This window comes from Gobio gobio (genome assembly GCF_949357685.1).
Source record: "Gobio gobio genome assembly, chromosome: 10".
Lineage (NCBI taxonomy): Eukaryota > Metazoa > Chordata > Actinopteri > Cypriniformes > Gobionidae > Gobio > Gobio gobio.
Genome location: NC_137116.1, coordinates 11,649,966 through 11,794,144, shown reverse-complemented (window position 1 = coordinate 11,794,144; position 144,179 = coordinate 11,649,966). Strand labels below are relative to the sequence as shown.

At 39.5% G+C, this 144,179-nt stretch overlaps 10 protein-coding genes across 13 annotated transcripts; 4 read left to right on the top strand and 6 right to left on the bottom strand.

Moving 5' to 3' along the window:
• The first annotated feature begins 23,046 nt into the window (after positions 1-23,046).
• On the top strand, positions 23,047-28,300 carry dynll1 (dynein, light chain, LC8-type 1). Its single transcript, XM_079827669.1, has 3 exons — positions 23,047-23,161; positions 23,895-24,033; positions 27,909-28,300. Exons 2-3 carry the CDS (start codon positions 23,902-23,904, stop codon positions 28,044-28,046), a joined length of 270 nt encoding a protein of 89 aa, XP_079683795.1. The 5' UTR covers positions 23,047-23,161; positions 23,895-23,901; the 3' UTR covers positions 28,047-28,300.
• Positions 28,301-30,784: 2,484 nt separating this feature from the next.
• Positions 30,785-38,374, bottom strand: rpl6 (ribosomal protein L6). The gene is made up of 7 exons (XM_079827668.1): positions 38,322-38,374; positions 37,168-37,329; positions 36,969-37,085; positions 32,977-33,120; positions 32,560-32,608; positions 31,078-31,262; positions 30,785-30,968 (listed from the first exon to the last, which is right to left on the bottom strand). The coding sequence occupies exons 2-7, from the start codon at positions 37,327-37,329 to the stop codon at positions 30,816-30,818; spliced, it is 810 nt and encodes a 269-aa protein (XP_079683794.1). The 5' UTR covers positions 38,322-38,374; the 3' UTR covers positions 30,785-30,815.
• Positions 38,375-39,866: 1,492 nt separating this feature from the next.
• On the bottom strand, positions 39,867-53,636 carry acaa2 (acetyl-CoA acyltransferase 2). The gene is made up of 10 exons (XM_079826915.1): positions 53,546-53,636; positions 52,786-52,952; positions 50,145-50,273; positions 49,946-50,062; positions 44,818-44,965; positions 44,571-44,746; positions 42,197-42,326; positions 42,042-42,112; positions 41,734-41,888; positions 39,867-40,593 (listed from the first exon to the last, which is right to left on the bottom strand). Exons 1-10 carry the CDS (start codon positions 53,559-53,561, stop codon positions 40,509-40,511), a joined length of 1,194 nt encoding a protein of 397 aa, XP_079683041.1. The 5' UTR covers positions 53,562-53,636; the 3' UTR covers positions 39,867-40,508.
• A 187-nt stretch (positions 53,637-53,823) lies between these two features.
• mrpl40 (mitochondrial ribosomal protein L40) lies at positions 53,824-57,936 on the top strand. 2 transcript variants are annotated; one of them, XM_079827008.1, is made up of 4 exons: positions 53,824-53,969; positions 54,072-54,149; positions 55,331-55,486; positions 57,281-57,936. In XM_079827008.1, exons 1-4 carry the CDS (start codon positions 53,914-53,916, stop codon positions 57,588-57,590), a joined length of 600 nt encoding a protein of 199 aa, XP_079683134.1. In that variant the 5' UTR covers positions 53,824-53,913; the 3' UTR covers positions 57,591-57,936. The 2 variants fall into 2 exon arrangements, with proteins under 2 accessions (XP_079683134.1, XP_079683135.1); XM_079827009.1 differs by having other exon boundaries at positions 53,839-53,969; positions 54,075-54,149; positions 57,281-57,734.
• cUnh22orf39 (chromosome Un C22orf39 homolog) lies at positions 57,789-72,448 on the bottom strand. The gene is made up of 3 exons (XM_079827010.1): positions 72,392-72,448; positions 71,777-71,944; positions 57,789-61,426 (listed from the first exon to the last, which is right to left on the bottom strand). The coding sequence occupies exons 1-3, from the start codon at positions 72,416-72,418 to the stop codon at positions 61,295-61,297; spliced, it is 327 nt and encodes a 108-aa protein (XP_079683136.1). The 5' UTR covers positions 72,419-72,448; the 3' UTR covers positions 57,789-61,294.
• A 202-nt stretch (positions 72,449-72,650) lies between these two features.
• Positions 72,651-98,813, top strand: gle1 (GLE1 RNA export mediator; the record flags this gene model as incomplete). 2 transcript variants are annotated; one of them, XM_079827006.1, is made up of 16 exons in its annotated part: positions 72,651-72,858; positions 76,020-76,250; positions 76,629-76,787; positions 77,662-77,810; positions 77,906-77,966; positions 80,529-80,783; positions 80,878-81,106; positions 82,667-82,779; positions 82,880-82,949; positions 84,433-84,575; positions 85,571-85,761; positions 93,459-93,588; positions 94,889-94,993; positions 95,075-95,157; positions 98,178-98,241; positions 98,322-98,813. In XM_079827006.1, the coding sequence occupies exons 1-16, from the start codon at positions 72,760-72,762 to the stop codon at positions 98,388-98,390; spliced, it is 2,151 nt and encodes a 716-aa protein (XP_079683132.1). In that variant the 5' UTR covers positions 72,651-72,759. The 2 variants fall into 2 exon arrangements, with proteins under 2 accessions (XP_079683132.1, XP_079683133.1); XM_079827007.1 differs by lacking the exons at positions 98,178-98,241; positions 98,322-98,813 and having other exon boundaries at positions 95,075-95,167.
• An 842-nt stretch (positions 98,814-99,655) lies between these two features.
• Positions 99,656-102,968, top strand: LOC307132588 (uncharacterized protein). Its single transcript, XM_079827012.1, has 2 exons — positions 99,656-100,242; positions 102,019-102,968. Exons 1-2 carry the CDS (start codon positions 99,876-99,878, stop codon positions 102,171-102,173), a joined length of 522 nt encoding a protein of 173 aa, XP_079683138.1. The 5' UTR covers positions 99,656-99,875; the 3' UTR covers positions 102,174-102,968.
• seta (SET nuclear proto-oncogene a) lies at positions 102,281-105,765 on the bottom strand. Its single transcript, XM_079827011.1, has 8 exons — positions 105,404-105,765; positions 104,474-104,531; positions 104,224-104,366; positions 104,044-104,147; positions 103,847-103,960; positions 103,585-103,755; positions 103,317-103,439; positions 102,281-103,123 (listed from the first exon to the last, which is right to left on the bottom strand). Exons 1-8 carry the CDS (start codon positions 105,474-105,476, stop codon positions 103,100-103,102), a joined length of 810 nt encoding a protein of 269 aa, XP_079683137.1. The 5' UTR covers positions 105,477-105,765; the 3' UTR covers positions 102,281-103,099.
• Positions 105,766-112,377: 6,612 nt separating this feature from the next.
• Positions 112,378-119,883, bottom strand: zdhhc12a (zDHHC palmitoyltransferase 12a). 2 transcript variants are annotated; one of them, XM_079827054.1, is made up of 5 exons: positions 119,564-119,883; positions 118,308-118,447; positions 118,159-118,234; positions 117,895-118,061; positions 112,378-114,904 (listed from the first exon to the last, which is right to left on the bottom strand). In XM_079827054.1, the coding sequence occupies exons 1-5, from the start codon at positions 119,658-119,660 to the stop codon at positions 114,557-114,559; spliced, it is 828 nt and encodes a 275-aa protein (XP_079683180.1). In that variant the 5' UTR covers positions 119,661-119,883; the 3' UTR covers positions 112,378-114,556. The 2 variants fall into 2 exon arrangements, with proteins under 2 accessions (XP_079683180.1, XP_079683181.1); XM_079827055.1 differs by having other exon boundaries at positions 118,139-118,234; positions 119,564-119,855.
• A 1,277-nt stretch (positions 119,884-121,160) lies between these two features.
• On the bottom strand, positions 121,161-128,586 carry slc25a25a (solute carrier family 25 member 25a). Its single transcript, XM_079827488.1, has 10 exons — positions 128,334-128,586; positions 127,413-127,539; positions 127,239-127,326; positions 126,540-126,651; positions 125,610-125,768; positions 123,939-124,091; positions 123,664-123,771; positions 123,331-123,498; positions 122,337-122,487; positions 121,161-122,251 (listed from the first exon to the last, which is right to left on the bottom strand). The coding sequence occupies exons 1-10, from the start codon at positions 128,490-128,492 to the stop codon at positions 122,067-122,069; spliced, it is 1,410 nt and encodes a 469-aa protein (XP_079683614.1). The 5' UTR covers positions 128,493-128,586; the 3' UTR covers positions 121,161-122,066.
• Between the last annotated feature and the right edge of the window lie 15,593 nt (positions 128,587-144,179).

Below are 144,179 nucleotides of genomic sequence, written 5' to 3'. Positions count from 1 at the left end.
CCGCTATAAAGACCGAGTGGAATCTCATTTCCAACTCAACGACTCCCGGCGGATGTGGCAGGGACTGAGAACCATCTGTGCTTTTGGAACTAAATCCTCTGCAGAGGTGAGAGCTGATCCGTTACTGGTGAACGAGTTAAACTCTTTCTACGCTCGCTTTGATGGTAATCGCGGCAGCGCGACTCCGGCGAGTGACGCGTCAGAGAGAGTCCCTCAGAGCAGCAACGGTCACGTGATCTCTGTCTCGGAGGACGAGGTTCGGAGGGCACTCAAACGTGTGGATGTCAGGAAAGCTGCTGGGCCGGATGGTATTTCAGGTCGTGTTCTGCGGTCCTGTGCTGATCAGCTCGCAGGGCTCTTTACATCCATATTCAACGAGTCCCTTGCTACATCTGTTGTCCCCACCTCCTTCAAACGATCCTCCATCATCCCTGTACCTAAGATCAGTAAACCCTCTTGCCTAAATGACTATCGTCCAGTGGCTCTCACATCTTTAGTCATGAAGGTCTTTGAGAGACTCATTAAAAACAACATTTGCTCCTCCATTCCTGACACTTTGGACCCTCTTCAGTTTGCCTATCGTCCCAATAGATCGACTGAAGATGCCATTTCTCACGTCCTTCACTCCTGCCTCACTCACATCGACAGCAAAAGTGGGAACTATGTCAGGCTGCTATTTATTGACTATAGCTCAGCCTTTAACACCATAGTTCCCATTAAGCTAACACACAAACTCCTGGATCTAGGCCTGAATTCTTCTCTCTGCCTCTGGATTGAAGATTTCCTCACTGGCAGACCCCAGGCGGTGAGAGTAGGCCAGTTCACCTCCACCTCCATCACCCTGAGTGTTGGAGCTCCACAGGGCTGTGTGCTGAGTCCCCTGCTCTACTCTCTCTACACCCATGACTGTTTGTCCACACACAGCTCCACCTCGATCATCAAGTTTGCTGATGATACTGTTGTCCTGGGTCTCATCTCCAACAACAATGAGACGGCATACTTGGACGAAGTGGAGCAACTGACATCATGGTGCCAGGACAACTGTCTCTCTCTGAATGTTAACAAGACCAAAGAACTGATTGTGGACTTCAGGAAGAGACAGCATCGGTCATACTCCCCTCTCATGATCAGCGGGACACCGGTAGAGAGAGTGAGCAGCTTCAAATACCTGGGTGTGAACATCTCCGAGGATCTGACCTGGACTACACACATCCAGACACAGGTGAAAAAAGCCAGGCAAAGACTGTACCACCTGCGCCAGCTGAGGAAATTCAGGGTTTCACCAGCCATCCTGAAAACTTTCTATCGAGGGGCGATAGAAAGTGTCCTGACTCAGTGCATCACAGCGTGGTACGGGAACAGCACCAGTCACGACTGCAAAGCCCTGCAAAGAGTGGTGCGCTTATCCGAGCGCATCTCAGGCTCAGCTCTCCCGTCTCTGCAGGACATCTACACCAAACGCTGCAGAGGTAGAGCTACTAAAATCATCAGAGACATTAATCACCCTGCAAACTCTCACTTCACCCTGCTGCCATCTGGTAAGCGCTTCCGTAGCCTGATGGCAAAGACTGAAAGACTCAGGAGGAGTTTCTTCCCCCAGGCCATCAGACTCCTGAACTCAGTCACGTGACTCACTTCACCCCCGCACACGCATAAACATACGGTCTTTCAACATTAACATCCACATACTGCAATTGCACTGCACTTTACTTTACGTCCCTATTGTTACTGCGTAACAACCTGTAATAAACCTTGCACATTATACTTCTTTATATATACATATTATATATTTTATGTTAACCACTTATTTTTAAGTCTACAGTTTATCTCACTTATCATCCACATATTTTTTATATTTTTATTTTTATCTTATTTCCTATTTTTATCTTTTACTTGATTTATTTATAATTCTACTTATGTTAATACTTTTTATTCTAACTTTATTCTATTTCTATTTAATTTCTTGTAACTGTTATTTGCACTGTCCATGGAGCGGACCTGTTTACATTTCACTGCCAGTTGTATATTGTGTATATAACTGTGTATGTGACAAATAAAACTCTTGAATCTTGAATCTATTAAGCAGTACATTAAGAATTTGAGGCAAAGGGATAGCTCACCCAAAAATGAAAATTCTGTCATTTACTCACCCTCACGTTGTTCCAAACCTGTATGAGTTTCTTTGTTCTGCTGAACACAAAAGAAGATATTTAGAAGAATGTTTGTAATAAAGCAGATAGAGCAACCATTAACTACCATAGTATTTTTCCCCCTGCTATGGTAGTCAATATTTGCTCTATCTGCTTGGATACAAACATTCTTCAAAATATCTTCTTTTGTGTTCAGCAGAACAAAGAAACTCATACAGGTTTGGAACAATTTGAGGGTGAGTTAATGACAGAATTTTAATTTTTGGGTGAACTATCCCTTTAATAGCGAATATGTTTCCCATACTAAAGTGTTATCCCACAAAATATATTATCTATATCACCATGCATGTTATTTTTCTTTTACAATTTGCAAGGTTCTGACATCCAAACGTAAGTAACACTGAGCAATGAAAAATGAAGTAAGCCTAAAACAAATTCTGTTAAGAAATGATTCTATGTATACTCTGTATATTCTACTTTCTCTTATCTGCATTTCACCTCTGCTCTAGCTTGTTTCCTCCTAATAAACCTGACATTATATAGGCTCTGTGGTAAATTGTTTATGTTTCTAGATGCTTCCATGCTGATGGGCTGCACTCCTGTCGAAGAAAATCTCCAGATGTCTAGTAAGCAAAACCTCAAACTACTGTTCAAAAGTTTCATATATTAGTCATTCATATATTTTCTCTAGGTCTGTTTTGAGTTACGTTTCTCAGAAATGTTATTCTGCAGTGCTCCACTCAAAGTTATTTATTTGTGTGTATTTTTTTTACTGATAAATTCTTAAATACTTTTTACTAAATACTTTAAATGCTAACTTTAGGCATTTAATACACTCAAAATACAAAATACACTCAAAAAACACTATTGAACGAACTTAAATTAAGGAAAACTTTTCCACAAAATTTAATTACATTTTTCCAACAAAACCTTGTTTGAAATTATTTGTTGTAATCTTGTTGTATGAACTAAAAGGGTTAGTTCACACAAAAATGAAAATGAACCCATGATTTACTCCCCCTCAAGTCATCCTAGATGTGTATGACATTCTTCTTTCAGACAAATACAATCTGAGTTAAATTAATAAATGTCCTGGCATTAAAATGGCAGTGAAAGGATGTTTCTGTTTTGAAGTCCATAAAAGTGCATCTATCCATCATAAACGTGCATCTATCCATCATAAAAGAGCATCTATCCATCATAAACGTGCATCTATCCATCATAAACATGCATCTATCCATCATAAACGTGCATCTATCCATCATAAACATGCATCTATCCATCATAAACGTGCATCTATCCATCATAAAAGTGCATCTATCCATCATAAACGTGCATCTATCCATCATAAACGTGCATCTATCCATCATAAAAGTGCATCTATCCATCATAAACGTGCATCTATCCATCATAAAAGTGCATCTATCCATCATAAACGTGCATCTATCCATCATAAAAGTGCATCTATCCATCATAAACGTGCATCTATCCATCATAAAAGTGCATCTATCCATCATAAACGTGCATCTATCCATCATAAACGTGCATCTATCCATCATAAAAGTGCATCTATCCATCATAAACGTGCATCTATCCATCATAAAAGAGCATCTATCCATCATAAACGTGCATCTATCCATCATAAACGTGCATCTATCCATCATAAACGTGCATCTATCCATCATAAACGTGCATCTATCCATCATAAAAGTGCATCTATCCATCATAAACGTGCATCTATCCATCATAAAAGTGCATCTATCCATCATAAACGTGCATCTATCCATCATAAAAGTGCATCCATATGATGATAGATGCACTTTTATGATGGATGGATGCACTTTTAAAGCTTGGACTTTTTCAATATAACTCAGATTGTGTTCGTCTGAAAGAAGAATACACACCTAGGATGACTTGAGGGGGAGTAAATCATGGGCTAATTTTCATTTGTTGAACCCTTTAAATTCATTTAGTCAAGACTACTAAGCAAATTGTGTCATTCCTACTAGACAGCCATGCCTAATAGAGACAATTGTGTCAGATTAACTGTTTAATTTTGCCATGCCTTCTATATAAAATAATGTCATGTTAATTACATTCCCACACAAACATATTAAATCCATTTTATCACGAAATTCAAACGATAAATGCCGTTTTGACTCTCATTAATGTGGCGTGACTGATCACTGTACAGGAGCGGCCACTAGTGATCATGTCTTCCTAAAGAATAAACATGAATTAATATCTTAAGGTATATTGAGGATACATTAACACTTACTGAAACGTATCATATGTCGTAATCAATATTGTGTTTAGAATTGTGGCATCCCTAATATTTATCCAAATGAGGTTTGTAAATGCATGAATTCCTTATATTTTACATTGATCGTTATTTGGTATAAAAATTACATATAGAAGAAAATGTGACAAGGTCACTGGGCTTCCAACAAAATGCCATATTAAAGGAATATTCAGAGTGCAAGTCAAAACGTTTATTAAAGTTTATTTTGTGTAATATTATGCTGCAAATATGGTCTATTGAGCCAAAGTTACAGTGAACCTGGAATGATCATTTGTGTTACCAGATGCGATACTTTGTAATGAGTATGTATGATGTATTTTGAACTGTACTATTTTTATTACAGGTTCTCTGGGAATGCCCATGCAGTTAAAGGAATGAAGACATCAGATGTTGGCCTGGACAGATGAACCAACAGTCCACCACACTGACCTCTGATTACTGGATCGCTGATTACTTTCATGTTCTGTGAGGGCATCATTATAGCTAAACTGAGCACCTGTGACGGTGGGATTTGTAGTTGTAAAGAATAGTCACACATCAGTACACTTAAAGTGAGAGAGAAAAGGTGTTTTTTAGAAGTTGCAAACTGTTCTCTCTTACAAACAACACAACAGTTAAACCTTTTCAAATTCTTTTCTGGTGGTGCACAAGTCATATTCTACAAATCACAAATTAAGAAATTCATATGCTCACATTTAAGCTGCGGACACACAACTTTGACACTGTAACAGTCATGATATGACATCACTCTGCAGTCTTTTTATAAACATGAATTCAACATTTAACAAATAGTATATTCAAAATATATCTTCTCTCAACTTTACTACAAACATTTTGGAATGTAAAGTGTAGTGTGACCGCACCTTTATTCTGCAGTTGCTGCACACCTGCATCTAAAGTATGAAGTCGTGGACAAAATTTTATTTGTTAACTGATATGCGAGATCTCACATAATATTTGTAATGATATGACATATCAGTATGTGACATTCACACACATGCTCTATCCAGTGATAAACATGTTCTTGTCATTATTAATCAATCAGTAATAATTTATTATAAATGCTACTATTTTACTATTAATATTTAAGACTGTTATAAAGCGATATTTTTGTTGTTTTTCATTCAACTTTATTTGAACGATCTAAAAAAATCTCTTATTTTGTGATTTGTAGAATGGGTTTAGTACAAACTGTTGTATTTGTGATAGAGAAAAGAAAACTACAAGTTTACAAATCCTAATACATGTTCTTGTGACTTTACTGAAATATTCTCTACAATCTCCACTGTCACAGGTGCTTAGTTTTGCTACAATAATACTAGATATTATACAGCATATGCATAATTTGAGTCGATATTCTGATTACATTTTTTACAATTTACCAATGCCGAACCACATCTAGCTTATTAATGACTGTGTGGGTTAAACCTCTCTTTTGGCCCATAATATGCATTTTATTTTTAAAGTAATTAAAAATATTTCTCTATGCTATTAAAATTGTGGGTTACATCTTTGTCACCTAAGGAGTTTACATTTGCTGATTTGTACACTAGTTGCAAAGGGTAAGATTTCTTTATAAACTATCTACTCACCCATATGCACTTATTTTGTGGAACACAAAAGGAGAGTCACTTAGTCTCAGTCACCTTTAGAAACTAACCTGTGATTTGTGACTAAGGCTGTCAGTCTCATTAGGTTCTGCCTTACATCTTTTTGTGATGTGCTCCAATAAAAATAAGAGATTTGGTACAAAACAACATGATCAGCTGTATTCTAGAGTAAGTATTGCTTTTAATTTTTTAACTTGAGACTGTTGATATTAGTCTTTAATTTACTTGTATACCTCTTTGTGTATTTTAATGTAAATGCCTTTTTCTATTAGTCATATTGAAGATTTGTAAAGATGGTTTGTGCTTTAAACATATATTCTATCTGTAACTGCTTTGTAAATATTAAAACAATGTTAACTGAATGTGATGTGTGATTATTACGTAAACAGGCTAATTTATCTTATTAGTATTAAGTATTTGAGATTTTTAAAACAGAAAATGTGTTAACTGTATACAACTTTAACCAAATCAACGTCGTTTCAGCATAAGGTAAGCAAAACATCTGCGTAGATTTACGTTAGTTTTGAATGGCGTGTCTGACGCTGGTCTTTGATGCCGTGAGTAGCCTAACGTTGATTCTATGCAAGTGCTATCTGGGTGTATCCCGAAAGGTTCAGGCTAAATGAATAAAGCGCCTAGAAAGCCCATGTAGAGCGGCCAGGATTTGCATCGTCCACACATCGGCCGGAGAGCACTCGCGATCAGATGCCGATGTCGCGGCGACATTTTCCCAATTAGCAAACGCTCTCTGAGCTACATCTTGCCGATGGAACTTTGTGCATCGGGTCGACATCGGCCCAACGTACGTGTGCTATCTGGGAAAGATTTTTTAAATGGTTTTAGTTAACTATTATAACCCTGATACTTTATTTAATATGTTTCAAATACTGGTCTTTCCACCTGACTATGAATTAAATGGGAATGAAATTAAATACAGTTTATTGTGTAAGCAACAGGACATCAGTTCTGACTGGATCTCTTCCCTAATCGACCCTCACTAACATTTTCGTCTCGTTCCCTTTCGTTCAGTCACTACGACGTAACGTTAGTGACTAACGAATGGGGGTTTCGCTTAGAAGCCTATCAACTTCGAGTTTTGAGAAAACGCCCAATGGCGTGCCAATGCCATGGGGCATGCGGAATTTGCATACGTAGCTCCGCCTCACTGCGTGAGTATATAAGGAAGTACGAGGCAATATCGCATTATGTTCTGCTTTCGGAGCCAAGAGTACCTACCTCTTCACTCCTACAGCCTTCTGAGACTCTGTCAGCTTCTTCGAGACGAGCAGCCTTCCAGTCGGTGTTGGTGTGACGGCGCGTTCCAGTGATCGCATACTTCCTGCCTGCTGATCTGTGCAGTGGTCCGCCTGACAGCTGGTGTGTGTTTCCCTGGGCGCTTCGGCATCGACTGCAAGGTTTTCCTCTCACAAAAAGAGCTTGCGCGTGGCACGTCTTTTTCAAGACGGTTCGCCCGTGCACTTCCGGGTGCGATCGATTTTCCGCTGCTGTCTGAGGACGCATTCACTGCTCGAGCGTGTTTGGGCTTCAGCGCGCACGGGCAGTGTTTGCGGATGTGTCAAGTTTCCATTGCGGGGCGTGACCATCGCGATGTCACGGTCGAGACTCAATGATCTCCGTGAGGAGAGAGAGTCCCCTCTGCCACACCCCAATCTACCGTCCCCGAGTGAGATGGTACTTTGGCTGGTGGCCAGGGTGACCTGAGGGCGGTGCTGTGGTATTAAGAACCCCGACGTTCATTCCTCGGGCCACACCCCCCTCTTATACATCGCTTCCGCGAGTGTTGGATTGAATCTACGGCCCGTCCCTGACGCCCCGTTCGTTCAGTTCACGCTCCGGATAGCAGTGAGATGTCGATCGCCGCATCCCAAGGTGGGCTGGAGTCCTTTGGGGATGACGATTAGGTTGTGCTCCGCCTCCGGGTGTGTCAGCACTGCCTGATCTGACCTAAAGTTGACAGCCATGTTATCTCGGGCAGCCGCGAGTCTCGCGCTGGTGTGGAACTCCGCCCAGTCGCGGGTGCTCGTGGTTGCGCGATTGGTTTTTGGGGACGGCACCCGACAGCTGTTGGGCCCCGCCCCCAATGCCTTTCGCTACCGGGGTGCATGAGGAGATCACGCGGTCCCGGAAGTCCCCGTGCTTCTCGGGACCGTTTGGTGGCCTCCTCCGCCTTCTCTGCCCTTGATGGGGCCGCGGCCTAGGGTACACTGGGGCCCCCTCCCCCCCCACTGTTGAGCTCTCTGTTGCGCACTACGGTGTCCACAGAGGGCTTTGACGTGGCGTGGTGTGGCTGTCCTAAGCACCCTCCCAAAGCCTGTGGGCTCGTCTACTTCGGTGGCGTGGTCCCGCAGTGCTACGGGCAGGCCGCCGCCCCTTTGCACATGCACAAGGGTGGAGCCGACCCAGGGCTCTTCATTGAGCTGCGTGCCGCAACTGACCCCGCCCCCGGGCGGTGAAGGTGGCCACACGCTCCCTGGGTCGGGCGATGTCCACAGCTGTGGTCCGGGAGAACACCAGGCCTTACCTGGTGATGTGGAGGACGTTGAGCGGGCCCGCCTCCTCAACTCACCCATATCCCAGGCTGGCCTCTTCGGCGGCGCGGCTGAGAACTGCGCCCAACAGTTCTCGGCCGCCCCAGAGCAGACTGAGGCTGTAACACGTACTGCCCCGGCGGCCAGCTGCTGCACCAGCCGCCGGCCCAGTCGCCTCAGTCCGCTCGCCGCCGAGGGCGCCCTCCCTCTTCCCGCCCGGCCCCAGCAGCAGCCTTCACCTGGGCCGCGCCGTGGAGGTGGTTGAGGATGTCGCCCAGTCCGCTCCCCAGACTGGTTAAACGCCAGGATGGAGGTGGACAACTCAGAGATGGGTTCCAGTTCTTCCCAGGGGATGGTAGCAGGGCCTCTCCTTCCCCCGGTGGAGGGCCGGGGGAAAATCCTTCCGCTGCTGGCCCCCGGGCTAGCAGCGCTTGGGAAGAACTCATGTTCCTGTCTCTGAGCACCCAGAGACCGGTGATGACAGTGCGCGCCACCCTCGGGTCTCGCCACTCGCATCCCTCTCTGTCGCCAGCCCCCTGGCAGAGCAGACCCCAGTGGAACGCGAGTCCTTCCCTGGTCTCCTCTGTCAGGGCGCAGCCGTTAACCGTGCTCCGACCCGGGGACGCCCAACAGCCTCCCCTGTCCGCGCCGGTAACGCTGCCTCGCTGCCCCACCCAGGGTACGTCTGTCGTCCGTATGACCCCGTTGGTGCAGTCTCTGGAAGCCTGGCTTCAGCTTCCGGGGCTGTCCCGCTGGGTTGCCCGGACCATCAGGCTCGGCTACGCGATTCAGTTCGCGCAGGCTCCTCCCCGTTACAGGGGAGTCCGCTATACCATGACCGGGGCCCATGCCCCCGTCATGCGTGCGGAGATTGCCACTCTACTGGCGAAGGGTGCGATCGAGCCTGTCCCTCCAGCCGAAATGAGGTCGGGGTTCTACAGCCCCTACTTCATTGTACCCAAGAAAACCGGTGGGTTACGGCCAATCCTGGACCTTCGCATCTTGAACCGATCCCTTCACCGGCTTCCGTTCAAGATGTTGACTGCGAAACGCCTTTTCGAATGCGTTCGTCCGGACGATTGGTTTGCAGCGATCGACCTGAAGGACGCCTACTTCCATGTCTCCATCCTTCCTCGACACAGACCGTTCCTACGGTTTGCTTTCGAGGGGCGGGCATACCAGTACGCAGTTCTCCCATTCGGGTTATCTCTGTCCCCTCGCGTCTTCACGAAGATCGCCGAGGCAGCCCTTGCGCCCCTTTGGCAGCACGGGGTCCGCATCCTGAACTACCTCGACGACTGGCTCATACTAGGCCACTCTCGAGAGCAGGTTTGCGGACACAGAGATCTGGTTCTCCACCACTTAACCCGTCTGGGCCTTCGGGTCAACTGGGAGAAGAGCAAACTCTGCCCAGTGCAGAGGATCTCTTTTCTCGGTATGGAGATCGACTCGGTCGCCATGTACGCGCAGCTTTCGAGCGAGCGCGCGCAGTCTCTGCTGACTTGCCTCCGACAAATCGAGAGCAAGAATGCGGTTCCACTGAAACTATTTCAGAGGCTCCTGGGGCATATGGCATCTGCAGCCGCGGTAACGCCGCTCGGATTGCTTCATATGAGACCGCTTCAGCACTGGCTTCGCGATCGAGTCCCGAGATGGGCATGGCAGTCTGGCACGCTCCGGGTCCAAGTGACTCGGGCCTGCTTACAGACACTCACCCTGTGGTCGAACCTCAGCTTTCTACGGGCCGGTGTGCCCTTAGAACGAGTTTCCAGGCATGTTGTCGTATCGACGGATGCTTCTGCCACGGGCTGGGGTGCCATGTGCAATGGACAAGCAGCCGCGGGCTCCTGGACAGGACCCCAGCGCCTCCTGCATGTCAATTGCCTCGAGTTGCTGGCAGTACGGTTCGCCCTGCACCGCTTCCGAGCGTTGCTGAAGGGTCAACATGTGCTTGTCCGGACAGACAACACGGCCGTAGTAGCGTACATCAACCACCAGGGCGGTCTACGCTCCCGCCGCATGTCTCAACTCGCCCGCCATCTCGTCTTATGGAGTCAGAAGCGCCTGAGGTCCCTTCGTGCTGTCCATATTCCGGGAGTCCTGAACCACGCAGCCGACGAGCTCTCGCGGTTTCAGCCTCTCCCGGGAGAATGGAGACTCCATCCCCGGACGGTTCAGCTGATTTGGGAACAGTTCGGCGACGCACAGGTAGACCTGTTTGCCTCCCACGACTCTTCCCACTGCAGCCTGTATTATTCCCTGACCGAGGGCACGCTCGGCACGGATGCACTGGCGCACAGCTGGCCGCGGGGCCTACGCTAATATGCGTTTCCCCCAGTGAGCCTACTCGCACAGCTTCTGTGCAAGATCAGGGAGGACAAGGAGCAGGTCCTTTTGGTCGCCCCGTACTGGCACGGCCGGACCTGGTTCCCCGAACTCATTCTCCTTGCGACAGCCCCTCCCTGGCCTATTCCTCTGAGGCCGGACCTCCTTACTCAGAGACGGGGCACCCTTTGGCACCCGCGTCCCGACCTTTGGAACCTCCACGTGTGGCTCCTAGACGGGACCCGGCAGGTTTGAGTGGCCTACCACCTACGGTGGTCGCCACCATCACTTCCGCTAGGGCAGAGTCCACTCGGCATGCCTATGCGTTGAAGTGGAACCTCTTCGTCACCTGGTGCTCTTCCCGCCAAGAAGACCCCTGGAAATGTCCGATCGGGTCCGTGCTTGAGTTTCTCCAAGAGGGGCTGGAGCGAAGGCTGTCTCCCTCCACCCTCAAGGTATATGTGGCCGCAATATCTGCCCACCACGATCTCTTGGAGAACAAAAAGGTAAGTCAGCACGACCTGGTCATCAGGTTCCTGAGGGGAGCTAGGAGACTGAATCCTCCTCGCTCTCCTCTCGTACCCTCTTGGGACCTCGCAGTAGTGCTAACTGCTCTGCAGAGACCTCCCTTTGAGCCTTTGCGGTCGGTTGATATTAAGTTTCTGTCTATGAAGACGGCTCTGCTGACCGCATTGGCCTCAGTTTAGAGGGTCGGGGACCTGCAGGCATTTTCGGTTGACGAAGCGTGCCTGGAGTTCGGGCCGGCTAACTCTCACGTGATCCTGAGACCCCGGCCTGGATATGTGCCCAAGGTTCCCACCACTCCGTTCAAGGACCAGGTGGTGAACCTGCAAGCGCTGCCTTTGGAGGAGGCAGACCCAGCCTTGACATTGCTCTGTCCAGTACGCGCTCTCCGCGCCTACGTAGACATGACGCAGTGTTTCAGGACCTCAGACCAGCTCTTTGTCTGTTATGGTGGAGAGCGGAAGGGAAGTGCTCTCTCAAAGCAAAGGCTGTCTCACTGGATAGTGGACACCATTGCTTTGGCTTACCAGCAGCAAGGCCGACCATGTCCCCTTGGTGTGAGGGCACACTCCACCCGGAGTGTGGCTTCCTCTTGGGCTCTAGCGCATGGCGCCTCGCTAGCAGACATCTGCAGAGCTGCAGGCTGGGCGACACCCAACACATTCGCCAGATTCTATAATCTCCGAGTGGAGCCAGTGTCCGACTATGTACTCGCCCCCCCGAGGGGCCGGTGATGGGCCAGGCTCAGGTGTCTTCGCTTGCTCGCCACTCCACTCCACGGACTGGATACGTGCGTTATTTTCCTCAGGTGAGCTCCCCGAGAGCCCTGAGCTCCTCCAGCACTGTCGACGCCGACATCAGTTCAGTCTGCCCTTCGAGCCCAGACCCTCATGTCCGGCCAGGTGCCCCATGTGCATGGTTCCCTCCGGCGACCCCCACATGTGTATTTCACCGTAAGTCTCCGCAGTGAGCGGGTTTCTTCCCTTGGCGTGTCCCCGCCACCCCTAGGGTTAAAAATCCACCTTCGGCTGGTACCCTAGAGATCTTCCATATGCAACCCTCTCCGGGTCATATGTGTCTCTTAAGTCCTCCCCACGGGTAGGCATCTTTGGCATTCCCTCACTGGGATATGCTTCCCAGTGTACCTTGGTATTCCTGTGTTAAGTGGGAGTCCTTCGTCCGTACTAGTCTTACGACAGGGTACTCACACTTACGCAGGGCACTGGAAGACAGCTGAGTGGCGGGATTATATTGGGACCCCCATTCGTTAGTCACTAACGTTACGTCGTAGTGACTGAACGAAAGGGAACGTCTCGGTTACGGATGTAACCCTCGTTCCCTGAGGAGGGAACGGAGACGTAACGTCCCCTTGCCACATCGAGCTGTGTTGCCTGGAACGCAGGAGTTCAGTCTTGGCTCCTCAAGCAGGTAACATAATGCGATATTGCCTCGTACTTCCTTATATACTCACGCAGTGAGGCGGAGCTACGTATGCAAATTCCGCATGCCCCATGGCATTGGCACGCCATTGGGCGTTTTCTCAAAACTCGAAGTTGATAGGCTTCTAAGCGAAACCCCCATTCGTTAGTCACTAACGTTACGTCTCCGTTCCCTCCTCAGGGAACGAGGGTTACATCCGTAACCGAGACGTTTTTATTTGTTGACGAAAATGACAGTTGATTTTCGTTATAGTTTTTGTCATCCAACACTAGTTTTTATTTAGTTATCGTCTCGTTTTCGTCAGTGAAAAAAGGCCGTTGGTCATACACCGATTGGTCTGTGCTGTGCTTTACTGTCTGTGGTGCTGTGCACTTCAAATCAAACATGCCATCTTCCACGTTCTGACGTTACCTCGGTGTATACGCTTTGTGCAGCGCCATTTCTTCTGAGGCCAGATCGCAGACCTTCTAAAAGGTGAGTCGATTAGACGTTAGTGTTTTTTGTTGTTGTTTTGTTATATATGCAAAATTTGTATGACTGGGTAGTACTCCTGCAGTCATTTCTGGGGGAGACAAATATAGGCCAACAGTTACTTGTTGTGATGTGGGATTTATTTTTAAATGGTTGGCGTGTGTTAAATTGAACTACTATTTGAGTGCAGATGGGCTTTGCCGCTTTATATTTTATGAATTAGTGACTCTTACATGTTTCATAACATAAATTTTTAACTTAAAATACTTATTAATTAACATTAGCCGTTTTCCCCCTGTTGGACCAAAAGCAAGTGTGCCAGGACGTGCTCTCTCTCTGTTGCTCTGGCAACATTACTATTATCATTATTACCATTAGAAATAATTGTATGTTTAGTCTTAACCTGTGAATTTAATGCCATCAAAGTTCCATTCAGTTTGTAAAAAATTGTCAACAATATTTTCCCCTTGTTTGTTCTTTTGAAATATAAAGGCCTTTATAAATGTATATAAATGTCTTTGTCTGTAAAAAAACAAACATTTATTTTTCTGTAAATTTCATCACTCATTTTAATAAAATCAGGTTATTTAATTAATTAATATTTTATAATAGTAATTATTATTAAATTATTATTAAAGTTAATTTAATTTTAATTGCTATACATTTCTGTAACTCTTAGTTGCAAGTTTAATTAGAAAATGAATCATCTGTATGTCAGTACTTACACACACTCTCTCTCTTTCTCTCACACAGTGATTTTTCAACAGTTTCTCAAACCTATCCAAATGGAGTTCGACATGAACAGGGTATGATCCTTTTTTGCCCGATAGCTTATATTTTTGGACCCCAGTTTATTTTTTAATAAAGCAACTCAAATATATGTACAAATACAAGTATGCAAAGAAAAAAATCAGGCCTATAACAAATGCTGGAAAAGAGCAAAAAGATTCCAACAAAGCACTGAGTCAACAGATACAGTATATTTCAGAGCAAGCTAGTCCAAAGACTGCATATGAGGTATTGAGAAAATGAGCAGTGTATTGTACATACTGTATGCTTAGTCTTAATTTATTGTAAGTAACAGTAACATGTGTGGGTTTTGTGTATCTTTACTGGATTTTAAGATGCCTGCCGTCGAACACACACCAAGGTGCTGGAAAAAGTAATTGAGGACTTCATATCAGAAACACTGAAGTTTGCTCCACACAGAGATAAGGTAAGGCTTTTGTAATTTTTGTAGTTTGTAAAAAATGTATAAAGAAAACAATTCAAATTATATACTAATACTATGTTTTGTTTCTACAGATGCCTCAATTTAAGGTGTCACTTCAGCCCGAAGGAGAGACTTCTGGAAAAGAGGACACACAACACACTTAATTAGTTGTTTTACACACAAAGTATCTCGTTATATGATTTGGAATGTTTCAGTTTGTGGAATGTTTGAGGATATAAAATGTGAAAGCAAAATAAGATATCAGTTATCAGTGGCGTGCACAAGGGGGGGGCCGGGGGGGCTCAAGCCCCTGCCCCTTTTGTCTCAAAATGTAATGTGCCCCTCCCTGGTAATAGTAAATAATATTTTTTAATTATTATAAATATTTTAATAAATAACAGTACGCTTATATACCATTTTAACACTAACAATATCACAAAAAGTATTTTTTTAATAAAAAATTTTTTTGGCGGAGGTGGATCGGTAGGCGGAGTTACCTTTTCAGCTCTATCTATGCACGCAGCCTGCACACAGCACAGCAATTAGCCGCACGAGTTTTCAAACTACACGATCAGCAGGTAAGCTAATACAGAAAATGTATATTATCCTACCACCACGCTACTGTAAAGGTTGCGGGAGCGTGCAAGTTATGCTTAATTTTAATAAAAGCATAACTCGAGTTCAGCAGCAGCATTCTGAGTCTGACAATGTCATTCAATTTGTTTTTATCCAAGACCATAGCACATCCTCGTGTTATTAGCTCGGGGAAATAAATCTAGTGAAATGAAATGAAAAAGTCCTTGTCAAACTCTAAATTGTATGGAATATATTTGATATCATGGTAACACTTGCATGAAGGTCTCATTTGTAAAGTTAATGTATTAACCAACATGAACCAACCATGAGCAATACATTTGTTATTGTATATTAATATTTTAATCTTTGTCAATGTTAGTTAATAAAAATCCAGCTGTTCATTGTTTGTTCATGTTACTTGACACAGTGCATTAACTAATAAAACATATACAACTTTTGATTTTAATAATGTATTAGTAAATGCTGAAATTAATATCAACTAAGATTAATAAATGCTGTAGAAGGGCAGTTTATTATTAGTTCATGTTAACAAATGTAGTTAACTAAAGAAATCTTATTGTAAAATGTTTCCTATTGCATGATAGCAAATACTACTTACAATACAGGTTTACAACATCAACAAAACTGAACATGAATTCCTCATAATTACCTGCTTGATTCTCACTGTTTTGTTTAGCAAAATAAAAAGTAAATAATTATATATATATATTTAGTAATATTATCATAATTTCCCTGTTTTTGTTTGATGTGTTATGCATTCTATTTGTATCAATGTCTTTTCATAGAATGCCAAGGAAATATGGAATATTTTTAAGAATGGTTTTAACCATATATTGAAAGCCAGTGGGGAACAAAATTGCCCCCCCCCCCCTTTTTTTTTTTGTTAAAATATTTAAAAACACAACAGACAGACGCGTACTGCTTTAAAAACAGCGGATTTATGTCATAAATAAATGCATTTAAATTATGTAAAAAATACATTTGATTCTTGCTATTTTTTTAGTGCCCTTTTTGGTCCTTCTGCCCCTGCCCCTTAGGAGGTCTGTGCATGCCACTGTCAGTTATGATATTGTTTTCATTTTCAATGAACTTTTTAAAAACGAAGCATGAACACATGTTACAGTGCACCCCACAAACACAATCAAGCCTTCAAAAGAATGTGTTTTACCACCCCTTTAAGTGGCATACAATGCAACGGACCCTTTACAAGACAGTTATGTGTGTACATACAAGTTCCTAGGGTGCTTGTTTATTTATAGAAGGTTTGTATATAACTTGAGGCAAAAGCGTGTGTTTTACAGGCTTTGTGGCTCTCCTCTGTGGACTTTCCATGTGGCCAAATTCCTTTGGGGTCGTAAAACGTCTTATCAGTTTTGTTTCCAGGGTAACCGAGGATCCTTCTCTGTTGTGTTGGGGGAAGGTCTGTTACTAAGCACAAAGTATTTAAAACATATTTGTTAAATGTAACAGGCAACTATGTGTCTGATTTGCCTCAATCACTACATAACCTTTATCTCCATACCAAAATTCCAGATGCCCAGACAGCGATTCATCTTTTATAAATCGTTAAAATATTAATGCCTGCGACGCTGTGAGCGCAAAGACTGTTGTGTAGACTGTAAGTATTTAAAATAATCACTTTTTAAAATGTTTGATGTTTAATATGAATAAATAGCGCTCATAAACGGCCGTCGATGGCATTCTCAAGTGAAACGAGTTGAGGCTTGGACCCAGAAACGGCGTTCCTTACATCACGACTTAACAAGCAGATATTTTTAATATAAACTCTTACGACAAATACGTCTTCTAATATCTTCAATTGTTGCGTATACTGAGCTGCGGCGGACACATTTGTAAAAGACTTCACTTGGACCCATTGTGCGAGCTGTCTCCTTAATATCGTGCGGTTTATATACATGTTGCTGCTGATTGGGCTGACATATTTGACACACCACCAAACGAGAAAACGCATCTCAAACCCGTTGCACACCGTTTCCAGGAAACATATCGTTCAACCGGGAAACCGTAGCAAAGCGTTGCACACCGGTTTGACCTTGAACAGCACCCTGGTCATCCATCTTAATTTTGTGTCAGTTTTTCAAAGCAAAATTGGATCACCCTGATCCTACACACATTTTCAGATGACCAAATCTGGATTACTAGTGCTCTACGAAGCCCCTAAAGGGACATGGTGATGGAAAAAATATGATATGGAAAAACAATTTTGGTAACACTTTACATTAAGGTTCCCTTTGGGTTCATAAAGGTCTTTTTAAATGACTAATAACTCATTTACCAGTCCCTCCAGAAAAACGCGATTATGCGATCGCATGATTTAATGCATAATCAGCCAAAGTCCGCATAATTATGCGGGGGCCGCATTTTTTCAAATACGCCGCACTTTCGCCGCGTAAATTGCCTATTTCTGTGTGCAAAATATGCGGGGCTATCATGATTTCATAATCCCCGCATTTTCGTTGCAAAAAAGTCATATATATTAGCAGAAAGTTTAAAAATGTTCGTTTACTTCACACAAGAGCCGCCATTTCCCCCTATTGCCATGGGAACGTTTTGAAGTGACGTAATTACCCTACGCGAACGTCATCGAAAAGCTGCAAACCCCGTGGTGAAACCATAGATATCGGTGAAACCATGATGAAGCACGCAAATTCCCATTTGCCAACAAAAATAACAGCAAAAGACCGAGCAAAGCAGTTTCCCAGTGTGTTGACCGATTTCAAAAAACAGCATCATGAAGCTTCAAAGCGTTATGAATCATTGAGTCGATTCAGCGGTTTGGATCGCCAAAGTCACGTATTTCAGCAGTTTGACACACGATCCGAATAATGAGTCGACTCACTGATTCATAACGCTTCGAAGCGTCATGATGCTGTTTTTTTTAATTGGTTTTTTGAATTCAAACACTTTGAATTCAATTTATTAAATATAATATTTTTATTTGATATTTACAACTGTTTGGGGATTATTTTATGATGCCAAAATCTCTTTTTTACTTTACTGTAGGCTACCGAAAGGCTTAAAGCCTAATGTTTACTTCCAATGTATTACTTTAACGGTTAAACTAATCAAGAGGAAATATATATATCTATATATATATATATATATATATAATATATATAGTGTTGGGTCCGAGTCCACCTTTGTCGAGTTCGAGTCCAGAGTGTAATTAAATTGAAAAAAGATTAGAAATTGCTATTGTAAATTTGTATCTTCTATAAATATTTTAACCTTTCAACCCATTAAACCATTGGCAATATAAAATTTTACAAAAAATACCACTATTACATCTAGCCATTGCCATTTAACATTTTTATTTTGTCAACAGATCAACTAGTTTACAATTAAAAATGGTTTCAAACAATAGAATGGACATTGATATATGTAGAACTTTTAATATTACAAGTGCAAGAAAAACACAAATTAACCTGTTTATTTCAATTATTTAATGCCTCTGGTATCACCAAATGCTAATGTTTAGGGGTGGGCGATACTAATATCGTCGGCATTGCAGCAACACCACTCCTGCCTATACCACTATACCACAACAGCGCCGCGATACAAAATGGCCTCACCCCCCCCTTATTTAATATTCACGGAGGAGGGGTTTATGTAAATATTGAGGCTAGTGATGTCACCAACCCTGGAGGAATGTCTGTAGTCTCTACTGGGCGTTTGCTGTAGTTCTTAGAAACTGATTTCTTTAAAAGCAAATATCTCCCTTTGCTTTAAACTTTGAACGTTGTAACTTTGCAGATGTTGTTTATGCTCAAGCAGCAACATTACACGCTAGCTAAAGTTAGAATAGTGAAATCGTGGTTTACCACCCCTTTAAGAATGTCTTATGAACAACTTACTATTTCAGGTGTCCTATAAAATGAATGCTCGCGTCACGTCTTACACTTTCATGTATGTCACGTTCTTGTAGGAGGCTTGCATTAGAGTATAAATGGGCACAGACCCTATTGATTTCATATTTAAAACAAAGGGCCATAAAATCTCCAAAGGAACTTCCCGCTTGGAAATCCCAACAATCTCATTGGTCAAGTCTACTTCAGGAGGTGGTGATTTCTTAAGGAGCAATGCACTCGTCCCTCTTCCTCTCTCTTCTCCTGCTTCACGGACACAACACTGTGTCTGTGGGCTCACGCCCCGCAGGCCGCCCACATGGCAGGCCTCCACAAACACCGAGCCAAAGGCCTCACAAGGCCATGGATCAGAAGGCCCAGACTCTGCACGCCATGTGCAATTTTCTCCTCCTCAATAGATTCGAAGCAACCACGCAAGCTCATCATTTCTTCTTCATCCAATGCAGAAGAACTGGATCGCCACGTCAAAGCCATCGGACGGAACCCACAAACTTTCTCCTGCGATTTCACCTCGGACGGTCTTCTACAGCTCAGGCTAAATGCAAGTAAAGTACGAAACAGAAATCGCTGTGTAGTTAGTAAAACTGTAAACTGTAAGTTATTAAATTTGTGCACAATATATGTTTGGTCCTGACTTCCTGCCTGCAAACTAATTGTCCCTTAAATGATCGATCTTCCTAATGCGCTCTAAGCGCTTAGGTAAATTCAAAGAAATAATTATTTTTCTGTGGCCATGAAAAATATCCTTTTCTAAGAATTAAATTAATAATCAATACTGAACGTCCTTAGGATGAACTGATTGAATGATTGTAATGTAAATGTATCTACATCAAGTTAATCTAGTTAACTGATTCAAATATTCATAATTAGTCATAATGAATAATCATAATGAGTTACGAATAATTATTAATATTTCCCCTGAGAGCTAATTCGCTACAGTTATGATTATAATTTTTTTGTAGTATTACACTACATTGTGTGTGTATATTAGCACCGTTTGTTGTTTTTCTTGTGGTATGAGATGTCGTTTGGACCCAGAAGCGCTGCCGCGTGACGCCAGACTTAACAACCGAATAGCACATCAACATGATGATGTAGTTGTTTATATTTTTAGCTTCATTGCAAGGCAAGTTTATTTATATACCAAATTTCAGACACAATGGTAATTAAGTACATAAAAATTAGAAAGAAAATACAAGGTATTAAAAAAGTAATAACTAGAAACAAAATGATTTAAATTAGAATTGATTACCAGGAGATAAAAAAAGTTAATTAAATTGGATGGGGATGTTCTATTTTATTCTGGACAGCAAGGGCAGTGACTGTAACATCGAGCGTGTTTTACAGTATTAAACACGTATTTATATCGATTTCATCAGGCGCCGAAAATTCTTCAAAAAGAACAAAGAATGGCCTTCTCAGCTGCCATAGTTGCAACTGTTGCGTCATCAGAACAGGGTGTTCAACGCACCACCGTTTCCATTTAAAAATTGTTTTGCAACGTTTTGTCGGGGACAACGCAGCCCTGATCATGGATAGCCTTTCCAAATCGATTAAACTTTTTGAACAACTGGCCCAAATTTTTTCATCCTACGTGACCAGTTAAGTCCAAACTCCAAAGCACTTATAACTATTGCCAATCATTAAGCAAACTTTCAAATGCACTACAACTATTTTAGACATAACCAATAAGGAGTACAACATTTTAATACGCCATTACAGGTAATTTTCGTGTATTGTAAATCGGGTAACTTAACTTACAATACACAGTCTAAAGGCACGCTCACATCTGACGTTACCATTGCTTGGCACCATTTTGCGTGCAAAATCCATTATATAAAGTTAGCTTCATTATCGGGAATTTCATGTGAAAATGGAAAACATTAAGTCGATTTTAAATCAGGTTTCCCACGCAAAAATTGCAGCGTTGACCAACATATAAGCTTTATGTTGGTCAACGCGACGAGTTTCCTTGGTTTAGCCGTGCTTCAGCTACTAACATACACTACTGACAATGGACTGACAAAGAGTCTTGCTAGCAGTCGCCACCGTGATTCGCGCAAATCATATCCTCAGTAAGGATATCATATCGTCCGTGGTCACGATCACAAGCAGTTTTGACGCGACGGGTACTCAGTCGATTAACACAATGAAGTGATATGCTATAAATATCTTATTTTCAACAATATAGAAGGAGAAACGTAATGGTCGCTGTCCTTAACAGAGGCTGGCTGACTGGATTCTGTTCAGTCAAAGTCCCCCGTAGTCCCTATTGGTTCAGTTAGCTCATTTAAAGGGTAACTAAACCCCTGCTCAGAGCTTAACTCCACCCACTGGCAATTTTCAAAAAATGCTGGAAAAGTGGGCAGAGCCCGGCGGACACAGAGGGGATGAACCGAGGGCGGGGCTGAGCGGAGGGCGTGCACCTGAGACCCGCAGGGACGGGTTGATTGACAGCTGTCAGACTCGCGAGTCGCAAAGATGGAGAATGACTGGAGTGACTCCAGCTTTGCAACAGAGCGGTCATTTCTCCTACCTTCAACTGAAGTGGAGGAGGGTGGATTGTCTGTAGACATAAACCCGGAGCCTTATCAATGCAAGCCGCTGCTCAAACTGCGTTAACTCCCGATGCCGACGATGCTAGTGAAGCAGCCGCGCAAGAGAACTGACCTAATCTATCTGCGTCCGCGGCAACCACTTGCGTGTCAGGGTTTGAAAGCGCGTCTCATGTATGAAAATTATCTGTACACATGACGGGCGGCAATAAAATCGCAAGAAAAGCCTGACGTGTACTGACAACTGCATTATTTAACCGTATTTTCTTCAATACAATGTTAAAGCATGTGTCAAGTGAGTTTCATTCATAATGTTTCCACTTCATGTAATATGACAGTTCATACTGGAGTGAAGCCGTTCTCATCATGTGATTGGGGGAATCATTTCTGAGGGCGTGGTGAGCTCGTGCCAGGGGCGCGGATAGTGAGCCGTTGGAGGTACCATCCTACGTCACGATGTACCACAACGTCCAATAGGAAAATTCAACTGCAGTAGCCACCGTTCAACCTTAGGAGGGCAGCACTTTGGCGGTTTTACACCATATTTTATAGAATTAAAACACTTTATACTCAAATGTCAAAACATTTACTCGAATCAATGAACAGCATTAATAAAGCCCCAGTATTACAGATCATTAACTAAAAAAAGTTGGTTTAGGGTTTAGTTACCCTTTAAATAATGGTTGCATATAAAAATGACACATGAAGTGTGTGAGCAATCTGTCTACACATATTGTGTTAAATGCTGTGAGTAAATTCCCAAGTTGTGTTAATTTTAAACTACACATTGATATGTGTAAGAGTTTTTTTTCCCTACACATTTTTAGTTAATATTGACACAAAATGTCTAAAAAATGGAGTGTTACACATAATTTGAAGAGACCAATTTCATCTCATGTTTTGACCATATCTGCATCAAATTCCTTATTTTTATAGAAAGTAAATGAATAAAATATAGGTTTTTTTCCTCCTCGAGCCGTAAAAGTATTATGTATAAAATATGATACTCAACAGACTTTTTTATTTCACATTTTTATACTTTGTCTAAAGGTTCGATAAACTTTTATATTTAAACAGTTCAGACTATTATATATCAGGCTATCATGCTAGCATTAGTTTAGTATACTTGATGTCTACAACATTCTTCGTAGTTTTATTTGTCTTCTGCGGATAACATTTCACCTTTTTGTTTTTATAACCTTTATATATTTATGAAAATGATTCAAACATTGGTTAATCTCCAAGATCACATTTCAACATTTCTCCTGCCCTTTTCCGGAGAATTCCCCCCATGTTGCTATGGAGTTCAGCGAAGCTTCTTGAACGCAAGGCATGATGGTCTGAAATAAAATGCAGGGACACATTGCTGCGAGACTCTTGCAGAGCTGACAAATCACAGAGCCGGGAAACCGGAGTGGGAGGGGCCAACGGCAGTTGCACACCCACATTACTTTTGGTCAAGCACACAGCGGGAGCATCACAGACGCTGGAGTGACTCGCTTTTCTCTCTGTGTCCTGAAATCTGCACACAAATAAGGTAAAACTTTTACATTTATCCGTTTGTTCTGCATATTAGACTGTACAACTAAATATATAGTGGGTTTTTTTCTATTCGGAGTAAGCGATATTGTACCTAACGTTAGTTGACCGCACACTTATAATTAATTCAGCTACGGACTTAAACATAAATAATAATAATAACAATAAAGAGATTGATCAGAATATAAATAAAAGGATGCAAAATAAAAGGATGGAAAAGTCTTTCATTCAACATAAAAACGTGTGAAGTCGTTCTCATGTCTAAAAATAACCATGCCGCCATTCATTTATATTCTACTAATAAAATACGCATCTCTAAAGGCATTTCATTTGATAAGTTTACACTGTTCTGTTGGTTAATTCAAACTATAAGTTATATGAATGAACAGTATTTCAAAATAGGTATAAGTTTGGTGGAATCTGTGTTGCTGAGTACAGGATTTAGTTCAGGTGTCCATGGCAACAGTAACCTGGTGAAAATATGCCACGTGATGTTATGCAATAAAGATGGAATAATGGCAGTGGAGCATCTCGTGTGCTGATTTTACATAACGACCATCCTGACTCTGGCCATCCTTCAGCAGTTTCACCAGCAGATGCTTGAGGATTGTGGGATTGATTGGGGCAGGGCAGAAAGCAGTATGGGTGCGTCACAGGGTGTTGTTCGGGCGTTTCTCAGATTTTATTTAATTCATTAATTCCTCATGAAATGTCTCTGTTTATGGCTACAGAACAACCATGTCTGACAGAAAGGCCGTGATCAAGAATGCGGACATGTCCGAGGAGATGCAGCAGGACGCTGTGGAGTGTGCCACACAGGCGCTGGAGAAGTACAACATCGAGAAGGACATCGCTGCCTATATCAAGAAGGTAAACGCCCGTTTGTGGGACTCCATACTGGAATTTCCAACTTCGATACCTTCAAAAATATCGATTTTTCGATACTGCCATACAGATATTTTTTGATAGTTGGGGAAATTTTGTTGAAATAGCTTTCACACAGCACAGGGAGGCTTTATTTGAATCACTGAACTAAATTTACACAAACAATACAAGTAGACAGTCAGTAACAAGACCAAATAAATTATAGCACAAAAAATACAATAGAATAAAGAGACAAATTAAATTAAAGGTTAAAGGGATAGTTCACCCAAAAATGAAAATGATCCCATAATTTACTACGCCCTCAAGACATCCTCGGTGTATATGACATTCTTCTTTCAGACGACCACAATCAAGAGTTATATTAAAAAATGTCCTGGCTCTTCCAAGCTTTATAATGGCAGTGAATGGCGCTCAAGATTTTGAAGCCCAAAAAAGTGCATCTATCCATCATAAAAGTGCATCTATCCATTATAAAAGTGCATCTATCCATCATAAAAGTGCATCTATCCATCATAAAAGTGCATATAACCTTCATAAAAGTGCATCTATCCATCATAAAAGTGCATCTATCCATCATAAAAGTGCATATAACCTTCATAAAAGTGCATCTATCCATCATAAAAGTGCATCTATCCATCATAAAAGTGCATCTATCCATCATAAAAGTGCATCTATCCATCATAAAAGTGCATATATCCTTCATAAAAGTGCATCCAGCCATCATAAAAGTGCATCTATCCATCATAAAAGTGTATCTATTCTTCATAAAAGTGCATCTATCCATCATAAAAGTGCATATATCCTTCATAAAAGTGCATCCAGCCATCATAAAAGTGCATCTATCCATCATAAAAGTGCATCTATCCATCATAAAAGTGTATCTATTCTTCATAAAAGTGCATCTATCCATCATAAAAGTGCATCTATCATCATAAAAGTGCATCATAAAAGTGCATCTATCCATTATAAAAGTGCATCTATCCATCATAAAAGTGCATCTATCCATCATAAAAGTGCATCTATCCATCATAAAAGTGCATCTATCCATTATAAAAGTGTATCTATCCATCATAAAAGTGCATCTATCCATCATAAAAGTGCATATAACCTTCATAAAAGTGCATCTATCCATCATAAAAGTGCATCTATCCATCATAAAAGTGCATATAACCTTCATAAAAGTGCATCTATCCATCATAAAAGTGCATCTATCCATCATAAAAGTGCATCTATCCATCATAAAAGTGCATCTATCCATCATAAAAGTGTATCTATTCTTCATAAAAGTGCATCTATCCATCATAAAAGTGCATCTATCATCATAAAAGTGCATCTATCCATCATAAAAGTGCATCTATCCATCATAAAAGTGCATATATCCTTCATAAAAGTGCATCCAGCCATCATAAAAGTGCATCTATCCATCATAAAAGTGCATCTATCCATCATAAAAGTGTATCTATTCTTCATAAAAGTGCATCTATCCATCATAAAAGTGCATCTATCCATTATAAAAGTGTATCTATCCATCATTAAAGTGTATCTATTCTTCATAAAAGTGCATCTATCCATCATAAAAGTGCATCTATCATCATAAAAGTGCATCATAAAAGTGCATCTATCCATTATAAAAGTGCATCTATCCATCATAAAAGTGCATCTATCCATCATAAAAGTGCATCTATCCATCATAAAAGTGCATCTATCCATTATAAAAGTGTATCTATCCATCATAAAAGTGTATCTATTCTTCATAAAAGTGCATCTATCCATCATAAAAGTGCATCTATCATCATAAAAGTGCATCATAAAAGTGCATCTATCCATTATAAAAGTGCATCTATCCATCATAAAAGTGCATCTATCCATCATAAAAGTGCATCTATCCATCATAAAAGTGCATCTATCCATCATAAAAGTGCATCTATCCTTCATAAAAGTGCATCTATCCATAATAAAAGTGCACCACACGACTCCAAGGGGTTAATAAAGGCCTTCTGAAGTGAAGCCATACGTTTTTGTAAGACAAATATTCATATCTATAACTTGTTCCAGCAGAAGAGTGGCCTCTGACCCGACGCATGAGGTATTGAGGAATGCGGAAGCGCAGAGGATTAAACAAAACACCGGTCACGAATCAGAAGCGTTGTTCTAATGGTGGGTTCACACCAGATGCGAATGAAGCGTTTCGCGCGAGTGATTTACATGTTAAGTCAATGCAAAGACGCGAATTGAGTGTTTGATGCGTTGAAAAATCTGAACTTTGGTGGATATTCGCGCCGCGTTAATCAATCAGGAGCTTGCTCTAGTAGTGACAACAATGAGGACAAAATCATATGTGGATACCCGGAGCTGTGTGTACTTTATGGAAACAGGAATAAAAAGGATCTTGCTTGGAAGAAAGTGAGTGAGGAGGCTGGACAATCTGGTAAGTTGTAAAAAACGCTCTTTACTCAGTTTGAGCTCTACATAGGGTGATTGGGACACTTTTTGCCATTGAGATGACTTGGAAAAAGTGTCCCAATCACCCTATTGAGACCACAAGCTAACTAAAGCCGGCAAATTGAGCTTATTCGCCGTATTTTAAAACAATCATGTCAGCCATTTCACAACGAGACGAGCGGGCTGGCAGAAGCCCCTCCCATGACGCAAATTCACGTCTGTTGTGAAGTGAATGAAGCGAGTAAACTCAAAATGTTTGAGCGTCCAACTACGCATGATTTATTCGCATCTGGTGTGAACGCACCACAAAACAATAATTTTTAAAGAGAAATGTGGGAGGAGTTTGTTGTTTGAACCATGAGAGGCGTCGACTGTCACCGTACGCTACTCCTACATCATGTGTCAGGTCAGAGGTCACCGCCAAAGACTCGCATATGGCAAGCCAGCGATTATAGATTATAATGTTATAAATATGGATATTTTTCTTATACAAACTCACCACTTCGCCTCAGGAGGCCTTTATTAACCCCCCGGAGCAGTGTGGAGCAGTTATATGATGGATAGATGCACTTTTTTGAGCTTCAAAATCTCAAACGCCAATCACTGCCATTATACAGCTTGGAAGAGCCGGGATATTATTTAATATAACTCTGATTGTGTTCTCTGATTAACATTAAAGACAGTCAGCAGCAGGTTTATTAGGCTACCGTCACTTTAAGAGCTCATGAGCAGATCCAATATATTACACATGCGTTTTCTTTCTCAACTGTTTGTCCCAAAACTGACTGTTTCCCTGAATACTGGCCAAGACTGGCATTTTTTACTTAATTTTCTGTGTATTTGATTATTTATGCGCAATAAAATGAGAAGAATAACTCAATTTGGTACTCAAACTGTTTGAGAGGCGGCTTTTTGTGCACCGCTTATATAGTTTAATATATGTCAGTGGTGTGAGCGTGAAACCTGCAGGAATGAGTCAAATGATGCCCAATACGAGCACTATTCAACCGGAGCCAATGAGAGGAGAAGGTGTGTCAGAGAAGAGAGAGAGCAGTGTATCGATACTGCAGAAAATGAGTATTGGAACAGTTTCAGATATTTCAAAGTATCAATACGTATCGAAATATCAGTATTTTTGACAACACTATTTGGACTGAACACTTTACAGGCACGTCCATTGTCTCTGTAAGGCTTATATTTAGCAGTGAAGACGTGCTCATGAATACTTTATTGTCTGGTTATTGCTGACATCAACCCATAATCAACGTTTACTGAATGTTATTCCTGCAACGCATCTTTGTATTTTTCTTTTCCAACCCCTCCCTACCAAAGAAATCATATAAAGTCTTGTCTTTCACTTTGAGTGAATGGGTTTGCAAACATTTCATACTGACTTTAAGCGTCTTCTCTCCATGCAGGAGTTCGACAAAAAGTACAACCCCACCTGGCATTGCATCGTGGGAAGGAACTTCGGCAGCTACGTGACTCACGAGACCAAACATTTCATCTACTTCTACCTGGGTCAGGTGGCCATCCTGCTCTTCAAATCGGGCTGAGCGACGGCGCCGCGGATCAAACAGACCATTACGAACTGACTGTACTGACGAGGCGAACCATTCCTGTACTGGGACCTGCCTTCTCTCGGCTGCTTCTCCCTTCATTCTGATTATTGTTTAGAAAACGGCCATGTGAGAGGGAAATGCCATAAAGAAACAACTGTATTTATTTTTGTTTTCTATACACGGTTTGAGCGTTTTATGTCACCTACGTTTTTTTAATTAAAGCAAAATGGTTTGGCTGTTTGCCTGGAGTTTTGTGTCTGAAGGTTCATGGTCCAGCATCTTGTGTGCGATTACGGCGATCCGATAAGATCATACTGTACGACATGACGCAAGTTAGGATAGAAGAGTAAACGTCATCATCATGTGCTAGTGGTGAACAAACAGAGCAAGATCAATCCTACTTTGGCAATTTTGATCTGTATTTTCCTGAAAAAAGGAGGAGAATATGAACATGGGCATTTCAATTTTGCAAATGGAGCTTGAGGTAAGTAGGTTTAAGTTTTAGCGCCAGGTCGGGTTGATCAATACGCCATTTCAGGGAGCATTTTTATTGGCTAGTCAGTAGACGCAGGTCATAGCAGCAAACACACTGAGATGATCATGAGAAATTTCTGACACTGTTAGAACATTATCACAGGCTATCTTTGGTTGCAAGGGCTTCGCTAAAACTCTAGCCGTTTAGAAACCACCACCACAGAAATCGTGATGATTGGTCATATTTTGTCTGGGACAGCCCATAATCGTACAGTGTGTACCGGGTTTTAGGATGGTATCGGATGGGACTGGTGTTAAATCAGTGGTTCTCAACCTTTTTGACTTGTAAGCCCAGCATTGCCCAACACAATCAGTTATTGAGAGGGGAAAGAAATATAAATTCTTGATTTTTTTTTCTCCCACTATCATTTTAATATTGATTTTTTTAAAATAATTTATACAATATATTCATTTGAATCATTCTCTAAATGCACACCTCCACACAAAGATCTTTGTAATTTGCTGTGGATGGATTTCCTTTAGTCTAAAGTCAGGAAGGACCCGCTTACATCCAACAAACCTAAACGTCAGTCATATTTCATTCAAGTTGTGCATCTTATGGAACATGAATGATGCAAGGTTGGCGTAACTTGTTAGGAAAAATAGCTTGTCTTGTACATATATTAGTGCTGTAAAATCAATTAATCGCGATTACTTACATCCAAAATAAAAGTTGACCATTTCTGTTCTCATGTATATATTTAACATTTGCATGTATATACTTTATATAAAAACTATATCTAAATATATACATGCATGTGCATTATATACAAAAATATACACGCATTAAACTTTTATTTTGGATGTGATTAATCGCTTTGACAGCACAAATTATTTATATATATAGAGGCGGACAGTAGTGAAGAATTTTTAAATTCTACTGAAGGACATATTTCAAGTATATGTACTTTATCAGTTTTTTTTGGGAAAACTTGTACTTCACTACATTCCAAAGCATAATGTCGTACTTTTTACTGCACTAAGTTTCATAATTTTTTTTTTTTTACTTTGATAAGTGATAGTTCACCCAAAAATGAAAATTAGCCCATATTTTACTCACCCTCAAGTCATCCGAGGTGTGTATGACATTCTTCTTTCAGACGAATAAAATCTGAGTTATTACAAAAGTCCAGGCTAATCCAAGCATTAGAATTGCAGTAATTTAGTTGCTTTGTTTTTGAAGTCCATAAAAAGTGCATCTGTCCGTCATATAACTGCTCCACACGGCTCTGGGGTGTTAATAAAGGCCTTCTGAAGCGAATCGATGCGTTTGTGTAAGAAAAAGATCCATATTTAAAACTTTATCAAGTAAACTTTCGGCCGACCGCCTTCCCTGTTCAATTTATGGAAAAATTGTTGAAAGTTATTCTGCCGATCGAAAGACTAATGCGACCAGGTCCGCTCGTCATGACGTCACGTACGCATCTTGAGTTTCACTTTCAACATTCAACACTTTTCCACGGAAAGGGATCGGCTGGAACTCTACTTTATAAAGTTTTAAATATGAATATTACTTTTACTCAAGTAAAAGTGAATTACTTTTACTTGAATAGAAGTATACAGTACTACATTTTTAATGTAATTAAGTATTAAAATTATATTCAATATGAAAGTGCAGTAAAAATTACATTTTGGAAAGCACAAATGCTTCAGGAATGGTTTGAGGAGCACAGCCAGTTTGAGGTGTTGACTTGGCCTCCAAATTCCCCAGATCTCAATCCAATCGAGCATCTGTGGGATGAGCTGAACAAACAAGTCCGATCCACGGAGGCCCGACCTCACAGGACTTAAAGGATCTGCTGCTAACATCTTGGTGCCAGATACCACAGCACACCTTCAGGGGTCTAGTGGAGTCCATGCCTCGACAGGTATGATTTCGCAGCAAAATGGGGACCAACACAATATTAGGTAATAATGTTATGCCTGATCGGTGTATATAAAGTACTGGTGTACACACACTCAACACATCATTAAACCTAAAAATAGCCACTATTAAAGACCGATTTAGAAATTCAAAGTGCCACTGCTCAACAAGAATTTACTTATTTTAGGCTTACCGCAATGGAAAAATTGCCAAGATATTTGCACCTTGTATAGATTTTATTAAAATGTGATGTGGCGCAGGCTTTCACACAAACTGACTGAAAAGGCAGAATGATCATTTGGTATGAAAAATAAAATAATCCAAGAGGCAGAGAAAGTGATCTGGGTTAAGATTTTATTTGCATTTTAGAAAACCAGTTTGTGTGGATAGACCCCATTAGACAGGGAGAATGTGGAGCGCAGGTATCCCTTGAGCTGGGGGACCTTCTTGATCAGAGGAATCAGCTGAGAATCCACGGCTTTCTGGTCTGCCTTGCGCTGCTCTGTCAACTGGTACTTCTGCAGAACCAGAACAACAAAAGCATCAGAAAACTCAGTTCTCTACAGGCTGAGGGTCCTGCAAAAGCACTCGGTTAACTGGAATTGATTTGAAGAAAAAGTGTTTTACCTCCTTCTCTGTGTCAAAGATTTCTCCCTCCTGGTGCTTGGGTTTCCTCAGCTTCTTCTTCTTGAAGTAAGCATCGGTCAGTGTTCTGGGAATCTTCATGCCAGAGATGTCCACCTTGGTGTTTGTGGCGATGCAGAACTTCTGGTGAGCTCTACGCAGAGGCACTCGGTTCAGAACCAGAGGACCTGAGAGAGACATGAGACGGCCATTGATTACTCACTCCCCCAAACTCCACAGCAGAGCTGCACAATATTGGGAAAAGCACAGAATGATATAACGCAGTCTGATCGTCCCCCATCCCCTATTTATCTGATCACCCCCCCCCCCATATAGCGCACAGTCTGATCGCCCCCCATCCCCTATATAGCGCACCGTCTGATCGTCCCCCATCCCCTATACATCTGATCGCCCCCCCATCCCCTATATAGCGCACCGTCTGATCGCTCCCCGTCCCCTATATAGCGCACCGTCTGATCGCTCCCCGTCCCCTATATACCACAGTCTGATCGCTCCCCATCCCCTATATAGCGCACCGTCTGATCGCTCCCCATCCCCTATATAGCGCACCGTCTGATCGCTCCCCATCCCCTATATATCTGATCGCCCCCCCATCCCCTATATAGCGCACTGTCTGATCGCCCCCCCCCCCCATATAGCGCACAGTCTGATCGCCCCCCATCCCCTATATAGCGCACCGTCTGATCGTCCCCCATCCCCTATATATCTGATCGCCCCCCCCATCCCCTATATAGCGCACCGTCTGATCGCTCCCCGTCCCCTATATAGCGCACCGTCTGATCGCTCCCCGTCCCCTATATACCACAGTCTGATCGCTCCCCATCCCCTATATAGCGCACCGTCTGATCGCTCCCCATCCCCTATATAGCGCACCGTCTGATCGCTCCCCATCCCCTATATAGCGCACCGTCTGATCGTCCCCATCCCCTATATAGCGCACCGTCTGATCGCTCCCCGTCCCCTATATAGCGCACCGTCTGATCGTTCCCCATCCCCTATATACTGCACTGTCTGATCGCTCCCCGTCCCCTATATAGCGCACCGTCTGATCGTTCCCCATCCCCTATATACTGCACAGTCTGATCGTTCCCCATCCCCTATATAGCGCACTGTCTGATCGCTCCCCGTCCCCTATATAGCGCACAGCCTGATCGTCCCCCGTCCCCTATATAGCGCACCGTCTGATCGTTCCCCATCCCCTATATACTGCACAGTCTGATCGTTCCCCATCCCCTATATAGCGCACCGTCTGATCGTTCCCCATCCCCTATATACTGCACAGTCTGATCGTTCCCCATCCCCTATATAGCGCACTGTCTGATCGCTCCCCGTCCCCTATATAGCGCACAGCCTGATCGTCCCCCGTCCCCTATATAGCGCACCGTCTGATCGTTCCCCATCCCCTATATACTGCAGTCTGATTTATTTTGATATATGGAGCAGCCCTAGAGAAAATGGACTCACCAGTGACGAGGAGGAGGCCAGTGTCCAGCTGCTTGAGGAAGACCACACGCTGGAGGAGAAACACACTCACACTGTTAGCAGCTGCCGTCCTCATCTCAACCTCGTTTGCAATGCAAATATCAAGAGTAACTTGTCACCCCAATTCAGCAGAATAAAGTTAACAAGTGTTTGTGTGGGAGGGAGTATCTGCGCAGGTCGCTGGGTTCCGCATGTAGGCGTTTGGCCCATTGATTTGCTATACAAGCATGCAGGAAGAACAATGGCTTTGTTTGGATATAACATCCCAAGATCTTAAACTAAAGTGTGCCGATATTCAGGAAAGATTTCCTTAGAGTGGGAGACAAGCGACTAGTTAAATGTCACACTTGAGCACAATACTGCCGTTTATAAATGGAGAATGCGTGCGCGTGTGTGTACCTTTCCACGGTGGCGTCCGGTCAGCAGGATCACGACCGTTCCAGGGGTGATGGATTTGCGCAGTTTCCTTCGGTGCTGACTGAAGGGCTTGACCCCGTGACTCCGCAGCTTACGGCGCACGTCTTCTGTGGGGTAGTAACGGGGCTGGACACAGGAAAGAGAGATGAGCACGTTCACACAATCACTCACAAAAATCAGCTTATTTAAATAACTGTTGTCCGGTTTACATGCGGACCAATAACCAAACACCCCAGGTAAACCACATCTACAAGTCTTTATTCAATCAGGTTTTCCTCTCAGTAGTGACATCAAAACATCATAATTTGCGTTTCTGACTCTGAATGTTTTATGATGTTGGTTGTGATGTTAAATAAAGCATTAAAAACTGAAGAGTATTGCAACACGCCAGCGAGAAACTCGTTTATTATCCTCTCATGCAGTTACAGACGCAGCGTTTGGACTGAACCAGTTCAAGATGAGCACTTATAATTTGGGTCAAGCAAAACACTCGCTCTGCCCGGGTGCGCTTAAATCCACAGTAATGCGCGCGTTCCTGTCACATCACACATTTGCACTTTAATAAGCCCACAGAAATCATGTTAATGTGTTTACATGCTGGGAAAACCTAGGAGCAAAAATCTAGCTGTGATGATCGGTTTACGCTTAAGCCGTTTATGACCTCACTCCGATAAAGGAAAACGGGTTAACGCATTACATAACGTGTATCGTCGGCTTGTACATAATCAGGTTAAAGGGACAGTTCCCAAAAATTTATTTTGTACCAGGAAAAATCCAAACCTGTACGAGTTCGTTATTTTGTCTAAAATCAAAGTTTTAAATGTTTAGGTGCTATCAACTTAACTTATTCATTTTTTGAAATCTCATTTTATGTACTACTGATGCAAGAAAATGGATTTTAATCATTGGATCGCGATGCTATGGAGCCGGATCAGCCTCAAAAACACTACATTTACAAATCAAAATTCATAAATGCACAGCATAATTCACATGCAACATCTTTCATAAATGTGATGGAAATTAATTCAAGAACTTGATACATTTGCGTAAAGATTTAATTTTAGGTGAGATGCATTTGGGGAAATATTTATGTTTTTACTCTACGAATTGCTTTCTGAATTTACGAATCAGATTTTGTAAATATGAATTGTGCTGTGCCTTTATGAATTTTGTTTTGTAAGTGTATTTTTTGAGGCTGATCCGGCTCCAAACAATTATGCAGACAATTCTGTATCGATTAGGGGTGTAAGAAAATAGATACACAGGAATAATCGCATTACATCGATTCTCAAAAACACTATCGATATTTATTTATTTACATCCAAGATTCGTGGCTTTGTGTTCGATTTAAACCAGACTGTATAAAACCCAACTGCTAGATGGCAGTGTTATCTCAGAACGTAAACTGACGTGGAGCCAGAGAAGCGCGAGTTGAGGGTTCGTGCAATGCTAGCAAACCCAGCTCACCAGACGATAGTATTATTCTGCTCCCGCTGTATACAGAGCTGAAGTGTGAACTCATTTTGGCTTCAGCCATAAAGCAGCCACTAAGGAAAATCAACGCGAGTTATTTTGTTTGCTAAATAGGCCAAGTTAAAATCCAATACTCGGGAAACGCATTGAATCTGAGAGCTCGCTTAACATCCCGACGTCATCCCCGCTGCGGAGAAGCACTTCGATAGAACATGTACTGCACGTTTTCCTCTCAGTAACAAAACTGACAGCAATGGCAGCAGAACGACAGCATCTGATCATAGCGATGCACCTGCTCTGAAGTTCAGTACTTTAAACAGCACTTTATACAATAGACTGCTTTAAAGCAAACCGCTTTACAGTATTAAAGGTCCCGTTCTTCGTGTTTTTTTGAAGCTTTGATTGTGTTTACAGTGTGCAATATAACATGTGTTCATGTTTCGCGTGTAAAAAAACACAGTATTTTTCACACAATGTACTTATCTGTGTACCGCTGTTTCCACTGTCCTAAAAACGGCTGGTGATTTCCTCTTTCTATGAAGTCCCTCCTTCAGAAATACGTAACGAGTTCTGATTGTGCAAGCGCTTACCGTGTTGTAATTCGACCACAGCTTAGCGCACGTGAAAGCGGTTCCTGTGTTATGATTCGACAGCAGCTTAGCGCACGTTGGAAAGGTCACGCCTCTTAACGGAGAGATGTATGCGTTCAATAATCTCTACAGCGTCCCTGGGAAAGCCAAACAAAGGTGATTTGACTCCTGGATGAAAATAACAGCGTCTCGATGACATGGCGATAAACACACTCAACGCAACAGTTCCTTTTCTCCACGCGACACGTCCGCTTCTCCACGTGGGACAGCAACAAGACCGCACCCCCTTTTTCGCGTTTCTTTGTGGGCGGATGTTAGTCTGTTCTACTGCTCTACTGACGTAATTAAAGAAGGAAGTACCAGGATGTAGTCCAAGCCAGCCGTTCGCTGTAGGCTTTGAAAGGGAACTTCTGTTAAATAAAATATCTCGCTTGGCATTGAACTTTGAGCTTTATAATTTTACAGGTATTATTTATGCTCTAACAGCAACATTACACACTAACTAAAGTTTGAACAATGGGATCATGCGGAATGGGACCTTTAAATATAAAACAAACAGTCATGGAGTGGACTATGCACTTCTGTTGTTAAATAGTTTAGAAATTAAAAACCGCTATACTGTGAACCTTTAAAACATACACAAAGAATCCTGCAGTCACTTTACCATTTCCCAAAATTGCACAAAATGGTGATTAGTGATATAAATGATACTGTATTAAATAAAATAGTTATGTCAGGTTTTGCGCATATGGCTGTGTTCTTTATTCTTTTAAATTAGGTCTTTCTATAAAAAAAAGAAATAGTCGCAAATATATCGTATCGTATCCCCTGTATCGTGATCCGTATCGCCAGATTATTCACAATACACAGCCCTACTGAACTGCAGAGCTGGTGCATCATATCCACATCGCCATGATCACATGCTACATTTCTGCTGCCACCGCTGTCAATTTTGTTGTGTACAGTGTTTGAGAATCTATACAGTATCGTGAAACATATCGCAATATTCAAGTGTATCGATATTCTTACACCCCTATAACCGATTATAACCTACTGATTTTCTCCAAAATTAGTCACATACGCGTTTCTCGCGCTAGCATAAAATGGCAGAGAGAGGCAAAACACAAGCGAGTAAAACCCACTATTTTAACAGCGTGTGAGTGCGCGTACACGTTTGCGAACATGTGTAATGTGTATGCGAGTGTGTGCGCCAGACTGCACACGTGTGTGAGCGTTATTGACAGTTGAGAGTTTCATGCCCTTTGTATTTACTGGTTTGTTCTAAATTGTCCTGCCGTCGGCTTTGTTCAAACACAAGTGGTGTTTGTTGTATATTCAGGAAGTGAATTCTTGAAGCAGATAAAATAAAAAGGGAGTTTATATATCTGACTGCTTGTTTTCATTGACAAATGTAGCCGTGTGCAGTCCTGGAAGTTTGTGTGAGATATGGGAAGATCGTGTGGAAGCTTGTTTCCACCACAGAATAAACATTTAAAAATTATAATTCTGACCTTTTTTTCCTTCCCCGACTTCTCAGAATTGGTACAATTGTGAATTATAAAATCCAATTCTGAGAAAAAGACTCAATAGCTAGTTATCTTGCAATTCTGAGGGGGTAAAGACAGAATTGTGAGGTAAAATGTCACAAATACACTTTTTATTCCGTGGCAGACACAAGCTTCCATAAGACTAAACATGTTACAGAAGCATTTTAAGACAATATTTTAAAAAGAAAGTCTGAATAACGTCATTTGTAAAGCCTCAGGGTCAAAGTTGACCTGAATGCAAAGCCATTTTTAAATGGTTACGCTCTTAAAAACTTTAATACTTTTATACTTTAATACTTAAACTTTTTAACTAAAATTCTGGCCTTAAATCTCAGGGATGTGGTGGTAAACGTCTTTTGCTCACCATCTTGCGGCGTTTGACCACACGAGTGCTTCCATTTTTGTCTCCTCCGACAGTTTTTTTGACGGTGATGGATGGCTTCTTCTCCCTTATTTTCTTATGCTTGATTTTCTTTTCCACCTGAAACATTAAGACAGAGCATTAGAAAACACCTGATGACGGGGCGAGACTGACCCTGGATCTGAGAGATGTGAACGCTCACCTTCGTCACGGGAGCTTTGGTCTTCCTCTTGTACAAGGCCCGGCGAGCGAACATGGCCGAGCGGGAGTAGCGGCCGATGCCCCTGACCAGCGCAGGGTTACGGCTGCCATGCTTATGGACAACCTTCTTCTTATCGCCCTCCTTCTTATCGCCCTCAGCCATCTGAGGAAACAAAACAGTTATTAAAATAATGCAGGCAAACAAAGATTTTACACATTAATAACGTGGCTCAGCCAAAGGTTGGAATAAGTGTCAATTAAGTTTAATATAGCACTTTTCACGTGACATTGCAACATCAGCACAGTCATTTTATTAACTCTATTCTCAAACATACATGCACAAACAAACTATCTATCTATAGCATATACACACACACATATATAAGAGCACATACATCCATACACACCCACACACTTATAACAAAACAGTTATTAAAATACGCATTAATAACATGGCTCAGCCAAAAGTTGGGCTGCTGTGGAATAATTGTCCATTTAGTTTAATATAGCACTTTTCACGTGACATTGCAACATCAGCAAAGCCATTTTACTACCTATTCTCAAACAAATGCACACACACACACATATATATATATATATATATACACACACACATTATAAATAAAAGCATATACATACACGCACACACATATATGAAAGCACATACATGCATACACACACACATATATATAAAAACATACATACATACACACCCACACACTTATATATAAACATTCACACACGTATATATAAAAGCATGTTACCACAGTAACCCAACGTGACCAGTTGTAGCATTGCTAACAGGCTAAAGTACATACATAAACGCGTATATACGCTAACAACCGTCATTATAGAGTATATTTAACGCTCTGTTCACATGACAAGCCGTAACATATGACTTTATGGTCTTTAATATTAATATAAAAACACAAAAACCGCTTAAAAGTTCACATGCACCGGGTGTCAGGCCGCGGCGCGGGCCGAACATTCATAACGTACGTTAAAACATACATCACATCCACTAATATCGACAGCTACTAGCACTATATGTGTATTAAAACATTCCTACATGAACCAGAGTGAAATATTAATCGCTGATGAATCGGATTAATGCAGATTGTACTTGGACAAAACAGACACGAAAGCCACAATTACCTTCAGCTAGAAAAAAAGACCGACATCCGGGCATTTGACGGCTATATAGTCGTGACGTGTTAACCTTTCTACGTCACGTTCTGCTCTTAAAGGCACAGGCGCTTCTTTTGGCCGCATGGCGGGCGCGCGAGTGCCGCTCATCGGGCGAGGGATGTACTTTAAAACCTTGGAAATGTTCTTGTGTCTTGTGTGAAATTGGCGCAATTTGTCACATGTTGTAGGAGTGAATTAAAGCAATAAAGCAGATTTAGAAACAGAGGTCAAATGTTTATCGTGCTTATTTTGCTGCTGTTAATGCAACGTTTTGTAAATTGTCATACAGTTAAATAATTTATGCATACACATACTATAATAAGTATGTTAATATGTATAATTATATTACATATTGGGTAAGGTAATACAGTATATAAGACACACTTATTTGACATTTTATATCCCATGTTCATTATGCATATAAATTCTTTATATTACATATATTATAGTAATAATGTAATATAATGTAATATAATACAGTACACACCGATCAGTCATAACATTATGACTAATATTGTGTTGGTCCCCCTTTTGCTGCCAAAACAGCCCTGACCCGTTGAGGCATGGACTCCACTAGACCCCTGAAGGTGTGCTGTGGTATCTGGCACCAAGATGTTAGCAGCAGATCCTTTAAGTCCTGTAAATTGTTTGGTGGGGCCTCCATGAATCAGACTTGTTTGTTCAGCACATCCCACAGATGCTCGATTGGATTGAGATCTGGGGAATTTGGAGGTCAAGTCAACGCCTCAAACTGGTTGTTGTGCTCCTCAATCCATTCCTGAAGCATTTGTGTTTTGTGGCGGCGCATTATCTGCTGAAAGAGCCACAGTCACCAGGGAATACCGTTTCCATGAAAGGCTGGACATGGTCTCAACAATGCTAAGGTAGGTGGTACGTGTCAAAGTAACATCCACATGGATGGAGGACCCAAGGTTTCCCAGCAGAACATTGCCCAAAGCATCACTGCCTCCGCCGCCACGCCTTCTTCCCATAGTGCACCTGGTGCCATGTGTTCCCCAGGTAAGCCACGCACACGCACCCGGCCAACCACATGATGTAAAAGAACACGTGATTCATCAGACCAGGCCACCTTCTTCCATTGCTCCGTGGTCCAGTTCTGATGCTCACGTGCCACTGTTGGTGCTTTCAGCGGTGGACAGGGGTCAGCATGGGCACCCTGACTGGTCAGCGGCTATGCCGCCCCATACACAACAAACTGAGATGCTCTGTGTATTCTGACGCCTTTCTATCAGAACCAGCATTAACTTCTTGAGCAGTTTGAGCTCCAGTAGCTCGTCTGTTTGATCGGACCACACGGGCCAGCCTTCGCTCCCCACGTGCATCAATGAGCCTTGGCCGCCCATGACCCTGTAATGGAAGTGTTCAGCCATATATATATATATATATACACTTTTTTAAATCTTATGCACAATAATTCACAAATTTTGAAAAGGGGTTAGATCAGTCTAAAACAAGATAACGCTGGAGTAATTCAAACTGAATCAGAAAACTGACTTGGAACAAGAATATCCTTTAATCGCCTCAAAAGTCATTTATTTAAAGACTGGAAGTGCATCCAAAGGTCATCCTTGTCAATCCATGTGCTACGGCTGATCCACCTTTGTTATTGTAGTATGTATGACTCCATCTATTTATAATAAATCTGCATGCCAAGCGGGAAAAAGTAAAGGCTGAACATTACACAATGTCGTATTACACAGCTCATTCTTTATTGATAAGAACAGTCAGGCTATACAAAACCATTTAGTGAAGTCCATAATCAAGAGTTTTAGTCACATGGAGTCGAACCACAACAAGTGAATATATTACATTTCTGGAAAGCAGCAGAAGTGCATGGAGATGGTTAATCTAGCTGGATGTTGAATTAGGCACAGAGACAAAAGTCCAGCAAGGCACGTTACTTCCAGCATCACTGAACCAAACATACAGGAGCTTCTGCACAGAAACAGCTCCATCACTCCTTGATCATATCATCCTGGACTCATTTTACAGGAACAATAATCATGAGCATAATAAACATTTGTGGACTGACTTTTTTTTCTTTTTCTACAGACTTTGGGACGGTGTGAATTAGGTTTTGAATTTGACTTGATTTGTTTGCAGTGAGTATCCTCAACTTGTGTGTTTGTGTTCTCAGTTCATGTTTTCCAGGACAACTGCGATTCCCTGACCGCCACCAATGCAGGCAGAGCCAACCGCATACTTTCCACCGCGCCTCCTGTGAACACAGAATACAACACATCACATGACCTCATGCAATATAAATACAGCAATGCATGATCGGGTTACACAACCTAAAAATGGCTTTTTACAGCCATAATGTGACTATTTCTGAGTGAAACAGGATATTCAATTCCCATTATTGTTCTTTTCTGATTATTAATGAAGTGCCTTTGATGTATGTTTTTTTAATGCTTTTAATAATGTACATTGAAGATGATGTATAGCACGATGGTTCAACAAGTGTTGTTTTAATTAATGCTCTATACATAAAATGAACAATTGATCAATCTAAAAAAAAAAGGAGGACGTGGACGTTCCATAATGACGCTTATTTTTCAAATGTGTCAATAATAATTATTGTTAACCAGCATATAATGCATGTGTTAACCACTTGCAAGCAGCATTGCATAAACAATGGCTAAATATCTATTTGGAAGGCAAGTAGCATTACATTTTAATTTTTTTTCTTCATAATAACATGCATTAATGAATGATGCACAGTTAGACGAGGAATGTGCATTAAGAAACTCATTTCATGTGGACTTTGAACAGTTTCCATGTAAATATGTCACAGTAGCCATGTTTCCATCCACTTATTTTTATGCAAATTTTGAGATATTGCATAAAAAAGGCTGGATGGAAATACTAAAATGCACATACATTTAAAAAACGAGCATTAAAAAATGTATGCGCTTAATTGAGGCGGATTATTTTTAAATCCACAATAGAAACACATTTACTGAACAAATCCCTTAATGAATAAAAACCTCCCATGGCTTTGCCTCAATAAAGGCTGTGATTGGATAACTGGACTAACTAACCAGCGGACCAATCGCATTGCAGCATCTCAAAGGTTGGTTTGGAGGTTCTGAAATGCCTGAGTAAATGATTTCTGAACTCCCTCCAGAAGTGTCCCAATGCAAGATCACATGACCGCGTTTTTTGTGTTTCGTCTGACGCTCTGAGATGCAACCAATAGAGGAAAAGCCACAACGTCCATTTTTTTTCCCAGGAGACGATTTTGTTCTCTTGAACACATGGGATGGAGACGTTGCTTCATTGGCAAATGTTTTGTGTTATATTCCAGGTTAAATTCGTCACTTTAAATGAAAAACATTTATGTCAGTGTGTTTACCTAAGCTCGTGAACGAGGTGCGCTGTGATTCTGGTCCCAGAGGCTCCGAGCGGGTGTCCGATGGCGATGGCTCCTCCGTTAACATTGGTCTTCTCAGGGTCCAAGCCCAAAGCTTTAGCCACTGCCAGATACTGAGCCGCAAATGCTTCATTGACCTGACAGATACATAAAAACAGATATATGAAACTCTGGATTAAATCTGCTTGACCATCTTTGAAAAACATCGCCCACTCTTCATCACCCTAGTTAACATTTAAGTGGGCATGCATAATATATGAGCCGAATTAATGTATGTTATTATATTCTACCTCCACCAGGTCCATGTCTTTGAGTGAAAGACCAGCCTTCTTCAGGGCTTCTGTGATGGCAGGTACAGGCCCTGTTGTATTCACAAAATATTACAGTTATTTATTTATTTCCCACCCACTAAGTTTAGAAGAATATGTTGGTGGATGGCGCTCACCAATTCCCATGATGCTGGGATCACAGCCTGAGCTGTGATAGGCCACAATTCTAGCCAATGGGGTGAGTTTGTGTGCCTTCAGAGCGTCCTCACTGGCTATGACCACAGCAGCCGCTCCATCAGACACGCCCTGTGGGTGGAGCCGATGATATCATAAAAGACATGCAAATAAACACTGCAAAACACAAAATGACTAAGACTTTTTTTCTTCTTCTTTTTAAGTCTCTTTTGCTCACCAGGTCTGCATTTATTTGATCATAAAAAGTGTAATATTGTGAAGTATTATTACAATTCAAAAGAACTGTTTTCTATGTGAATATATAGTAAAGTGCAATTTATTCCTGTGATCAAAGCTGAATTTTCATCATTACCCCAGTCTTCAGTGTCACATGATCCTTCACAAATCATTCTCATATGAGGATTCGATGCTCAAGAAACATTTAGGATTATTATCAATGTTGAAAACTGCTAATATTTTTGTGAAAACAGTGATAGTTTGAGGGTAAGATATCAAGAAAAAACATACAAAAGAAAAATGAATTAATACTAATATTCAGCAAGGACAAATTTGATCATTAAACTGATCAAAAGTGACAGTAAATGCATTTATAACACTACAAAAGATTTATAAGTCAAATAAAATAAGTGCTGTTCTTTTGAACTTTCTATTCATTTAAGAATTCTGAAAAAATACATCAGTTTCCACACAAAAAATTTAATTAAAGCTGGGCGGGGGTCTAATGTTATTTCATGCATTCTGACTTATTTACACTGTTAAAGAGTTGATTCTCATGATTAACACGGACAACGTTTCAAAACACGAGTTGGACGTATGACGGAGTATTTCTGTGCCAAATACACTCCTCCAGGATGTATTATGTCATAAAGGGTGGAACTCCTTATATGGGCACTTCTCCAGGATGAGCACACACACACACACACACACACAGAGAGTGAGAGCAAGAGCGCGTCCATCAATGAGCTTTGTTCGGTTATGGGAGCTGTCAGCTGCGCTGTCATTCTGTTTTTAGCCTGCGAAATCAACAATGTCACTAAAGAAGTGTGTTTCTGGTGTGAGGGAAAGATCACCTTTGTTCAGTTTCACACACAACCCAGCGTTAAGGGAAAAGTGGAAGCAGTTTGTGTTTCTGGAGTTCTGCAATTGTGTGTGTTTGTTCCCGGTCATGAGTGGAAACCGCAGGCGGTGAGAGAAACTGAGTCAAATGTGTGTGTTTTGTTGGCAATCGGTGCGTAAGTGCATATAATGTGAACAACACCAACGTCCAGGGATACATGTGTGTGTGTGTGTGTGTGTGTGTGTGTGTGTGTGTGTGTCTCTTTAGCTCCGCCCACTGCATGCCTCCACGAGCTCAGCTGTTTTCTGAAAGAATCGGTACAGTGTATCTGTCTTTTATAAATATGATAAACTAAAGACTCTTGGGAGATATGAAGAATGCAACACTACTCTATAGATAATCAAGATTAAAGGGTTAGTTCACCCTAAAATGAAAATTCTGTAATTAACTCCTCACCCTCATGTCGTTGGACACCCGTAAGACCTCCGTTCATCTTCGGAACACAAATGAAGATATTTTATTGTAAATCCGATGGCTCAGAAAGGCCTCCATTGGAATGGCACTTTATACTCTCAAGACCCTTAAAAGGCACTAAAGACGTCGTTACAAAGTCCATCTCACTACAGTGGTTCTATAATAACTTTATGAAGCGACGAGAATAGTTTTTGTGCGCAAAAAACAAAAACAAAAAATTTCAAAACAAAGCATCATGAAGCTTCGAAGCGTTATGAATCAGTGAGTCGAATCATGATTCAGATCGCGTGTCAAACCGCCAAACTGCTGAAATCACATGACTTTGGCGATCCAAACCGCTGAATCGACTCACTGATTCATAACGCTTCGAAGCTTCATGATACGGTGTTTTGAAATTGGTCATCACTATATAAGTCGTTATTTAGGGGTTTTTTTTGCGCACAAAAACTATTCTCGTCGCTTCATAAAGATATTGTAGAACCACTGTAGTGAGATGCACTTTTTAACAACGTTTTAAGGGTCTTGACAGTGTAAAGTGCATTGTGCCAATGGAGGCCTTTCTGAGCCATTGGATTTACACTAAAATATCTTCATTTGTGTTCTGAAGATGAACGGAGGTCTTACGGGTGTCGAACAACATGAGGGTAAGTAATTAATGACAGAATTTTAATTTTTGGGTGAACTAACCCTTTAACATGAGACTGGCAGAAACTGTGTGTGTTATGCCCCTTTAAGAAATGTTTCTTGAGCAACAAATCTTAGTTTTGAATGCTGTTTTGAAGCACATTCTCTCTCTGCCTCGTGTTTTGTTCTGTTCTACCCACCGAAGCATTGGCAGCAGTGACAGTGCCTCCTTTCTTAAAGACGGTCGGCAGCTTGGCCATCTGCTCCAGTGTGGTCTGTGGACGGGGGTGTTCGTCAGTTGTCATGGCCACTTTCCCTTTCTTGGCTTTCACATCGATGGGTGCGATCTCAGCGTTGTAATAACCCGCCTCATGAGCTGCAGAGAGAGAGAGGTGTGTGTGAGCGTGTGTGAACCGATGCAGTGCCAAGGGCGATTGACACACTCACCTGCTTTCCACCTCTGCTGCGTCCGGTAGGAATACTGGTCGCAGTCGTCGCGCGTGATCTGATATTTCTCTGCCAGGTTTTCTGCGGTGATGCCCATGGGGAGCTTTATCTGCAGATCTGTCAGTCCTGCCCACAGCGTGTCTTCCAGCTGATTCACACACACGCAACAAATGTTATTCAGAGCCTCAGAAGTACAGTATTGTCAAATCTTGCACTAAATATAACCTGTCTAAATATGCAGATGGTTGTGAGGATGAAACGTTAATACGTGTATATTTATTTGTGAAATTATTCAGAAGTTTTGATCTAATGTATGCTTTTATTTAGCTGTTGTTGCCCAATGCTTTAGTTTAAAAAGATTTTCTTTGCTATTATACTGACATTACCACCAATGTCTATGAAATATTATCCTCAATTTTTTTATTTTGGTTGATACATTTTTTGATTGAGGTGACTCACTTCTCAAATCTCTTTAACTAGTAATAAAAAATGTGACATATTACAGCCGCAACATGAGAGATTTCAACATAGAAATCAAATTTCCCTCGATCGTTTGACATATAAGAGGTCTTTGTACCATTAAAACATCCTACAAGTTTCAGAGATTAAAATGTCCTCCTCATTTATAAACAAAGCATTTATTTAATCAACAGCTTGTTTGGATATTGCTGGATCTGTGACGTCACACGGGCAAATACATTTGCATATGAAACGTATGATCCCTCTGGAGCAAGAGTGTGGGGTCTCTGCGGAACAAAAGTGGGCGTTTCTAAATTTGTGGGCGTTTTCAAACTGATGGGTGTTTATAAAACATGCAATGAAAGGCCCTGTCCCAAATGGCACACTTCATGTGCACTTTCGGTGCATTTTTTACAATGGCTGCTGTGTGCGTGTGTCCGTTAAGTCCACGAGACTGCAGGGTGTCCCATTTGTCATTTTAGGTCTCAGAAGGGTGAACGCGAGCGCCCCCTTTGAGGTCGATATGCGCCCTCTATGCGCACTTCTGGCGAGCCTGCACTGGTGGGACTTCTTCCCAGCAGTCAAAGTGGCATTACGTCGTGAAAGTGCGGATTCAGAGACGGTGAGGGTTTAGGGTGCCAAAATGATCCCCTTCACACGAACACACCCCACCCCTAAACCCTACCCTCACTGTAACGTGGGCAAATCAGGTAACACAGTGAAAGACGCCCTCTGCGTATAGCCTCGCCCACTGATCTAGTAACTCCTATTACTGTCCTGCAGAGACTAGTGTTAATTTCGTCAGACGAGACGAGACTAAATATGTTCGTTAACGACCTTTTTTTCCATGACGAAGACGAGACGATGACGAGACTGCACCAATGTCCAAAAACACTGACTAAGACTAAATTAACATGCATTATTGTTGATGAAAAAGGACGAGACTAAACTGTTTTGCATAAAATAAAAACTAAGATAAAATCTCTCTTCATTTTCGTCTACAATTGTCTCTACTTTTACATCATGAGATGAATATTCAGCTGTTCAAAATATTCAGAAAGAGTTCCCGCTGTTGCTGGAGTGCAGGTCTCTGTCAGACTCCGCCTGTCATCTCGCGGCCGCGCGCGTGTGGTCACGTGGTTCCCGGAGCGCTCAATACCTCTAGTGCTGTGTCAGTGTATTTGAATGGCTTAAGCCGCGTAAGTTACACAACAGCTTCACTTTACAGGTGTTTGCAGCAATTTTTGGTAAACAGTACAGCATAGTGTGCGTCAGCCACATTTACAGTATCATTTTATTATGGAGATTGGTAGAGATCAACATTGTTAACATTAATATTAATGTTTTTCTTGTATTTAGCCCTCAGGTATTCCTTACTAATTAAGTCACACTTGTACTCATTGATGGTCAAATGTGATCATACACCTTAACTATTTCAAAAATAAATAGCCTATATTTTAATTCAATAATATTTATTGAATATTTTGAGGAGATCTTTTGGTACTAAATACTATTTGTGCAATACTTATGGTCCATTAATGATCACTTAAAATATTTTTCTTCTAATATTTTTATTATTTATATTACAATTAGTGTATTAATTAAGGTTAAAATAGAGAATTCCATTGCAAAGAGGCAAATTAGAGTCATTTTGTGGCTGGAAAAATAAAAAAATTCACTTGTAATGCCATTACCCACTGGGTGCCTGTATGGCTCTTTAATACATACACAGATCATAACTGCTTACTTATTTGTGAAATTTTGAAATGTTAATAATAGTGAATAGTAAAGAATGCAAGCAAATATAATATAACCCCAAAAAAGTGTAAAAAACATATTTTCCCTTATACTATGTACAGTAGGCTATATAGCCTACATATGAATTCATACTGAATCAAAATCGAAATCAATATTTGTGCCCATCGTCTCATGAGCTAATGCTGATTTTAGGCATCAATGCTGTAAATCAACCAGTTAGCTATGGTGTTGTGGCACAAACATTATGCAGGTTATATGTACTTTATGTAACTTATTTTGCCACAAAATATATTGAGTTTTCCTTTGACTAAAGCTAGACTAAAATGACTAGACTTTTGGTCGACTAAAACTTGACTAAGATACCTTGAGTTGTCTTTTGACTAAAACTAGACTAAAATGACGAGACTTTTAGTCGACTAAAACTTGACTAACAAAAAAAGATATGTGAATGACTAAATATGACTAAAACTAACAAGGACATTTGGCACAAGACTAAGACTAAGACTAAATTAAAAATAGGTGACAAAATTAACACTAGCAGAGACCTATACTTGAAGACATCGGCCAATAGTTATGCATCACTGCTCCATAGGCCTCGCCCACTGGCGTTCCGCCGCTTAACGGCTGACATTTGCCTACAGTGGATGTGAGTGTTGTGTCAAAAGCAAATAGAAGCCATTATAATCAGTGATGCTGTCTACACTGATCCAGTATACAGATGCACGATCAGTCCACAAGCTTGAGTCGACAACAGGACAAAGAGTGAAAGAACAATCGATTTGACCAGTTTAAACAGCTCATTTGCGTCTCTGTACAGACTTCAGAAGGATCCCAGCATCAGAAACAAGTGGAGAGTTTATTTTAATGCCGTCCAACGCAATGACAAGCCAACGCTCTCCATTGACTTTGCATTGCGTGAAGCTGCCTCCTTGTCATTTCGGACTTGTAACTAAAAACAGAACAATGTCTAAAAGCTGATATGTGACAAGGTGTACAGCAAACAAGCTAAAAAACACAGAAATATGTTTTTATAAGCCGTCGACCCAAAAAAATACAGTTAGTCCACGGTTCAATACATACCCCGGTTTTTAACCACGGTTTTTGGTTCGGTTCTGATGGCTTGTCACATCATATTTTTGCTATTCTATTCTTAGCCGACAGGAAAAGCAAGAGGTTAAGGAGATTTTTTTTATTTTATTGCAATACTCTTTCTTTAAAAGACTTGAAAAACCTTAATTAAACTTAAAACTTTACTTTAAAAAACCCTTGTACACATTATATATATTTATTTTATATTATACAGTAAAGATTTACACTGGCACCTCAGAGCTGTACAGCAGCATTTAAGTATGAAATTTTATTAATAAATGTAAAAATAAAACACTACATAGACTTCACATAAAATATACATTGATTCTTATTAAAGCTACTGTATTAAAGTTTTTCAGTCAAGAGCAGTGAGTGATTTTCTCTTTGTCTTTTGTTGTTTTATTAACCACTAAAGGAATAGTTCACTCAAAAATTAAAATTCTGTCATCGATTACTCACGCACAAGTTGTTTTAAACCTGAATAAAGTCATTTCTTCTGTTGGACATAAAATATATGTTGAAGAATGTTGGAAATCAAACAGTTGCTGGTCCCCATTGTAGGAAATAATAATATGGATGTCAATGGTTACCATTAACTGTCTGGTATTCAACTGTCTGTGTTCAACAGAAGAAATGAATACAGGTTTGGAACAACATTAGAGTGAGTAAATAATTACATCATTTTAGAGGTGAACTGTCCCTTTAAGGACAGCGTGTTCACTATAGGCTGCGCTGCTGTCAATTTAAGACCTGCGTGCATCTAATATACAGACACACGCGATTTTACTTTCACTTTAGACATAACCGACTGTGTTTATGTTAACCTTGTGTGTATTTGACAGTATTAGCGCAGTAAGACGGCTACTTAGTCCAGTAATCACTTGTTTGACAGGCTTTTAGTGCGCGCGCTCGGAAAAGCGCATGGTGCCCTACGCGCAAGGCTTTAAAACGTATATGCAAATAATTAACTTTCTTGATTGTGAATAACTATAGGTGTTCCGTGAGTATAACTCTACCACTAATGTGTGATGTGAATGTATGTCGCATTGTTCAGTATTGGGATGGAGGCAAACGATAGAATATGTAGAAAAATAATTAATTAAATGAAAAACCGAGAAAACCGCAATTCACAGGCGTGTATTGAACCGTGAATACCGTACCGAACGGTTCAATATTACATTGAGGATTGTGGCATCCCTAGTGTGCAGTAAACATGTTGTCACTGTTAAGCCAAATATCCAAATGTCAGTTTTATATATTATATTTCCTATCACTGATCACGTTCTCCTCCAGTGGGTGTACTTCTCAGTGTAATATAACGTGTCGCGCTCTGTCTCAATGGCCTGTATCCACTTTTGTGTCCTTATAAGCTGTTTTTTTGGGTCAACGGCTTATAAAAACTTGTGGGTTTTTGATTCTGGGTTTTGTTTAGCTTGTTTGCTGTACACTTTGTCACATATCCGCTTTTAGACATTGTTCTGTGTTTTGTTATAAGTCCGAAATGACAAGGAGGCAGCTTCACGCAATGCAAAGTCAATAGAGAGCGTTGGCTTGTTTTCCCCCCCGGTGGGCGTGGTCTTCAGATTATGACGCGTGTCGCTCTGTCTCTATAGCAAGTGGGCGTTGACACTGTTTCCTATGCAATGGCGTTAGCCAATCATAACAGTGGCCATTTACTGACAAGCCTTAAAGGAGCTTTGAATTAAAAATGGGTCTTTTCAGACAGAGGTTGATATTTATTAGTTTTTGTGAGTGTGTGTGCAAAAATCCATGTCACGACGCCTTTAAATTCAGAACCCGTGAACACCATGATGACCTTTACCTTCAAATCAACTCCAAACTTGGTCCCGAAGCGGATGTTCCTGACAGCGTAAGGAGCTTGGCTCATGCTCTCTGAGCCTCCGCACAAGACGACCTCTGACTCTTTAAGGCAGATCTCCTACAGAACAACACACACACACTGATCAGCATCTCCTGTGAGGGAATTATTGGGTCGTTTCCGTTTTTATTCAGGCTCATACCTGTGCTCCATTGATTATGGACTGGAATCCAGACCCGCAGAGGCGGTTGACGGTCAGCGCTGGCACTGGGATGGGAACACCACACCGTAGACCCACGTGACGCGCGATGTAGGGGGCGTCAGCAGAGCTCTGAACGAGAGAGAGAGAGAGAGCGCGAGAGCGAGAGAGAACATGGACAAAATGAACTTGAGAAGATACACACTTTACAAAAGTATCAAACTGTCATTCATTCATACAGCCATAATTTTTGATGCTCGATTTTACTGGCATGTAGTTTTTTGCAATTTAATATTAGTGCTGTCAAATTGGATCTAATATAAGTTTGTGTTTAGATAGATAGATAGATAGATAGATAGATAGATAGATAGATAGATAGATAGATAGATAGATAGATAGATAGATAGATAGATAGATAGATAGATAGATAGATAGATAGATAGATAGATAGATAGATAGATAGATAGATAGATAGATAGATAGATAGATAGATAGATAGATAGATAGATAGATAGATAGATAGATAGATCTATATAAACACCGATCAAGCATAACATCATGCTTGATTTTCACTGACAGGTGAAGTGAATAACACTGATTATCTCTTCATCATGGCACCTGTTATTGGGTGGGATATATTAGACAGCAAGGGAACATTTTGGCTGCGTCCGAAACCTGGAAAATGCTGCCCTCGGAGGACACATTTCAAGGCCGGAAGGCATCAAGACACGTCCGAATCTAATGTTAGCTTCACTTCCTGTCTCCTGAGAGACCTTCCTCTGATCGATTTTTGAAGGCAGCATATTTATATCCTTCGCTGCCTTTGACATCCCACAATCCTGTGCTTTCCATTCTGTGACAGTTGAGCTGGGAAAAAAAGATAAAGTCCGAAAGTTGCGTTTGCTGGTCAGTTTGTGTAGTAATTCAATGTTTGTTTAGTTCTCACCTAAGCTCTCTCTATTTTGCTGTAGATCATTAAACGGTTACACTGCCTAAGAAGTCTGTCCGAAATGAGTTTTGTGAGGTGCCTTCATGCACAAACTCTGCCTGCAGAGTCATTGTCTGATAAGGCAGCGAGGCAACGAGTCACTGCCTAGGTTTTCGGACGCAGCCTTTGTCCTCAGAGTTGATGTGTTAAGCTTGGAACATACTCTGCAAGAACAAAGAAATTTGTTTGTTTTCTCGAGGTGGCAAGAACAAGAACAAAGTTCGTTCTGGCCAGGACATTCCATACTTCACGAGAAAAGCAGGTGCCGAACATCTCCGTTTCTCTGCATTAACCCCGCTCACTTTAAAATTCTGATCAATCACACAATAGCTCTCGGACACCCACAAGAAAAAAGTTCTGCTCAGACGATGTGTCGAGAACGAGCTGCGAGAACTCCCAAACCAGGGCTCCGAAAATAAAATGACGTAATTTTGTTCTCACAGCCCTGGGAGCGAGAACTTTTTTTCTCTGTTCTTGCGGAGTAGCAGCCTTTAGAAGCAGGAAAAATGGGCAAGCGTAAGGATTTGAGTGAGTTTGACAAGGGCCAAATTGTGATGCTAGACGACTGGGTCAGAGCATCTCCAAAACTGCAGCTCTTGTGGGGTGTTCCTGGTCTGCAGTGGTCAGTCTCTATCAAAAGTGCTCCAAGGAAGGAACAGTGGAGAACCGGCCACAGGGTCATGGGCGGCCAAGGCTCATTGATGCACGTGGGGAGTGAAGACTGGCCCGTGTGATCCGATCAAACAGACGAGCTACTGGAGCTCAAACTGCTCAAGAAGTTAATGCTGGTTCTGATAGAAAGGTGTCAGAATACACAGAGCATCTCAGTTTGTTGCGTATGGGGCGGCACAGCCGCTGACAAACCAGGGTGCTCATTATGGGATTATGGGATAATTTTTGGGTAAACTGACCCTTTAAAGAAGTAACTGGGATGTTTTCTTTCTACTAGTCTGAAATAATTAAACCTCAAACTGGTGCATGTAGTCAAGTCAAGTCAAGTCAACTTTATTTATATAGCGCTTTTAACAATGCAGATTGTTTCAAAGCAGCTTTACAGTGTTAAACAGGAAAATAATGCAGTATAATTTTATTCAGCCGTCCAGCCATTCTGGAGAAAACGGTGATGTTATCAGTTCATTTCAATTATCATACAGTGACAGTGTGGGCTTTAGATCAGTAATTTAGTTTATATGGTTAATTTAGTTTAATAATTAGATTTATTTGGATATTTAGTTGAAAAATGTAGTGTCCCCAACTGAGCACGCCAAGCCAGAGGCAACAGTGGCAAGGAAACCAAAACCCCGTCAGGTGACCTAATGGAGAAAAATAAACCTTGGGAGAAACCAGGCTCAGTCGGGGTGCCAGTTCTCCTCTGGCCAATTAACAAACAGCGTATGATTATTCTGGAAACTTTACAGGTCAGAGGTCATAATAGATCGGAATATTCGAAGGATCGGAGGCAACACGCCGGAGACAGGTTTATTGAGGCTGATTAAATAATTATTAAAGTGCAATATTCGAACAATCGGTGTCATCACGCCGGAGACGGGTTTATTGAGGATGCCGTGTCGATGAGGCAATTTCAGGGGAGTCTAATTGACACAGTCTCTGCAGACACTTCAGGGTCATGTGTATATAGTGTATATCAAATCTCACCTGCATGACATTTCCCATGATGACACTGTTGACCAGCTCTGGAGCCACATTCCCGGCAGCGAGCGCAGCTTTAGCCGCGTGTTCAGCCAGATCCGTAGCGCTGTGGTCCTTCAGGACGCCTCCATACGTGCCGAACGGCGTTCTCTTGGCCGAGACTATGAACACACCTGGACAAAAACACAGAAGATCTGGTCAGATTCCTGCAGTCAAGAAAATCAGCACTTTACAATACAAAAAATATAGAGATGCGTTGCAACCAAGATACTCACTTTACACATTAACATACATCATGACAAAGAGTCAACTAGACTTGTAATGTGTGTCACTGACCTCACCTTTAACCTAATTTTTTCTGTCAGTAATGACTTTGATATATAGTTTGATCTGATGCTTGATTTTTCTACAGAACAGGTAACTTTTTTGCTTGTATTATGTATATTTATCTCGGTTTTGATTGATAGTGACGAGTCAAAATGAAGCTTTGAATCTATCAATAATTAGCAGAAGACAAAATTCCTTTAAATAAACTGCAATTAACTGCATATTTCAGAGCTGTTTAACTGGTAGGGAAACTAAAAAGAGCAAATAAATTCAAATAAATAGAAGGAAACAAGGAAAGTTTAACAATCAATGACATTGAAGTTCAAATGTGCAGTGTGTTTAAGTCCAAAACCGGACAACCCGAACAAATAACTCGAGTAGGCTCAATATAAAGCATTAATTCAAAGCAAAATCTAAATTAAAAGTTAAGTTTATTTACCTCTAAGGAGAGACATGATCGTGATTGTAGCTCTGATGGTGTTATTGACCGTTTGAGCGACACACACACCTCGCTGAACTTTCACCCAATTCGCCTCAACATTCACTTCACAACATTCGACAAACCTGTCAAAAATTACACTACGCTAAATAATGCATAATTTACACCTAAACTTACATTAAATTATCTATGTAAAAAGTGTGATATTTAATATTCCTAATATTGGTCGAAAATGAAGATATACAGTAATGTGGAAAGTGCGTATGTGAAACGGACATGACCTACAGAAGCACATTGGTCACCGGAAGGTGTAAAACAGTTTTAATCTCTCATCATTGATGTTTGTGAAGTCGATATTCCTGTAAATTATGGCGGGGATTGTGTGTCGTAGTGTAAACCGGATTATATCGAGTCAAGCATCATGGTACGTATTTGACATTAGAAATCCACGTGCATGTGATAATATCAGTATTTCTCTCAGAGGTCATGATGATGATGATTATGATGATAAATAACTCTTTTACAGTAGCAGTTCTGTGGTTGCTGTCAGACACAGTCACTGGTTCACATCAGTACTTTCCCTGAAAACCTCAGTGCCATTAAGGTCAGTGCAGACACATATACACACTATTCCCTTATGTAAATCAACATAGTTTCTTCTAAAATATATTTTCTGCAGTTTCCTTGCACATATATATGGAAATACCATGGGACTGAGTGACTGGCTGGCATATTTCATGTACTATGTGATGTAATCGTGATTTACTTAAGAACGAATACCATAAAAATACCATGGTACATTTTGTTGAGTTAATATTAACCTTTCTACTTTAAAACTGTGATACAATGGCATTGGTCACCATTGTTATTATACAACAGAAATTAATCTTCTTATAGGGTCATGTCAAGTGGACAATTTCTAGATTCAACATGATTTGTTCTTCAGACATTTCCCTTCAAATGCAATAGGAATCAGCTGTTTTAAATGCAACACATTGAACATGGAGTCGCATTGGGATCCCCATATCTATGGGATTGAACCTTAGATGACCCTTAAAAATGAAGATTCCAAAAGAAAAGTTTGTTAAGAATTGGAACCTAGAAGGATATTGAGATATCTTTAATAGATTTTGAGTTACAGGTATGCAAAGTAGCCCACGTTTGGTTTTTCGCCACTGAAAATTGACCAATTTGCTCATGGAGGCGCATTAAGATCGCCATATCTCTGGGATTGAATCATCGAGGGCCTTTAAAAGAAAGATACCAAAGGAAAAGTTTGTTAAGAATTAGAATCTAGAAGGATATTAAGATATCTTTAATACTTTTAGAGTTACAGGTATGCAAAGTAACCAACATTTGTTTTTTTTCGCCACTGAAAATTGACCAATTTGCTCATGGAGCCACAATAAGATCGCCATATCTCTGGGATTGGATTATTGAGGGGCCTTTAAAAGAAAGATACCAAAGTAAAAGTTTGTTAAGAATTAGAATCTAGAAGGATATTAAGATATCTTTAACACTTTTAGAGTTACGGGTATGCAAAGTAACCAACATTTGGTTTTTTCGCCACTGAAAATTGACCAAATCTCATGTGAAAATTGTCATTTTGACCGTCTCTACAAGATAGTGGATTACTCAATAAATAAATTTAATATTTTGGTTTATTGTGATTTTAACAGTAGAAAATATAGGACTTTGGCCTGGAAACTCTGGACTTGCCATGGTAAAGTTTTTGTACGGGTGTTTCACTATAAGAAACGTTGAGCTTTCTGTCTTGTCCAACAGAGCAGAGCCCAAGAAGAAGAAGAAGGTGGACCCGCGGCGAGAGACAATGATGAAAGAACGTCTGAAGAAGAAGCTTAAAAGATTGGAAAAAGTTCCACCAGAACTGATTCCCATAGAAGACTTTATTACATCAGCCAAGAGCTTCGACGATACCAGGTAAAATAACACACAAATAAGTCTGGACACACCTACTTTGTTCTTTATTTAGCTGTTTTCTACATGTTTAGAGTACTAGTGAAGTGAAAAAACATTATTTATTTTATACAAGTATATATTTTAGAACATAATTTGGACTCTATAAATGGAAAATGCTACAAAATCAAAGCCAATAGTTTGACCAAGTTTGAAGTTGATATCACAAAAATTGAAGTTCTATGAGATTGTGTTTAGGCGCTATACCAAAAATAGCCACCGGTGACACCCACATATCATTGACAATTTTCATTATCACTTCTATCACAGTCAAAAAATATGGAACCATGACTCTCAGACTTTTCCAATGATATGAGTTTTGTCAAGATTAGGAGTTTTAAATAAACAATTGTGCTGAAAATGTTGTAATATGAAACACAATACTGCACACTAAAATTAATGAATGTACTGTTTTCATGGTAAAATAGTTTTCACAGGATGAATACTGAGGGTGAAAGCTTTTGAATGATACCTAATTTATTATGATTAATAAAATATGTGATGGGAGGCAATAAAAAAAGAGCCGCTACAAGGACAGTTAAGGCCTGGGACACACTAGATGTGTGTCTAGTGTGTGCCCTAGATGTGTATATGAACAGACATGATTCGAAAAGGTTAAATGGTCCTGAAAAAAATAGTTACACTTGTACTCCTCATGGTTAAAAATGAACGCATTGTAGGTTAATTTACTGAAAGCTAATTTTTTGAGATATCAACGTCAAATTTGGAACACAACTTGTTTAGATTTATGGCTTTGATTTTCCTACAGGTTTAGAGTAAAAACGTGTTTTTATATGAAAAATTTCATATAAAAATATATATAAATATTTTTGTGCATTTGTCATAACAATAAATGCAAAATTGTATCACTTTTTTCCAAGTTCTCTTTAAATGTTCTCGTCTGCAATAATCGACCAAGTGTCTTCTCTATGAAGAGATCAAACTTCAGTCTGTGCTCCAAAGCCGTTTAAATTGGAAATGTAATGTTCCTTTTACTCAAAATGTGATTAATGGGTATTAAATGGATTCTAACTTTTCCATAAATATAATTTAAGTACCATAAAATCCCATAAAATTACAAAATATTATATAAAAAACATTATCAAGCTGAAATACAGTACAATCAATTAATAAAAAATTGTAATGTAAATATAATTTTTGAATAACGTGAAGAGCACCAGAGTATATAATATATTTGAAAATATATTTTATTCCTTTCCTGACAAAGCTACATTTTACTGATTTAAAGAATCCTGGAGAAAAAATATAATGGTTTCCTCAAAAATATTAAGCAGTTTTCAACATTGATAATAATAAGAAACATTGTTAATAATTGAGTACATCATCATATTAGAATGATTTCTAAAGGATCATGTGACACTGAAGACTGGAGTAAGGATGCTGAATATTCACAAATATAAATTACATTTGAACATATATTCACATAGAAAACAGTTATTTTACATTGGAATAATATTTCACAATATTCATGTTTTTACTGTATTTTTGATCAATAAATGCAGCCTTGGTGAGCATAAGACAAAAACATTAAAAAATCATAATTATTACTTTTGACCGGTAGTGTGTAGACACCAAAAATATGAAACAAACTACTTATATTACAAACATTTTAATGACAGATTTTTCAAGTAATAATGGAATAAAAGGGGCAAAATGAATAAAAAAAACAGTAGAATAAGGCTCATATACATTCTGTAACTTGTGATTTGAATGAATCTGATTCCTTTCACTCTCCAGGACCCGTGAGGCTCCTAAACTGTCTTTTGAGGCGAGCGAGCGCAGAGCTCTTCTGCTGAAGGAATGGTCCAGATACAAGCGCACCCAGCACCAGACAGAGATGGACGTCATGCAGGAGGCGCTGGAGGCCCAGAGGCAAGCGCTGGAGGAGCTGAAGCTGGAGTCAGAAGAGCTGTATAAAGCAGCAGTCAGCCCAGACACGGACATCTTCCCCTTCCAGTGCGACGGGCCCTGTTACACACCGCCAATTACAAACTACGAGGCTCCAGAAGGCAAATACAACGACATCACGCGAGTGTACACGCAGTGAGGATCTGTGTCGCCTCAGAAGGGGATGAAAGTGTTGCTTTCTGGTCTCATGACTGATGAGATGTCAAAAACATCAGAGAAACTGACTGTGAGAATGAAGAGACAAATTAACTTTATGATGTGTTGTTCTTCGTCTGCTCCATTAAATCACACGTTAACACACAAGGACAAAGAATAAAGTTTTTGCAAGTCTTGATGTGATCTTTAAATAATTTGTTTCATCATACCTTTATTGCCAATGACTTTTAGGCGGTCAGTGTCACAGAATACAGAATCATAATAATTACTAATTTACATATTCATTTCTGATTTCTGTAGCACAATAAATAAAGTCTCCAGTCAACATTTTATGTCTTCACTCATAAATGCATATATAGAATTAAAATATTTTAAACTTGCTACAGTTTAATAAGGAAAATAATCAAAACACAGGACATTATCTAATATTTTTGTGCTATATTGACTAATTTCATGAAATTTTTATCAATTTATCAATTCCATATTTAAGTGTTGCACTTGTTGTTACTTTCCCAGTGAGCACCGGGAAAATCTGATCTATAACAGATATATACAGTATATTTTCCATATTTAGTGGGAAAGGCTCCTTTTTAGGTTCAATAGGGTAGTAAAAAACTAAAATAACAAAAACATAAACAAGAAATGGTTCAGTTGCCTTAAAATATTAAAATATGTGGGTAAAATTGATCCACAATTGTAGATAATATAGTTGCAAGCAGCAATCATTGGGGCCAAGCACAACAGAAGCAAACAAGGAAGCCAACTGCAAAAATTAGTAAAGACATTTGAAGACAATTTTAAGCAAAAACCCACATAAACACATTGAGTTGTATAGAGCCAATTTCATGTTTTGTTTCAGTATAGCGCCAGCAAGTGGCACAGTTTTTTGTGTAGTGCTCCCATACATGACTGTCAAATTTGGTGAAAATATCTAATTTTGTTCAGGAGTTATAGACATTTATATTTATGAGCACATTGCATTTTTTTGGCACTTACTATCAAAATTTTGACATTTAGTCAACCTGCTATGATTCAGATTTTCCTATAGTGGTTTCGTCTCAATCGTATTAACGGTTTCAAAGATATTCACAACGTTGAATTAAAGCTGCACTGTGTAACTTTTCCGTCCACTAGAGGTCACCTGTTCAAAACAAAGGCGTAGTTTGATGATGGAGCTGAGGAACCGCTGGAGCGATTGTTAATAAGATGAACGCAACACATGCCTCGTGAGCAGCGGGACTTTTATTATGGCACAGTCGCCAACGCCACTTCTGCTTTTCCGGTCATGTGTATGAGGTAACGCAGCTCTGTTTATCATATTAGACACATCTGAGTGTGTTGAAAAGGAAGTTATGACGTTCGCTCAGCGGCTGCTATGATAATAAAATAATTGTACATTATAAATAATTAAAATTAATTTTGTTTCTGCAAAATTAAATCGGAAACCGAGGGTAACGCAGATATGAAGCCATTGACAGGCGACTTCCTCACACATCCCGGTTCATTGGTTAAAATAGCAATTTACAAACAGTTGGAAACATTTGGGATATTGTAAGTACTCAACTGAACACAATATATAACACTGGCTAAGTGGTTTTGGATATTTTACAGAAATCTTTTTACATAGTGCACCTTTAACCATAAAGCAAAACCTAGCATGTTTGGTATCATTGGCCTCGACAAGGATTAAGGAATCTAATGATATGACTCCCGTGAAAATAAGTAAACCAGACCAAGTTATAAGCTTTGTAATATCTGATTAAAAACTTCTCAGGCTCCTTCCGGGCATTGTGCCGATGACCAATACTGAGTTTCATAACGAGACGCTAATGCGTTCATAAAATAAAGCATTTTACTTCAAAATTATAAATGGCCGACATAGAAAAATTGGATCATTCGACTCAGCAAGCCGCCCGGAATCTAACAGGACCAATTTTATGATAGACATTAGACATTATAAGCAAAAAATAGCCATTTTTCGCATGTGATGATCTGTACCAAGAATTTGATATCGACATGCGTTGCGGAGATATAGCCTTGTGTCTATTTTCGCAAGCGCTACATACAAATTATTTGCACGTTATTCAAAAACTCTTTGATGAATCGACTTGAATCCCATAACATTTTGTTGGTTCAATATGGTTCAATTTTCGTGCAAATCGGAAAAACCGTCTAGGAGGAGTTCGAAAAAGTAGGTTTTTTGGTGGAAAATTTTGGTGGGAAAATTGGCACTACAGAAAATGACGTCATATGGTTCAATCGAATCGTCTTGAGCCACGGTAGTTTCAATGTAGTTTCTAGCCCTTCCGGTTCAAAAGTTATTAGCACAAATGTAAGTCAAACGTTGAACAGGTAGTTGCGCTAGAGCGATTGAGTTAGAAACTCCAAATTTGATATGGTGACATTTCAGACTGTCCTTTATCTGTGTGCCAAATTTCATAACTTTCCCACAAGTGGTTCTATGGGCTGTCATCATGGGTGTCTGAACCATTGTATGAGGGTGGGACAAGACCCACCCACTTTTTACGATCAATGATATTGGACCCACTCACTTTTATCGCCTCTAATTCAGCACATCTGTTCACCTACCCTTAACCGATAAATACTTATTATTAAACATACGTTAGACGCTTTATTTCCACTTTTCTAATATTTTCTTCATTTTTATTGAAAATAAATGCCTTTCCGATCTGATATGTGATGGGAAAAGGGAGCAGAGCGAGTTCAGCAAAAGGCGGATTCAAACCTTGGGTCGATTTTCGTCAAAACTTGATGTCATGCGTCTTACCCCTACAGTATTGCTGCCCTCAATAATATGGTGATTTCTGTAATTTTGTCTGGCCCAACCAGACGTTTAGTAAACAAGGCAATATTTGTGCTTAATATAAATGGCATCTACTCCAGTAAAACTTTTCTGAGAGGACCCACACACATTTTATTTTGCTTCCGTCGCCCATGGCTGTCATACTCTCAAGAGCGGAAGAAGAACACTAACGATTACAAAAGGTGCCTACGCACCTTCAGTGCGTGATTATCTGTCAAAACACATCACTGCGTTGAAACTTTGTATGCATGTTCATGACCCTAAATGAGAAAACGTCATGACAAGAAAAAAACCCCTCAAAAATCGAAACGGGTCAAATTGACCTGCAACACAACACAAGGGTTGATTCATTTAAGTATCTATACCTTTATTGTGATATTTAGCTTTATGCCAGTGATTTTAATGACTTTTACAGAGTTATACCCATTTACATATTCATTTCTGATTTCTGTAACGCAATAAATAATGTCTCCAGTGAAACAATAAAGGCCAAACTCTAGTAAAAACATGTCATGTCTACATTCATAAATGCGTGTATAGAATTAAAATACTGCAAAATTATGGCTTTTGGACTGAAGAGGAAAATAATCAAAACATGTAGGACATCATCTAATATTTTTGTGCTATATTGACTCTTTCATTAAATGCTTGAATGTTTATTTTATTAATTCCATATTTAAGTGTTGCAATAACTTGATCTTGAGGTTTTAAGCTGCGAGCACCAGGAGAATCAGATCTACAGCAGAGCAGAAGCGCATGGGTCCAGGAGAGGTAGTGTGAGGAGATTCCCAGCGGGAGTTCATGCGACTCAAGTGCCTCGTTCTTGCATCATAAACAGTCCCGTGTGATCTGCATGGGAGTGTTCAAGAGTCCTGCGGTTTGTCCTGGTTGAGAGGGAGATGCCAGTCAGCCGGAGGGCTTTTCCGAAGCTCCCAGACCGGAGTGAACTTCCTCTGCTCGGCGACTCGTTTCCTCTCGCTCTCCTGGAGGGATTCCTAATGGTGCGTATGAGATGATGAACACAGCAATATGACACAAACGTAATGCTGGTTACAACTGGTCAAAAGCTTGGATTTTTTTAATGTTTTTGAAAGATGTCGACCAGATGCTGCATTTATTTGATCAAAAATACAGTAAAATCTGTAATATTGTGAAATAATATTACAACTTAAAACAGCTGTTTTATATGTAGTAAAATGTAATTTATTCCTGTGATTTTCAGCATCATTACTCCAGTTTTAATATGGAAGCTTGATTCCACCACATAAAAAAGTAATGCAACTTTTTTTCTTGCAATTCTGACTTTATAACACGCAACTGCAATTTTATATCATGCAATTGTGAGATAAAAAGTCAAAATGATCTTTTAAAGGGGTCATGAATTGAGAAATCAACTTTTCATTCAGTCTTTGATATATAAAAGTTCATGGTGATATAAGAATATCCTGTAAGTTTTGGAGCTGAAAACTTCCTTGTTAGTAAAAAAAAAAGCTTTTATAGACACCAGGCCCAGCAAACGCTCGATCTCAGAATGTGCAAACCCTTGATGTCCTCATGTGGTGAAGCACCGCCTCTGCAGAAGAAGATCAACGCCTACTTCATCACTGCCTGTTATGCCCACCCACCGATTCACGCATATAACATAGGCCTAGTGTTAAACCAGATCGAGCTACCAAACAATAAACATGCCGTTGAGGATTACAAAATATTGTGCAGTGCCTGGGCTCAACAGTAATGCAACATGTAAGTAACTGTGTTAATGCCTGATCTGAAATGTGATGATTAATGTAGTCAAATTTTCTTTGTCTGTGTGTCAGTAAATCAAACCAGTGGCTACTAGGGATGCCACAATTCTCAATATAATATTGAACCATTCGGTACGGCATTCACGGTTCAATACGCGCTTGTGAATTACTTATTTTTCTACATATTCTATAATTTGCCTCCATCCCCTGAACAACGCAACATACATTCACATCACACGTTAGTGGTGGAGTCATACTCACAGAACACTATAGATATTCACAGTCAAGAAAGTTCATTTTTTGCATGCGTTTTAAAGCCTTGCCGGTTTCATTCACGTGCACGCTTTTAACATGAGCTTTTCCGAGCGCGCGCACTAAACAACTGTCAAACACGTGATTACTGAACTAAGTAGTCATCTTACTGCGCTAATACTGTCAAATACACACAAGGTTAACATAAGCACAGTCGGTTATGTCTAAAGTGAAAGTAAAATCGCGTGTGTCTGTATATTAGATGCGTGCAAGTCTTAATTGACAGCAGCGCAGCCTATAGTGAACACGCTGTCCTTAAAGGGACAGTTCACCTCTAAAATTATGTCATTGTTTACTCACTCTAATATTGTTCCAAACCTGTATTCATTTCTCGATGACAGAATTTTCATTTTTGAGTGAACTATCCCTTTAATGTTAATACAACAACAAAAGACAAAGAGAAAATCACTCACTGCTCTTGACTGAAAAACTAATACAGTAGCTTTAATAAGAATCAATGTATAATTTATAGTGAAGTCTATGTAGTGTTTTATTTTTACTTTTATTCATTCAATTTCATACTTAAATGCTGCTGTACAGCTCTGAGCTGCCAGTGTAAATCTTTATATAGGCCTATATTTATTTTATATTTTACAATACACTAGGAATGTGTACAAGGGTTTTTTTAAAGTAAAGTTTTAAGTTTAAAGGGTTAGTTCACCCAAAAATGAAAATTCTGTCATTAATTACTTACCCTCATGTCGTTCGACACCCGTAAGACCTCCGTTCATCTTCAGAACACAAATGAAGATATTTTAGTTGAAATCTGATGGCTCTGAAAGGCCTCCATTGGCACAATGGCACGGTTCACTCTCAAGACCCTTAAAAGGCACTAAAGACGTTGTTACAAAGTCCATCTCACTACAGTGGTTCTACAATAACTTTATAAAGCGACGAGAATAGTTTTTGTGCGCAAAAAAACCCTAAATAACGACTTACATAGTGATGACGATTTCAAAACACGGCATCATGAAGCTTCGAAGCGTTATGAATCAGTGAGTCGAATCATGATCGGTTTTGAAATCGTCATCACTATATAAGTCGTTATTTAGGGGTTTTTTTGCGCACAAAAACGATACTCGGTTACTTAACGTAACCTCGGTTCTCTCTAGAAGAGGGAACGAGTATTGCGTAAGTTCCTTACGCTACGGGAAAGTATTCTTTCTTCGAGATTTCTGAAAAACCCAAAATTATCCTTAATTTTGTAACATTGTCAACGCAGTGCGGCAGCCTGGCAGACCATAGCAGGCTATTCCAGCGTGCTATTGGCTGCTCTGCTGGCAACTGCAGCAGCCTATCGGTGAGCCCGCGTGACGTGGCGACCAATGAGGGCGCTTCGCGCCCACCTGGCTTCATTTGCCTACAGGTGGGGCGTGGCCACGTGTATATAAGCAGGGCTCACGGGCTGCATATTCGGTTTTCGTAGTTCTGAAGCGTAAAAGCCCGCGGGGCGCACGGCAAGGAACGCAATACTCGTTCCCTCTTCTAGAGAGAACCGAGGTTACGTTAAGTAACCGAGTATCGTTCTCTTACGAGAGGTTCTCTCGTATTGCGTAAGTTCCTTACGCTACGGGAACATATTGTCAACGCCGTGCGCGCCTCGCATACAGCATATGTATCCCAGGGAACCGGGGACCATAACACTGCTCGGGCAGGGTGGCCGGTAAAGGAAACGGGCCACCACATATACGGACACTTCGTTTGAACTGACGGGTGGTTACAACGGGTGGTTACAACACCCTGCCTTATGAATGAGGGAACGGCACCTGCCGGTCGCCTTCAAATTCACCACACCTTGTCTCATGAATGAGGGAACGGCAAGGCCGGTCGCCTTCAAATTCACAATATCTTGTCATATGAGTGAGGTAACGGCACCGCCGGTCACCTTCGAACTCACAACAGCTCTTTTCGTAAATGAGGGAACGGTACCGCCGGTCTCCTTCAAATTTACATAAGCCTTGTACCGAACTTACTACCAGTATGTGAGCTATGTCTGCGCAGAATCACCGGGCAGAACCAACAGCCTTATTGAACTGATAACACTTTCGCCTGTAAGGCAGGAACTTCCAGATTGTAAAATCTCACGAACGTAGACGGGGAGGCCCAGCCTGCCGCCACGCAAATATCGTGGATGGAAATCCCTCTGGCCCAAGCCCACGAAGAGGCCATGCCTCTGGTGGAGTGTGCTCTGACACCTAGCGGGCACTGCAGGTGTTTGGAAGCGTATGCAGTTGCAATCGCGTCCACTATCCACCTGGACAGGGTCTGTTTCGAGGAGGCGAGACCTTTAGCGCGCCCTCCAAACGAAACAAATAGCTGCTCAGAACGCCTGAAGGCGGCGGAGCGTGTGACATAAACCCTCAATGCCCTGACAGGGCAGAGGATATTGCCACCATCCCCCTCGTCGGATGCTGGCAGAGCCGAGAGGGAGATAATCTGCACCCTGAAAGGAGTGCCGATCGCTTTGGGGACATAACCATGCCTCGGTCTGAGAATGACCTTAGAGTCATTAGGACCGAACTCCATACACGTCGGGCTCCCCCACGCGTTTCACTGAAGCCAGAGCTATCAGGAACGCGGTTTTTAGCGAAAGGAACCTTGGTTCCACAGTCTCGAGCGGTTCAAAGGGATGAGCCTTCATGGCCTCTAGGACCAAGGCCAGATCCCAAATAGGAACCGATGGGAGCCGCGGGGGATTCATCCGTCTAGCTCCTCTGAGGAAACGGATGATGAGCTCGTTCCTTCCTAGCGTGCTGCCTAGCGTCGTCTGGGCGAACGCTGCTATAGCCGCTACATACACTTTGAGCGTGGAAGGGGACCTGCCCAGTTCCAAGAGCTCCTGGAGGAAGGAGAGCACCCGCTGGACGCCACATTGCTGCGGTTCCAATCCCTTGGAAGCACACCACTCAGTGAACACCGACCACTTAGAACTATATAACCGCCTCGTCGAGGGGGCTCTAGAGTGTGAGATCGTGTTCATAACCCCTTCGGGCAGGTCAACGGGTATCCGTTGGTCACCCATACATGCAGAGACCATCGCTCTGGATGGGGATGCCAAACTGACCCTCCTGCTTGAGAGAGGAGGTCTGCTCTCAGCGGAACTGGCCAGGGGGGTGAGTGCGACAGCTTCACCAGCTCTGGGTACCAAATCTGGTTCTCCCAGCGCGGCGCTATAAGGAGCACCGGGCGGCGCGTTTCCCTGATTTTCGCTATAACCTGGGTCAATAGGGAAATCGGCGGGAAAGCATACAGCGGGAGGCTGGGCCAAAGTTGGGACAGCGCATCCTCGCTTTTGGACAAGAACGTCGAGCAGCGGGCGTTCTCTTTTGTTGCAAAGAGGTCGAGCTCCGCTCTGCCGAATAGGCGCCATACCAGCTGGACTGTCTGGGGGTGCAGGGACCATTCTCCTGGGAGAATGAGGCCCCTGGACAGCTTGTCCGGGCCCACGTTGAGGTGACCCGGAACGTGCGCCGCTCTCAGCGAGCGCAGCGAGCTGTGTGCCCACACGAGCAGGCGTTCCGTCAGATTGCCCAGACACCTGGACCTGACACCGCCCTGCCGGTTCACGTAGGACACCACCGTGGTATTGTCCGACCGGACCAACACATGGTGTCCCCGTATAAACGGGAGAAACTGCTTGAGCGCGTTCTCTACCGCTATCATCTCCAAACAGTTTATGTGTAGGAGTTTTTCTCCGCTCGACCAGAGGCCCGAGGCCGGTCTGCCCTCGAAAACGGCGCCCCAACCCGAGGTGGAGGCGTCCGTCGAGATGACTTTGCGGTGTGAGATGGCCCCCATTGTCACTCCCCGCTGGTACCAGTCGGCTACTAACCAGGGCTCTAGGGCTGCAACACAGCCCTGAGTCACTCTGATCCTGAAACCTCCGGCAGCCCAGGCTCTGTGAGGCACTCGGGCGTTTAACCAGCGTTGCAGCGGGCGCATGCGCATTAAGCCCAGCTGGAGCACAGCTGCAGCTGAGGCCATACGTCCCAGCATCCACTGAAAAAGCTTGAGGGGTGCGATTTTGCCCGGCCGGAAGTACGCAGCCATGCGCCGAACTTGGCGCGTGCGTTGTGGTGACAGGCGGGCAGACATAGCCACAGTGTCCAGATTCAAACCCAGAAATGAGGTTGATTGCGTGGGCACTAATGAGCTCTTGGTCCAGTTGACCGTGAGCCCCAGGCTGTCCAAATGGCTGAGCAGCATTGCCCTGTGGGCGAGGAGCTCGGCCTCTGACTGCGCCAGGATGAGCCAGTCGTCCAAGTAGTTCAATATTCGCATCCCCCGGTTTCTCAGGGGAGCGAGGGCCGCGTCCATGCACTTCGTAAATGTACGGGGTGCTAGTGACAGGCCGAACGGAAGGACGGTGTATTGATAGGCCTGGCCGTCGAAGGCGAATCGTAAGAATGGCCTGTGACGCGGCGTTATCTTGATTTGAAAATATGCGTCTTTCAAATCTAGGGAAATTAGCCAGTCTCTCGGGCGAATATGCGCGAGGATCTGCTTGGTCGTAAGCATCTTGAACGATCTCCTCAAAAGAGCTTTGTTCAGACGCCTCAGATCCAGAATCGGTCTGAGCGACCCGTCCCTTTTTGGCACGAGAAAATATCGGCTGTAAAAGCCTGACTCGCTCATAGAATGGGGAACCGGTTCTATAGCCCCTTTGCACAGCAGCGTGGCTATCTCCGCTCGAAGTAGATGTGCTACTTCTTCGCTCACTCTCGTCTCTATACGCGCACAGAAGCGCGGAGGGCGGGCGAGCGAACTGCAGAGTGTAGCCGTGCTTCACTGTTCTCAGCACCCATTCTGATACACCTGGAATGGCTTCCCACGCTTTCGCGTGTGCCAAACGGGACAGAACGGCCTCTGGGCTCGAAACGCCGCGTTTCGCGGGTTTGACGGCCCGTATAAGAGGGGCGGGCGCGGTGCGCGCGCTCTCTGTGCTGTGGGCCAGCCGCTCGCTTTCGGTGGCTGGCCGCCTTACACACTGTGTCTCTACCGCTTTGAGCGGGGAATGTCTTGTGTGTGGCCCTACACTCATCGCTTCGGCCACCTTGGGCGGAAAACAAATGGTGTGTGGCGCGGTGCGTAGCGCCTGAGGCATAATGTTGGCGAAAATGTGTGAGCGCGTTTGAGCGGGCACAACTCTTACGCGTGGAACATGACCGGTTAAGAGTGGCTGTGTGACAGCGCGTGTGGTGGCTAGGCGTGGACGCAGACAAGCGGACACGTGACCTAACTCTAGCACTCGAGCGGCCGGAGGCCGCTTTATGTGAGTGGGGGACACGGGGTTTATAGTGCTTATGTGCAGGGGTGAACACAGAAAAGTGGGCACATTTACTGCATTTGAAACACATACGGCGTGAGCCGTGCAACCAGAAATAATGCAACTTTTGTGATTTCTCTGGTTCGCCGTAAAAACGGCGGTCGTTGACAGGCGAGAGGGCGTTTTTGCCGGCTCGTTGGCTGCGTGAAATTCCTCTGCAGCAGCCACAGTGGTGGGGGCTGACAGGAAAAAGAGTTTTGACGGTGGTCCGGCCGCAGCGGGACTTAACCGTCGTTTCTTGCCTCTGGCTAGGAGGGCTTTGGAGGCTCGGACTTCAGCACGATCCTAGGCCGGGGGCCCCGAGGGGGAGGCGGCCTACCGTGGCTGGAAGAGCGCGATCTGGGGCGGCCGCTCGGTCTTCGCTGAGACGAAGGGGGCCGCGCCGGGCGCTGCGCGGAGCTCGGTGCTGGCTGGTCGCGAGGACGGCGAGCAACGGAGCTACTGCTGGCGCCTGGGCGTCGAGGCAGGAAGAGGTTCATGGCCTGCGTCGTCTTCTGTACTTCGGAGAAGCGGTCGACGATCCCCTTGACCGCTGGTCCGAAGAGCCCAGATGGAGAGAGCGGGGCGTTTAAGAAGGCCGCGCGCTCTGTTTCTCGCATGTCCGCGAGCGTGAGCCAGAGGTGGCGCTCAGCTACCGTGAGGGAGGCCATAGAGCGTCCGAGGGCCTGTGCTGCGGTCTTGGTAGCGCGGAGGGAGAGATCCGTCGCGCTTCGCAAATCCGTGATCAGCTCAGCGTCACAGCTCCTCTCGTCCAGATCACGGAGGAGATTGGCTTGGAGGATTTGCAGCACGGCCATAGAGTGCAGAGCAGACGCAGCTTGACCGGAGGCAGCGAAAGCGCGGCCGATCAGCGATGACGTCACTCTGCAGGCCTTAGACGGGAGGGCAGCCTTTGAGCGCCAACCAGAAGGCGGGCAAAGGTGCGCTGCGACCGCCTCTTCCACCGGAGGGATAGCGTTGTAGCCTTTCTCAGCCGCGCCGTCAACTTGTGAGAGCGTCGAAGAAGCCTGAGACGAGACCCTCGCGGAGAATGGCGCGTTCCAGGACTTCGCGAGCTCCTCGTGAAGCTCTGGCATGATGGAGCAGCTGTCGGCGCGTTCCGCGGCCGCATCCGCCTCATCCCCAGAGGCGGCAACAGAAATGGCGGCCTGGGGTGGGGGCGGGGAAGGCGAGAGTGAAGCGGGCGGGAAGGGTTCCGGCGAGCTTCTCTCGGCAAACTCCGGAGTCCGCTGCGAGCGGCGCTTTTTCCTGCGCGGCTTAGCAGAGACTGGAGGGATGTCATCTTCGAACTGATCGAGTCGAGCCCGCAGGGTCGACATCGTTAGTTCTTCGCACTCCGGGCATCCGCCGGCGAGAAGTGCGGCGGCGGCGTGATCACGGCCCAGGCAGAGAGCGCAGATCACATGGCGGTCCCCGGAACTGAGCTGCGCGTGACACGAGCCGCAGGTGGAACGAGACATTTTTAGAAAAACGCTCGGCTCTTTTTGTGAAAGTGTGACGCAGCGGCGACAACACTGAGCAATAAAAGGATATAATGCTGCCGGATAGCAGAGCAGGCACGGATGGCTGAAGGTGGCGCGATGCTGCCGGCTTCCTCAGGCGCTGTCCTCTGCTTGCTCGTCTGCACGTTCAACGGCGGCGGGTTCCAGATCCAGCGATGCGAAGGGCTTCGCTGAAGAAAAGAAGATCGAATATGCAGCCCGTGAGCCCTGCTTATATACACGTGGCCACGCCCCACCTGTAGGCAAATGAAGCCAGGTGGGCGCGAAGCGCCCTCATTGGTCGCCACGTCACGCGGGCTCACCGATAGGCTGCTGCAGTTGCCAGCAGAGCAGCCAATAGCACGCTGGAATAGCCTGCTATGGTCTGCCAGGCTGCCGCACTGCGTTGACAATGTTACAAAATTAAGGATAATTTTGGGTTTTTCAGAAATCTCGAAGAAAGAATACTTTCCCGTAGCCTAAGGAACTTACGCAATACGAGAGAACCTCTCGTAAGAGAACTATTCTCATCGCTTCATAAAGTTATTGTAGAACCACTGTAGTGAGATGGACTTTGTAACGACGTCTTTAGTGCCTTTTAAGGGTCTTGAGAGTGTACAGTGCATTGTGCCAATGGAGGCCTTTCAGAGCCATCAGATTTCAACTAAAATATCTTCATTTGTGTTCTGAAGATGAACGGAGGTCTTACGGGTGTCGAACGACATGAGGGTAAGTAATTAATGACAGAATTTTCATTTTTGGGTGAACTAACCCTTTAAGTAAGGGTTTTCAATTATTTTAAGTAAAGTAAAGAAAGAGTATTGCAATAAAAAAATAGTCTTTTTTCTCCTTAACCTCTTGCTGTTCCTGTCGCCTAAGAATAGAATAACAAAAAACTGATGTGACAAGCCATCAGAACCGAACCGAAAACTGTGGTTAAAAACCGAGGTATGTATTGAACCGTGGACTAACTGTATTGTTGCATCCCTAGTGACTACACATCAACTTGCGTTGTTTCTCTTAGTAGGATGAAAATAATCTGTTATTTAACGGTGATTAAATTCTATAAAGAAAACGATCAAAGAAAGCTCCCTTTGCAATCGTTTGAGCAGTGTGCGCTGAACCCGTCAATCAAACAGGAGAGTTGATCAGTGACGCATTTATCAGTGACTCCCGTTTAATTCAAACAATCTCTTAACTATATCACGTTTGCCTGGTTAGTGAAGATGAAAGCATTCGTTAGTGCAGTGGTTCCCAACCACGTTCCTGGAGGACCCCCAACAGTACACATTTTGGATGTGTCCTTTGTCTGACACACCCACATCAGGTCTTGGAGTAGCTACTAATGAGCTGATGACCTGAATCAGGTGTGTTTGATTGAGGAGACATGCAAAATGTGCACTGTTGGGGGTCCTCCAGGAACGTGGTTGGGAACCACTGCGTTAGTGTACAGAAACTGAGTTGCAATGATGAGATCACTGCTTTCATGAGCTCAACATGTGTGTGATCGGCTACAATGATCATCTCTCCAACCTTTCATGCCACGATCTGAATATAATGCCATAGATCTTAATATAATGCAACACTTTTCACGATTAGTTAACCATGAGAGCTGTAACAGTAAAAACGCACTAAAAGAGAGAGTAATACTATTTCAAATGCAAAGACGTTAGCCAATCACAGCAGTGGGTGTTTACACTGAAGTCTCCCAACAGACACGCCCCTTGAAACAGAGCGTTCAGAGCAGAGGCTAAAATCAGGATCGAAAAATGCCTTTTATTTATAAATTATGACAATGTTTGATGTAAAAAGCATTCTAACATTATAAGTGCACCCCAGGAAACATCATAAAACAATAAAACAACGCAGTTCATGACCCCTTTAAATTGTTCCGTGGCAGAAACCACCTTCCATAATTTAGTGTCACATGATCCTTCAGAAATCATTCTAATATGCTGATTTTCTGCAGTTATTATCAATTATTACTGATGATCAATTTTTACTGCTTAATATATTTTTTGGAAACCTTGTTTCAAGGTTCAAAGTTCAAAAGAACCGCATTTATTTGAAATAAAAAAATATTTACTGTCACTTTTGATCAATATAATGCATTTTTGCTGCATAAAAACATTAATTCCTTCTTTTTTTAATCTTTTACCCCAACTTTCGAATGGTAGTGTATCACGGTTTATTGTTTTCAACATTGATAATAATCATAAGTGATTCATGAGCATCAAATCCTCATATTAGAATGATTTCTGTGACGCTGAAGACTGGAGTAATGATGATAAATTCAACTTTGATCACAGGAATTAATTACACTTTACTATGTATACACATAGAAAACAGCTGATTTACAATGTGAAAAATATTTCAAATTTTTTATTACATATGGTGAGCATAAGAGACAAAAACATAACAAAAATCTTAATATTTCCATACATTTGACTGGTAGTGTAAGTCAAATTTGTCTAGACTCACCCTGGCTTGTGTGCTGTGGTTGTTTTCCCACTCTTTGCAGGTGTAATAGTCTTGTTTCCACTGCTGGCAGGCCGGTGATTTTCCGTAGGTGTAGTATTCATGGAATCTGTTGAATAAACTCTTGCAGTGCTTGAATTCACTCCAGTAAACGTCACAGGAACGTGGTGGCTGTGGACAAGAGTTAAAAACACACTCATTAACATAAACAGATACTATTTTAGGTCCAAAACAAAAGTCATGCAGTATAACTGGCAGAACTACAAAGAAGTACTGTGGTTGTACCATGGTAAAATAATGGCATTCAATATCAGTATGGTAATAATAATAATAATTGTACTGTATAGTACTGAGGGATTACACTTAAAAATGAACTATTTAGTGGCACTGAGACAGTACATGTACAATATTTATGAAGAAAAACATTGTAATTCACATCAAAAGCATAGTAGTACCATGGTATTTCTTTGTTAGTGAGATAAAATGGCTTTACTAAGGTTAAGTTGTACTCTTCATTATGCAAATACACTTGGGAAATTACACAATATATACTATATTTACAAAGCAAACGCAAAACTAAACATTTGCATAGAAAACATAGATTGTTGTTAGACTGACCCTCCACTGTGAGTGTGACCCTGCCATAACGCGCGCTCTTCTTCTCTGCTGGTGACTTTTGTTTTGTCAGCGTTTTAGTTCTCCACTGCCACCTATTGACAATGTTGAATAAACTGATATTGGCCTTAAAATTAAATCTATTATTAAATAAAACATTTTATCCTGCTCTCATTCTGTCTGTATTATATGTGTAGTGTATGTTAATTATCGATACGCGTATTTACGTTGTCACCCAGACTTTTATTTTGTAATCATTATCAGGAGGAAGCGGAATCCGCGCTGACACCGGCGGTTTGTTTAGGGCTGCTTCGGTGTTTCTAGTCGTAAAGTAAGTCAGTGAAGGGTAAAAACGCTTTAATGTCATCAAAATGCCTTCTGAAAATCTACGCTGGGAAACATTAGAGGCCCTGAAAAACTCTCCGAAGGGGAAGCTCAAATACAGCCCGGACTGGCGGGAAAAAGGGGAGGTAAATATGCTGACAAATTCATAAATGTGTTATTTAGCTCGTATTTTAGCATTATGATGGTTTAATCACATTTAATACTAACAAAAACGAACCATAGTGCTTATATATTTGTGTATGCCTTGTAAGGTACCTTTATGATACCATGGTATAAATATGAGGATCATATGTTTGATAATACCATGGTATTATTATATGGTAATATCACAGTAACGTGATGTAAAGGATCTAAATTACAGGTCTAAAATATGTCAGACTAGCTGGAAAAAGGGGAGGTAAACATGCTGACAAATTCAGAAATGTGTTTTTTAGCTCATAATTTAGTCTTCTGGTGGTTTAATCACATTTAATTATTTTGAATTTAGTATTTTTTTCATGTCATTATATTGTTTAGAGTATAAGAAACAATTTTTTTGTGGACACTGGGACTCCGTTGTTTAAAATAAAATGACACGAAATGTCAATTTTCAGGATTTTTTTAAACCAAACATTGTTTAAAGATGATTCTCAACTTTGTTATGAATGTAATGAATTGATATACCATTTTACTTTATGCAATATGTGGGTAAAATGGCCATACATGGGGGTTTTCTCATTCAATGCAATGTCTCTAATTTGCATATTAATGTGTTCCTGGAGTAACATGCAATGAAAATAGAAGTGTATTAATGGGAGTAATAGCTGGCAACATTTTCATAATGATATCTAATATTTTATAAGAACATTGATGTGTAATTTATTTCCCTATTCACTTGATGTGTGAATGATAAACATGCTGTAAGTCCTGGCGTCCTCTACAGTGGACATTTGTGAAATGAATGCCCTGTCCTGTAACAGAAAGTCATGTTTTAATTATAAACCCTAGGGATGCACCGATATGAACATTTTGGCCGATACCGATAACCGATAATTCTTAATATTTGAAAGCCGATAACCGATATATTGGCCGATAAATCTAAATTTGAATAAACTCTGAGAGCCTGATTACAAAAACAAAAGGCTCACCATTAAAAGCCATGTCCCAAACACTTCAACATAAATCAAACCTATACACTACAGTAGCCTATTTGAACCAGTGTGAGATTCCTTACCTTTTCAAATTAATTTTACAGTCCTATGGCCAATTTTTTTTTTAACACTTTACAATAAGGTTTAATTTTTGTTAGTATTAGTTAACCAACAATGAATGAACAATACTTCAACAGGATTTATTAATTTTAGTTTATGTTAATCTCAACATATTCAGACCCAAAGTTGTGTCTTTTAACATTAGGTATGAACTGTGAATGGACTGTTACAAAACATTTTATTACTAAAAGAAACAAAGGTTATTGCTCTCTGTTTTTTCATGATAGTTAATGCATTAATAAAATGAGACCTTATTTGTAAAATGTTACCAAAAATTATATTGTCTAAAAAATAAAAATAATATACCTAAATAATGCAAACAAGTAATTGAACAGCATTACTTAGGCTGCATAATAAAGAATCAGAATGCAAGTGCATGAAATAACCTCCGCACAGACGATAAAGAAATGGTTTTAATCAAACCATATTGTTGATGGAAATGATCCGAGAACAATAAAAGTGCTAATTATAAAAAATAATGCTTCTGTGTTTTTGAAAAAAAAAAATATGTTTAATTTTACAGTAATAGTAAACATCTGTAATATTAGTCTAGTCTATTAGGAATAATGTTGCTGTTTGAGAGCACGCTGAAGCTGGAGAGAATGAACGAACAACCATAAACTGAAGCGCTTAGAAGTTTAATTAACAACTAAACGCATCATATATGAGAACAATCAGATATTTATACAAAATAAATATAATATTACAACTTATATTAGCACAAAATCACGCATAGGTGAAGGGTTATAACTCCTGTGGATGCTCTTCCCCTGTTTGAGAGCGTGCTGAAACTTAAGATGATCACCGGTACAGTGAAGCACTGCGGGTTATTGACTTAACGAAACACATCCTATATGACATTAATCAGATGTTTATACTACAAAAACGTAATATTACGACTTACACATGCTTAAAATGACGCGAATGCACAAGCGAACTTGACTGTGCTGGTCAGAATGCGTTGTTGACGCTTCCCACAACAGCGCGCTGAAAAACAACTAAACCCAGAGAATTCACTACGTTTTATAACAGAAATATTCTCATTGCAGTGTTATGTATAGGACAGTCCCAGTAGTTATTAATGCTGTGCATTTCTGTTTGAAATGCGCGCGCCGGTACAATGAAGTGCTTTACTGCATCGTTAATTAACTCAACCAAACGCATCCTATATGGGATTATATACACAAAATAATAAATATAATATTACAACTTACAATGGCACAAAAGGCTGTGAATGCACAAGCAAACTTGACTGTGCTCGTCATGAAAGGTGTAACTCCGTGGGCGCGCGCTGAAGCTAAAGACCGGTACAATGAAGTGCTTTACTGCATCGTTTATTAACTCAACCAAACGCATCCTATATGATATTACATACACAGAATAATAATATATATAATATTACAACTTACAATGGCACAAAAGGCTGTGAATGCACAAGCGAACTTGACTGTGCTCGTCATGAAGGTGTAACTCTGTGGGCGCGCTCTTCCCTCAACAAACGCGCTGAAACACAACGCTCTTTTACAGCCTATTCTATTCTCATTATCATTTTATGTAGATTATAGAAGACTTGCGCTGCACATGTTGCACATAACTGTATTTTCCTTTTCGAAGTGATTCCAAACATATTTAGAGCAATTCAAACCCATCATGGTGGACAGCGCGTCCGTCTCAGCTGAAGGAAATAATACATTATCTATCGGCTTGACTATATCGGTCAAATTTTCTTATTGGACCGATAACGATAACATCAAAAATAATCATTTATCGGCCGATAACGATATGTTGCCGATATATCGTGCATCCCTAATAAACCCCATAACATTTTCCTGAGATGTTGATTTATAACAAGCAATTTGAAAATTAAAAGTTGTTTTTTGAAGTATTTCATAAAGTGCAACAAAAAAAGACAGTCAAATATAGGAATATAACGGAAATAAACATATACGATCAATCAATGAAGTCTCACAGGGCGGCTCTTATATTTCCGTTTTGTCCGGTAATCTTATTTCTTTTCCTATCTGGTTGTTCTGCAGGATGTCCTGGCCGGCTGCATTGAGGTGTCCAGTCTGTCTCCTCTGTCAGGGCAGATTCTGAAGAGAATGAGTCCTCGACCGCTGCTCAAGACCTGTTCTCTGACTTCATGTGTTCGTGATACGAGTCCGGGTCTTTCTGAAGATGCTGCCGCCTGCGGTTCGCTTCCCATCAGCCCCAGACAGATTTCATCCCCCTGCTCTCCACCTCCGCTCTCCATCCATGCTGAGGAGGTGTGATGTCCTCGCTTGCTTTTGTGCATTTACACTCATTCATCAGGCTTACATAAGTGATTTATCTTAAAGAGACAGTGCATGAGTTTGAATGCAAACTTCCCGAATGGCTCAGGAAAGTGTGTAAAACTACACGATAGTCTGACCCTTGCTAATTTGGTTTGATTATGTCTATTGTTTAGCCATTAGAAGTTTGTCTAGGGTTCCTAAAGTTTTAGTTTTTTCTCCAGAACGCCATGTGGAAAGATTATGTGTTTATATTTCTCACATTGACAAAATCGTTAACGGCTGCAGTTAAAGAATATATGATTCTGTTGCTGGTCATTTGGAAGCTTGTGAGATTGTAAGACTGAAATGCTGATTGTTCCTTCTGTTTAGTTTTCATGTCAGACAGAGGAGGAAATAAAGGAGGCTGCTGTTGTCAGTCCTGAAGCAAGCGTCAGCTCCACTCCATCGATCTCCGTCCTGTCACCCAGAGCCACACAGGTGGCCGGCTGCATCCGCATGTGTGAGCAGAAACACAAGGCCAGAGCAAAGGTACAACACACACACACGCTCTGCACCTCATCTGGAACTTGAAGATGAAAATGTGTTTTATACAAGTGAACTACCATTCAAAAAACCAAAAAAAATTCTGAAAGAAATTACTTTTATTCATCAATGGTGTGAATCAAAAAGTGACAATAAAGACATTAAAGACTTTCTATTCATCAAAGAATCCTGATAACAAAATGCATAATAGTTCCCACTAAAATATGAAACGGCACAACTGTTTTCAACACTGATAATAATCATAAATGTTTCGTGAGGATCAAATAATCATATTAGAATGATTTCTGAAGGATCGTGTGACACTGAAGACTGGAGTAATGATGATAAATTCAGCTTTGATCACAGGAATAAATTACACTTTACTATATATTCACATAGAGAACAGTTCTTTGAAATTTAAATATTTCACAATATTACTGTATTTACTGAATTTCTGACCAAATAAATGCAGCCTCTGAAGAGACTTCTTTGAAAAACATTAATAAATCTTACTGACCCCAAACTATTGAACTGTTGTGTATAAGTAGGAATAACTATAGCCAGACACGGGCTGTCCGAAATTTGCCCCCTATACCCCTAAATATGGCACTATTTGAGGGAACAGCCATTTGTAGTGGTGTCCGAAACCATAGTGGACTTTATCAAGGGCACTCATTCAATCCCACAATGCACTGCAATAGCGAGTGTACAACTGATGTACTTTTAAGGGCTAGAGAATATCCACAATGCACAGTCGCATTGTGAATTAAACATTGTGAATATTAGTGGAGTAACGTAGGGAATAGTGAATGAGGGTATGGGGTGTGATTAGGGACACCTAACCTCTCTGATGGTGGTGCATGTGTGTTTTCTCTCACAGACGGAGCTGAGCCTCAGACAGGAGCAGCAGGAGCGGCTGGTGGCCACAGTTGCCAACCGGGAGTCTGAGCAGCTCAAACGCTTTGAGGAGTTCATGGAGCTCAAACAGAGACAGGAATACCAGAGCATGAGGGACATGATGGAGAAAGAGTAGGTGACCCCTCATCTGGCACTCACTGGTGCATTTGTTCTGATTTAGAGTGAGTGTGTTTGAATCATGTATTTGTTTTAATTTGTGTTTGAAGGACGCAGGATATCATCGGCCGGCAAGAGAAGCTCAGAGAGGAACACAGACACAGAATGAAAGTGAGATTATTATTTAATATTACAGAAATCTTCCAGATTCGGTTAGCTAAGCTCTATCAACAGCGTCTGTGGCATAATATCCATTACCACAGGAAATAATTTAAACTTAATTTTTTAAATAACACTTTATTTTTAGGTGACGAAGTTACACTTGCTATAGTAATAACAGTAAATTATGTACAATTAGTAACTAACCCTAAACCAAATCCTAACCATAACTATAATAAGTACATGTAGTTAATATAACTCAGTACTTATTTAAGTAAATTGTAACTATGTCACCTTAAAATAAATTGTAACCCAAACCTCGGAGTGGTCCAAGACATTTGTTGCACTTGAATACACAAAAATTTACTGGATTTGAGAGTTTATGTGGTTGTAATAAAAAAAGTTACAAATCCTTCTCACGTGGGTCAATTCGACCCCCTTAGGAATGAATGGTATGCGAGGAATGCTTCAGTATACATAGAAAAACCTGACAAACGCTCAAAATGCTAAAACTTTACCAAAAACATTATTTTATAATGTGTACATGTGTATCTGAATTCATACTGAAGAGATAAACTCAAGAGCTGACTTTAGGACCCAGCAGAACGGCTCATTTAATCCATATATAGAGCTATAAGGACATCTAGTGGCCAGAGTCATGAAATATCTTGCTATATTTTTTTTTTTTCACAAGAGGTCGGCAAAAGCCCTATCCACACGGGATTAGTATTACCTCGTGTGATTTAGAAATTACCCCCTTCCACATCTGATTTTGCATGGCGCATTCGCACAGGATAAGCAAAGCATGTGATTATTTTTTTAAGACTTATCTCCCGGATATGATGTCAAGACTTGTAAATGTTTTTTCGTTATAGCTGTGAGATATATCATAAACAACAGTTCCTTACAGCGTGCTGCTATATGTTATCTAGGCTTGTTGCGATAGTCAGTGTTACACCGGTTACATCACTTTCCCTCCCTCCTTTACATTTTTTATAGTAATAAAAATAGTTCAGTTAGAGAACAGATGTTACAATTAAAAACTGAAACTGGGCACAGACCAGCAGCAGGAATCAGATTTATCACAAGAGTGAGGAGCTGACAATATGACAGCGGAAGATTTGGTATTATAAAGCTAGCTAAATATAAAAGCGCCCATTTAAGCGAGCATGTCATCTAGCTTGTTTTTGTGTCTTTCATTAAGAATAATATTGAACACACCTTTCGAGCAATTCGCTCCCAAATCGGCTCCAATTCTAAAGTGAAAGTATAATGTGCACAGCCGCACAGGCATTTTTAACGGTGCGTGTTATGAATGCAGCCTTCGTTCTTCGTAATTAAAAATGTGCACAGGAAACAAAAACCTTGCAAAAATTATATACAACCCTCGAAATCCTGGCCAAAATACAGAGATGCCGATTCGCACGGGATTAATATTATCACAGGACCTCTGTGTTCTGCGAAATATTCATTTGCGGGGGAATTTTTACTTTACAAATTACAGACATGGCCGATTCGCACGGGATTAAGATCACAGACAACCTCTGCAATTATTACACATTACTAGAGGTCACCAGGTAATACTAATCCCGTGCGAATAGGGCTAAAGACACCCAAGTAGTGCTCGCTGCAGAGCATAATGGACCTCAAGGGTGGAGCTTAAACTGTTTAATGGGAGGAGAGATGGGGTTATGAGTAGGGTTATGGGTAGGGTTAGGGGATGTAGCTCCACCCATCATGCCTACAGTAGGTCAAGAGAGGGGGGAGCTGGAGCTCCAGAGAGGGAGAGGCTTATTGACCCAATGGGATTTTGAGCTGGTTATGCATGTATTTAAGAGTTATTTTGAATGTAAGTTGAAAGAATGTGCTTAAATTATATTATCTATAAATAAAATCCAGTAATTTGAAGGCAAATAAAATAAAGTAATACAAAATCTTTTTTTTAAAAAGATTAAATTATATAGTATAAGCTTAAAAAAAGATAATTTTGACCAGCGGGGGAATAATTTGTTAGCGGTTGCGACGGATGGATGAGGAAAAAGCAGAAATTTTCTAGTAAAAACTAGTAGTTTTGCTAAAGAAATTGTGTTTTTAATCAACAATGTAAAACACTGTAAAAATGTATTTAATCAGTAAGTCATAGCATCATATGTTTTCCCATTACTTTAACTTTAATAAAATTATTTAATACATTTCGACTTGTATGATATATTCAACTAGACATGGTTGAAATGACTTGTACAAGTAGTTTTTTGATTATACTTAAACATTTAATGCAGCAACTCAAGTTGAATTAGGTGGACATTCTTTAACATCTTGTTTGTTAGAGATTATACTGAATTTAGAAACTGCTGCAATAATATATAGTGTATAAGTAATCAACATATCATAGTTTACCCAGCAGTATCGACACCTTATGTTTTACTGTACGTCCATTTAACTTTGTGTGTCTCTGTAACATTTTGCATCGGTTAGGTTTGGCTGCAGGTTTCACAGTAAAAAAAGCTTTGTTTATAGATAACAATACCTGGAATATTAGACCTATGTCGGGTAAAAACGTTTTTTGTGTTGCAGATCCTGAACCTGCGGCTACGTGAGATGGAGCAGCAGCGTGTGCGGGAGGCGGAGCTTGAGCGCCAGCGGCAGGTGGAGGGCAGAGAACGGCACAGAGCCATTAATGCAATACAGGAGGAAGTGCTACAGCTCAACCAGCTCTTACAGCCACGCCCATCCACACAAACAGACCCCGCCCTTGACCACGCCCCCTACATCACCCGTGGCAACCAGCTCTGCTCACAGGTGTCAGAGGTGGTGCCGGCCTCCGCAGACGTGAGTCACATATACATTACTTACATGCAATTCAAGTCGCTTTGTATAAAAGTGCCTGACGAATGCATCAATGTAACATGTAAATTGCTCTCAGGGTCAGTTTCCCAGCGTGGAGGATTTGACTGTGGCGGAGCGAGCGCTACAGGAAATGAGGTCATTGGTCAGAGGCCTGCAGGACGAGGCGGCACAGGCTGCTGAGAGGAAGAAGAGGGAACAGGAGGAAGAGGAGCAGGAGAAGACGAGGCAGGCTGAGCTGAAAGCCCAGCAAGAGGAGCAACAGAAAAACGCAGTGCTGTCCACTAAACAGAAAACCAAAAAAGCAGGTGAAGGAGAAAGTGACCATGCAAGCCAAATTTCAAGGAAAAGTTCTCCCTAAAATGAAAGTTCATGCTCATTTCGTTCCAAACCTGTATGACTTTCTTTCTTCAGTGAAGCACATTAGATGTTTTGGTAAAACTTTACAATAAGGTCTCATGGTTAATGTTTTAACTAACATGAATTAATATAGAGTATTATATATATTGCTACTAGGGCTGGGCAAATTAACACGTTAACGCGGGCGATTAATTTTTTCAGTTTAATGCATTAAAAATATTTTACGCAATTAACGCAGCGTCCGTTTTTATATAAATTTTTGCCCAGCGTTACATTATATGATCACGCTCTTATTCATGTAAATGCTTTTAAACCATCTAAGCGCGACAAGGAATTATATATGGCCCAGCCGTGGATCTTGCTTTATTAAGATTGTATCAACATTATATTACAGGGCTCCAGACTGTGAGATCGCTCTATTTTTGCTGAGATCGCCACTGGCGACCATATAAATGTACATGTTATGATTAAAAATTGCATGCTTTTTTACCAGCATGTTCTGTGATGAGTTGCCCATCACATCTTGTGTTGACGTAATAAAATGAGATGACGCGCAGCAAAGTTACAGTGGAAAAATCCCCACGGAGTCTGAGCGCCAAAATACACATCAGAAACGCATGTCAACACGAATATATCAGGCTTTTCAAAGCCCTAAACTCTATCGAGTAACAACGCTGACCACTGTGCCAGCATGAGAGAGAGATAGAAAACGACAGAGAGGAGTCAATGAACGAACATCCAGGTAATGTAAAAGTGCAGGATGGCAGTGTCTATTTCATGCACACGACGTGGATAAACCACAACAGATAAACATGTCATCTATGTGGACGCAAACTTATCGGTACTGATACTGATAGGGATTCTTACTCTCAATATATTTTAATCTTTGCTGTTTTCTGTTACTGCCTGAACTTCACGTTATTTGTAGCGCAGCATCCATAAATCGCAGGACGATTTGTACTTAACGGTCACCTTTATCGTGTTTGTTAATTTTAGTAAACAATGAACAAACTTTAAACTCTTTGGCGCTCTTTAATGTGGCCTGACAGATGCTCAATCAGCATTTCCACCTTGGAAAGAGCTTGTGTAAAACTGCTTAAGAACAATCATGTCAAATTTACCTCAGAAAAGCCATTCAATGCTCAAACTAGTTAGTCAGCGAGAAAAACAACTACAGAAAGGGGCACTTTGCTAAATAAATGCACTATATCACATAATCCTTATATTTTTACTTAAACTGTTGTCTTCATGAAGAATGGAAGGAGCTAAAAAATGAAATTCAACACTGCCCGTATAATTGCACAAGGAAAATGAAAACGCCTTTATTCATTTCTGGCACTTGAAAAACTTATTTGGCGCCTAACTTTTTCCCTTATAGGAGCCAGTGGCTCCTTAATTTATATTTTTGTCTGGAGCCCTGCATTATAACTTTCTGTAATTCAATTTTGAGACGATGTGTATTGTGAAAAGTACTATACGAATAAATGTGGTTTTCATCTCCTCTGCAGGTTTGCAGACTGGAGCCGATGACAGCACTTTAAAATGGTTCAACGCGCTACAGGATTCGGCCAATCAGTGTGCTCAGGCTTCTGAAGACCTCAGCAAAGCCAAAGACACGCAGGTCAGACGCCCGTCAGCTCTCAGGAGCATTTCATTGGATATTGTATGCTCGGTTATACTGAATCTTCCCCTTCCATGTTTTATATTATGAATGTGTGCAGATGAAGAAATTAAAAATGGAGCTCCAAAAGGCTGCGACCACACCTGTGAGCCAGATTGCAAACAGCTCAGGTGAGAAACACCAGCATAAAGCACACACACAAATTATTAAAGGGTTAGTTCACCCAAAAATGAAAATTCTGTCATTAATTACTCACCCTCATGTCGTTGGACACCCGTAAGACCTCCGTTCATATTCGGAACACAAATGAAGATATTTTTGTTGAAAGCTGATGGCTGAGAAAGGCTTCAGATAGGCCTCCATTGGCATTCAGTACATTGACACTTCCAAGATCCATAAAAGGCACTTAAAACGTCGTTACAAAGTCCATCTCACAACAGTGGCTCTACAATAATTTTACGATGCGACGACAATAGTTTTTGTGCGCAAAAAAAAATCAAAATAACACCTTTATCCAACTTGTTCTTGTCTTCCGTGTGTGCCTCCACGACGCATGCGCGAGAATATGACGCAGATCCGGCGTTCGGACACATGACCCAGAAGCGATTTGTTTACGAGCAGAGGAAGATGCGCGTGTCTAAGCTGTTGGATTCTACATTGATCGTGCTTTAGGTCTCGGCGTAGTTCTCAAAATGGGGCTTAAGTGTGTATTTCATGGATTCCCGAATGCAGGTGCTACGTCATATTCTCGCGCATGCGTCGTGGAGGCACACACGGAAGACAAGAACAAGTTGGATAATGGTGTTATTTTGATTTTTTTTTTGCGCACAAAAACTATTGTCGTCGCATCGTAAAATTATTGTAGAGTCACTGTGGTGAGATGGACTTTGTAACGACGTTTTAAGTGCCTTTCATGGATCTTGGAAGTGTCAATGTACTGAATGCCAATGGAGGCCTATCTGAAGCCTTTCTCAGCCATCAGCTTTCAACTAAAATATCTTCATTTGTGTTCCGAATATGAACGGAGGTCTGACGGGTGTCCAACGACATGAGGGTGAGTAATTAATGACAGAATATTCATTTTTGGGTGAACTAACCCTTTACATAACGGAAATTGACACGGAAAAAAGTTTTCATTTAGCTGAGAATAGAGTTTATTTATTAATCAAATTAATTTAATAATCAACACTGAGTTGTATTCCAAACATTTAAAGGTGCAGTGTGTAACATTTATGAGGATCTATTGACAGAAATGCAATATAATATACATAACTATGTTTTCAGTGGTGTATAAAGACCTTACATAATGAACCGTTATGTTTTATTACCTTAAAATGAGCCATTTCTATCTCCATACACCCTTACAGTGAAGTCGCCATTTTGCCCCGCCATGTTTCTACAGTAGCCCTAAATGGACAAACTTCTCTACAGAGCGCCAGTCACTCTCTGCTGTCTCCAACGATGACCTTTTTGTCCTGTGTCGGCCACCGTAGCTTTTCTATGTGCGCTGAAAGGGAGGGGGGTAGATGCAATTCACAGGCTCACCACTAGATGCCGCTAAAAATCACACACTGCACCTTTAAATTGCATTTTTCCGCTGAATATTTTATAAAGTACACCTGTTACTTTTCTTTAAACGTGGTTTGCATGTAGGTTCCCCGCTGAAGGAGGCCTTTGAGAAGATCGATAAGCTGTTGTCGGGACGTCCCGTGACGTCTGCTGGAAAGACAGTGACGACGTCGTTGCATCCGCAGGGTCTGGAGTTTGTCAGTTATAGACTGGCAGAAAAGTTTGTGGTAAGGCAGTGTTGGGGTAACAGCTTAGGACCCAGGACCAGTAGTGAAAAATGAAGACCAAGAGTCAGGAGTGTAATTAATTAAAGAGAAATTTACTGAAGAATAGTTTGCAGTCTTATCAGCAGAAGCCAGCTTCAAGTCTCACAAGGAGTTCGTAGGCCGCGCTCCCTCTAACAGTCTCCCCGCCTCTGCCTATCGTACATACAATTTCTGAACAGTTATACTGTTTTCAAGGTCTAGCCACGTCATTACTGCCATGTGGAAGGATTCTGATTGGCAGAGAAAATGCACAGTCACAGTAAATTTCCACACAAGGATAGATAGCAGAGCATATCACTAAAATGGGTAGACTAGTTGTCGTCCCATGATTAGATTTAGATCACAATGACCTAGGAGGTCATAGAAAGGCGTCTTCAGGTCTGGTGTCGTGTGCAAAAAATGTCCATCTTCAATTTTTGGCCTGCACAGATCATGCAACGCACACACACAAAAGCTCCCTAGCATCACAGCTCTCCCAAGGTTGGAGAGTCTTAACTACATATCAACAAAGCACTTCACCAAAACATGCTGATACCATGTGCTTTTCTCTCAGCCAGGGGTACAGACAATAGTACAATTGTATTCATACAATTCTTTAGGGTTTCAGTAAAAGGAAATATAAAATAAAATGAAAGACAAATCCATATTTAATCTCTGGAAGCCGTCACCACTCAGAGACCAAAAACAAACTTTAGAAAATATAAAGGAAGAAACAATCATTGGTCCTCTTGATATAAGCAAACTCATAACTGGACAGAATCATTAACATCATAATAATTATATAGGAGGATGAATATTGATTGAGGTTTTGATTATAAATTTAATTAGGATATACCGTATACAATTATATTGAAGCTGTAGTGGATTTCAGAATCCATCTTTCAGCAGGGTTTCACATGAATAAACATGTACATCTTTGTAGGCAATTAAAGTTGATTGTAATAATGCATTTGCAGAAACAAGGAGAAGAGGAGGTGGCGTCTAATCATTCGGCAGCGTTCCCCATCGGCGCTGTGGCATCGGGCATAATGGAACTGCATCCTAAGATTGGAGACCTTATACTCGCCCACCTCCACAAGAAGTGCCCGTATGCTGTGCCACACTACCCACCGATGGAAAGTGGCACATCTGTGGAGGATTACCAGAGGTAAGAATATTGATTGATCACTTGGATCTACCGAACGAGAGAAACTTGTGGCCAAAAGTATTTAAGCTGCATATAGACCCTTTTTGGGCCGACGTCACAATTACAGGCGTTAGCTGGAGGCAAAACAAAGGAAAAACTGGAGGCCAATACAAACCAGCACAGAATCGGAGCTCAAAATGTAGGGCTGTACGATTAATCGAAAAATAATCAAAACCGAATTTCAGAACCTCTAACTGATGTATTTTTCCCATGTCGGTTATTTCGGTTTTAGTCGCGTGACTCGGCCCCGTCAGTCACATCAAGTGCAGTTTGCAGGCACACAGAGAGATGCAGGAGCAGTTATCTTTGTTTGTAGAGTCCCAGAATCACTATAGTAACTGCATGTTTTACACAGTTTATACAGTAAGTTAATTGCCATTCTTTTTATAGCCTACGCGCTCCGACACACACACACACACACACACACACAGAGACGGCGAGCGCAAGCCCCGAAGCCGGATCGCTTTTACTCATAAAGTTTGTCAAGTAAATGCGTTTAAAGGCTTGAACATTTAAAGCGATTGTGCACTATTCAAAAACAACAATAAGGAAAACTTCTCCGTTCAGTGCTCAGTTTTTTTCTGTGACACAGAGAGCCGAGCCGTGTCACGTCTCTGACAACGCGCGCACGCCCTGGAGACAGACCTCTATCACCTGCGTCCTCACAAAACTTTGTCATTTGTATGCGTTTTAAGGCCTGCCAGTTTGAACACTGGAGCGATTTTAGACCATCTGATGTGTATTATGTTGAACTAATATATTATATTAGTATATTATATTAGTTCAACGATGGAAAGTGGCACATCTGTGGAAGATTACCAGAGGTATGAATATTGATTGATCACTTGGATCTACTGAACGAGAGAAACTTGTGGGCAAAAGTATTTAAGCTGCATATAGACCCTTTTTGCCCTGACACATATATTGTGACAAACGAACACTCAGACAGAAGCTCGCACATCACGTGAAGATCGCGCGCAGAAACGCAGTGTCAACGCTGTCCTGTGACTAAAGTAAAGTCACTAAAGTAGCTTAGAAACTCAACCGTTATAGATTTGAATACCTTTGCAGTAAGTACAAACCACAGCTTCATAATGAATAGAGACGGTATGACTAATTCAAACACACAATCACTCTCTCATTAATGCATTCAAATAAATGTAATGCAGGCCTACTGTGTTCATTTATCTGATGTACAAGCAGAAATCTGCCCCATTGACAAGAACTGCTGAAAGTGAACCGTTTCCTTCAAGTATTTTAAAATCACAAAGAAATGCACTTTTTCATTAGGAAAAAAAAATTCCACCTTTTAATAGTAGAAAATATTTACAGTAAAACCCTTATCAGGAACTTACTCAAAAAACTTATGAGGGCAAGATATGGAAAGCAAAAAAAAAAAAAAAAGCTAAATGATCGTTCATTAATCATAATCGAGGTAAAATGTTCAATTAATCAAGGTTTTTATTTTTGGTCAAAACGTTACAGCCCTATCAAAATATCATCTTGTTGTGTTTTTGGGTGCCAGAATCGATGGAGTACAGGTTCCAAATTGAAATTTTACCGCATACCTGCTACTACTACCAGACAAAAAAATGACGACAGCTGTGGTTAAACGCAATAAAACGAGCGAACTGGAGTGTGTTTGTGTGTGTGTGCGCCAGGCGCTGGCTAGGCAGAACTTCAGATCGTACGACACAAAACTGTAAATCTGTGTATTTTAAGTCTTATACGTGTCCATTTAGCTATTGTTATAGGCATCTAACGATCTAAACTATGCGCATTCCTGTTTTCACCATGAAGAATACCTAAACTGATAAATTTAGATATTTAATGTGAATTTTACAAAAAAATTGGCTATTTTAAATAAACCTGTATATAAATATCATTACTAATTTCGGCAAATATATTTAAAAAATGCCCTATATCCCCTTAAAACTGCACAACTGTAGAGTAAAAACATTAGGCTATTAAAAAAGCGGTATGTGTTTATAAAAAACTGACATGATTTTTTTATAAAATCACACTGAGTACCCAGAACAGCTGCTTGCATAAAGTTTAAGGCAAAAATACGCATTTGTCTATTCCGCCTATGCCGCGGACCGGCCCTGGGTGTAATGGCTCAACCGGAGGTAATCCTGACAGATCGTCCATCCATTGAGTGAGCGTGTACGGGTCGGTCAATCTGGTTCCGTCCGTTAAGGTTAACTTTTTAAAATAACAATCACGGTCCCGGACAGAGAGTGACCTTACATATTCAGATACAATTACTCCAGTCATTGTTTATAAACAAGATCACCTTAAAAAACACTTGCTGGCTAGCATTAGTGAAGCGATCAAGGGAATCGTTCTGCCTCCAGCTCCGCCCACAAGAAAACGTCACAATGTTTACTAACCGAAAAAGGGTCTATTGTACGGGTGGTTTCACTACAGTGGTTCAGGCTGCAGAGTTACTGAATCACTAAAAGCCCAGATGTCATGTGAAGTTCTTTTTCATTCTTTTCTAAGAGGTAAAAAGATGTTTGAGATCCGTGACCAGCGGTATACTGTTAGTGAACAACGAAACGGCGTCCACACTGCTGAGAGCGACGTTTGGGCCGAGTCATGAGTGTGTTTTGGGTGTAACAATAAACCAAAAGTCTCATCTCCCATTCCCTTTAAAAGCCATTTGCGCTCGCACAATGGCAGATTCGCTATTTACAGAGACTGAACGCTTCTCCAGAGAGGAGTCCTTTTATTTTTAATATGTGAAAATGTGTGTGTTGTGCACCACCTATATGCTCAAATTCATGGACGTTGGAACCATTGTATGTGGGTGGGACAAGACCCACCCACTTTTTACGATCAATGATATTGGACCCACTCACGTTTATCGTCTCTAACATTCAGCACATGTCTGTTTACCTTCCCCTAACTGATAAACACTTATTATTAAAAACGTTAGACGCTTTATTTCCACTTTTCTAATATTTTCTTCATTTTTATTGAAAATAAATGCCTTTCCGATTTGATATGTGATGGGAAAATGGAGAAGATTGAGTTCGGCGAAAGCCGGACTCGAACCGTGGGTCGATTAGTGTCAAAACTAGATGCCGTACGTCTTACCCCTACACTACTACCGCTCTCGATGATATGGCGATTTACGTAATTTTGTCTTTCTGAACTATACGTTTAGCAAGCAAAGCGGTATATTTGTACTTAATGTAATTGGCATCTACTCCAGTAAAACATTTCTGAGGACCCACCCAAATTTTTTTTGCTTCCGACGCCCATGCTCATGTTACTAATACATCCTTTAAACAGGGCTCGACATTAACGCTTGTCCGCTTGTCCGGGACAAGTGAATTTTTTGAAGGGGCAAGTGAAAAATTATTTTACTTGCCCGATGGACAAGTATCCTGGTTAAAACGTCAAAACAAAAACTAACTAGGGAATCACCGAAATGCAATAATGATTCTGCATTCAGTTAGTGTAAGTGGAGATCGACAGTGGAGAATAATATAAACTGATGTTAACAAGGTTGTGCTGTTGAGGCTCACGCCGCCTCTCGAGGAGAAAATCGAAAACAAATGAGCGCCGCTCATACAAAGAAACTCAGTTAACATACAAGGTTAAGAATTGTGTAGTTTTATTATTTATAACATATGATACAGTTAAGCAACAAAACACTAACAAGAGTGTTGTTTTCCTGAATACCATCACGACTGAACATGAGGCTGATTTCATATGCCAGCTCCATAAACAATTAATTAACATTAAGTCACTTACATTTAAGATGCAATATTGACTGTTTTTGTTCTATTTCAGCAGCGAAAATAGTTCCAAACAAAGATCACAACAAAAACGTAACGCATATCACAGCAACAGCGTGTTACTGAATGATTCAGTGTTTTCAATGAATCGGTTGAATCAAAGATTCAATTCGTAAACGACTGCCTCATTCTTGAATGAATCATCCATTTGAATGAATCGTTTGAATGAATCGACTCAATGACTCACTCATTAAGACGGTCACCTGCTTCCACCTACTGGTGGTTTAGTTTCATCTTTCCAACATTTCTTATTTGTATATTCCAAAATTTTTAAAATAATCTCATAACATTATTTAATGCAGTTGTAATTTTTCAGTGTAAATAATTTAATTTGATTGATAACAGCCTATAGTGTCTTATTCTAATTTAATTTATAGATCAAATTTAAGAATATAAAATGAAAGCTGAAGCATAGCCTATATTTAATACGATAATGGAAAAATGCCCTTTATAAAAAGGTAAAAATATCACAAATATGCAGATTTAAATATGTCAAAGCTGATTGAACACTGGTGAGAATATTGCTTCAGAATAGATTATATTTACAAAAAAAAAAATCCGAACAAGCAAATTTTTTACTCGGACAAGTGAATGACAGATTTACTTGTCCGAAGGACAAGCATGTGAACAGGCTTAATGTTGAGCCCTGCTTTAAATAACACCAAAAAGTACTGCTATAATAATACTGACTTTAGAGCAGGTTTGTGTTGGTCAATGGCTTTCAACTTTCAACCATTTTGTCCTATTTTCTTCGAGGAGAGGGTCTTTGGGCGGGTAAATGTATGGGTTTTTTCATATCTTTCCATCTAATGGATGAAATAAGTTCACGCAATTTACATATGAACACGACCGGAGGCGACAGCAAAAGAGCATCAGCTTTGACAGCCGTAAGACCAGCTGAACACTGTGAGTGTGTGTTATGAATCAGGACTGGGGAGAGAACATTGTGCTGGTATGTTTTTCCGTCTTCAACCCAAACTTGGCTCTCCAGCCGACAAAGTTTAAATCCCTCTTGTCTAGCCTTCCCATAATGTTTCCGCATTAGGTCAGTAGGCGGAGAGTAGATGGTCTTTTGTGGCTGTTCGAACATATTTACCACATGAGTGTTCACACTACGAAAGCAATCCGGTCGTATGTGCTATCCACTACCTCTGGAAGTGGTCGAAAGTGGACATACTCAAAATGTTTTAAACCCTATTTACACCTGCGTCATCCACTTGTGATCCAATCGACCAATACTTAATACATCTTAATACCAGGTGTAAACAGGGCCTTTTATCCCCGTCCTGACCATGTGACTAAAAACCAAATGTGAAACATTCAAACCGACCGTTCAGCAGATTGCATCTTCCCCCGCCGTTCTAAAGGTGTGATAATTAGCAGATCTTGATCACCATCGACACCACTGGGCTTTCAGGAATCACAAATGGCCCTTTTGGTAAGAAATAGGGGGTTGGACGAGGAAAACAAATGCCTTTGTTGATTTTCAACCATACAATATAAAGTGTCCATCCATTTGGATCATACAGTTTTAACATAAACCAACGAATGCAAGTAACTAAACCAGTAACAGTTAAGAGTTCTGCACTCAGAAAAAACATTATTAACTTTTTATTTAATTTAAATCATGTTTTCAAAATGCATTTATTTAAATAGCTCAGAATCAGCATAAATCAGTGTAAATTGTGTGAAACAATTACATTTAATCACTTGCTAACTGTGCAGCAAGCAATATTAAAGTAGTACATGTGTAGGATTGAAAAACCATTACAGAAATCTGACCAGTTTCATTTTTGTTTGACTGACAAATATGCATTACATTTAACAGAATATGTAAACGCTGTGTCCGATTGGATGGAAAATGTATATATAATATCTAAAAATTAAATTTAGGCCTGAATAATGGTGTAAAGCATTATGAATAGGGCTGTGAATCTTTGGGTTGACAGCGAGTCGATTCGATTCACGATTCATAGGTTTCCGATTTGATTCAATAACTTTTTTTTTTTGCAAATTCAGAACGATTCGATTCGAGACTATTCACATTTGATTAATTTGATTTACTTCTGCTGTTTTTTAAATATGCATTCATAGCATTAAATGCTTCCACCAATGTGTCTTAGTCAGGGTGTGAATTACCCAGCGTCCTTCAGGGGGTCAAAGAGTGGGCAAAAAAACTAAAACATTTGCCCATTGTTAATGTTGGTTCATGTTCTTAATCAGTCCTTCCAGAAAAATGCGGCTTTTTTTTGTGATTGTTGCGGGCAAAAATCCTTGATTATGCGGCACGTTTTCTTAAAAAATGCGATGAAAAATGCGGGATATTTATGCAATTTTATGCGATAAAATTACGGGAACTTGCAAAAACTGCGGTTTGATGAGAGAGAAAAAAAGCACTACATCACAGAAAGTGCTGGAATATTTAAGTTCTCATCTTGTTTTATTGAAGACCTTAATAATGGCTCAAATTTACAAAACATTTAGTCAATCAAGTTCTGTAGCTTTACAAAAGGAATATGCTACAACTTCTGAAAAAATTAATAAATAACTTCCTGTTTTACAGATGTCGCTATACAAAACAGACATTTGAGTGCTTCCAATGCACAGTGCAATCTCTTAAAGGGTTAGTTCACCTAAAAATGAAAATTCTGTCATTAATGACTTCCCTTTATGTTGTTGGACACAAATTAAGATATTTTAGTTGAATTCCGATGGCTCAGAAAGGCCTCCATTGGCACAATGTGCACTCTCAAGACCCATAAAAGGTAGCCTACTAAAGACGTCGTTACAAAGTCCATCTCATTACAGTGGTTCTACAATAACTTTATGAAGCGACGATAATAGTTATTGTGTTCAAAAAAAACTAAATAACGACTTATATAGTGATGATTTCAAAACACAGCATCATGATGCTATGAATCATCGAGTCGATTCATGATTCGGATCGCGTGTCAAACTGCTGAAATACGTGACTTTGGCGATCCAACCCGCTGAATCGACTCATTGATTCATAACGCTTCAAACCGCTGAATCAACTCATTGATTCATAACGCTTCAAACCGCTGAATCGACTCATTGATTCATAACGCTTCAAAGCTGTGTTTTGAAATCAGTCAGCACACAGGGAAACTGCTTTGCTCTTTTGCTGTTATTTTTGTTGGCCAATGGGAGTTTGTGCTTCATCATGGTTTCACCGGTATCTATGGTTTCTCCACGGGGTTTGAAGCTTTTCGATGACGTTCGCGTCGGGTAATCACGTCACTTCAAAACGTTCCCATGGCAATAGGTGGAAATGGCGGCTCTTGTGTGAAGTAAACGAAAATTTTTCAACTTTCTGCTAATATATATGACTTTTTTTGCAACGAAAATGCGGGGATTATGAAATCATGATAGCCCCGCATATTTTGCACGCGGAAATAGGCAATTTATGCGGCGAAAGTGCGGCGTATTTGAAAAAATGCGGCCCCCGCATGAATATGCGGACTTTGGCTGATTATGCGTTAAATCACGCGATCGCATAATCGCGTTTTTCTGGAGGGACTGCTTAATGATGCTATTATTATTAACTTTATTTTAATAGCCTATAAAAAATTGGCATTTGTTGAAATGTACAGACGGCAAAATTTAAAAAGGCATTAAAAGTATTGTTAGTTCATCATGTTAATTATTGTTAAAGCTCTGAATCGCTATCGAACCGCAATTCATTACATTCTTAGCATTTTAAATCGATTATTGACAAATCAACGATTCACGATGTTTCAATGTTTCAAGATCAGGATTTGTAATCGATGCATCGAGAAAACGAGTGAATCTTTCCACCCCTAATTATGAATGTACCTTGCCCATCAGGATTCTGGGATACCGTGTGGAAGACTCCAAAGTGGAAGGGCAGGACAGCTTCCTGAAGAGAATGTCAGGAATGATTCGACTCTACGCGGCTATAATCCAGATGAGATGGCCTTATAACAGCAAACAAGGGGTTTGTGATATTCCTTCACATGCATTAACCATCTAAAGCCTCATAAATAATAGTCAGAAAAATGTTTTTTAATTTTTTTTATTGAACCTATAGACAAAATATATTTTAAAAGTCTGCATATATATATATTTGTTGAGTATCATATCTGATACATCAGGCTTTTATGGCTCATATTGTGAGAATATTGAGCTTATCGAGGAGGGAAAAAGCTCAGTTTTATTCAGAGACCCAAACTGAGCAAAAATATGTAATTTTCTGCAGTTGCCCATATTTATATAACCAAAATATGCTTGTAATGTAAATTATATCTTTATAACCGTATAGCAGAGATACTTACATAAAATGCATATAAATATCAAATATCTGCCAATGATGTCTTACTAAAAATCAAGTAAATCATAAATAAATATTTTTTAAATAATTATTTTATTTTATTATCTTTTTTTTTCTTTAAATTTTTTTAATTTTTTAATGATTTAATACATTTTGGGGTAATATAAATAATACATTATTTAGATTTTTTTCTTTTACTATAGTTGAATTGTATTAAATATATTCTTTTATCTTTTTAATCTTATCTTTGTTTTATCTTTATTTTACATTTTTCTGTTTTAATTATTTTTTTTAGTAAATGTTTTATTTAGATATTTTCTTTTACAATTATTTCAGATTTTTTAGTGGAATGATGGAAAGATTTTCACCCCATTTTTATGATTTTAAGTTTTAGTAAGTATTTTATTTTAATTTGTTTTTATTTTAAAATGTATTATTTCAATATTTAATTTGTATGATTTGACTATTAGTTTTTAATGTAGTCATGATCTCCAGTTTTGGAAGCCTTTGTTTAAGTGTATATTAAATGTTACAGTATTGATGTATGTTGAATATTGTTCTGTTACATTTAAAGATATCATTAAGATTATATTAAAAATGCATAGTTTTATTATCAAAGCTCTGTAGTTTTAAACATATAATGCAATCCAATGATTGACAGATGAACTAATAAACCTTCCTCAAAAGCCTGATCATCATATTTCATACTCATGAATTTTCTAAAATATTTAAATATGGATAATCAAGTAAACCGAAGCTGCTTCAGTCCAGTAAGTGTTTGTACAATTATACTAAAAGACTTTTATTTGCTAAAACTGTCAATCAGACGACAGAAGGCTGAAGTAGATCATGTGACAGGTTTATCAGATCATGTTGATCGTTGGAAATATGAATAGGGTTAACATAGAGATTAATTCTGGACGTGTGATATGAATCTGAATATGTAATATAATATCTGCTCCGACAGCCTCATCCTCATGGGTTGAGTCACGGCTGGCGCTGGCTGGCACAAATTCTCAACATGGAGCCGATCGCTGACATCACAGCTACTATTCTCTTCGACTTCCTGGAGGTAAATGCTTCTTCCTATCACAGATTAATTGTTTTTTATTATTGTTCACACTGAATATTTTTGCCATTTGTATCTCTTTAGGTCTGTGGAAATGCCCTAATGAAACAATATCGCGGCCAGTTCTGGAAACTGATATTGCTTATTATCGAGGAATACTTCCCAAGGTATTTATGAAGACATTTCCTTAATACACGTTTAGCGCCAGATTTACTAAACAAAGGAAATTGGCATGATGGGAGTGTAAAGTTCTGCGACGTGCAAATTAAAGAACAGACACAGCCGGATCATTTCCATAATGACCAACACAATCTACCAAGAGCAGCTCAAATTAGCGTCTCGTTTAAGACAAGCTTTTTTGGGCGCTTAAAGGACAACTCCGGTGAAAAATGAAGCTAGGGGTAATTAACACATGGTTACCGAGTAGATCGTTCTCTGGGATGCGTTTTCATGAAAATCGAATGTAAAGAGTTTTATCTCTAAAAACAGATTAGCTTATAACGCTAGTCTATGGGGCATAGAATAAGTCAAATTAAATCGCTAGTTAATACCACTAACAAGGCTCAAAATAGCCTCATACTAACACGGTAGCATAATGAGGGTCCCTACATGCAAACCGAAGCATTGAGAACTTTGTAAGTGTACAAAGTCGAGTCACGAACGCTGTGCTAAGTGAGCTGGTCGATAGGAATTATCGCAGCTTAGCACATCGTTCGTGGCTCGACTTGTCGAGACTGTTTTCCAAGATGGCTCCTTGTCTGTATACGCGTCATGTTCTGTCTTTATAAAGTATCTTCTTATTAAACTGTTTGTACACTTACAAAGTTCTCAATGCTTCGGTTTGCATGTAGGGACCCTCATTATGCTACCGTGTTAGTGTGAGGCTATTTTGAGCCTTGTTAGTGGTATTAACTTGCGATTTAATTTGACTTATTCTATGCCCCATATACTAGCGTTATAAGCTAATCTGTTTTTAGAGATAAAACTCTTTACATTCGATTTTCATGAAAACGCATCCCAGAGAACGATCTACTCTGTAACCATGTGTTAATTACCCCTAGCTTCATTTTTCACCAGAGTTGTCCTTTAATAATGGCAGAAATACCAGTACATTGAACAGCTCAAATTTGAAACTGCGAGTTATGAAGTCTGAATTGCAACAGATAAACTCGCAATTCTGAGGAAAAAAAGTCAGCTCACAGTTCTAACTCACAATTTCACATTAATAAACTGCAATTCTGACTTTTTTCCTCAGAATTGAGAGATTAAAGTTGCAATTACCTTTATTTTTTTAATTCCGTGGCAGAAGAAACAAACTTTCATATAAAAGCATCTGATAAATTAATAAATGTAAATGTATGCAGTAATGAATCAGACTCGTCAATGAAATATGATCACGAATATTCGCAGTAGGGTTGGGTACCGTTCACATTTTAACCGGTGCTGGTACCCAACAGTACCTTTTTTCGGTACTTTTGGGATGTTTACATCAATAACTGTAACACTTCTATAAATGACTTACAGTTTCCTTATTGACATTATGCCAAAATGGCCCTGGTCTCTGTCTGCCATTGTCTGTGATGTTTGATTACTGTAATATTTACTAGTAAATAGTAGGCTACTAGCTACTTAATTAACTGAATTCATAAAAACCAACCATTTACTTTTTTTTAAAATTCATTTCTATCAAAAGATTTCCTACAAATGATGTGTTGTGTATTTTCTGGTAATCAAGCAAAGACATAAAATGTTAATGTAATTAAACAAACCTTTTTTTTTTTTGTCAAACAAAGTGCTGCACAACTGAGCTTTATACTGTTAAAATTAAAACATGGAAGAAAATTTGTAATTTATTACTTAAAAAATAACGTTTTGATAACTTATTGTTACATTAGTGTTAGTATTATTATTATTATTATTATTATTACATTGAGAGTGTCTAAATTCTACTGTACAACAGTAATAAAGTTGTCAAGTTAAACCAAACTTTTATTTTGACGGGTTGCCGTGAAGAGCTTTGAGTTTCTGTGTGTTTGACATGACGATAGTTTTTCTCAAATAAAAAAAGTTAAATGCTCATGAAGTGACTCTCAGAGCGGCTCTAGACATGAAGTTCATGCATTCATGTCCTCATATGAGACGGAAACACGCGACCGTGTCATGCGCGATTCAGTGTATGAGTGTGTGTGAGGTAAATTAAACTGCGCGTCTGCGCAATTCATTCGCACAGAGGCACGCAGGATTCGTATTTAAATAGTCTTTTTGCGGTTTAATATTCACAGACACTAGTCTATATCATCAGATGCGTTCTCAGGTACTGATATTTGGCACCGATTGATTAATGTGAATCGGTACTCGGTAGTACCGACATAATTCGGTCGGTGCCCTTAAAAGTACAGAGTTTAGTACTCAACCCTTGTCGCAGGAGACTTGTGTTTAATATGAGGTATAGGGCCTAAAACTAACTTTTTGCCATACATGCCAATGGCCGGTGACTTAAGAAAACAGTTATAAATATAAAATAACAACAAATAATCAAATTACAAGCAAAAGCACAAATAAATACACTATAACAAAGATACAAATGAAATAAACAGTGCTTTTCAGGTCAAATGTAAAATATCACTGCATAGTCTTCACTGTATAAATTAAACATCCTTATTAAAGTTACAAAAGTTATTCAGTCAAGAGCAGTGAGTGGTTTTAGTTTTTGTCCTTTGTTTTTTGATTAACATTAAACACAGGAATATTAGGCTGCTGTCACTTTAAGAGCGAATGCACGGATCTAATAGACTGATACTGTACATATGCGTTTACTTTCTCAACTCTTTACATTTTTTTTAAGACCGTTCCTGTGAGTAACGGAATAAGCTCCCTTGTGTGTTTTCTTGCGCTTGAATAATTTAATTGCCAAGGCTTAAACTTCTGTGACAATGCACCGCTGGCCCATCAACTGTCCCGAGCGTTGTTCTCATTCATGCATTGTTAGAATTAAATTTTACCAGCCAACTGGCGAGTGACACACCGTTTCATAAACTCGCCAACGCAGATTTTTACTTGCATTTGGCGCTTGCCGAGTGTTAATTTTAGGCCCTGATCAAGTGTAAAATTAAATGCGTCTCAGTGAATAAATCACCCAAAACTAATATTAAAACCAGGTGTTGATTAAACCTTTTTATTCCCCCAGAATTGAAGCAGTCACCAGCACAGGTCAGATGGGCTCGGTAACCAGACTCAAACAGTTTCTAGAGGTGAGCGTCATTCATTTTCTAGATGTTTAATAACGAATGCACACTGAATACTCACTGCATCTTTTCTTTCTCTCACCTAGACGTCTTTAAGAACCAAGCAGATTTCTGCTCCCAAGAGCGAGCTGGGCTCTGCCTTCTTCAGGTCCTGAGCGGTGGAAATGTGTCCAAATATTCTGACCCTAACACTGAGATGAAGTATGAGCAATGGACAAATGTGTTCATGTAAGAGTAGAGGATTCATTTAATAGAGCATCATGCCATCTTAAGTTTAAGTTTGTTCTCTTTTATCCGAGCATGTAATATGATCTCATATTTCTGAATATGTTTTAATACATGTGAGTGTCTTAATGTATCCATTCAATCTCAAATTCATGAAAATAATCCCCCAACTATACCTCGTCTATCTGCTTTAGACAAACGATTGTTGACCGTAATCAGTAAGGCATCATAAGCCTTATTGGACTGATGACGGAGTGTAATCTAGGATGAAATGTACTGTATATGGATGCAGATATTTATGACTTTATATGGCATAGGGATTAAACAAGTACACTAAGTGTATTATGATTCTTTCCAAGTGTTTTTTTTTAATATAATGGATCAGAAAGTGGCTTTCTTTTGTTTTTACAATAGTACAGAACGCTGAAAGATGATCGAAATCCATTACAAACATGGTCATTTCTGTTCTGCAGACACTTTTGAGCTCTATGACCAAAAAAATATGACTTGTTGTTTAAGAGAGTATTTCTATAAAAGGGTTCAGCATATATATATATTTTGAAAGTGCAAAGATCATGAGCTTTATTTATTATTATAAAAAATAGTATTTACACGATGGCAGGAAAATGAGAAGGATGGAAATGTTTTTTAGTGACACAAACCAATTAATACCACAAAACATTACAGAATTTATCAGGTTCATTTCTAATATTTACGTCAGCTCAATATGGAAGCTTGTGCCAGTTTATATCATCTCACAATTATGTATATTTTCAGAAAAGTGAGATATAAACTCACTTGTGAGTTATAAAGTACAAATGTATTCAGAATTATAGGTTCAGAATTGTTTATTTTTTATTCTGTGGTGGAAATAACCTTTCATAGCTCAACTTATTCACAATATACCAATAAAAAAGAGGGAAAAGACATTACACACATTATGTAGACCTATACACGATTAAAAAAGATTGTGCACCCAAAACAAAGAAATAATTTAAATTTAACCTCGTCAATTTGCGAGTACCTTTATTTTTTTTTACTTAATATTTGATAGAATATTAATATTTTATCCAGTGTACTTTATCAAGACGTGATTTGGCCATTTAAAACGTGCCGAATAACAGAAGTGACCCAAATAAATAGCATTAGCATTGAATTAGCTCGTTCATCCCGCCGTTAGGGGGCGCTGACATTTACGCAGTGATTTCACAGTGACTCTCCACTAGTTTGCGTGTCCATTTCAGCTGTAGGCACTTTGAAATGTAGTTTGCTTACTCGCTTTTAAAAAAGATTTTTTTTATTCCACGTTATAAATTAACGTGTTTTAAAGTGGGAAACGGTCGTTATTTTCGCTCGTGAGGCGCAGCGCGCGCTTGAGCTGTCAGTGGCGGGAAGTGTTCTTGTTCTCTCTGAGGATGGCTGAGGTAAAGTTTCCCGCCGCGCTGCTGTGTGTTGTTGTGGCGCTGTTGTGCGAGTGGGTTCGGTTCGGTCTCGGGTGTTCGGGGCTGCTGCTGTGCCGCTCCTGCGGGCACGAGGTGGCGGAAGACAAGGACCTGAGGTTCGTGCCCAGTCGCCTGGCACTGTCGCACCGGAACGACACGGTGATCGGAGGGAAGCGCGTCTCCGTTCAGCTCTTCGAGAATCCGCAAGGCTTCCAGTTTGAAGTCGTGACTTTTAAGAAAGCAGATGTGCTGAAGCACTGGCCGGCGGACGGGCACTTCACCTGGTATCCGGGTCACTCGTGGACCGTCGCCACCTGCCCGCGGTGCAAAACACACCTAGGTGGGTGTTCTGTATATATTCAGATGAAATGCAATAAAAAAACTGCATTGTATATAAAGGGTAAATAATTCAGTATGAATGAATACAAGTAGTTTTGTTCTGTGAGATTGTGGTTTGTTTACAGTCCTGGGTAACGTTCCGTTACAAAATCGATTCCAAATGACATGACAAATTGTAGTTAGTAACGTAATCTAGATTACTCTTTTAAAGTAATGTAACGTATTCTGATTACTTTTGACCTAACTTTGAATAGGAGAACCTTGTACCAAATTGATATAAAAATACAGAGAAAGAAAATATATTCCATTCTTTATCAACATGAAGTGCATTAAATGTTACATTACGTCAGACCCATTTTAGATTACAAATTTTAAGTAACATATTCTGATTACTTTTGACCTAACTCGTTTATCACATTGATTTGAATTGGATGATCTTGTACCATATTGATATACAAATAGAGAGAAAGAAAATGTATTCCTTTCTTTATTAACAACATGAAATGCCTAAAATATTACATTTACGTCAGGCTTTCCCATTTTAGATTACTCTTCTTAGGTAACGTGTTCTGACTACTTTTGACCAAACTCGTTTATCGCATTGATTTGAATAGGATGATCGTATACCATATTATTATTACATATCATATTAATAATACAAAGAATGGAATGTATATTTTCTTGTCAACAACGACAGGGGTTCATGTTTAATGTTCATGTTCGAGTTTAATTAAAATATATTAAGTAATCGTAAAATTACAATCAAAATAAAACATTTATTAAAATAAAATGTTTACCTGCATATCATGTGACCATTAACTGACGTCGGAGAACCGTGGACTTAATTTTAGTATTTATTATAACGGACTTAATTTTATTATTGACATAACTTGATAACTAACTTCAATATATTTGGTCAAAGAGGTTTAGCTGACAGAAAAGTTGGAGAATCACAAGTTTTTATATTATATGCACTGATTTCTGTAAATCCACTGATCAAATGCTCTTTGGGGATATTTTTAGTAATAGTCACATAGTCTGTGTGTGCAATCCCACAAACCTGGAAGAGCTTCTTAACATGTATATAAACAGTACGGCTTTTTTGGAAAAGAACATTTTAAAGATAAATTATAATAAACTAATTATAAATGTATTGTCATTGTGAGAATAATAGAATCTATTATTGTAATATACAGAAAGTAATCTATATAGAAAAGTAATCTATAAAACAAGTAAACAATAGTCTGATTCCAAGTATTTTAAAATGTAATCTAATAACAAGTTTGTACTTTTTGGAATCATATTACATTAATCGTGCTGGGAAATGTAATCCATTACACATTTAAAGGTAACATGATTATTTTTGACTAAAGTGAATTTAAAAACCAAGAATTTAAATGTAATCTAATTAAAAGTACTTTTTGGAATCGTTTATATAGTCCAGATTACATGTAATCCGTTACTACCCATCATGATTAATGTAACCCGTTACACATTTAAAAGTAACACGATTATTTTTGACTAAAGGGAACTTTAAAAACAAGAATTTAAATGTAATGTAATCTAATTAAAAGTACTTTTTGGAATCGTTTATATAGTCCAGATTACATGTAATCAGTTACTTCCCAGCATGATTAATGTAATCTGTTACACATTTAAAGGTAACACGATTATATTTGACTAGTGAACTTTAAAAACAAGAATTAAATGACTTCCTTCATACATTTAACCTGAAAACGAAGTGCAAGTGGTTTAACGCGGCTTCTCTTTGATCAAGGTTGGGCGTTTCAGCCGAGCGACTGGCCCAGGACGGTGAACCGAGAAGAGTTCGAAGGCTCGGATCAGACGTTTGTGGCGCTCATAGTCGACAGACTTCTACAGGAACACTTTGCATCCACACTGCTGATGACACCCAAATCTTTTAGAAGTTGACGTTTAGCCAGACTGCTTTTTGTGCGTTTTAATAAAGATATTTTCATGGGAACTATTTTGTACGACTAGAAAAAAAAACTTAAAACAAACAGAAAACAGCCTTGATTGCATTTTCTTTGCAACTGGATGAATCCCAAACACAGTGTTTTATTGAACACAACCAACTGAACAGTTTAAAGTGTGTCTTACGGTAATACAACCACTACACAGAGTTCGTTGAGGCAGTAGGGGAAAAGTTACAAGCATGATTTCATTTTCTTTTTTTTGGAATATTTTATTTTCTTTATCAAAAATGTAATCCATTTCAAATCTGGTGAATGTCTGTAAAACAAGACAAGATAAAAATCAAAGACTCGATGGTGTCCACATACCCTCTTTCCTCAGCCCTCCTGAACAGACGTGGTTACAAGAGGATGTACTACTGATGTCTAACCATGACGGGGTTTAAACACCAAGAATAAAGTAAGAAAACGGTGGGGAACGCTAGAGCTAGCATGTCACTGCGCACCATGGCTTCTGTTCAATTAACCACACAAAACTTTAACAGGAAGAAAATTATACATATTTGTACATATATATATTTATAAAAAACAAACAGAAAACACTATTCGCAAGTCTACTCCAGACGGCGTGCAGCCAATAACTACAGTGTTTTGCTTTTTACCTCGAAATGCATTTGGAAATTGAGATGGTAGATGCCATGTCGGCAAGATTTTGCAGTCAGTTTATTGTGAGTCTGTTCGGGGGGGAGGGGCTTCAACATGGCAAGTTCAGGATAGAGGAAAGATGGAGCTCAAAACAAAAAAAAAAAACAATCTGAAGAGGAAAAAGAAGCATCTTGCTCCCCGAAAATAACCAAAAAAAAGCCAAAGAAGCAATTTGGAAACAGGACTGGGAAATGTGGAGAATATTCCTCTAATTCAGCTTCAGTCATCCTCGCCATCATCATCCTGAAACCAGACATAATATCATTCATTAGAGGCACATTTGAGAGAGATATATATAGTGTGTGAAATAGAAAACGGACAACAAACTGATGTCACAAATTTATAAATAATCATATTTCTGGCATCCTTAGAAAAGTAATTTAGTCTTTAGAAATAGAATAATTTCTATATTCATAATACAGAACCGGATACGCACCTCTCCGTCATCATCATCCTCTTCCTCTCCATCATCTTCCCCCTCTTCATCAATATCATCCAGGCCTTCCTCATCTTCGTCCTCATCCTCGCCCTCCCCTTCCTCGTCCTCCATGTCTGGGACCTGCATAAAGTTGATCAGACGAGTTGAGATTTGAAATGCAAATGATTTATGCATAATTTCCATTCAGCCACACAGACAGGAAAAACTGGAGTTTAACCGACTGGAAACTTTTTGGGCCAAAATAATGCTGCAGTTCCAGTCTCACCAAATAGTACTGTAGGGGATTCGGCCAGATGTCGTCTTTAATGACTTCGCCCAACTCGTCCGCCCCTGAATCGGCGTGATCGGTAAACCAGGTGAAGAAACTCTCGGGTTCTTCATGTTGCCTCTTCTTGCCCGCTTTACTCTGTGTCTGACTGGCCCGACTTGTGAGGTCCTGCAAAAGAGTTAAAAGGTTTCGCATAAAAACTCAGAATTTTAAACTATTCGACTGAGATCAAGCAGAGTAAAACAACAAGCATCCATACTTTTCCCGGTTTCCATTTGATCTCTGTTGACTTTGAGGTTGGGTCTCCACTTTCGTTCAGGTGAATTTCTTTGGAGAGGACTTTGTTCTCGAAATACATGTTTTCATCGAAATACTAAAATGAGTAGAGAAGAGATGGTAAGTTATGAATACAAAACATACCATAAAATATATATTTTTATTTTTTTCACCACTTACAAAATCTATTCTGTAGCCGGATTTGATGTCTTCAAACTCTGTCACCTCTACTCTGGTCAGATAGTGAAGCGCCTCCTCATCCTCCTCCCCAAGAAGAGCGGAGACTACAAAAATCAAACAATATTACGTTAAACAGTCTGGATACATATAGTGTAAACTAACTATAACGCCAGATCTTACCTTGTGGGTGGTTGACAAATGTTGTGACCCAAAAGTTGGGGATTTTGGCGATGAGTTCTGACCTCTTCTGGAAGAACGGCTGGCGAAGTTTGTTGTATTTCTGTTCAACTTTGAGAATTTCCTCACTTGCCTGCTCATTCAGTCTGAACAAGATCACAAAAAAAATGATATACATGAAAAACGCGTTACCGCGATATACCGCGATATTTGTTAAAGAGCAGATAACGCAATACAATTAAGTTCGACATACCTGTCAATTTCATTCTGTACTTCATCAATGTGCTCGATGGCTTCTTGTTGTTCTTTTTCTATACAAAAGTTAAAGATAAAAATATTAAAATGCAAATCAGCACATAATACGTGTTTTAAGGCATGAATAAACTAGTGCAAGACTAGCGAAGATGCTTTTATTCCGAATTCGTGCGCTTTTCAACGTGTACAGACTCACGTAAAAGTTAATAAAAACACATCCATGCGTAATTTATTAAAAACAAAGCGGTATTATTATCTGTACATTTTCTGTGACGCGAATACAATCCGATGCATTGAACTCAGAGGGAGCCGCGCAGATGCCGCGTGGTTTAAATGTGCGCTGAATCGCTCGCGCTGCACCTGCTTCCGTCGCGAGCCCCAAAATCACCTGAGCGGTCGACGAGCGTGTAAAGTCGCTTCAGCGTTCGTTTCCATTATCATTCACCATTTAAAGTGCATAAACAGCCATTAGTCCGTGCTACATCATGGCGGAGACGTGGCTCGGCTAAGCTAAAGCTAAAGCACAACAACAATAAAGCAGCGCGGGGACGCTTCCGCTCCGCGTGTTTCACGCGCTTTAACTGCACGCGTTTCTTCGACAAATCCATTCGCGCGCAGCATAAACGAACTCTCGCGCTTAAATTTTAAAAAAATATATAGCGGTTTTTGTTCGTGTTCAAATGGGGCTTTGTGGCGCGCTTAGCTCGCGCACGGCCAGAAATCAAACATGGCCTCCGCCGCCGGCTGCTGCCGTCCCTCCGAGTACATCCAAGCGGACCCACGGCCAATCACAAGCACTGCACACCGCCACGGACTACAGAAACGAGTCGTACGCGAGCCGCTGCTAATCAACGAGCGAAAATAGCGAGTAAAATCCCTCTGGCGAGAGAAGAGAAAGTGAAAATGGCCGCCGATCGTTCTTTCTTACCCGAGGTCTCGTCCCCTCCGTCGTGGTTCGAGTTCAGTTCCTTTTTACTGACTTTAGCCGCTGAAGCAGACATGATTTCACTGATCACGGCGAGAGGAGTTTTCAGTGAGAATCAAGCGATGTTTAAACTCGTTGAGGTAGAAGATTGTCCTCCTGGAAGTCGGTTTCTGGAGACCGTGATAGGACAAGAACAGAAATGAGTGAGCCCGCGCTGCTCCACACACACAAACTTACGGCGAGGGAACGAACGCAGATTCTCACGCGCTCTCTTTCGGACAGAACGCGCCCCACACGAGCTCGAAAAATGAACTCCGCCCCTTCCAGAACAACCCGCCGAGCTCGACGTTGGTCCCCGGAGCTGCGCTCTGATTGGGCGGTGCCGTGGGAGGCGGGGCGCTGCGTAGAGCCGCCACAAAAAGGGCGGGATTTTAACGAAGCTCTCATAACATGTCATCTGAATGTAGTTAAAATGGTTCTACACAGCACAGCACTGCAAATAAACGCACACGACTGTTTTTTATTTTAAGCTGTGTTATTTAAAGGCACAATATGTAAGATTTTTGAACACTAGAACAGTGTTATATATTTTGTTGACTTGTGTACGTACATTATCCCAAATGTTTCCAAGAGGACATGGACCATGTCCATGAGTTGCCTATCAACGACATACCCACCTTACCCTCGAATCCCGGTTTTATTTTGTAGAAAGTAGCCATGGAAACACCAATAGTATGTGTTTTATTAGACAGATGAGCAACTGTTTTTGGATCGTTCATCGTCAGAAAACAAATTATTGTTATATAGCTCAACACAGTTAGTCTTATTGTTTAAATCTAGTTTTGTTGATATACCGCAAATACCATGTTTCTCCATGCATGCCTAATATAGATCTAGTAGTAGCGCCAAGCAAACGCACAGTGTAGCATTATAACATTATAGCATATTAGTACCATCACATAACTTCCAACACACTCAAATGTATCTAATATGATAAAACAGCGCTGTGTTACCCCATAGACTGTAAAAAATATGGACGTAGTGTCCGTGACTTTAACCATAGGATTCTGAAGAGCCGTTTTGACTCGTAAAGTAGGGATGAGCTGGCCGTCGCCATCTTGGCAGCACGTCACACCTGGAAAACTGTAAATGGGCAAAGAGGCGGGACGTGGGCGGAGCTGAGGTGATGCGTTGACTAACAGACAGCAGACAAATGGCAATCCACCTGTCACTCAAAGTGGCCACGCCCTTAATTATGCAGAACTTTAAGGCTTTATATAATGTAAACGAATGAGTTATAAAAAAAATGCACCCCCCTCATGAAGGGCAAAATTAGCCATATAGACCAAAACCACAATTTGTCCCAGACTGTAAAGGCCTTTGCACACTGAGTCTGAAATTTTCACAAGCGTTTTTTCGTATTCGTGATGCGAAAAATTCGTCACGCACAGACCTTGCACACTGAGTCCAATGCGTATTAAAGTCCTTGTGAAATCAAAATTGATTATATTTACTTTGTTAGCGCAAATTGCTCGTTTTGTGGTGAACAATCCATCCGTGCAAGTCAATCCGCATCAAAAAATTATTTGGCTTCGTAATCTTTAATCAAAATCTGAAAATGCTCCTCCCCTCTACATTGGTGGGCCTTTTTTGATGACGTCTCTTTGACGGCTTGGGCTTAGACGCCGACATGCCATCATTAAACACGCCCATTCAACTGACAGTCTGCTGCCCGCGAACAGAGATGGCGAGGAGGTGCGTTTTTTGAATGAAACGCCTATGTTTCTATATCCAATCAGGTTACCGGGAGGAAAATACAAACCACGCCCTCTGTTCTGCTCATTTAGTATTCCGTTTCTCTCGGAAATACGTCAAATCACTGAAATAAAGTCGGTTGCAACTTCCGGTTCACTGGGACTTTAATGAATGCGTTACGGAAAAAAACCCCGCAAAACAATACAAAATGGCGTCTTCGAGTAGTGAGGATGATTTTTTTGTCCTCTCTCTTCTTAAAAAAAGAGAAAAAGAAAGAGGAAATATTGGGTCTATCCACTCCTGCGATCACGTAGAGAGGAAGGAGAGTTCCACCTCCTTATCAAGGAGCTGCGGGATTATCCAGACCGATTCAAAGTTTACTTGTCAGTGGCTCAGTTTGATGCTTTGCTAGCGATACTGGAGCCACATATTAAAAAGAAGACCACCAATTTCCGTGAATCAATTGATCCTGAACAGAGACTGGCAGTATGTCTAAGGTATGAATCACACACACACACACACGGTTTACAGGGACTTGGTGTGCTATAATCATAGCTGTGATATAATAATATTTGTAGTATTTTTGATTCAATAATATTTGTATATATAATTGTAGGTATCTGAGCAACTGGCGATTCATTCACCACCATTGCCAGCAGTTTTAGGTTGGGCATCAGCACTGTTGATGGGAAAAACGGATGCGAAAAACGCAGAAAATCGAACCTGTTCCGAATTTTTTTTGACGGACGAAGGTTTTGGAGGCAGTGTGCAAGCGTGATTGCATTTTAACATGAGCTCAATGAGATTCTGCTCCTTCTGGAGTCTGTCTCTAGTGACCAGTCGATGAATTGCAGTTTAAGTCACTTCTGTATTGGCCTCAAGAGAAACTGCGGGAGGTGCCGCTTGGTTACCCCACATACGACATCATAAAAGCTCCGCCAAATCAAAGCGTCATCAAGCTACGCCTTTGTTTTGAATAAGTGACCTCTAGTGGCGAAAAATGACATTGTGGCTTTAAACCTTTTGTTTCAAAACGTCTGAATGGCCCCTAATTCCTGTAGTTCTAACAATAGAGAGGCACAAAGAACGCCAAGGTCATGAGTTCGAGTTATACGAATCTTCTCCACTTTACTATCACTTCTCCACTGTCGTGTCAAATAAAGGCTAAATGTCGATACAAAAATCACGACCTTTCTGATTAAATATCTCAGTGTAGTGTTTTACACAAGTGTGGATAGAAATGGACTACAAAACTAGTTCTTATGCTGCCTTCACATGCTATCGGAATTATCGTAAATACGAGTTTCCGAGGTAAAAATTGCACATGAACGCCCTCACATTCTGAAACTTGAATGCAACGAGCTCGTAATCACGACTTCAGAAGTCGGAATTATCAAATTTCCGATGGCACGTGAAGGCAGCATTAACCTTTGTTGTACGACTAGTTGTAGTTCACTAGTTTGTAGTTCACTAGTTTGTAGTTGTAGTTCACTAGTTTGTAGTTCACTAGTTTAGTTGTAGTTCACTAGTTTGTAGTTCACTAGTTTGTAGTTGTAGTTCACTAGTTTGTAGTTGTAGTTCACTAGTTTGTAGTTCACTAGTTTGTAGTTGTAGTTCACTAGTTTGTAGTTGTAGTCCACAAGTTTGTAGTTCACTAGTTTGTAGTTCACTAGTTTGTAGTTCACTAGTTTAGTTGTAGTTCACTAGTTTGTAGTTCACTAGTTTGTAGTTGTAGTTCACTAGTCTGTAGTTCACTAGTTTGTATTTCACTAGTTTGTAGTTGTAGTTCACTAGTTTGTAGTTGTAGTTCACTAGTTTGTAGTTCACTAGTTTGTAGTTCACTAGTTTGTAGTTGTAGTTCACTAGTTTAGTTCACTAGTTGTAGTTGTAGTTCACTAGTTTGTAGTTGTAGTTCACTAGTTTAGCTGTAGTTCACTAGTTTGTAGTTGTAGTTCACTAGTTTGTAGTTGTAGTTCACTAGTTTGTAGTTCACTAGTTTGTAGTTGTAGTTCACTAGTTTGTAGTTGTAGTTCACTAGTTTAGCTGTAGTTCACTAGTTTGTAGTTGTAGTTCACTAGTTTGTAGTTGTAGTTCACTAGTTTGTAGTTCACTAGTTTGTAGTTGTAGTTCACTAGTTTGTAGTTGTAGTTCACTAGTCTGTAGTTCATTAGTTTGTATTTCACTAGTTTGTAGTTGTAGTTCACTAGTTTGTAGTTCACTAGTTTGTAGTTGTAGTTCACTAGTTTGTAGTTGTAGTTCACTAGTTTGTAGTTCACTAGTTTGTAGTTCACTAGTTTGTAGTTCACTAGTTTGTAGTTGTAGTTCACTAGTTTAGCTGTAGTTCACTAGTTTGTAGTTGTAGTTCACTAGTTTGTAGTTGTAGTTCACTAGTTTGTAGTTCACTAGTTTTTAGTTGTAGTTCACTAGTTTGTAGTTGTAGTTCACTAGTCTGTAGTTCACTAGTCTGTATTTCACTAGTTTGTAGTTGTAGTTCACTAGTTTGTAGTTCACTAGTTTGTAGTTCACTAGTTTGTATTTCACTAGTTTGTAGTTGTAGTTCACTAAATTGTAGTTGTTTTTCACTAGTTTGTAGTTCACTAGTTTGTAGTTGTAGTTCACTAGTTTGTAGTTCACTAGTTTAGTTGTAGTTCACTAGTTTGTAGTTGTAGTTCACTAGTCTGTAGTTCACTAGTTTGTATTTCACTAGTTTGTAGTTGTAGTTCACTAGTTTGTAGTTGTAGTTCACTAGTTTGTAGTTGTAGTCCACAAGTTTGTAGTTCACTAGTTTGTAGTTCACTAGTTTAGTTGTAGTTCACTAGTTTGTAGTTGTAGTTCACTAGTCTGTAGTTCACTAGTTTGTATTTCACTAGTTTGTAGTTGTAGTTCAATAGTTTGTAGTTGTAATTCACTAGTTTGTAGTTCACTAGTTTGTAGTTGTAGTTCACTAGTTTAGTTCACTAGTTGTAGTTGTAGTTCACTAGTTTGTAGTTGTAGTTCACTAGTTTGTAGTTCACTAGTTTGTAGTTCACTAGTTTGTAGTTGTAGTTCACTAGTTTAGCTGTAGTTCACTAGTTTGTAGTTGTAGTTCACTAGTTTGTAGTTGTAGTTCACTAGTTTGTAGTTCACTAGTTTGTAGTTGTAGTTCACTAGTTTGTAGTTGTAGTTAACTAGTCTGTAGTTCACTAGTCTGTATTTCACTAGTTTGTAGTTGTAGTTCACTAGTTTGTAGTTGTAGTTCACTAGTTGTAGTTCAGTAGTTTGTAGTTGTAGTTCACTAGTTTGTATTTCACTAGTTTGTAGTTGTAGTTCACTAAATTGTAGTTGTATTTCACTAGTTTGTAGATCACTAGTTTGTAGTTGTAGTTCAGTAGTTTGTAGTTGTAGTTCACTAGTTTGTATTTCACTAGTTTGTAGTTGTAGTTCACTAAATTGTAGTTGTATTTCACTAGTTTGTAGATCACTAGTTTGTAGTTGTAGTTCACTAGTTTGTAGTTCACTAGTTTAGTTGTAGTTCACTAGTTTGTAGTTGTAGTTCACTAGTTTGTAGTTCACTAGTTTAGTTGTAGTTCACTAGTTTGTAGTTGTAGTTCACTAGTCTGTAGTTCACTAGTTTGTATTTCACTAGTTTGTAGTTGTAGTTCACTAGTTTGTAGTTGTAGTTCACTAGTTTGTAGTTGTAGTCCACAAGTTTGTAGTTCACTAGTTTGTAGTTCACTAGTTTAGTTGTAGTTCACTAGTTTGTAGTTCACTAGTTTGTAGTTGTAGTTCACTAGTCTGTAGTTCACTAGTTTGTATTTCACTAGTTTGTAGTTGTAGTTCACTAGTTTGTAGTTGTAATTCACTAGTTTGTAGTTCACTAGTTTGTAGTTGTAGTTCACTAGTTTAGTTCACTAGTTGTAGTTGTAGTTCACTAGTTTGTAGTTGTAGTTCACTAGTTTGTAGTTCACTAGTTTGTAGTTGTAGTTCACTAGTTTAGCTGTAGTTCACTAGTTTGTAGTTGTAGTTCACTAGTTTGTAGTTGTAGTTCACTAGTTTGTAGTTCACTAGTTTGTAGTTGTAGTTCACTAGTTTGTAGTTGTAGTTAACTAGTCTGTAGTTCACTAGTCTGTATTTCACTAGTTTGTAGTTGTAGTTCACTAGTTTGTAGTTGTAGTTCACTAGTTGTAGTTCAGTAGTTTGTAGTTGTAGTTCACTAGTTTGTATTTCACTAGTTTGTAGTTGTAGTTCACTAAATTGTAGTTGTATTTCACTAGTTTGTAGATCACTAGTTTGTAGTTGTAGTTCACTAGTTTGTAGTTCACTAGTTTGTAGTTGTAGTTCACTAGTTTGTAGTTCACTAGTTTAGTTGTAGTTCACTAGTTTGTAGTTAACTAGTTTGTAGTTGTAGTTCACTAGTTTGTAGTTCACTAGTTTAGTTGTAGTTCACTAGTTCTCCTCGGCTATCCTGGTGAACTTCTATCGCTGCGCAATAGAAAGCATCCTGACCAACTGTGTGGCAGTATGGTATGGGAGCTGCTCTGTTGCGGAGCGCAAGGCACTGCAGCGGGTGGTGAAAACTGCCCAGCGCATCACAGGGACTCCACTACCTGCCATCGAGCACATCCAGAGGAAACGCTGCCTGCATCGAGCTCGCAGCATCCTCAAGGACTCCTCTCACCCAGCATATCATTGTATACCTCTATCCGTAAAATTCTGTTTATAGTAATAGCCATCTGTATATTATATTATATTTCATAGTACATATCCACCTGTAAATTCTGTTTATAGTAATAACCATCTGTATATTATTCACTGTACATATTCACCTGTAAATTCTGTTTATAGTAATAACCATCTCTCTATTTATAGATATATTTATATATATTCAGTACATATCCATGTCCTGCACTTATGCAAACGTTGTATATCCTGCACTTGCTGCTATTGCACTTCTGGTTAGACCTAAACTGCATTTCGTTGCCTTTTACTTGTACTTGTGTAATGACAATAAAGTTGAATCTAATCTAATCTAATCTAAACTAGTTTGTAGTTGTAGTTCACTAGTCTGTAGTTCACTAGTCTGTAGTTCACTAGTTTGTAGTTGTAGTTCACTAGTTTGTAGTTGTAGTTCACTAGTTTGTAGTTCATTTCAAGACAGACATGACTGAAAGTGTTTCAGTCACCACTCATGGGTTCATTCGGTCAAGCATTGGTTCTGGCTCAGAAGAATCATTCATTTGAGAGTCAATAAACATTGTGCAAAACTTTATTAACCTCACAAACCAATCGAAACTCTTGAGAACTAAACAACCCATCCCTCATTATGTGACCAGAACCAGGCATCCATCATGCAACACATGAGTAGAAAACAGTTTAGTTAATAAAAACAATGTAAACTAGAAAGTAAGGTTTGTCTGTGCAAACTTTTATATTGGCTTTACAAAGCCTTGTTTGAAAGTTTCATAAGCTTCCTAGCATGTTTTATCATGTTGCTAGCATGTCTTAACATGTGTCTGGCATTATTTAGCATTTTGCTAACATGTTTTAGTACATTGTTAGCACGAATTATCATGTTACAAACATTTTAATGTTTAGCTAGCATGATTAATCAAACAGCATTAGCATGTCTTATCAAACATGTTGCTAGTATGAATTATCATGTTGTTAAAATATCTTAACATATTGCTAGCATGGATATGTTGCTAACATGCTTAAACACATTGCTAACATGAATTAACATGCTGCTAACATGTTTAAATTAACATGCTAACCACTTAACATGCTCCTAGCATTTTAACACATTGCTAATATGTCACGTTTTATCACTTTGTTAACATGTTTTAACATGTTGCTAACATTAATGCGTATGTTGCTAGCTAAATTTAACATGTTTACTAAAATTATTTAATATGCTGCTAACATGTTTTAACACATTGTAACATGTAATCCGGACATACTACGTTTGCCATGTTCTCATGATCATGTGACCTAGTTGCGTCACTTCACCTCCAATCATAAATCCTCTCCCGTGGCCTCATGGGATAGTAAAGTGTCCATAGAATGCCCACTTCAGACTTTTTGCCTACTGTATTTCAGATATACTACTCTGTTGGTGTACTATATAGTAGGGAAGTATTCGATTTCGGACGCAACAATTGTTAAAATGTTGCTAGCATGAAATAGCATGTTTTAACATGTTTTAGCTCACTAATGTTTTAATATGTTGCTAGCATGAAATAGCACGTTTTAACATGTTTTAGCTCACTAATGTTTTAATATGTTGCTAGCATGAAATAGCACGTTTTAACATGTTTTAGCTCACTGATGTTTTAATATGTTGCTAGCATGAAATAGCATGTTTTAACATATTTTAGCTCACTAATGTTTTAATATGTTGCTAGCATGAAATAGCATGTTTTAACATGTTTTAGCTCACTAATGTTTTAATATGTTGCTAGCATGAAATAGCATGTTTTAACATGTTTTAGCTCACTAATGTTTTAATATGTTGCTAGCATGAAATAGCATGTTTTAACATGTTTTAGCTCACTAATGTTTTAATATGTTGCTAGCATGAAATAGCATGTTTTAACATGTTTTAGCTCACTAATGTTTTAATATGTTGCTAGCATGAAATAGCATGTTTTAACATGTTTTAGCTCACTAATGTTTTAATATGTTGCTAGCATGAAATAGCACGTTTTAACATGTTTTAGCTCACTAATGTTTTAATATGTTGCTAGCATGAAATAGCATGTTTTAACATGTTTTAGCTCACTGATGTTTTAATATGTTGCTAGCATGAAATAGCATGTTTTAACATGTTTTAGCTCACTAATGTTTTAATATGTTGCTAGCATGAAATAGCACGTTTTAACATGTTTTAGCTCACTAATGTTTTAATATGTTGCTAGCATGAAATAGCATGTTTTAACATGTTTTAGCTCACTAATGTTTTAATATGTTGCTAGCATGAAATAGCATGTTTTAACATGTTTTAGCTCACTAATGTTTTAATATGTTGCTAGCATGAAATAGCACGTTTTAACATGTTTTAGCTCACTGATGTTTTAATATGTTGCTAGCATGAAATAGCACGTTTTAACATGTTTTAGCTCACTAATGTTTTAATATGTTGCTAGCATGAAATAGCATGTTTTAGCTCACTAATGTTTTAACACGTTTCTAGCATGAATGAGTACATTGCTAACATGTTTTAACCCATTGCTAGCATGATTTAACATGTTGCAAACATGTTTAAGCACACACTGCTAACAGATTAGCACGTTGCTAGCATTTTTTAACACATTACTAGTATGTTTTAGCACATTGAATGAATGAACAACCAGTGATTGTGTCACATAATGATTAGCGCCTAGTTATCAGTTTATCAAATAGATACTGTACATGTTCCCTGCAGGTTTACAACATAAAGTGAATGACATGAGCATCAGTCATACAGTCCCGCTGGCGTGTCTGCTGTAGATCCGCTCCCACGTTACCGTCCCGCAGACGCAGAAGAAGTCCCACAGGTTGCAGACGACCCCTCTGTCGAACGGGTTCTCCTCGGAGTCGCAGTGCTTGAGGTAGATGATGCGGTGGCGGGACATGAACTCCCATGTGGTGGTGTTGGCGGAGGCCAGGTACAGGTGAATGCACAGCAGGAGCAGCAGCACCACAGAAAACACGCCGGTCACGCCAATGGCCGCCAGCAGGAACCCGTTCTGAGTGAACCACTGCTGCCACGAGGCTGCGAAGACCACGCCGGACCTGGGACACATGCGCTCCGGGTTAATCAACTCTTATATCATTAGTGTTTCACAGCATCTTAATCTGATCAACACCGCTCAGAGTGGAATGAGGGGAGAGGGCAAATCAGCGTAATAAAGCTGTGCATGATTCAGTCCTTTAAATACCACCCTCATGCGAAGGACCCCCCTCCTCAAATATATGATCATCTATAAAGAACCCATTAATACTGCGGAAAAATTATATTATAAACATGTGCAAAAATTTTTTTGGAAAGTACTTTGTTTTTCTAATTATGTTGCATCATGTCTTTTTTTCTACTGTAATGTTAGATTATTTATTTAAATCCAATTTGTATGCATTTTAATCACATTTTAATCAAAACATTATTATTAATTTAATCTAAACAATTATTTATTTATTTTTACTTTATTATTTTTACATATTTTATTTATTTAAACTTTTTTGTTTATTTGTTTACATAAAATTCGATTTATTTACTTGCATTTTTTTATTTTAATCAAATGTAATTAGGTATATTTGTATTATTTATTTATTTTTATATTTTGACAGTTTTTCTGTACATTCTTCTAATAATGCATATTATTATTTTTAGTTTTTTTTTTGTTTAATCCAAGTTTTACATATTTTATTTATTTAAATAAAAAAATGTATTGCAATATAATTAAGCTATTTTAATCACATTTATTCATTTATTTACATAAAATTAGATTTATGCATTTAAATCACTTTCTTTTTTAATCAAATGTATTTAATTAGTTTAATCTTAATTTTATTATTTGTTTATTTGTATTTTTTAACCGTTTTCTGTACAATGCATAATATTTACATTTTCTAAATGTATTTGAATCACATTTATTTCGTTTTTATTTAAGTCAATTTAGTTTATGTTAGTCATATATGTGTTTAGTTCAATCTTATTTTATTATTTATTTTTACAGTTTTTACTGGGTTTTTCTAGTAATGCACACTATTTAAAAATTGCATTATTTATTTAAATCATTTATTTATTTAGATCATATTTATTTCAATAATTTTAAGTTATTTTAATCACATTTATTTATTTAAACCAATGTGTTTATTTTAATCAAAACGTACATTTAGTTTTATTATTTATTTATTTGTACTTTATTATTTTTTCATATTTTATTTAAATAATTTTTTTGTTTATTTATTTACATAAAATTCGATTTATTTACTTGAATTTTTTATTTTAATCAAATGTATTTAGTTATATTTCTTATTTTTCTTATTTATAGATTTTTACTTTAACCGTTTTTCTGTACATTTTTCTAATAATGCATATTTTTAAAAATGTTTTTTAATCACATTTATTTATTTAAACCAAATTTTGTTTAATATTAAGTTAGTTTAATCCCACATATTTTATTTATTTAAATCATTTTTTTTATTTATTACAATATATTTTAAGCTATTTTAATCACATTTATTCATTTATTTACATAAAATTTGATTTATGTATTTGAATCACTTTCTTATTTTAATCCATTGTATTTAATTAGTTTAATCTTAATTTGATTATTTATTTATTTGTACTTTAACCGTTTTCTGTACAATGCATAATATTTACATTTTCTAAATGTATTTGAATCACATTTATTTCGTTTTTATTTAAGTCAATTTAGTTTATGTTAGTCATATATGTGTTTAGTTTAATCTTATTTTATTATTTATTTTTACAGTTTTTACTGGGTTTTTCTAGTAATGCACACTATTTAAAAACTGCATTATTTATTTAAATCATTTATTTATTTAGATCATATTTATTTCAATAATTTTAAGTTATTTTAATCACATTTATTTATTTAAACCAATGTGTTTATTTTAATCAAAACGTACATTTAGTTTTATTATTTATTTATTTGTACTTTATTATTTTTTACATATTTTATTTAAATAATTTTTTTGTTTATTTATTTACATAAAATTCGATTTATTTACTTGAATTTTTTATTTTAATCAAATGTATTTAGTTATATTTCTTATTTTTCTTATTTATAGATTTTTACTTTAACCGTTTTTCTGTACATTTTTCTAATAATGCATATTTTTAAAAATGTTTTTTAATCACATTTATTTATTTAAGCCAAATTTTGTTTAATATTAAGTTAGTTTAATCCCACATATTTTATTTATTTAAATCATTTTTTTTATTTATTACAATATATTTTAAGCTATTTTAATCACATTTATTCATTTATTTACATAAAATTTGATTTATGTATTTGAATCACTTTCTTATTTTAATCCAATGTATTTAATTAGTTTAATCTTAATTTGATTATTTATTTATTTGTACTTTAACCGTTTTCTGTACATTTTTCTAACGATGCATAATATTTACATTTTATAAATGTATTTCAATCACATTTATTTAGTTTTTATTTAAGTCAATTTAGTTTATGTTAGTCATATATGTGTTTAGTGTAATCTTATTTTATTATTTATTTTTACAGTTTTTACTGGGTTTTTAGTAATGCACACTATTTAAAAATTGCATTATTTATTTAAATCATATTTATTTATTTAGATCAAATTGGATTTATTTATTTCAATCATTTTAAGTTATTTTAATCACATTTATTTATTTAGTTATTATTTATTTACTTACATAAAATGTGAATTATTTACTTCAATCACTTTTTATCTTATTCAAATGTATTTAGTTACATTTTTTCATTTATGTATTAATTTTTACCTTTTTCCATTTTTGTGCAATACATAATGCAACCTATTTTTAAAAATTGTGAAACATTATGCAATGAAAAACATTTCAAAACAGTCATACCATCATCACATTGTTGAATTCACAAAGTGTGTCTACTTTAATGTTTGTAATATGTCATGGTTATGTTGTGCTAAAACATCTTTACACTTACTCAATAAACGCTCTGGCCCTCGGATCAAGTTAAAAATGTTCTGCTCACACTCACACTCACTCACTCACACACACACACACACACACTCACCACGCAGTCTGCAGACCCCACGCCACCACGGCGAACTGCACACACAGGTACAGCAGGAACCATCTGTGGTTCCTCTCGCCGACACAGTTGTCGATCCAGGGGCAGTGATGGTCGAATCGCCTCACGCAGCGCTGGCACGCCCGACAGTGCTTGGCCCTCATTGGTTGCTGGTAAAAAGAGAAACAAACTCAACAGACTGAACTGGAAGCTCGACGTTGACTGTGGGTCAGTGTGACTGCAGTACCAGCAGGAAGCAGAACCCACAGCGCCGCTGCTTCAGCGAGCTCTGCTCTTGAGGAATCATCTCCTCCAGTTCTCCATCACGATCCGCTGAGGCCGCCTGAGAGAGAGCAGAAGCTCAGTTATGATGATGTCTGGCAGATCTTACACACACCTGAGTTTGTCCATCACACCTCCTCAGAGCTGCTGTCCGACAGAACGAAGCCGGGATCCATGAGAGACACGCTGAAGTACAGCAGGACGGAGAGCAGGACGAGAGCCATGAACATCAGCGGAGGAAGCAGATCCCCTCGCTCCTGACATCTGCGCAGATCTGCACAACACACACATCATATCTCACACACCAACACACAGTCCACATACAGACACAAATACACTCTATATATGAGCGTGTGTGTGTGTGTGTTTAACATGAACTAACATTGAGAAATATATTTTTACATTGACTTTTGTAAATGTTAGAAATGTTCACAGCTCATTGGCTAATGTTAAAAGATACACATTTAGACCTTAAAACTGTTCGAGTAAATATAGAGATTAACATTCAGATGAGGAAATGCTGTAGAAGTATTTTACATTGTTAGTTCATGTAACAAACAGACACAGACACACAGAAACACACACTCACAGAGACACACAGTCTTGCACACACACTCACAGAGACACACTCACACACACACACGCACACACACTCAGAGACACAGACTCACAGAGACACAGACTCACAGAGACACAGACACGCACACTCACAGAGACACACTCACACACACACACGCACACACACTCAGAGACACAGACTCACAGAGACACACTCACAGAGACACACTCACAGAGACACACTCACTCACACACACACTCACAGACACACTCACAGAGACACTCACAGAGACACACTCACTCACAGAGACACACTCACAGAGACACACTCACAGAGACACACTCACAGAGACACACTCACAGAGACACACTCACAGAGACACACTCACTCACACACACTCACAGACACACTCACAGACACACTCACAGAGACACACTCACTCACACACACTCACAGAGACACACTCACAGAGACACAGTCTTACGCACACAGACACGTTCACAGACAAACACTCTTACACACAGAAATTCTCTCTCTCACAGACACACACTCTCTCACACAGACACTCTCTCTCTCTCTCTCTCTCTCTCTCTCTCACACACACACACATACACACACAGACACTCACAGACACACAGTGAGACACAGACACACACTCACTCACTCACACAGACACACACTCTCTCACACACACACACACACACACACACACACAGAAATTCTCTCTCTCACAGACACACACTCACACACACAGACACACACTCTCTCACACACAGACAGACACGCACACACACACACACACACACACACACACTATAGATGTAAAAGTACCTGTGTTGTGCAGAAACAGCACGAATGTTGTGATCCAGGTCAGAATGACATGCGCAGTTCGCACTAAACAGCCTGATCTAAACACGCGTTTAAACATCCTCAGGAGAAATACAGTAACAACACCCAAACCATGACTAGGTTAACAAGTGCTATTCTGTGTGTACTCTCTTAATAAAAGACATCAACATAAAGCAAACCATTTCAGATAGATTCTACAGTAACTTCTGAAATCCAATCGCTGTTCATGTGTGTTATTATTCATTCTCTGATTTTGTTGTCTGGACATTTCCGCGTTTGAGCGGTTGGTCAGATTACAAAATAAAAGTATTTTCCCAAGGTTCCGATTCCAAAATAAGAGTCTCTACCAAAACGTGATCGGGTCGGCTATTTTTATTAAATGTTTATTTTTATTTTTAGAACTATGGGGTTTAAAGTGATAAATAAACAATTTTTTTAGATAGATAGAAATAGACTGTATGATATTATAGAGAAGATTACACCAATCCAGCGTGTTTCCCGAGCTAACAGAGATTTGAACGGCAGATGTCAGTGTTCAAACACTAACCAGGACAAGAGGCCTGCATGAAATGGATACTAGTTTAATTTAGTAGTTTCCTGATAAAGCAGAGATATGATCTCTCTAACTGTACAGAGACCAGATCAAATCTAACTGGGACTGAACCTGTAATCTTGTGTAAATATGTCAGATGTTGAAATATGATTTTGGCTTTACACGTTACGTAAGAAGGGCAGATTCTTTATCAACCATGATTTCCTCATGCCATGGATCCTCAGAATTTCATCGTTTTTAAAGCATAGCTTTAAATAAAATGAAGATAATGTTGTAGTTTAAATTAGTTTTAATTGTGGACTGTGTGTTGGTGTGTGAGATATGTGTGTGTTATGCAGATCTGCGCAGATGTCAGGAGCGAGGGGATCTGCTTCCTCCGCTGATGTTCATCACTCTCGTCCTTAAATTGTGAAATACTGGAACATTTATTTCCAGAATAAATGATCAGAACAGTTCATCACGGCTCCTGTTCATCAAACAGACGAGCTACTGGAGCTCAAACTGCTCAAGAAGTGTGTACTGAACAAACAAGTCCGATCCATGGAGGCCCCACCTCGCAACTTACAGGATTAAAGGATTTGCTGCTAACATCTTGGTACCAGATACCATAGCACACCTTCAGGGGTCTAGTGGAGTCCATGCCTCGACGGGTCAGGGCTGATTTGGCACCAAAAGGGGGGACCAACACAATATTAGGAAGATGGTCATAATGGTTTTGCCTGATTGGTATTAACTATATAAACTTACCACTATTTAGCTTTATAAGCATTATGGTAACACATTTTTGCAAGGTTTATACATTAACTAACATTACCAATGAGCAATACATGTTACAATATTCATTAGTCTTTGTTAAGGGCAACTGCTCATTGTTAACTCTGGTCCATTAAATAAGTTTTGATTTTAATAATGCATTGCTAAATGAAATGAACATCAAGTAGAATGAATAAATGCATTGTTAGTTAACAAATAAACCTTGTAAAATGTTAAACATTACTGAAAAATCAAGATAAACACCACAGACAAAAATATTAATGTTACGTTTTTATTGAAAAAATAAATTACATTTTAGGATTTTTTTTAATGATCTAAAACAAACTCAAATAAAAGCCACTTTAACTGAAACAAATACCGTTACAATGAAACTCTGAACTCAAATCACTTCCCAAACACATCTTAAAGCAGTTCTCCGGATAGAGGTTTCCACAAACATGTGCATTTATGTTGAAATTAGTGAACTCAACCCTTCAATACTGAGAGGAAGCACATCATGTGCCTTTATTACATATGGTCCCCATTACAAAACACTCGCACCCTTTGACAACGATCACAGTCACACATTCACAATTGACTAAAGCAATTAAAGTGCATTTGTTTTCCAATCAACCAGACATTCTCTTATATTAAGGCAAAGTGAAGAACATTTTGTGCTGGTTTAAAATCACCAGATTAAATTAGACAACGGTTTAAACACTGTGCAACGAACACTTTAAACTCTCAGATGCCCCAACATAAATAAATACCTGGTTAAAGATGTATAAATACATTACGTTAGTCAATATAAAGCAGCATTTGTAGGAAAAGTGGGCAGTGCAACTTCCATCAGAATGAAATAATGCATTTCACAGACAAAGTGTAGTGTTGATTCAATTGCATTGCCCAACTGGATCATAACAGCACTTGATTCATTCTCAGTGGCACTTATCCACACACACACACACACACACACACACACACACACACACACACACACAGTGGTCACATGAAATCAAATGCGTTGGTCCCTGATTTCAGCGTTCAAACTACCGATTCAGAACTAAATAAATAACGAGACGTTAATTAACAGTGTCATCCTCCACCCTCACATTCACAGAATGAGATCCTCCACACCTCGAGGTGCAAAACCCAGAGATTTAGTCCTTTCGCCGAGCCTCATCTCGACTGCACTCCTAATGTCGTCTTGATGTGCTCGTACACCACGTAGCTGATGCTGACAGCAGGGATGACCTTCAGGAAGTTGGGGGTCAGCCCCCGATAGAGACCCGCGGGGCCCTCGGTCTTCATGATCTGCTTGAAGAGTCCCGACATCGAGACCTGGGAAGCGCCCTCGACCATAGCTGCAGAAATATAAACGCGCCGTGAGAAACAGCCTTCAGTGAATGCGTGGGTAAAAGAAAACACATCATGAACCCTCGTGCTCACCTTGCGCCTGCATGCGTGTTCGTACTAGAGCCAGGGGGTAGCTGGCAAGCTGGCCGCACGTGCTGGAAACCGTACCGCAGGCCAAAAGCACAAACACTCCCGGATTCGCATTATCCGTGCCGTAGCGCTGGAGCCAAGAGTTCTTTAACGTCTAAAAAGAGCAAATTAGGAAACAAAAATGAGCATTTTCTGACTGTTCATGACAGCTCAGCTGATTGTAAAGGGCATAATGTAGACCATAGAACAGGTTTTCATGCTTGAATGTTGATTATTGTCCCCATATTCTATAGCCTGGATGCCAGCCGAACTTAGCCCCGCCCACAACATTTTAACTCGGGCGGTTCGGTCTGGGCTTGATCCGTAGAGAAGTAATTATGCCGGAACAGAAACTGTTCGGACCAATTAAATTGTCAGGGCGGGCTTTAGACAATGATGGACAGATGATAAACAGTAATGTAATCACCCACGTCATCAAAGGAGCTTGGGTTGGATTTGTTCTAATCCTAAACGGAGAACTTGTTCGTATATGCATTCACCTTCACTATTTTTCTCAGAAATGATGATCGTGTTGGTAAGTACTCTGTGTATCCTTAAATTCTTTTTTTACAACACCGGCAAAGAACATTTACACTCATCTTTTTCTTCTAACGTTACTTAGTCCAGCGTGCGTGCAGACAGGGTTGCCAAGTTTTTACAACAAAACCCGCCCAATTTCTAACGTTACTCAAAACAAGCCCAATAGCTGGGGGGTGTGTTTGGGAATTTGTCATTTTAGGTCTCAGAAGGGTGCTCGCAAGCTCGATATGCGCCCTCGATGACCACTTCTGCCGAGCCCGCACTGGTGTGGGTTACACAACGGACTTCTTCACGTCGTGAAAGTGCGGACTCAGACCGTGAGGGTTTAGGGTGCCATTTGGGACAGGACCTAACTAACTCAGCCAGGCCCCGCCCCTTTATTCTGCAGGAATCATTTAAACGAGAAATATCCACTCACCTCATAGACTGCCAGGTCGATGCCAGCGTACGGGATGATGCCCAGCATGTTGGGTAAGTAGCCCTTGTAAAACACAGACATTCCCTCCGCCCTCAGGATGTGTTTGGCGCAGTCCGAGATGCCCTTGTACTGGCCCGTCTTTCTCAACGCCAGGCGAGTTTTGAGAACCTGAACACATGAGCATTACAGCATTGTTTGTCTGATGGCAAAAACCATATTTGAGCTACTACAAATTGAAACAGAAACTTAATAAGACCTTTTTCTTAATAATTCTATGTATCCAGATGTAATTATGAAAACATCTTAATGCTAAATAACGTGATGTCGCCTCACCTCCATGGGGTAAATGGTGCTCTGAGCAATGACTCCTGCCAGAGAACCTGCTACAAAACGCTCGCCGATCCCCAGAGTTTCCTGACTGCTTCCCATCAGCCGTTTAATCTGTCAAGGAAAAAGAGATTCAGTTAATGCGACAGCCGTTTTAGTGGCACAAATTTGGCATGTGATCACTTTAATGCTTTTTGATTTTAATTTACGATAATGAGCTTGTTTTCAAACACACTTCACAAGTGGGATAGTTAGGAAGTGCACAAGCTCTGGTCCATTACCTGCTCATAAGCCATGAATTTGAGGGCCGACTCGGGAGCGATTTTGATGACGTTGATGCCATTGCCCCTCCATAACGAACGCATCCCTCCTTCCTTGATCATCTGGGCGAGCCCACTCATGATGCACATGTTATTTCCATGAGTACCATGCACCTACGACACAAGAGAAGAGGTTTATTAGAACGGTGTGTCAATAATATCCGATGTGATCAACATTAAAACAGGTATTTTAGACCCTCCACATGTTGCGGAGCAAAGTTTAATATGTCGAAAAATGTAGGTGAAAGGCTTTGGACCAACTCAACTGAGCATTGAGCAAACAAAGTCCAATTGAGTAAGAGCTGACGTAGACATGACACAGATCTTCATGTCTTGCAAAACACCATCTCGTATCCGACCAATCAGAATGCAATACAGAGGGTGTGCTTGACCACTCAGATTCTGATTGGAATAATCTGTAGGACTGTTCTGTTCCCAGGAACATTCATTTATGATACTGATTAACTACACTTATGACGCTCGGGTAACAAAACCAATTGTTCTGACTTAAAGGATTAGTTCACTTTTAAATAAACTTTTGCTGATAATTTACTCACCCCCATGTCATCCAAGATGTCCATGTCTTTCTTTCTGCAGTCGAAAAGAAATGAAGGTTTTTGATGAAAACATTCCAGGATTTTTCTCCATATAAATGGACTTCAGTGGGCTCCAAACGGTTCAAATGACAGTTTCAGTGCAGCTTCAAAGGGCTTTAAATGATACCAGACGATGAATAAGGGTCTTCTAGCGAAACGATCAGTTTCTGTGAGAAACCGAGCAGTATTTATGCTATTATTTTATTCTACTATAAAATATGAGCGTGGTCATAGATGTATACATAGATACCTCATTAGCGCCTGCACGGATCAATAGAATGAGGAATCTACGATCGATATATCTATGACCACGCTCGTATTTTGACCTCTCTTAGCGGAAGTTACGGCTGAGCTCAGAGATGATCACGTTCGTCTAATAAGAGGTAAAATAATAGCATAAATACTGCTCGGTTTCTCACAGAAATTGATCGTTTGGCTAGATAAGACCCTTATTCATCGTCTGGTATCATTTGAAGCTGCACTGAAACTGTCATTTGGACCTTGAACCGTTTGAAGCCCATTGAAGTCCATTATATGGAGAAAAATCCTGGAATGTTTTCATCAAAAATCTTAATTTCTTTTCGACTGCAGAAAGAAAGACATGGACATCTCGGATGACATGGGGGTGAGTAAATTATAAGCAAAAGTTTATTTAAAAGTGAACTAATCCTTTTACCAGAACGTTTTTTCTGGGTAAATCTTACAATATATGTTGATAAAAACCCATATTATTGACATTTTGGTGGTTCTTTCGGTCTCTTTTGACCGATACAACACCTGGATTGGTCTGGATTTAATAGAGCCTTGGAATAATAATTGCCTTTTATCCAATATATACTGGTTGATTAAGTAATGAAACAAGCATTTGCCTTCAAATCCCAATGTAAATAAAGCCTCCTTCAATCCTCAGAAAAAGTTGAGGTTGGGATTTATTAAAGCCTACGCCCTTGAGTGAGTAACCCGAGACAGCTTTCATATTTTAACATAGGATTCAAACGTGAAAATTGAAATTTGGGGCGTTTTGCAGGTGACATACCTGCATGAGGACTTTGAGTCGGTCGAGCGGCGCGGTGAAGGTTCGTGACACGGCTCCAGCTCCTCCACCAGCAACCAGATGTCTCCACCACATCCCCGTCATGTGCTCCTCCGACGTGAACTCATCCGGTACCATCAGGTTCTCTCCCACATCAAAGATCTGCAAAGAAACGGATCATCGGTACTGTAAGAAACATCATCATTAACCAATATGACATTTCAAATCAATGCATGACGACTTGTATTTTGCATATGTGCAACTTCAGGAGAGCTAAAGTGCAATGACCTTGGCGGCAACAGCGTGTGCGTCAGAGCGTTCTGACCCGACCAGTGACGTTTTTTGGGGGCACCAAGGTGCCATTTGAGCTAAAAAATCCATTGTGGACTTTACAAGCCATCGTAAACCTGCGCACGTTGCATCAGAGTCCATCTCATTGCGCACTGAACTTGTGAGGACAAAGGCTGCAGTCCCGATTAAACAGGGGTCTAAAGTAGGTCACTGATACTGCAATTTAACAATCAAATGTCTACCTCAAACTCTACAGATAATTGTGCGTGTCAACAAGACTTGTTGCATAAGGACGGGACAGTTAGTCCTGGTTTAATTTGGGAACTCTGACATTTTGATTTACAAAATTGAATGGATGGATTTATGAACTCTAGTTAAGATTTAGTAGCTGCAACATTACACCTATTAAACCGGAGCCCGTCCTAGTTCACAGTGTTCCTGTCGATATTTTAAGCACAGCCACAGTCAAGACTGTCATCGACCATAAGGCCTAAAGCAATCCAAAGCCTAATTTACACACCTTTTAAGGAATCTGAATAATGTTAATCGCCTTGCAGTCATCGTGAATAAAGCAGCTTTTTACTAAACAGGCCTATGAGGTTGTTTTGAAGCGTTTGAGGATTAGCATTAGAAAACTCTTACGGTTGAGTGTTTCCAGTACAGGATGATTTCGGGAATGTTCTCGGCGGGCTGCAGTGTGGGATACTTTTTCCATTCATTCCAGTCAATAGTCATCGTGCCGTTTTTGTCCATGCTACATGTGGAAAAAAGACAAAGGAGATCGTTCAGAGCCTGGAAACAAGCGCTGCACTTTACAATGAAGTTTAACAGATCCCAGGTGAGAAGGACGGAATATTAAATGTATTAAAAATGCACTGGAAATTCAAGTAGTATGTTTATATTATATTTGAATTGCACAAAAAACATATTCAAGTAGATTTTTTAATAGTTTTTTTTCCCCCCGGGATGATAAAAGCTTCCAACAAAGCTCTGAATCAGTTAATTAAAGGGATAGTTCACCCAAAATGAACGTTGTAATTTAGTCACGCTCAAGTTGTTTCAAACCTGTATACATTTCTTTGTTCTGCTGAACACGAAGGACGATATTTGGAAGAATGTTTGCAGATCTTGGCAGACATTGTACAAACATTCTTCCAAATATCTTCATTTTTATGTGAACTGTCCCTTTAAGAGATCAATTGACCAATGCATTTATATAGTCATAGGGTTTGGCTTCTCTGTAACGTAATAAAAAATGCTATAATAAATGCCAATGAAGTTATGACTATAATTATTATAGCCAAAGCTCTATTAGAAGCATATCACAGCAATATAGTTCACCTGTTAAGGACTCGCTCCGCTTGCTGCAGGGAAATATGGACACCAAGCTCTCGCAAGGAGTTCGCAATGTCACTTGCATTCACTTGACCTGGAACAAAATTAATCATTATCAGTCATTTAAATTACAAAGTTGTGAGATACACCAAAGTATTGCATCAAGGTTTATATAAATACCAGTTTTCTTTCTATCCAGGCTTTTGAAGACGAGCTTCAGGTCTTTCTCGTGGTCTTGGAGGTAGTGAACAAACTCTTCGAAGTCCAGCTGCCCGTCATGCTCTTTCTCTTCAGCTTTAAATGTTTTCTGTGTGGGGGGAAAATGGCAATTTTTAATGCAACCAAATCTAATCGGAGTGCGTGTGAATATGCAATGCATTTCAGCTGCGAATCTGTAAAGGTTAGTGTGCGAATACCAACATCTGGCAAGTCTTGTTACATGGGAAATGTAAGTTACAAGACATCTGATAGGATACAAGACCTATGAAACCCAGGAAAAGTGTCTGTGCTTTTAAATGTGTTTAGTAGTATAATTGAAATCATCTTAACTACTGATCCACAGGGAACTTTAACTCTCCTGTCATTGTAATCACTTAATGCATTGTCTAGAAAGTCTGTTTGTAAGATTATAATCATGTTTGTACACTCATTCAGATGATAGCAGAAGCTCAGACAATCATAATCGATAAACTAATGGACTTGTCAATTCTGATAGTCTCATTAGAACTGCACCGCTAGGGGCGCCATACAGCCTTCAATTCAAGAACGACGGCATTCAAGTAGCCTATAAATCTATAAGTAGCCTACAAGACTATTAAGTTACAGTACCATGGTATATTGATGCTGCTATAACACAGAAAACATTATTGAAGCACTCGATAATATTAATCGACTGGGGGAAACTCCAAATATGGTCAATTGAACGGAAGCGCGCGCGCAGGAAAGCGGAATGAGCAACGGAAACGTCATGCGTAAAAAATGCGCAGTTCCTTTAAAAAAAAAAAAAAAAAAAGGAAACTACTTTTTACTTTAATCATACATCACATTATATTGGATAATATATAGAACGATTATAAATATTTTACATTTAATAATTTTTACCTTCTTCCATTTTCGGTATGTGGAGAATTCCTGCGAGGGCAAAAGGACGCTGAGAGACTTGAGCGACTTCAGCTCGGACGGTAATCCATTCGATTCAAAATACTCCACCTCGACATGATCCGAATTATGGACAGGCACGTAAAGGCACAGGCACAACATCTTGAAAAGTAATAAAAGTCTTCAGCAATAAATAAATAAATAACACAAGAACAATCTCGCCTGCCGGCGGGGAAACGCTGAAATGCCGGTAAGCGGCTGAGGCACGTCGAGAAAAGTCCTTAAACACGCCCACTGAGTGAAGGGCGGCGGGCTCTGATTGGTCACTGGGGTTCTAGGCGTTTGAACATTCTAACGTCAGAGTGTCAAAGACCAATCACGGCCGAAAGCCACAGCGGTCGTGTGTAAATCAGGCCGCTCCTCTTTCACTACGCCGGGCTTGTATGAACGCCAGAAGAGCCATGTGACATGTTGAGAAATTTCAATGTTAGTGACTCATAGAATTTCACATTGTCTCAAGTGAAACTCCACAGGGCAGAGAAGCCGACATAGACCTGTAACATATTGTATATTGTTAGACAGAAAACAGTTAATAATAAAAAAGTAACTTTATTGACCACCCCAAAGCTAGTTAAAATGCCTCAAGTCAGGGTTATTATAGTTAACTAAAATTTAACTTTTGTTACACATATATTCACTGATCAGGAATAACATTATGAAGTGAATAACACTGATGATCTCTTCATCACCTGTTAGTGGGTGGGATATATTAGGCAGCAAGTGAACATTTTGTCCTCAAAGTTGATGTGTTAGAAGCAGGAAAAATGGGCAAGCGTAAAGATTTGAGCGAGTTTGACAAGGGCCAAATTGTGATGGCTAGACGACTGTGTCAGAGCATCTCCAAAACTGCAGCTCTTGTGGGGTGTTCCCGGTCTGCAGTGGTCAGTCTCTATCAAAAGTGCTCCAAGGAAGGAACAGTGGAGAACCGGCCACAGGGTCATGGGCGGCCGAGGCTCATTGATGCACGTGGGGAGTGAAGACTGAACCGTGTGGTCCGATCAAACAGACGAGCTACTGGAGCTCAAACTGCTCAAGAAGTTAATGCTGGTTCTGATAGAAAGGTGTCACAATACACAGAGCATCTCAGTTTGTTGTGTATGGGGCGGCATAGCCACTGACCAGTCAGGTGCCCATGCTGACCACTGTCCACCGCCCAAAGCACCAACAGTGGCACGTGAGCATCAGAACTGGAGCACAAAGCATCTGTGGGATGAGCTGAACAAACAAGTCCGATCCATGGAGGCCCCACCTCGCAACTTACAGGTCTTAAAGGATCTGCTGCTAACATCTTGGTGCCAGATAGCACAGCACACCTTCAGGGGTCTAGTGGAGTCCATGCCTTGACGGGTCAGGGCTGAGCAGGGCAGCAAAAGGGGGACCAACAAAATATTAGGAAAGTGGTTGGTCATAATGTTATGCCTGATTGATGCATATATATATATATATATTACTAAATTACTATATTACTATTTATCTACTAAAATTAAATAAATAAAAAATCATAAAACTAATAAAAGTGACTAAATACTAAACATTATTAAAATAAAACTTCAATTTTTAATTGCTGGAAAACTCATGAGAACTTATTTTGTGTGCTTTTGCTTGTTTTCGCAGTGGCCTGAAAATAAGTCTGAAATAAGGCTTTAAGGTTGGCTATTTTCATTCAGCTAATTTCTTAATTAATTTACATGAGTGTGAACATAAAGTCTATGGTCTGAGGTGTCCTTCCCTTCTCACTGTATAGTCAATGTGCATTTGCATGTTTGTGATTAAACCTGTGTATATAGAAAACCTTTCTCTCAAATTCTCTTTAAAAAAGTCAAATATTCTTAAATAACACGGTTATTAAAAGTAACGGAAGTCAAATTAGAGTTAGCAGGTCAGTACAGGACATTTTCTTAGTTAGGAGCAGCAATCAGTGTTAATAGGCCCAAATATAAAGGGCGACTCTGTAATAATCCTGCAGCAAAGCTGTCTGCTCCGGTTGCAGACTTACGTCAGAGTCTGGTGGAGGATAAGTGTCCATGCCAAAACTCACTCCAGGGAGATTAAGGCATCTGTGCAGGGAGACACCAACCTATTAACCATCTGTAACCTGCATACAGGAGATGTTATGTGCACTGCAGGGGAAACGCCTGGTATATAAAAAGACTGGTTGTTAGACGTATTAACTATAAATAATTAACTTGATAGTTTTCATTTCATCCATGTGCCTCTGGTATAAGAAAAGATCCCTTTAAAACTAATTTAAGGAATTCAGTTAAACTTTTAAATCTTCTTTTATTTGGCAATCTGAATAGGCCAGTTATGTATGTCTGCATTTGTCTGTAAAAAAAAAAGAAAAAAAAAGGGATGTGCGACTTTCTATCTCACAATTTAGATTTTTTTCCCTCACAATTGAGAGTTTAAATCTCAGAATCCTGAGCAAAAAAAGTCGCAATTGCCTTTTTAAAAAGATTGTATTCAGTGGCGGAAGCTTCCATAGGCAATGACATGTGATCAGTGTTGGGGAAAGTTACTTTTAAAAGTAATGTGTTACAATATTGCATTACTCCCTAAAAAAGTAAATAATTGTGTTAGTTACTTTTTATGGAAAGCAATGCATTATGTTACTTTTGTGTTACATTTTCTCATCTGGGTTGGGCTTGCTTCTTGTTTTTTAATAACAAAAAAAAACATTCTGTTTTTGGCAAATGTAAAGGTCCTTTCTATGGAATCTTGTTTCCGCCACAGGATAAAAAATGTAAACTTTTTATCTCACAATTCGGAAAAAAAGTCTGAATTGTGAGAAAAAAGTCTGAATTGTGAGTTATAAAGTAAAAATTGTGAGTTATAAAGTAAAAATTGTGAGAAAAAAGTCAGAATTGTGAGTTATAAAGGAAAATTTGCAAGAAAAAAAGTCTGAATTGTGAGTTATAAAGTAAAAATTGCAAGAAAAAAGTCAGAATTGTGAGAAAAAAAGTCTGAATTGTGAGTTATAAAGTAAACAATGTGAGAAATAAAGTAAAAATTGTGAGATCTAAATTTGTAATTGTGAGGAAAAAAGTCAGAATTGCGAGTTATAAAGTAAAAATTGTGAGAGAAAAAAGTCTGAATTGTGAGTTATAAAGTAAAAATTGCGAGAAAAAAGTCAGAATTGTGTGAAGTCTGAATTGTGAGTTATAAAGTAAAAATTGCGAGAAAAAAGTCAGAATTCTGAGTTATAAAGTAAAAATTGTGAGATCTAAATTTGCAATTACGAGGAAAAAAGTCAGAATTGTGAGTTATAAAGTAAAAATTGCGAGAAAAAAAGTCAGAATTGTGAGAAAAAAAGTCTGAATCGTGAGTTATGAAGTAAAAATTACGAGATAAAAATTGCAGTTGAGACAAAAAAGTCAGAATTGTGTTATAAAGTCAGAATTGCAAGATATAAACACGCAATTGAGGGAAAAAAGTCAGAATTGTGAGTTATAAAGTAAAAATTGTGAGAAAAAAAGTAAGAATTATGAGTTATACATTTAAAAATGTAAGAAAAAAGTCAGAATTGTGAGTTATAAAGTAAAAATTGTGAGATCTAAATTTGCAATTGCGAGGAAAAAAGTCAGAATTGCAAGTTATAAAGTAAAAATTGTGAGATAAAGTAAAAATTGTGAGATCTAAATTTGCAATTGCAAGGAAACAAGTCAGAAGTGCGAGTTATAAAGTAAAAACTGAGAAAAAGTCAGAATTGTGAGAAGAAAAGTCTGAATTGTGAGTTATAAAGTAAAAATTGTGAGAAAAAGTCAGAATTGCGAGAAAAAAGTCTGATTTGTGTTATAAAGTAAAAATTGCGAGTTATAAAGTAAAAAATGTGAGAAAAAAGTCAGATTTGTGTTATAAAGTCAGAATTGCAAGATATAAACATGCAATTGTGAGAAAAAAAAGTCATAATTGTGAATTATAAAGTAAAAATTGCAAGATATTCACGCCTGTACAGTAGAGGGCGCCGCTCAAACAAACCCTTCAGCTGTGCTGCCGTTCTGGATCGCAGAAGAATAGGCCATTCAACAACAACAAAAAGGTGTTTATCTAAAGTCGCTTTGCTTATCCGACCCGTATGGTTGTAGAGGATCAGCAGCCAAGACATTTGTTAATAAAGTGAGATTAAATACATAAAGAATAATGTATTTAACATTGTTGCAGGTTTGCGTTATATTCAATAGTTTGCATTTTCTATGTTTTTATTAATTTTGAGGAATACTGAATCTGTGTGCAAGATGAGTAAACGTATGCTCACATTTAGTTCAGAAGTACAATAACCAACATGTTTACGCACAACGCCTCTGCACTTACTCACGATTCCTCTCAACATAGAAGAGCTGTCAGTCAACATGCTGTAAATGGGACAACAAAGTAACTTGCGTTACTTATTTGAAAAAGTAACTGATATTTTGTTGTAAATGTAAAAGTAATGCATTACTTTAGTTACTTTAAAAAGTAATCTGATTACGTAACTCTGAAGTAATTAGCGTGCTTGCATTGATTTTGCATGTTTTTCAGTATGAGTATTGCATTTCCTTTACTCCCAAACCAAAATAGGTAATTTCTTGACATGCATCAGAAGAGCTCGGTAGCGTCGTAACACAACCCAGTGCAGCTTGAGGAAGGTGGTGCACTCATGTACTGTATGCAGCGGCGCATCAGGCTGGCCTTATGATAGAATTTGACTCCTGTGCTCTCAAAAGACTAATTTTAGTCAAGTCACATGCAGCGGGGATCACTAAACACATGCATGGGGATAGACGCGGGCTTTGGGAGTCAGTACAGAGCTCTTATTTCATCAGACAGGGTTGAGAGAAAGACAACTGCTCCTGTGTGGAATGATGTTTGATTCATTCAAGAACTTTAGTTCCAGAGAGTGAAACGCAGCAAATAAAGTTTGTCACATTTTCACACCCTAATAAGTTGGCAGAACTCAAATATTCGAGGCAATCAGTTCAACTCAATTTTTTTACGTTAACAAACTCAAGATTTTGTGTTAACTCTACAGACATGTTAATTACTAACTTAATGTTGACTAAGCTAACTCATACAATTTGATTGCATAGATGAGGACGTCTTAAGATAACCAGAGCCCTGGTCTACAGCATTACGGCCCCCCACCCCAGATGAAATGAAATTTGAAGCTTCCTGCCAATTATTTATGTCAAAATTTACCTTGTCGATACACAGTTAACATTTACAACACTGTGGGTCCTATCATACACCCGGCGCAATGGCAGGCTCGACGCAAGTGTATTTTGCTGGTCTCAGCCCGACGCAGTTATCATTTTCACGTTTACCGCCATGTTGTTTAAATAGCAAATGCACTCACGCTCATCTGTCCGCAGTTTTTTTGTGTTATTTAAAGGCCGTGTTAGTAATATGCGCCTATAGGCGGTGCACAGCGCAGAATTGTGAGTTATAAAGTAAAAATTGCGAGAAAAAAGTCTGAATTGTGAGAAAAAAAGTCTGAATTGTGAGTTATAAAGTAAAAAATGTGAGATATAAAGTAAAAATTGTGAGATCTAAATTTACAATTGCGAGGGAAAAAGTCAGAATTATGAGTTATAAAGTAAAAAATGTGAGAAAAAAGTCAGAATTGTGAGTTATTAAGTAAAAATTGTGAGAAAAAAGTCAGAATTGTGAGAAGAAAAGTCTGAATTGTGAGTTATAAAGAAAAATTTTTGAGAAAAAAGTCAGAATTGTGAGAAAAAAAGTCAGAACTGTGATTTAGAAAGTAAACAATGTGAGATATAAAGTAAAAATTGTGAGATCTAAATTTGCAATTGCTAGGAAAAAAGTCAGAATTGTGAGTTATAAAGTAAAAATTGTGAGAAAAAGTCTAAATTGTGAGAAGAAAAGTCTGAATTGTGAGTTATAAAGTAAAAATTGCGAGAAAAAAAACAGAATTGTGAGAAAAAAAGTCAGAATTGTGAGTTATAAAGTAAACAATGTGAGATATAAAGTAAAAATTGGGAGATCTAAATTTGCAATTGCCAGGAAAAAAGTCAGAATTGCGAGTTATAAAGTAAAAATTTTTAGAAAAAAGTCAGAATTGTGAGTTATAAAGTAAATTTTTTTAGAAAAAAGTCAGAATTGTGAGTTATAAAGGAACATTTGTGAGAAAAAAAGTCAGAATTGTGAGAAGAAAAGTGTAAATTGTGAGTTATACAGTAAAAATTGCGATAAAAAAGTCAGAATTGCGAGAAAAAAAGTCAGAATTGTGAGAAGAAAAGTCTGAATTGTGAGTTATAAAGTAAAAATGTTGAGAAAAAAGTCAGAATTGTGAGAAAAAAAGTCAGAACTGTGAGTTATAAAGTAAACAATGTGAGTTATAAAGTAAAAATTGTGAGATCTAAATTTGCAATTGCTAGGAAAAAAGTCAGAATTGTGAGTTATAAAGTAAAAATTGCGAGAAAAAGTCAGAATTGTGAGAAGAAAAGTCTGAATTGTGAGTTATAAAGTAAAAATTGCGAGAAAAAAGTCAGAATTGTGAGAAAAAAAGTCTGAATTGTGAGTTATACAGTAAACAATGTGAGATATAAAGTAAAAATTGTGAGATCTAAATTTGCAATTGCAAGGAAAAAAGTCAGAATTGCGATAAAAATAAAATTTGAAGCTTCCTGACAATTGTTTGTCAAAATTTACCTTGTCGATACACAGTTAACATTTACAACACTGTGGATCCTATCATACACCCGGCGCAATGGCAGGCTCAACGCAGTTATCATTTTCACGTCCAGCGCCACATTGTTTAAATAGCAAACACACTCACGCTCATCTGTCCGCAGTATTTTTTGTGTTATTTAAAGGGCGTGTTAGTAATATGCGCCTATAGGCGGTGCACAGCGTGCGAACACTCTGCTTATTACTATAACACAGTTCGTTGTTATGGGAAGAAGGAGGCAGGAACCGGCGAACATTTGAAGACTTTAATAAATAAATGAACAAAATGAAAGTAAAAGCGGCAGCCCCTCACGGACGACTGCCGCGCACACACACATAACAAAACAGAAATAAAACACAACGTAAATCCAGGCCTGGCCCTCTCTCGTCCTTCATTGGTGTCGCTCGTCCTTATATGCCTCCGGGCTCCCTCATGAGAGGACTCGATCATCCTCAATCCCGCACCGGTCTCGCTCGCTCCTCCCGCGTCTCTCGCTCGCCAACCTCGCCACAATTACACACACAGGGTAAGCAGCACACATACATGTTTAAATATTAAAAATAAAAGGATTCCTCTCTGGAAATGCGTTCAGTCTTTCCACTCGCAAGTAAATAGTGAATCCGGCATGGTGCGAGCACAACTGGCTTTTAAAGGGAAAGGGAGATGAGACTCTGATTGGTTTATTGCACGTTAGGCCCAAAACACACCCATGACTCATTAAGAGACGAGGGACAACCCTTTTGGACCATGCGCCTCTCGCGCCGGCCGTTTTTCCCATTGTATAACTAGCAAAAGTGGATTCGGACACACCAATATAAGTGCACCTGCGCTGTGCACGCTTTGCCAGTAGGTGGCGCTTGTGGAACAGCAGAATTATAGCGGTTACATAAACAAAGCATCAATGCGCTTATAAACGTCATTATTATAGGCATTATATGGAGGTAATATGAAAAGAAAATGCGATCAAAACTTTCCTGGCATTTCCATAATATAAACACATTAAATTTAATCTTTCATTATTCATCAGCAGATCAAAACCATCATTTGTTATAAATGTGGGCAGCGGCTATTTGCACTGTTTAAATAGCAATAAATTCTATTTACTCTAAGTGAAAATAGCAGCATTTTCTTCGCAATAAGTGTAAATAGTAGTTAGATGTTATAAATAGTGGCAGATACTATTTGCACCCCACTTAATAAAGTTTTAAATATGGATATTTTTCTTAAACCCATCGATTCGCTTGAGAAGGCCTTTATTAACCCCCGGAGCCATGTGGAGCAGTTATATGATGCATGGATGCACTTTTATGTGCTTCATTCACTGCCATTATAAAGCTTGGATTAGCCAGGACATTTTTAATATAACTCTGATTGTATTCATCTGAAAGAAGAAAGTCATATGATGACTTGACGGTGAGTAAATCATGAGGTAGCCTATAATTTTCATTTTTGGGTGAACTAACCCTTTAAATGGATGCCGCCTTATTGGGGCATTAAAAACCTCCCTACAGCAACCCCTACCCACTTTATCTCCACTAAATATTTATAATAATATCAAAATAAATGCATTTCCGATCTGATATGTAATGGGAAAAGGGAGTAGAGCAAGTTCATCAAAAGGCACATTCGAACTAGGGGTTTATAATATTTCAACCACTTGTCTTCCATTACATTATTGCTACTGTTGACATTCCACAGATGTCCTCTGATGACAAGGCGGATATTTGCACTTAGTGTACTGTAAATAAACATAAATGCGGGCTATTTGGCAAACTGCTCTAAAAGCGCGAGCACGCGTTTAATTAATGAAATCATAGCCTTTTAAAATGTAATGATCACATTTAAGCAATATTGTGACTCCAGTTTTTAGTCCCCAGATTTAAAACCTCCTTTACTGGTGTGTGAGTTCATTTCTAGGGGTCATTCTTTATTTGTGGTGGAAAAGTGGTGTCCCTCTGCTTTACAACACACTGTAAAAAATGTAAGGCCTCTCCAATTCAACATTTTCTAGTGACTGATCACATCTAAATTTTTCAATTGGTCAAATTGAATTTCTGTGAATTGAATTTTATCCATTGGGCTCAATTAGAAATAATATATTGAGCCAATGGAAAAATTTAATTTACCAACAATGTAAAAAATGTCAAGCCTCTCCAAATTAAAATGTTCTAGTGACTGGTTTTTCAGTTGGCCATTTCTGTGAATTGATACAATTTAATTCACAGAAATTCAATTTGGCCAACTAAAAAATGTTGATCGGTCACTAGAACATTTTAAATTGAAGAAATGTTTTACAATGAAACTGTGAGGTTGGTCCAATTAAATGTTTTAAATTGTAGTAACAATTGTTTATTTCTCACTGTCCCAAAAGACAAAAATGACTAAAAACATAAATATATTAAGCAAAATTAACACAGACAACAGGGTTGACATTTTATCACATTACTTTATTAACAAGTCAATTCCAACACAGGATATTTGGTGAAAATATAATATTCTCAATAAGGAAAAACTCTGAATATTTAAGAAGTCTTCTGCGTGGTGGAGAAAATGCGACACTGCATAGGCTAGAAACCTGCAAATAAAGATAAAAACTAACATTAATGACAAAGTTCCCCTGCATCACATCTGGCAAGTGACAGAACTTGCCAGATGTTCTTCATTAAGTAATGAGGATGAGACGAATGAATGGACGAATAAGAAAATTCATGTCTGTGGGGTTACAACAATGGATTTGGCCCCTTTAAGAAAAGGGGAAATCTATTTGAACTACTTTCTGTGTGTAAAGGTCATTGCAGGTGCTGGTTGATCTGAGGGGTCCGCATGCTGAGGACATTCTTTCTTATTCATTTTCTTAAAATTGGCTACATTTCGGACAATTTCATGTGTCACACTTTATTAGTGTCTGTGGTGTTATGTTGATAACTTGCAGATTTTACATATTTATTAATATTTCCAAAATATCCCCTGACCTTGAAATCATCATGATGGCAGCCTCCATTTAAGAAAAGTCTGGATTTAGGCTAATTTGTCTGTGGTGTTAAGGTCTTTCCTGGTACCACTGGTGTTACTTAAAAATGTAGGCCTATCTGAAATTTGTTTCCTTCAGAGCCATTTCATCTTATAATTTCATGTTTTTAGACTGTAAAGGGGATTTCATCTTTTACACACAACGCCTCTCGATTTCTCTCAACATGGGGGCAGGAGAGCTGTCAGTCAAATAAATGTGAAAAAGTAACTCAGATAGTGTTGTTGTAAATTTGAAAAGTAATGCATTACAGTTACCGGTACTTGTAAAAGTTATCTGATTATGTAACTCAAGTTACTTGTAATGCGTTACCCCCAACACTGTTGAAATTACATTGAAATATCGGTGTATTTTGGCTTATTCAGAAAAGCACTTGTATTTATTTATAAATATGGATACGGTGTCTAACTGAAAATGTACTTAGGTGAAAGTAAAACGTGTCCATATTTATTTATAGCCTACTGAAAGTATACTCTCAGAAAAAAAGGTACAGTGCTGTCACTGGGGCGGTACCCTAAGGTACAAAAGTGAAAAGGTACATATCAGTACTTTAAGAGTGCGTATTAGTACCTTAAAGGTACATATTAGTACCTTTTTTGTTTTGTACCTTGGGGTACCGCCCCAGTGACAGCACTGTACCTTTTTTTCTGACAGTGTAACATGTACAATGAATGCTTTTCACAAGCATAAATTACCATAGTGACCATTTTATATAGAAGTCTATTGTTATTTGCAGTGTTAAATAAGCTTTATTAGAGCGTAATTTGACTTGACTTGAAATGTGAAATGTGTAGCCTACTTTGAAGGTCTATAAAATACTCCAATAAAGTTAAATTCACCAAAAAAAAAAAAGCATAATGTTGAAATACAATTATTCAGGTGTACTTTACACCTGTTGGGTCATATAATGCTGTTCCGAACACAAATTATGCAACAATGCTTGTTTTTCAGGTGAATTTAATCTGAACAATGGACTGGCCAGTCGCGATAAGCCAGTTCTAACCGTTTATCTCACGTACAAATACATCCTGAAGATAAACGGCTCATTCATAATAAAGATCTCCATACATTGAAACTCAAAGAGCTACAGGTGTATATTAACCACAGTACAGAGCCAAGGTCAAGTTCCAAGTCGGTGTGTATCCTGTGTTTGTTTTGATCTCGCGCTGGATTACGTCTGATCCCTTGAAGTGTATCCGATAAACTTTACCTGGAGTCAGATTGACAGCTGAAAAACAGGATGTGCTATTTCATGTACGTGCAATTATGGGCTTCACAGTCTCTGTTTGTCTCTCAATCACGGATCAACAGTGACTCTGCTGAGATTTACAAACACTCTTATCAACAGAAACAGGAGAACGCTGCAGTTTGCTGGATGAAGCCTGTCGTTGAGTTAATGATATCACAGATCTGATTTACTGGGCAAAATTGATTTTCAATAAAAGACATAAGAAAACAACACAATTTTAGAGATGGTGCATGTTCAAAAGTTAGGGTTCGGTAAGATTTTTAATGTTTCTAAAGTCTCACCAAGGCCAAAAATACAGGGGAAAAATGTGAAATATGTTTTATGATTTAAAACAGGTGTTTTCTGTGTGAATATATACTACAATGTAATTTATTCGTGTGATCAAAGCTGAATTTTCAGCATCATTACTCCAGTCTTCAGTGTCACTAATCCTTCAGAAATCATTCTGTGCAAGAAACATTTATGATTATTATCGATGTTGAAAAGTTATATATTTTAAATAGGGCTGTCAAAAGATTAATCGTGATTAATCGCATCCAAAATAAAAGTTTGTGTTTACATAATATATGTGTGTGTACTCTGTTAATTATTATTTATATATAAATACACACACATTCATGTATATATTTAAGAAATATTTGCATGTATATACTGTATATACATTTATATAATCTATAATATATATAAATATAAATGTTTTATATTTAAAAATAATATTTTTTTCCTAAATATATATATGCTTGTGTGTGTATATATAAATAATAATTAACAGAGTACACACACATATATTATGTAAACACAAACTTTTATTTTTTTAATCGCGATTAATCTTTTGACAGCCCTAATTTTAAACATTATAAATGTCACTTTTGATGAATTGAATGTGAAACGCCGAGTGTTATACCTTTAGAAGTGACAGACAACATGCATGCACTTGTAAGCAAAACCTCAACATTGTTATTTTGAAGGGGAAGTTCATGCTGACATTGTCATGTTGGTGTATTGCAATCAAAAACACAGATTCATATACATGTGAAATTCAGATTAACTCGCTGTCCGTGAGCCTTAGACTTTTGCATGCAGAGATTTGCTTAACCCTCTGGTGCTCTTCGTTTAGGGGTTGCATTGGTTGTCTTCCCGGTCATAAGTGACCGGACACCTAAAAATTTAACTTCCTCCACCCCAGTAAAACCAATGATATTTTTTCTTTTTCATTTTGTTTTTTGAGATGATTTGATGGTATTTAAATATTTATGCAATAATTATGGTCTATTTTTGCCATTGAAAATTATTTAAAAATTTTTTTTTTTTATTTCAGGTTAAAATAGAGACTAGGCCTTCAAAAAAAAATTTGAAGGCAGATTAGCGCCCTCTTTTAGAATTATTTAAGAAATCATGCAATCACTAGAGGTCTCTATGGAGAGGTTTGAGAATTCCCTAGTTCTGTTTTCAACACATTTAATGATTTTTTTTGTTGTTGTTGATGGATTTGAATATATATTTAAAAAATCTCAAAGACTATTTATTATAAAGTTTTAGATTTTTTTTGTTTATTAGAAATAGAGATTTTTTTCTGTGAATTTGTGTTTTTGCAGATTTCCCGTTCATTTCCTATAGTGGTCATTTTTGTGGGAGTATTTTTTTTTTACGACCACTTAGCATGCTCGAATCATGCTCTCAATTTTTGTTGTGTGTTTACACACCTAATGCTATAAAAGTCACAAAGTTTCATATCATTCTGATGAAGCTGTGATTTAAAACTATTCAAAATGTGGTTCATAGGTTAAATTTTTCGGTGTGTGTGTGTGTATAAGTGTGCGTGTGTGTGTGTGTGAGTGGATGTGTCAATATCACACTCTTGATGTTTTAGAGTGTCACCCCTTTACTGCTGTGTACTTTTTTTTCAGCATCGTGGCCGATTTGTAGATTGTACACACAAATATTCAGAGAATTTTTGTGTTTTTGCTAATTTCCCATTCATTTCCAATGGTCGGTCATTAATGACCGAAGACAATGAACGCTACTCTTTTTTTTACGACCAATCAGCATGCTCGAATCATGACCCCGTGGACAATCATTAATTTTTTTGTGTGTTTACATACCTAATGCTAGAAAAGTCACCAAGTTTCATACACTGTAAAAAAAAATTTGGTCTCCAATTGAAAATTTTCTAGTGACCGATCACATCTAAATTTTTTAGTTGGCCAAATTGAGCTTCTTGAATTTTGATATAATTAAATTGCATCAATTCACAGAAATTCCATTTGGGCAACTGAAAAATTTAGATGTGATCGGTCACTAGAAAATTTTCAATTGGAGACCTGAATTTTTTTTACAGTGTATCATTCCGATGAAGCTGTGATTTTTTTAATTTCAAAACAGAACATTTTCCGGTCAGAAATGACCGAAGAGCACCAGAGGGTTAAAGTGTCTGCAAGTGTTTAAGTGTGTCATGACCGTAAGACCAAAACACAAAGTCCTGCCAGGCCCGTGAATGCCAGTGAAAGCCAAAAAGATGAGGCAAGAGCCAGCGATGCGGAGCATCACAATCACACAGGGCGACCCTCGACTCTCATGTGACTCTGTGTTCCAGCATTTGAATAGTATGTGCTGTAGTGTTGGCCAATAACAACACAGCAAAGGTTGCAGTTCCCGAGCGTTTAATAAGATGTTCATGAACGACATAAGACATCCCGTTCTTTCATTAATCGTCAGTGTATGATCTTTCATTCTAAAAGCAAATTCAACATGTCAGAGCATTTCTACGGCTGTATTAAGAGATTATGGTAGATTTTCTTTATTCTAAGAACTTCATTTGCATGTCTGACACCAGTATTCAAGATTCAAGATTCAAGAGTTTTATTTGTCACATACACAGTTATATACACAATATACAACTGGCAGTGAAATGTAAACAGGTCCGCTCCATGGACAGTGCAAATAACAGTTACAAGAAATTAAAATAGAAATAGAATAAAATTAGAATAAAAAGTATTAACATAAGTAGAATTATAAATAAATCAAGTAAAGATAAAAATAGGAAATATGATAAAATAAAAATATAAAAAATATGTGGATATGATAAGTGAGATAAACTGTAGACTTAAAAATAAGTGGTTAACATAAAATATATATATATATGTATATATAAAGAAGTATAATGTGCAAGGTTTATTACAGGTTGTTACGCAGTAACAATAGGAAAGTAAAGTGCAGTGCAATTGCAGTATGTGGATGTTAATGTTAAAAAACCGTATGTTTATGCGTGTGCGGGGTGAAGTGAAGTCACGTGACTGAGTTCAGGAGTCTGATGGCCTGGGGGAAGAAACTCCTCCTGAGTCTTTCAGTCTTTGCCATCAGGCTACGGAAGCGCTTACCAGATGGCAGCAGGGTGAAGTGAGAGTTTGCAGGGTGATTAATGTCTCTGATGATTTTAGTAGCTCTACCTCTGCAGCGTTTGGTGTAGATGTCCTGCAGAGACGGGAGAGCTGAGCCTGAGATGCGCTCGGATAAGCGCACCACTCTTTGCAGGGCTTTGGAATCCTGACTGGTGCTGTTCCCGTACCACGCTGTGATGCACTGAGTCAGGACACTTTCTATCGCCCCTCGATAGAAAGTTTTCAGGATGGCTGGTGAAACCCTGAATTTCCTCAGCTGGCGCAGGTGGTACAGTCTTTGCCTGGCTTTTTTCACCTGTGTCTGGATGTGTGTAGTCCAGGTCAGATCCTCGGAGATGTTCACACCCAGGTATTTGAAGCTGCTCACTCTCTCTACCGGTGACCCGCTGATCATGAGAGGGGAGTATGACCGATGCTGTCTCTTCCTGAAGTCCACAATCAGTTCTTTGGTCTTGTTAACATTCAGAGAGAGACAGTTGTCCTGGCACCATGATGTCAGTTGCTCCACCTCGTCCAAGTATGCCGTCTCATTGTTGTTGGAGATGAGACCCAGGACAACAGTATCATCAGCAAACTTGATGATGGAGGTGGAGCTGTGTGTGGACAAACAGTCATGGGTGTAGAGAGAGTAGAGCAGGGGACTCAGCACACAGCCCTGTGGAGCTCCAACACTCAGGGTGATGGAGGTGGAGGTGAACTGGCCTACTCTCACCGCCTGGGGTCTGCCAGTGAGGAAATCTTCAATCCAGAGGCAGAGAGAAGAATTCAGGCCTAGATCCAGGAGTTTGTGTGTTAGCTTAATGGGAACTATGGTGTTAAAGGCTGAGCTATAGTCAATAAATAGCAACCTGACATAGTTCCCACTTTTGCTGTCGATGTGAGTGAGGCAGGAGTGAAGGACGTGAGAAATGGCATCTTCAGTCGATCTATTGGGACGATAGGCAAACTGAAGAGGGTCCAAAGTGTCAGGAATGGAGGAGCAAATGTTGTTTTTAATGAGTCTCTCAAAGACCTTCATGACTAAAGATGTGAGAGCCACTGGACGATAGTCATTTAGGCAAGAGGGTTTACTGATCTTAGGTACAGGGATGATGGAGGATCGTTTGAAGGAGGTGGGGACAACAGATGTAGCAAGGGACTCGTTGAATATGGATGTAAAGAGCCCTGCGAGCTGATCAGCACAGGACCGCAGAACACGACCTGAAATACCATCCGGCCCAGCAGCTTTCCTGACATCCACACGTTTGAGTGCCCTCCGAACCTCGTCCTCCGAGACAGAGATCACGTGACCGTTGCTGCTCTGAGGGACTCTCTCTGACGCGTCACTCGCCGGAGTCGCGCTGCCGCGATTACCATCAAAGCGAGCGTAGAAAGAGTTTAACTCGTTCACCAGCAACGGATCAGCTCTCACGTATTGCTCCCAAATGTCTGCGAACAAGAGCCAAAT

Coding starts and splice junctions, on each gene's coding strand:
- dynll1 (XM_079827669.1), top strand. CDS start 23,902: ATGTCTGACAGAAAGGCCGTGATCAAGAATGCGGACATGTCCGAGGAG. Junction 24,034..27,908: donor TCGCTGCCTATATCAAGAAG/GTAAACGCCCGT, acceptor CTCTCCATGCAG/GAGTTCGACAAAAAGTACAA.
- rpl6 (XM_079827668.1), bottom strand. CDS start 37,329: ATGGCTGAGGGCGATAAGAAGGAGGGCGATAAGAAGAAGGTTGTCCAT. Junction 37,086..37,167: donor CCAAAGCTCCCGTGACGAAG/GTGAGCGTTCAC, acceptor TTAATGTTTCAG/GTGGAAAAGAAAATCAAGCA. Junction 31,263..32,559: donor TGGCCTCCTCCTCGTCACTG/GTGAGTCCATTT, acceptor TGTCTCTCTCAG/GTCCTCTGGTTCTGAACCGA.
- acaa2 (XM_079826915.1), bottom strand. Junction 44,966..49,945: donor AGTTTGGAGTTGATTTGAAG/GTAAAGGTCATC, acceptor TGTGTGAATCAG/CTGGAAGACACGCTGTGGGC. Junction 42,113..42,196: donor TCCCAGCATCATGGGAATTG/GTGAGCGCCATC, acceptor TGAATACAACAG/GGCCTGTACCTGCCATCACA.
- mrpl40 (XM_079827008.1), top strand. CDS start 53,914: ATGGCGGGGATTGTGTGTCGTAGTGTAAACCGGATTATATCGAGTCAA. Junction 53,970..54,071: donor ATATCGAGTCAAGCATCATG/GTACGTATTTGA, acceptor ACTCTTTTACAG/TAGCAGTTCTGTGGTTGCTG. Junction 55,487..57,280: donor AAGAGCTTCGACGATACCAG/GTAAAATAACAC, acceptor TTCACTCTCCAG/GACCCGTGAGGCTCCTAAAC.
- cUnh22orf39 (XM_079827010.1), bottom strand. CDS start 72,418: ATGGCAGGGTCACACTCACAGTGGAGG. Junction 71,945..72,391: donor GGTCACACTCACAGTGGAGG/GTCAGTCTAACA, acceptor TCTTGTCCACAG/CCACCACGTTCCTGTGACGT. Junction 61,427..71,776: donor ACCACAGCACACAAGCCAGG/GTGAGTCTAGAC, acceptor ACGCACCATTAG/GAATCCCTCCAGGAGAGCGA.
- LOC307132588 (XM_079827012.1), top strand. CDS start 99,876: ATGGCTGAGGTAAAGTTTCCCGCCGCGCTGCTGTGTGTTGTTGTGGCG. Junction 100,243..102,018: donor GCGGTGCAAAACACACCTAG/GTGGGTGTTCTG, acceptor TCTTTGATCAAG/GTTGGGCGTTTCAGCCGAGC.
- seta (XM_079827011.1), bottom strand. CDS start 105,476: ATGTCTGCTTCAGCGGCTAAAGTCAGTAAAAAGGAACTGAACTCGAAC. Junction 103,961..104,043: donor CCGGCTACAGAATAGATTTT/GTAAGTGGTGAA, acceptor TACTCATTTTAG/TATTTCGATGAAAACATGTA. Junction 103,124..103,316: donor AGGATGATGATGACGGAGAG/GTGCGTATCCGG, acceptor GTCTGGTTTCAG/GATGATGATGGCGAGGATGA.
- zdhhc12a (XM_079827054.1), bottom strand. CDS start 119,660: ATGTTTAAACGCGTGTTTAGATCAGGCTGTTTAGTGCGAACTGCGCAT. Junction 118,448..119,563: donor GCTGTTTCTGCACAACACAG/GTACTTTTACAT, acceptor TGTGTTGTGCAG/ATCTGCGCAGATGTCAGGAG. Junction 118,235..118,307: donor CGGACAGCAGCTCTGAGGAG/GTGTGATGGACA, acceptor GCTCTCTCTCAG/GCGGCCTCAGCGGATCGTGA.
- slc25a25a (XM_079827488.1), bottom strand. CDS start 128,492: ATGTTGTGCCTGTGCCTTTACGTGCCTGTCCATAATTCGGATCATGTC. Junction 127,540..128,333: donor CATACCGAAAATGGAAGAAG/GTAAAAATTATT, acceptor CCCCCCACACAG/AAAACATTTAAAGCTGAAGA. Junction 122,488..123,330: donor TCGACCTGGCAGTCTATGAG/GTGAGTGGATAT, acceptor TGCTCTTTTTAG/ACGTTAAAGAACTCTTGGCT.